This window comes from Ruditapes philippinarum, unplaced genomic scaffold, assembly GCF_026571515.1.
Source record: "Ruditapes philippinarum isolate M1 unplaced genomic scaffold, ASM2657151v2 ctg5659_1_1_1_1, whole genome shotgun sequence".
Classification (NCBI taxonomy): Eukaryota; Metazoa; Mollusca; class Bivalvia; order Venerida; family Veneridae; genus Ruditapes; species Ruditapes philippinarum.
The window spans coordinates 111,402-255,580 of NW_026856426.1; the positions used below are offsets into that span (position 1 = coordinate 111,402).

Genomic DNA, 144,179 nt, shown 5'->3' on the forward strand with positions numbered 1-144,179 from the left:
AAACAAATGAATCTCGTAATTAAGAGATACGTATTTCATGATGTTATTAGTATATTGTACTAACAAGGACGTCGGTTTTCTTTGGAAATAGTATTTTAATTTACACGATCTGCTGCCGTGCGAGATTCTCACCGACGAATCAAAATGTTCGTTTTCGTTGTGTATGTACTTTTCAAAGTATTCGCTGACGTCTATACAACGCGTTAACGTCATTAACGTTGTTGTGTGTCAACCGAGGAAGCTAAATAAAAACAAAACATGTCTCGAGAAAACGATTTAGTTTTTTAATTCTTTTCATTATATATATCAAACACACAGTTTGACGCAAGACTACAAGTAGCACATCGTTATTCGTTACATTATAACACAACTGAATATGTATTACATACAAAAATGTCTGCAAGCGAATTCTTTATTTGCATTTTATTTCTCTAAAACAGTGTTATTTACGTTTCTACTCGTGATTCGAAATAAATTTTTATCATATATTTGATATAAAACATACAGTATAATATTTAGATTGTGAACATTAACATATAGTATGTTGGTTTTAAATATATAACAACACTGTTTTATACGGGAATACGTTTTATTGCCTGATACTCCCCTTGGGTCAGTTACTATGTATAATTTAAAGATAGAACGTTGACAGGTGGTTGAACTCTAATTTTCGACGATACTGTAAAAAAACGTACATTGAAGAGTCCGAGCTAGTATTTGTGGAAGAGGACTTTTTTATTTGTTTCTATCTTATTAAAAGAACCAATAAATGTATGACTCACGACATCGTTCAATAATGACCATAGATGCAGCACAACAATTACAACAAATATTTCAGTAAAGCAGTATTGATTGGTTGTAAAGAGGTTCAACACTTTTCAATATTGCTTTGTAAATCATTACTGTTCAAGGAATCTATTTAAGACGATAAAATTAACACATTTAATGTAACAGAATTTCAATTTCATTCGATACATTTCATTTTCATCCACCTTTTTTGCATTCATTCATTCATTCAATCATTCATTCATTCCGATCGAAAACCATTGCAAGCAGTATTTTCTTTCCCCATGCTATTTCAAAAGTGCTACATGTGATTTATTTTATATTTTTTGAATTTTAATTCTCTTACTCATATCTGAAGAAACATAACAATTTTTTTTTTAAAAAAGCAGTAAATCATAGGATCTGAAATATAAAAGTCATATAATCTGTTAACTCATTTACGAAATTGTTATAACTCACAGCCCATGTTTTATTGCCTATTTGAACAAGCAATTAAAGCCATGACAGTTACATGACGACTTCTTTCACACACAACGAAATATAACATAAAGTAAAGATCGACGATGACTATGTTGAACGGGACGGTTAATACTCATGGGTATTTTAAAGATTGATTGTACGACATTCTAAGTTGACACATACTCAATGTTCCAGTATTTATTATATATTTATTCATTTATATATTTATTTCGCCATCCGGAACATCTCGTCTATTTCCCACCATAATCCTTGTCCGAAGTTTGGCGGAAATGGCCGGATGGTTACGATTATAATATTTTTTCTTGAACTACAAATATTTATAAGCCAATGTATATGGAGTTCCCCACATGCTTTTTCTGTGTTCATTTTTTAAATTGTATTAATTCTATTTCGTAACCTTTATTAACGTTGTTTACTTAAATGAAATAAATTAAATTATAAATATACTTATTTATTTTTTTATGGATACGTATGGTGGCTGATTTGGTACACTTTGTATGATGCGTTGTCGATAGCGACCACAAAACGTACATGTATATCGTTATCGCCTTTTCGTCTTGTCAGTGCGTTGTTGTGCGACGTGTTGTAGCGATATCGCCCTGTCGCTTGACTTTTATATATTTAGATTATAAACCGCGGTGCAGGAGTGTAATAAAGCCATGAAATAAAATCGATATTACACTAGTGTAATAACGCTTTGACATGACGTCATTTGCACTATATATAAATATAGCGATCAATGAAAAAATGACTCATTTTAGCTGTAAACTGTTCTGTTTTTGAATATGTGATAAAAAGAATATAAAATTCGTGTAGATACAATACTAAATTTATTAAACTCGTTGAATTAAACAATATCTTTGCTCTCCAGAGGCTCGCATAATATGATTTTATTCAACTTGTTCAATCAATTGAGTATTAAACATACACTCATGTAATATCCTCTTAATACAAATAGCCAATCCTTCGATTTGAGCCGACCGACGATGTAACATCGCGCCGCACAACAACGCGCCGTTTGGCATGCATCGTAAGCGACATGACGACAAGACGACAGTGCGACAACGCGTCGTTTGGCCTTTTGTAGTGCTGTCGCTAGCGACAACACGACGCACAAAAGTGTTCCAAATCAGCCACCATATGATACGAGCCAGAACGAAACCATCGACGAAGCAAACATCAAATGCCCCATCCCGCCGTACTTTAGTAATGAGTCGCATTCTCGTTTTATATCTATATATCTACCATTGTTTATATGGTCTCAACTTCACAATAAAAGTTTTAAATGACACAATAATATAATTATAGTTCGTAAATTAACTGACATGTCATTAACGAATTACGTTTCCTTTGTAATTACTTTGTTCAACAGATGACTTGACATGACCTCTTTAATTTCATAGAAAATTGATATACAGGGCTAGAACTTATATAGTTACTTATAATATCCCGTCATGTGTATGTGGAAGTTACCTTTTGTGTTAAGAATATTCGTTCCTCTTGCTTAATGTATCGTCGGCGTCGTCGCCCTTCTCATCATCATCATCATCATGAACATCAGCAGCAGCGGCAGCATCATCAGTAACATCATCATCATCATCATCATCATCATCATTATTATTATTATTTTTATTTTTATTATTATTATTATTATTATTATTATTATTATTATTATTATTATTATTACTATTATTACTATTATTATTACTATTATTATTATCATTATCATCATCATCATCGTTTTTATTATTATAATCAATATTATCATCAAACTACCTCACTTTAGAAATACGCAAAAAAACGTATCGAGAACTGAGTTGGTATGCTTATGAAACAAAGAGACTTACCTCCTGGCAAACAAAGATGCTAAAGTAGCGTATGAGTTGATATAATTGCATACCAATCCCTAAATGGGCGGACGGCGATTATCTAAGATGAACGGTATTTTTTCGTTTTCTAAACTTTCCCGTAAAACCGAGATTATTAAAACTGTATATTAATCCATTGCCTGGAGTCTTTTAACAAAATCACACTTGAACACATAGATTGTTCTATTTTCTCTACCCATATAACAAATAAAATAAGAAATTCACATATGTGATCAAGTGCTATTTTGGACTTTATCATTATGCTGGTTTGAGTTTTGAAGATATTTCGAATATGTGAGTATTTTAAATGTATGTCTTTTACCAAAAGCAGATCGCAGATCGCATGATAGCATTTATTTGTGTTTCAGATGTTTACATGTTATTTACAATGTTTGAACTGTTGTCCCGGGATCAAAATGACAAAACATAATTCAATTTTCCCGCCGAAAAATACAAATAGTTTATGAAAGCTGCCGAAGGTTGTTCAATTATAAATAAACCTCTTCCTTAAAATTTGTGTTATCTTTATTAATATTAATGAAGTAAATTAAGTCAGAAATGTGTAAATGCATTTACTCCGATTTAACTGCTAACACTTTTTCTGTGATATGTAAATACTTAAAAAAATTAATGGTTCTAATGACAATTTTGAAGCATTCCCTATATACATTCTGGTTTATATGTGAGCTGATGGTAGGGTGAAATTAGGGTGCTGACGGTATTGGTTAAAATGAATTAAATATAAAAAGGCCAGCTACCGCATCGTTCCTTGGTAAGTTGTCAAGCACTTTACCATTATTAGATGCCTTCACTTTAGCAAGAAACTGATAGTAATTTCTGTACATGCCAGAGCAGAGGTACAGTGCAAATGACCGTAGAACGGATTTCTTGATGAATCACAACGAAAGTGACCGTCCGGGACTGGAACCCGTGTCGGCCAAATTACAGTCCAACGTTCTCCTTATTCGGACCTTTTATTTGAATAACAATAGATTGAACCAAACACATTAACATGTGCTCTTTTGTTAACAAAATTCTTATTGTATTCTCTAATCTGATAATTGGAATTAAAAAGGTCAGGAATCTAGTAGGTCAGGGATCTATGCAGTGCTAACTGGACGGCTTTTAACGATTTTGCTACATCGCAGAGATACATATATTTTTATACACTGACAAAAAAAACACGAAAACATATTTACCCTTTTTATGATCACCTTTACCACGGAATATGAATACAAATAATATACATTTATGGAGACGACAGAATGCATTGATAGCCACGCATCGTTGCCTGCACGATTTCAATATGCGTGACCCGGGTCTCTATGTAAAATAGCTTATTACTGCAATGACGGGCTCGATAGTTGCATTTTCAAAACATAATTGTCAAATGGCATTGTACTAGCACGTGGAAAGCATGACAAAATGGTTTCGTTTTATGAAAACACGTGACCAAACGCTGAATTATACCGAATCATACGTGTATATTTATGCATGAATAGGGCTTATGCACATTTAATCTATTGGACACAAATGTATATTTGTGGTCCCAGTTGTAAATCATTCATGATACTGTACATGTAACTTTATTTTGCGACCTTGAAAATTGCACATTTTACGCACATAAACATACATTATGCGATGAATGAATAAGTATTTGATAATTTGTAAAACTCGTTAGAGCAAATCGATTGTAAAGATGCCAGAATTTGGTTTAATGTCTACACTTCCTTGATAAAAGTGGATAAATCATTTTAAATAATGAAAATAAATGATTCTGAAAAAGGATAATATATTGCCATTACTGCACTCAAGGTAATAACTTACTAAATTCATACTTTTTAATTTAAGTATACTATTATTGCCATGCTACTATTTTTGTCCTTTCTATAGCAGTAAGAAAGTTATATATAAAAATTGCCAAACCCGAGCAGTGATGGCGATGGAAAGACCCAAAGTGATCCTCCGTGCCATGAGACATGGTTTCATACATTATGTAAATTAACTGCGTATTTATGACAAATAAAACATTTTTCCGTTCATGCTCCGTTACTCAAACTACTTTTCCCCCTCACCGTTCAAACGGACCCTTTATTAGTTCGAAACATTTTTTTTCTGTTTGCAACACTCTAAAAAAGGGAGATACATGTTTATAGGATATTATTTTAAGATACAAACACTTTAACTGTTCAAAGGGTTTATCTATGATGAATTCGGCAAATCTTAAGTTACAAAACTTTAACTGTTCAAAGGGTTTATCTATGATGAATTCGGCAAATTCTTTTCATTTTATAGTACCTTACACCAATTTGCATGTTATGAAAATTGTATTATCCAAAGGCTGCAGTAATTTTGAGACTGTTGGCCGCCTTACAATAAGACAGAGGATTTAATATGTTAATGAACGGTGTTAATGAATAGATTTTTAGTCGTTTTTTGTGCCCTTATGTTAGTGGCGAGCATTTAAACTTAGCCATGTCCGTCTGTCCGTTTGTCCGTTCTCCCTTCCGTCCGTCCGTTCGTTCACTTTTGTGTCGCACGTAACTCAAAAAGTATTTGACCTAGAGTCATGAAACTTTACAGGAATGTTGATCAGCATGTGTTGTTGTTCACCTGAGTATTTTCGTCTTGATAGTTTCAGTATTTTTAGAGTTATTGCCCTTGACTTAGTAAAATTTTGCAATTTTCAACTTGTGTCGCATGTAACTCAAAAAGTATTTGACCTAGAGTCATGACTTTACAGGAATGTTGATCAGCATGTGTAGTTGTTCACCTGGTACTTTTGTTTGTGTGGATATTTTTAGTATTTTCAGAGTTATTGCCCTTGACTTATTAAAATTTTGCAATTTTCAACTTGTGTCGCACATAACTCAAAAAGTATTTGACCTAGAGTCATGAAACTTTACAAGAATGTTGATCAGCATGTGTAGTTGTGCACCTGGGTATTTTTTGTGTGGATATTTTTAGTATTTTCAGAGTTATTGCCCTTTACTTAGTAAAATTTTGCAATTTTCAACATGTGTCTCACGTAACTCAAAAATTATTTGACCTAGAGTTATGTAACTTTACAGGAATATTGATCAGCATGTGCAGTTGTGCACCAGGTATTTTCGTCTGGATTTATTTAGTATTTTTAGAGCTATTGCCCTTCACTTAGAAAATTTTTGCAATTTTCAACTTGTGTCGCAAGTTACTCAAAAAGGATTTGACATTTTCATTAAACCTTACAGGCAGGTTGCTCAGCATATTTTGATTTGCACCTGGGGTTTCGCTTGTGGATTTATCCAGTATTTGTAGAGTTATTTCCCTTGACTTAGTCAAAAGATTGACAGAACAGTGGCGCGGTGGGGGCACCCGTGTCCTATTGACACATTTCTAGTTTTTTTCTTCTTCTTCTTTTGTATCAGTAGAGCTCTATAAAGTGATTTATTATATACGTCTTCTTACGAGTATAATTGAAATATTGAGAAATGTTTATGAAATAAATGCGTATTTTCATTTTCCGTATTTTCACTGCAACGAAACCTACTTTCCGCGTTTGCAGTGGTGCCTTGCCGGACTACTTTCCTCTAAATTCAGCCAGTACACAAACTACAAAGGGGAAGTCTTTCACATTGTAATTTCATACAGATAAAAACGTGTTAAATAAACAGAAATTCTTTTTTTTACATAAATACAGGATTTATTTTCATCTTGTGGTATTAAAATGATCATATTTCGTGAACTATTTATTTTCATACCACTCGAAGGAAATCCATCCTGTATTTTTAGAGGAAAAAAAAACTCTTGAATATCCTCTGGAAAGTATTATAATTTGAAAAAAAATGCAACTTTGTTTACATCTTGCTACTGTTATGTATCTTAACATTATTATACATTCAACGCTGTTGTCTTCACGTGTTAAACTTCTAACATGTTCTAAATCCATAATCAAAACATTAAAAAACCCAGATTTGCATTTTCCTCCAAGACGGAAACCATATTCATTTCAAGGACATAAGGAATTATTTGAATTTTACCGGCGTGAGTCAGAACACGATATAAGGAAACTCAGTACCCCGTCCTTTGACGAAAACTTGATATGTTTTTTACCTCTACCCTGCTAGAACCGGGTGTTATCATCCTTAGTCTCCAGTATAGGGCTAGACCAGACTACCCACCCATCTGCCGTGGTGGGATTAGGCTTTATAAGTATTATATACTTATATAATAAAAATAATGATGATAATAATAATGATAATAATAATAATAATAATAATAATAATAATAATAAACATAATAACAATAAACATAATAATAATAAACATAATAATAATAATAATAATAATATAATAATAATAATAATAATAATAATAATAATAATAATAATGATAATAAACATAATAATAATGATAATCATAATAATAATAAATGAATGAAAATGGACAGATGCAAAAGTTGAAGCTGGGTTGTTATTGAATGAATGGAGATATCATGTCGTCTGCTATAACCAGTCACCTTATATACATGTATAGGTATATTATTTAATGTATTGAAATTGAAAATGCATTTTGAAATTTAAAAAAAGCACAAATACAGTCTCAAATACTACAGAGAAATGCCCACAGACGATTAGTAAAAAGGTCACAATATTTTTAATGCTATTCATACTTCCTTTCTCTGAAAGAAAAAAGATATTCAGAATCTAGTTCAAAAGTAGGTAAGTTTAATTTTTAATACGCATTGTGTTTTAATAGGATTACAGTGATGACATTAATATTTTATTTCAGCATAACCCATGATAAAAACAGTCTTACATATCCGGAACAATTAACTACATCTAGTGTTCTGTGTTGTTTTCAAGCGTTATAACAAGTTAAACGGCAAACAGTAGGTGAAAAATATCCAAAAGTAGCACCTTATATCAAGTGTTAAACACGGGTTTTAACATCTCATTCTTTGTAAGAAGCCATGATGATTTCGGTAGACGTAAATTAGTAATTGTGATTTAAGGACTAAGAAAAAACAATCAAAATCATACAAGTTTGCGACTTATTGAGAAAAGTATATATTTTAGTGTAAGGACTTTTAAAGGAGTTAAATATTAATGCAAAAAAAATTGAATAACTTTTACTCTCTCCAAAGCGTGAAATTAACAATGGTGTTCAAATTGAAATTCTGGCATTGGATTTATTTGGTAAGTTAATATTTTTAAAATGTTTATCAGCAAAGTTATGGAATATTGGAATAAAATACTAAGATTCGTACATGTACGTTTTGTCATAATTATATTAAAAATCGTTAAAATGTATTATTCATTATAAGAAAAGCTTAAAACGACGTTTAAAATTATAAATTGTGTAAAGTACTGTTATAACTTGTAAAAAGCTATATCAATTTTAGCCCGAATATTTAAAGAATACTTGAGTCTAATTGGTTAAGATTTGCGTCTAACTTTTTTGCATAATTCATGTCTTATCTTTGCATTAAACTCAAAATATGTCTTTGAGATTATAACTGGGGTGTCTTAATTAAAAGACCCGTAGCTCTAGATAGTGTGGATTTGACTGATTAGAATTTTAACCTTGTTTTGGGGGTTTTTAAAGAAAAAATTTGGTTAAAGTTTTGAAGGGAAAATTAAATTTCATAACTACTGAGAGTAGATCTATTCGCTTGAAACTTAATACTTTGGGATCATAACTGGGGGTCACATTCGATCAATAACCCATAATCTAAGCGTGGATTTGTGTTAATTTATGGGCCTTTCTGAAAAGAAATTTGCATGCAAAATTTCCATAATCAGGCCATTTCTTTTTCTTCTTTATTTGTGGAATCTTCATTTTTGTGGGGATTTGTTTAATGTTTTAACGCTGAGAATAATCAGGCGCGCTGTTATTATCAATAGCGACGTGTTTCTTCATCAATATTATGTCACCATTATTAACGTGAAAAAAAAAAATATATATATATATATATATATTAACGTGACCGTCCAAAAGAAAAAAAAACTATTAAGCAACTCTACGATAACACTTATAATTTTTTTCTAACCTGGGCACAAAAATATAACACAGACATATTATTTTCAAAAACACACATTTCCATTTCATCAGCCTTTGAATTCTACATGTTTATTTCTCCTAATTTCAAAGCTGAACTTTTAATTTATTTCATTGAATTAAGTTGCAAATAGACTTTTATTATTATTATCATCATCATCATCGTACGTACGTTTCATCTCATGAAAACATGCATGCTAGATTCTACCATGTCTATGAACGTTATTTATCTAGCAATATCCCTCAAAATATGTACACGTTGACTGAGAAAAACGTTACAAACGGTTTATTAAAATCACATGATAGTATTCGTGGAGGTCCTTATAAAATACAGTAATTGAAAAGATTTTTTTTGTATTTGTTTCACATTGACTACAACTTTGTAGACTGGAGAAGAAAAAACACAAACACATAAAAAACGGAAGACGTTTTATTAGTTTTTAAACTGTCATATAAAAAAACGATCAAACTTTTAAACTGACTGTGACACGTACTAAGCGAGATGAGCTATTAAATTTTCGTTATGTCATATTTCAGACGTTACTCTTTACTGCTTAGTGACGGACACTACGGAAAGTGTAAAATCAACAAAAAACCGCTCTGTCTGCTTTACGACACAATAGAACTATTTTCGACAAACATAAGACTTGAAGCGTTTACCACTCAACTTCCATGTTTTCTCTTTCCGTTTATTAATAAAAACTGGTTAACTCTCGTTTTTAAAATAATGTTCTGCATAGTTTTTATGATCATTTTTTCTTGTTGTATTGTTGCGATTCTTTTTATATAGCATGTTAAATAGAGTAAAACATGTACAGTCAGTCCGTCTGCTTCTGCATCAACACTGTTATCGCGCGCCTTTTGTTTCCCAGTTTATTGCATTTTTCTCTGCACTTGAAAGTACAGACGTTTTTAACAATTTTTTTTTTAAAAGAAATATAAAAACACGGGTCGCATGCAATTAAATCAATATTTATTAACAGTATAATTTTAAATTGAAAGAGCCGCCTCTGCTGCCGTTTTAAAGGTCTATTCATGGGTTTTCCGTCAGTTCAGATTTTGAAATAAACTTAAGATAATCACAATCAATTCTATGCTAATTCTGATTACTTTAAAATATTTTCCACTTTGTCTATTCTATTAAAATGTATTATTCTTTGCCGCAAGTTTTCAATCATATCAATCATTGTATGCACGTAAACGCTCATGACGTCATCGTGACGTCATTTCCTGTAAGTTTAATGACGCCATAACAGTCTGTTGCCTGGCTTGTGTGGTTTCTAGATTGACTTCAGAATCAGAGTAACAGGGTATTATGTTATGAAGATTTGTCGTCGGACTGAACCTACCACCTTCTGAAACGCTTGTTATCACCGAGTCCAATCGTTCACTATGTTTCCCAGGCGGAGAACGCATGAAGATATCAATTTTACAGGTGGAAAACAGATACTGTGGTTAGAAAATTGTCTTCAATTTCTTTGTAAATGCATATTTCACAAAACTGTATAGCCTATTCTGATCTCGTATGATTATTTTATCCGACAGGCATCCCAAACTCGCCAAATCTTTGCTAACTTATTAGATCATTATCGACAACTGCACAAGAAAAGTCACAAAATTGGTAAAATCGCTCTTTGATAGCCAATAACTTGGCATCCAAGCAAACTTCTACACACTTGTATCGCTCTAAAGGTTCTTTATTAACATATCCTCATCCACCAAAAGCCTGCTCTATTTCTATTCCGTATTTTTGGAGTATAATATCGTTTAAGCGAATTTTCAAAATGAACGCATGAGCCGAACTTTTCATGTGGTTTCATCAGATTGCAAAATGAACGCATGAGCAGGCGGATTTTTCGGTTACTCCAGTTTTCATGGATATCTCACATGTTATCGATCACTGAACCTTTAAATTCCAAAATTTTCGTTCCAAATGTTTGAGCAAACAGAAATCCCTATTTTCATACCTTATGACGAATTGCTTATAAGCAATAGATGAAGGTCTGTTCGGTTCTGTGGAAATATAATAAATCCTCATTTCTAAAACTTTGAGTAAAATATTTGCAAAATACAACATCATTGGTTGATGGACTTAAATTTCCTGTATTTTATATAGAGTATATTGAATGAGTGTGAGTTCAATACTAAATTTATTGCAGTAGTTGAATAAAATTATATTATGCGAGACTCTGGCGCGCATTATATTATTTTATTCAACGAGTGCAATAAATTCAGTAATGAACTTACACGAATTTAATATTCTATTTATCACATACCAAAAATAAAGACCGTTTAAAGTGAAAAAAAGAGTCATTTTTCATTGACGCGCCTTTAGTATAACGCTAACATTTAGCACGTCTTTACACTATGTTTGTATAACGCTAATGACGTCACGTCAAAATATGTTATATGCAATACCATAATTATTTTAAACTCCTCACAGCGGTTACGTCACGCTTTTCTACTTTATCTAATCCTGTTTACAAGGGGAGATCACTGCATAGGAGATTGACCATATTTACGGAGTTGCAAAATCGGCATGGGATTAAAGATGTAGCATACACTTAAAGATCCTGTGACTCAAAATTTTATGTTCTTGTGAAAAATCGTTTGCTTAAATAAAGAATTAACAATGTTAAAAGTTACAGAAAACCTTTTTGATAAGGATATTGCCAAAATTTTAAATTTCCGATAAAAAAGAAGATAATTAGAAATCTGTTTTTGGTATAAAAATCAGTTTTGCATTCCAATAAAAATTTCACAACCTTTTTTCCTCAAGAAATGTCAATTCTTAAGTATATGTTTTTCATAAGAACTGACTTTATATACAACTTTCGCAAGGATGTTACATCCTAGCTTATTTATAAAATACAGGATCTTTAAGCAAGAATATATATATCACATTCTTTACAACAAAATGAACATTTAAGAAAATGTTGAAATACAACATATTATTTAGCTCGACTATTCGATAAGAATAAGTAGAGCTATTGTAGTCACCCGAGCGTCGGCGTAACCACTTTTGTTAAAGTTTTTGTAATAGTTCAAATATTTTCAAAGTCCATCGACAAATGGCTTTGAAACTTTGCACACTTGTTCACCATCATGACCCCAACCTGTAGACATGAGGAGGTAACTCTATCAAGCATTTTGACAGAATTATGCCCCCTTTTCGACTTAGAATTTACGTTAAAGTTTTTGTAATAGTTCAAATATTTTCAAAGTCGATTGACATATGGCTTTGAAACTTTGCACACTTGTTCACTATCATGACCACAACCTGTTGACAGGAGGAGAAAACTCTATCAAGAATGTTGACAGAATTATGCCCCTTTTTCGACTTAGAATTTACGTTAAAGTTTTTGTAATAGTTAAAATATTTTCAAAGTCCATTGACATATGGCTTTGAAACTTTGCACACTTGTTCACCATCATGACCCCAACCTGTAGACAGGAGGATGTAACTCTATCAAGAATTTTGTCAGAAAATATGCCCCTTTTTCGACTTAGAATTTACGTTAAAGTTTTTGTAATAGTTCAAATATTTTCAAAGTCCATCGACATATGGCTTTGACACTTTGCACACTTGTTCACCATCATAACCCCAACTTGTAGACAGGAGGAGGTAATTGTATCAAGCCCTTTTTACTATCAAGCACTAAGAATAGTCGAGCGTTGCTGTCCTACCGACAGCATTGTTTAGGTTCATTATAAGTTTTTCTTTTAAAAATTATACACTTTTATTTTAATGAAGAATAGGCGAAGTATTTATCAAAATGTGTTTCTAATTACCTCCCTTTATTTACAGAACTTGTTAAATTCGATAATATCTATGTAAGATTTCAAATATTGGTAATTCTTTATTTGAATATCAGGTTTATCATAGTACACATGTATTAGACTATTAAAGTTTTCAGGTACAGGGACTTTAAAAGAATATACATACGCTATTATTTGTCATTTGTCCTTTGTTGTATTTGTTGTTTAATATTATGCATGTATGATAGTAATTGTATACAATTATTCAGGATTCATGATTTAATTATCAAAGTACATATTTTGTAAAACAATCATTTACAATGCGTGCAAAGGATTTTTCAAAAGTGTCATGTAAGATTATTATATAAATCAGCTTAATGTCGTCAGTTGTTGATTTTATTCAACATGACAAGACTTAGTTATCTCTCCGTTTTATGTATTAAACAATATTTACAAGTTTACAAGTTTTCGAGGAGCTATTATGCTTTTCTTTGTCGTCTTAACAACTGCTTTTGCAAATAATACAAACGAGGAATTACTTCAATTTTACACGATATTTCCCAACAAACCTCGTACTTTTGCTAATTAGCATATATATACAGCGTACAAGGTATATTTTAATTTGTAAAAAGAAGTGTCTCTCACTTATTTGGAATAAAATTTGAAAATTTTAAAGTTTTTGAATATGTTAAATTTGTAAGATAATTAAGAAAAACTGGAGTTTTAAAAAATATCACCTGCTCATGCGTTCACTTTTCAAACCTATAAAACCACATGAAAAGTTCGGCTCATGCGTTCATTTTGAAAATTCGCTTAAACGATATTATACTCCAAAAATACGGAATAGAAATAGAGCAGGCTTTTGGTGGATGAGGATATGTTAATAAAGAACCTTTAAAGCGATACAAATGTTTAGAAGTTTGCTTGGATGTCAAGTTATTGGCTATCAAAGAGCGATTTAACCAATTTTGTGACTTTTCTTGTGCAGTTGTCGATAATGATCTAATAAGTTAACGAAGATTTGGCAAGTTTGAGATGCCTGTCGGATAAAGTAATCATACGAGATCAGAATAGGCTATACAGTTTTGTGAAATATGCATTTACAAAGAAATTGAAGACAATTTTCTTATCACAGTATCGGTTTTCCACCTGTAAAATTGATCTCTTCATGCGTTCTCCGCCTGGGAAACATAGTGAACGATTGGACTCGGTGGTTATGATATAAACGACTTGAAAACTAATTGAGAACTGTTGGAAGACTTTCTTATGTAAATGCACCGGCATTTTTGTGGTAGTAAAATCAATAACTCATAGGCATACGACCGGACTTTGTCTAACGGCTTTCGTTTGTATCCAGATCCAAAGAAAGATTTGAGAGATGTTCATTATGAGTTGCCGGCTTATTTACGAAATCATTGCAATGTTTGTTGAGTACTGAAACTGTGTAACTTTTGATCATTGGGTAGACTACAAAAACATAGAGAGTATGTTGTGACAATTCTAACAAAGTATTCTGCGTTCTAGGTTTTGACGTTTTGGTGACGTTATGTTACATTAACGACGTTAACCTGAGTCATTGAGAATAACATGTTATTATCTCAATGAACGTGTTTATTTATTTTTTTTCAGGCTAGAAAAAATCATGAAGTTTTCATGGGTGAATTTTAAAACATGTGCTGAATAGCGGTTGGTGCAGGCCATGATTTGATGGCTGATAATGGTCTGCACTGGAAGCATAAGTACATTTACATGCCGTCAGCACGCTAAGTGTAAATTTATAGTCATTGCGTAATAATAGAGAAATAAGTATAGAAATATCGCATAAATATCGGCAATTTAGAAGAAATTATCGCAATAATACCGCACTTTATCGCAGCACAAGGGCATATTTGCATTCAATTTCTACGCAGTATCAATATTAAATTATTGACGTTAGAACAATTTACGCTATTTATATTTATATATTGTTTATCAATTAAGCTAATATTAGTTCGTCTTCGACCTTCTTCACTTACATAAATCACATAACAAGCTCCCCACATAAAATTGTAAAAAACGTCTCGATTATGCAATATGAGTACAATACACTGTACTTCAACTTTGTTTTGGAGTTTTTTTAGAAACTGTATAAAAGAAATGTATATTTTATTATTGTTTTATTACACAGTACAATATGTTCAACACTTACCCATCTGTAATATTACCCCTAGACCGTCTATAATGTTACTTCCCTTACATATGGATATGCATTTTGTTCTCGGGTTAACATTATGTAGTGTCACGTCCTAAGTGGTATATCATATTTTTAATGCTATATTGCATTAAATGTATGCACATATCGTTTATAATTCGTAATGGTACGGGTTTTGACTGCCGCTGCCTTCAATATATAGAATTACCAATGTTGCTTAATATTGCCCTACATATTATATTTCTATGGACAATTTATTAGGTGATACAACTACTTAACCATGTTTCTTTTCACCATATTCAAACTGCGTTTATAAACAAATTGATAAATCTTCTTTCGCTCTTCTTCTCCATTTTCAGGAACGTGAGTCTATCATAGAGAATTCCCCAAGACCAGCGAGAGCAATTAACCGAGAATATTCCACGGAACAACCATTAGAGAACTGAAGAAAAACGTATTTTCCTGGGAGTTATAGTTCATTCAAAATTCAAAATGGATTCTTTTTGTAAAGCATATATTTTAGTGGCAGTGGTGTTCACGTTAACGGGACTTTGTTCGGCGAAGTTATGGGATTCACCTGGCTTTTCCGGTAAGTGTTAACAGTTAAATGGTTCAGAAATCAAACTTATGGTACAGATGTTTTTTTATATGTGTATTAGTCAAAGGTTTTTTAGATTTATGTCACAAATAAAAGTACTATAAGTTATTTATTTATTTATTTATTTATTTATCTATTTATTTATTTATTTATCTATTTATTTATTTATTTATTTATTTATTGCAAGAATCTTCAAATTACATATCGAGAAAATAGACACTTAAAATAAGACGAAATTATGTGAAAGACATAATAAATTTGTTGCACTCGGAATAAATTGGAAATCGATACATAGTTCCTCTCAAAGCCCGATTTTAGTTAAAAGCGTTAAAAACTTTTCAGTTTTATGTCATATTGCACAAAACATTATTCTTTTAATACAGAGTCCACGAATGATATGAAATTTTGCGGACAAGTTTTTGGTAACTTACGTTAAATGATAAAAAAAATCTCAGACAAAAAATATCCAGTCTGGTTATGCCAAAAAGCCTCAGTAGAATCCCTTAAATATTTAGGTTTATTCTAAATCTACAAAAAAATAAAAAAGATAAGATTAATGAGCCGCGTCACGACAAAACCATCATAATGGGTTTGCGACCAGCATGGATCCAGACCAGCCTGCGCATCCGCGCAGTCTGATCAGGATCCATGCTGTTCGCTTACAAACCCTTTAACAAGTAGAGAAACTGATAGCGAACAGCATGGATCCTGATCAGACTGCGCGGATGTTGGTTTTGTCGTGACGCGGCTCAAATGTTAATATTATTCACATGTATCTATACATGAACTAAACCCTAAAGAAGTTAATTTTTTCTCTCCCAGCCAATACATGCCAGAGTATAGTTAGAAAAATTTCAACATTTTAATTTATTCTAGTATATGATTGATATTTGTGGAAACTTAATATTCATTTCCAAATAACTTTTAAAAATACCAAGAGAAAAGGTTAAGAAAGAAATTTCTTATTTCCAAAGCATTCTATGCGGGTTTAATCTCTTTTATCAAAGATTCATCTGTTAAGTTTTTTTATCAGAATATTTTTTCAAAAATCTTATTCGAAATTTCCCGCAATGCGTAAACTAATTCAGTTAAGAATTATATAATATATTGTTAATTTAATTACACATAGAGAGCATAGAGAAAAAATCAGGGGTCTTCAAGGATGCGGATTTGGTCCTTATCATTATTTGTGGAAATAAAAAATCACGATAGATTGCTAAGACGTTTGCCGTAATTAAACTGAACATGCAGCATTTTCAAGTTTGCTATGTTTCAATTTATTCTTGTTTCCGGTTATAATACATTAATAGATGTACTTTATATATGTATTCATACTCAAATATCCAGTTTTATCTATGTTATAAACAAACGATGAGCGTTGCATTGTTTATTATCCATACACCTACGATGACCGGTCACTAGTGTTCTGCATCTTGTCACAATCAACATTCCAGTTCCTACATATTTATAAATTGATGGCAAGTTAATTAACCTGAGGTATCAGGAAACAATAACTTGTTTATCTTTGTAATGATTACACTGTGCTTGGGAAGTATACCACAAACCTGAGTACTGGTCATTGTTTTTGGCAGCCTCAGCGAACTCTGCGAAAAAGATAGCATTTTCCCGATAATGTATTTTTAAAAATAATACATATGTTGTATGAAATTTAGCTCATGAGCTTTTGATATGTTTTGCAACTTTCATTAGATATTTCAGTCTGATTTTATTGATCTGTCAATAATGAATACATTTTGACATTAATTTAAATATTCGATCCTAATTCGGTTCTGTCCGTGCAGTTTACGAGAGTTAAGATTGAGTATAACTAATGTTTAGAAAAGTCTCACTAGCTTAATGTATAGGTGCACGTCATATCAATAATGATATAATAGCACAGTCGGTTCAGTGAATGCCTAACATATGAGAGGTTTTTTATTCGTTCTCACTGTTGCCATTCTTTTAGACCTACTCTTTATTTTTGCAGTATATTTTAATTGAAATAGCACAATGCTTTCAAAATTATCTTTTGGATACGAAGCAACTTAGAAAAACTATTTTGTCTCGTTTTGTATTGTTTTTTATGGCATTGATCTTACAACACGTAGATCATTTTAAAATTATAAACCTATAGTTTTAAATACTTCTGTACCAATTCTTTTTCTTTCTTGAAAAAGACAAATAGTAATATCTTTTCCTTGTTTGTTTCTAGACTATGAGGACCATCCATGCCGGCGTGATTGTCTCAGAACTAGTTCCATGACTTGTGAATATAACTTTACAATCGAGCATTACCAGACGTTGTCACGTGCATGTTATAACTGTCCCTTTAATATGACCGACTGTAGCCGACCACACTGTGTCCCGGCTGACGGATTTCTACGTGCAATAAAAGTCGTCAACAGAATGATGCCGGGACCAGCCCTACATGTAAGTATCATCAACACATTAGGGTTAATCTGTTTTAAAGCGAAGTATTATTGAAACTGTTTTAAACACCTGGTAATGAAATTTTAGGAGACAAATGTAACTTATAAGCTTTGAAATTAGTTTGGGAAAATATTATCTAAGTTTCAAGCTAGTATCATACGTATGGTCTTAGTAATAGAAAGAACATCGGAACACATGAATATCTGATTGGCGTAACCACCGCGTACAAACTAGATTGTCTCTCTGTTGTATAATTGGGGGAAAACATCACTTTTCCTGTCGTCACAATATGAAACTGCTGAAAAAAGGAACCAATGTAAAATGGTGTCCAAACTATGATACAATTGTCCAAACTATGATACAATCTGGTTTTGTATCATACTTTAAAGGCAATTCCACATTGGTAACTTTTTGGAGTTTTATATAATGACTACAGGGAGCGTTTTTTTTTATTTTTGCTTATAATGAAAAAGAAAAAAGAACATCAAAACAGTCGGCAATCTGATTAATATTAACCTCTTGTTTCGATGCTGTTACTATTTTTTAAACAATTTAAATCATACGGTACACCACATAACAAGCTTGAATAAATAAAAAAAACATACAACTAGCACAAAATTTACGGTCAATTGGCATGGCATAAAAATGTCACAGATTACCGATTCGTACTAAACATTGACTTAGGAATGTTATACATACCATATACACTTATCAAATATTTGAGCTGTATAAATAAGGTCATGCCAATAACATTTTCTATTTCTGTCACACCTGCCCTACTTGATCAAATTACAATTTTAAATGTCATAAATCACATAGAATGACATAGTGATTTTTTCCCTCAGCTATGTGCCAACTTGAAAATATAATAACCTTTTCACATATTTAAATACTAACTTGATATTTGCAAACATTCAATACAGAGTTATATTTCATGTATTATAACTGCGATGTAGGTGAAAGTACATTTTTTTCTTTCAAAATCGTGCTCATCATATTACAGTCTGTCGCAAAAAAGTACATAGTGTCTACTCAAATAACGAACAAACTACAGTACACCTTCTTCTTATATTTTGTCCTGAAAAAAGCCGCGTATTTCAGAAAAAAAAATATTTGCAAAAGTTTTTAACTGTACAAATATTGCATATTTGTATATAATAAAAGTTACCCATATATTTGTTTGTTATTAAATCGTTTGAAGAACGACATATCTTTAAAGCCTTTTTTATACAATAACTATGATCTAATGTAATTTCATTTTCGTTTACCTTTAACTTTGATTGCCTTATAAAGTGCTACTCTTGATTTTTGGATAAAGCTGGGTTTTTTATATAAAAAAAATCTGTTAATATAATATTTATACATATATATTCTATTTTTGAATTAAAAAATTCTTTACCAGTTGCAATTGTGAAATTGTGATTTGTTTTCTATGATAGAAGTACATTAATACATATGGCAAAATAGGCACGTGATCTTGGTCCAGTGTGATAAAGAAATGTTCGAGATCTAATTTGATAGGTCAGAAAGCGGCACGGAATGTACACTGACCAATGGAAATCGTGATATTCAAGACGGATTTAAGGAAAAAAGTTTTATGACCACGAGACCAGTGCAAAATGTGTTTGACGGTTAAATCTTTATTACAAGTATGTTATAAACTAGATTTGATGAGAACAAAAGGCTAAAAATGTTGGACCCCTTTGAAACAACATAAATGCCACATTTTAGCTATGTCCTGTTGACAAGATACCTGTCCGCGTTGAAGAGTGCGTTCAGTAAAGTGCCAATTCTAACTCTAGCATTATGTCCGCAGCATGCAGCGAATACAAAAAATATAACACAAGTTTACGCACTTAGTCCATTAGCTTTAATTATAAAAATTAAATTTATACAAAAGTCATTCTTTTACACAAAAGAACAAAAATGATGAAGAAATTCAAAATCGTGATAAGATGAAAGAGTTGATAATTGCGTTTACATCTAGTGGTACTTTAAATTTGTACACACAAATAAAAATAGGAGAATGACCTAGAACTTTAATGCAGTCGCGGTCTAGACAGCTTATGTCTCAAATATAAGATTAGGGAATGCAACTAATTTTGAAAATGGAACGCATGAGCGAAGTTACAATTAAATTGGACAGTATACTTTCTAGCAATAACATTTTGTACATTCTGTTATTCCTCCGTATATGAATTTTTATGTAGCATGTATTAAGAAGTAAAGCAGTAACATTGCTCTCGAAATTCCAGTATAAAAACTGACTTGGGGAGAACCAACGAGAATTATTCTTGAGCCGGTGCTACGCGGTCAATGTGGTAGCCTGTATTTACCACTACCGTCCATCAAACTGACTGAGGCTGCAACAAGTTCAATTTTAACGTATTTGACGTTTGTTTGCTCTCTGTCTTTCTGTGTTACGTGTACATTCTTATCAGCTCTGGCGGACACCTTTGTTGGACCTTCTGTAAAATTAATGGCCAACCATCTTGAATGAACAGTTAAAACTTTCCTATTGGAACGAATACTGTAAGCGGAGAAAGGCAAATGCACCACAATTATTTACTTTAACTGTCCTTATCCCTTTCATTGTTTGTTGGGGAGATGAAGTTTTAATTATTTTGCATTTCACACACTACAGGTATGCGAGGGTGACACCATCGTTGTAAACGTATATAATCAACTCAGTGATTTTGAGGGGACGGCTATACACTGGCACGGTATACTACAGGAGGAGACGCCTCACATGGACGGTGTTGCCATGGTTACACAGTGTCCTATACCAGTCCATTCTGTCTTTCAGTACAGGTAACTGAATTTCATTTTTTGGCACTTTTGTTTCCGTGTTGTCATATGGAATAGATAATTATAGGTGAGAATTTCATCATGTTGTTTTGCGGTTATAAGTGTATCAAAGAGGTCAGTCCCAGTCATATTCATGAATGTCCAATGCGGAATAGGACTAGATAAAGAATATGTTATCAGGTCTGAAATAATGTGACCAGATTGTTGAAAGTATGTGACCAGATTGTTGAAATTATGTGACCAGATTGTTGAAAGTATGTGACCAGATTGTTGAAAGTATGTGATCAGATTGTTGAAATCATGTGACCAGATTGTTGAAAGTATGTGGCCAGATTGTTGAAATTATGTGACCAGATTAAAAGTATGTGACCAGATTGTTAAAAGTATGTGACCAGATTGTTGAAAGTATGTGTTCAGATTGTTGAAAGTATGTGGCCAGATTGTTGAAAGAATGTGACCAGATTAAAAGTATGTGACCAGATTGTTGAAAGTATGTGACCAGATTGAAAGTGTGTGACCAGATTAAAATTGTGTGACTATATTGAAAGTGTGTGACCAGATTAAACGATTGTGACCAGATCGATAGTATGAGACCATCCAATTCTTTCACTTCCTTTTTTGATCACTTTCTAGAGGGTTGCACTACACAAGAAAGATTACTAACATTAACAGATTAATTGCCCTTTGTTATTTTTATGCTGAGCTGACTTGAAACCTATTTGAGAAATCATCTTGAAACTTCATAGGTGGAAAGATGCCGTAAAAGAGAAATGCTTTTAATTTTTTCACTATATAAATTTAAATATTTGCCTTTGTTATGTGTATGTTTTTTTTGCACCACTATAACTCAAAACCTTTAAGAGATATATGTTTGAAACTTCATGTGTAAATAGATCTCATATCCTTCCTTTATTCTTTTGGGGTTGTTGTCCTTTTTATGTGCATGTAAATGTCATTTTGTGCAAATGAACCATCTTTTTTTACTAAGTTTTGTCATGCTCGGCTGTGGATTGGGAAAGTCTGTGACCAAGTTAGTATTCTATTTCATGGTCATATGTATATATACATGTATTTGTTAAATTCTTTAATATGGAAAATGACTGTTAAGAGATATTTCCTTCTAATGTACACTTGACTCATCGTAAATGTTCATAAAGGTCAAATTGTAATAAATAAAAACATATTAACCTTTTTTAGAAAAATGAAAGTAGTACGATATGAAATGTATTACTACGCAAGATCATATAAATCACAATGTCCAACATTTAGTATAAAATGTCACGGATTATTTACTACCTCAAAAACTGTGTTTTTGTGGAAAATAATATACATTTTGTAACCTTAACTTGACATTAATTCCTAAAGAAATTAAGCGCTGTCTTTGTTTTCAAAAAACAATAAATTATATCATGTCTGTTCCTGGATTTCCGCATTTTTGAAGTTTGCATTCGAGAACATTTTGAAATAACAACAACAAACTCTAGCGTGGCATAATGTTCTTTCTTATACTTCTATGGACCTACTCCATATGGAGTACATTTATTTTTTACATTTTCGTTGGGATAGGGTGGAGGGGAGGGGGTGTCTCCATTCAAGGTCCTAACTGATTTTTAATATCCTAAACATACATTCAAATCAATCAGTCTGTTTAAGTCGATTTTGGTTGAATCCCAAAATGCATACAAAAATAAAATATTAAAAGGTGGTGATTAGTTGATTAAAAGGAGATATATTTTGCTATCATATAGAAATAAACGAGACGTTCAAATATTTAAACACTTATGGTAAGGTAATACTCTTCCAACAGGTCATTAACGTTTTATGTTAATGATGTTATTATGTAAATATAACAGTAAACTCTGGTTTATATGACTTATAAAAAGAGAAAATGTTTACATTTTTACTATAATATAAAATTAATGGGATTTAAAAGTACAAATTATTAACTGCTAAGTCAAAAACGAGGTCGGTAACCTTAAATACTTCTCCCCCACCCCATTCACAAAAGAAAAAAATGTTTCTGTTATTATATTCTAAAGATAATAGACATTTTTACAAAAAAACAATTTAATATACAGTTTTGAATTCTGCCAATATGTCTATATACATATAAGCATACGCCTCTTAACATCGATTTTTCCCAAACTGAGGGACCATTACGTTAGATATCTTTTACTCATTTACGTCCATTTAAAACATCCTTATACTGTCATAATTTATTTTTTGTTACATTCCTATACATATCAAATTTTGATAACATTTTCCTAATGCCGTGCTTTGTGAAATCAGCCTGAGCATCTTATAAGTCAGAAAAAAGCGCTTTTCAATATTGCTTTTAATGTCGTAAAATAAACATTAAAACATTTGCCTACAAACATCAAAGGCCATAATATGCGATATTAAACATAAAATAAATGAATATAAATCGTTGAGAAATGTATTATCAAATAAGAAAATATATTTATATATAAATCTATGAAAAAAGCTCTTTGTCCTAATTAAAAATTGGTATTTCCTTCCTTCAGGTATTTTGTCTCGTCACGTACGAGATTTTACGAGATAATCCGTATAAAGGTGTGAAGATTCTCCCTCCCCTCGAGGAACATGTCAGTAGGTCAATATACTACATCAACCGATCTTACGCTGATATTACCCATATCTCGACTTTATTCACCCCCTTTAAAGTGAAGACAGTCGAACATAAATCATTATATCACTCGAAAGATTACTTTGGTAATGATATCGTAGCTTTAAGGAAAACCCATTTAAAAATGTGGATAAATTTAGAATTTTTGCTTTTTATACCGCCGACAGACCTAATATAATGATACAAAAAAACTTTTAATGACGGTTGCGCCTTGTTGATGACAAAGCATATTTAGTTCAGCATTATATAACAAAAAAAACTTATTACCGTATCATTATTTCAGATTTAATGCTCAAAATGCTGGTACCCACTATTGGCATGCGCACGCAGGACTCCAACGAGGTGATGGGATATTTGGCGCGCTTATTGTTCGTGATACTTCGGTAACTTCCGTGAAGAGATTATATGACGATGATTTACCGGAACATACAGTGTTTCTCCAGGACTGGCTGGACCAGTATACATCATCTAAGTTTGCCTTACATCATCATGGAATGAATGATAACCAACCGTCTTCTATACTAATTAATGGTAGGATGATAAAAACGGAATACACAATGACGTCCTACAAATTATACAAATGTTATTTCTTTTTTCCGTCATTTTAGGAGAATTGTCTCAATACTTTAATTATTAGTGTCTGTAATTAAAATCACACAGAGTCTGCAAAATCTATTTCCCAGTACACTATTTTCTAAATAAATTCCAAATATATTTCTAATTTAAACATATATTAGCTTTAATGCTGAATACTTGATCGGACTAAAGATATAACATTAATAACCAAAGAAATAGCTTTAGTTTAAAGTAACGACATCCTTGCACACGACTTTATGCATTTAGTCACTAAAGAAACGTATATACCATATATAAACCATTTCCTATATGGAATTTAATTGTTCATATTTAGATATATATATTCTTTGATAATAATCAACGCTTCTGTATATTCAGGTAGAGGAACAGTTTTCGGACACGATAAAAAGGATGCAATGCCACATGGCGGACATTCGATGGGCGGTATGAATGGAATGGGCGACATGGATGATTCAGATCACTCTATGGGTGATATGGGAAATACCACACACGACATGGGTCATGATAATACAACAATGCCAGGAATGCCTGCAACTACAACAAAAACAACTACACATGGTTCCCATGGAGATCACGCGGATATGGGCGGAACCACAATGGCGATGAACAACCATGACATGGTTAAAGAAACAAACGACACACAGAAAGCATTTGTTCCGCACAGTGTGTTTAGGTAATGATTTTATGAGTTGTAATATGACTAAATTACTTTCATACCAATACATGATGGTTCCTAACCGCCTCGTTTGTGATAGAATACATTCTGCCTGTCTAGTGCCGCGTTTGCATAATTTATATGAGTTGTGACAATATCTGGTAAAAAGGTGATCCCTCTGAAGCATTAAAAACAGCAAAATTACATGAAAGTTGCAGACTCGGTTTGATTGAGTCTGTACAACACATTTATGCATACGCGACCGGCCTGTTTTAGACTTAAGTAATACCTATGTAAAGACTGTAATTTTGCATTTCAAAGCGTTTATTCTGGTAAGGACATTTGCTTTTCGAGATTTTATATCAAAGCTTGATGGCATTCTACTGTTGGAAAATTCGTACTTTATTTAGTCTAGTAGCCCTGTGATCATTTCAGCTTGATCGGTGACAGAATGTTTGAATCAAAATTTATGTCTGAAATTAGCCTGGCAATGTATCTTCAAACCGTTAAAATATTCCCTATGAGCTGCTGTTAAGGTTATATAAGTGAAGTAAGGTGATTCACGTACACTCTTTGATTGAATAAGGTCAATTAAATGACGTCAATGTACAATAAATGGTACACACTTTAATGCAATTCAAAGATTTTTAACCCTTACCCATTTGGTATGGAAAGTGATAAGCTTTGACTAGCAGAGTCGTGCCACCATTTACCTACGTGAAGTCGCATCAGACTGGCTCTATTTTGTTAGCTGGTCATTTTTGATAAGATAATACCTAAACTTTATCATGATAATATTATATACAGTTCTTAATATCAAAAAGTGTATAAACGAAATCACTGTATTATTTACAGCAAGTTTATACAAGTCTACGTGTATTGGTTTTTGTTATAATAAGCTCATTTTTCTTCTGATCATTATATCAACTTGTACTTGAAAAGCAGTAAGTTTGAAAGTTAAATGAACAAACTCGAGTATGGTTCAGACATTTAACAATAATTAATATATTTGCAGGGTACAAAGAGGTAGGCGATATAGATTTCGCTTTATTAGCAATGGTATGCTGAATTGTCCACTAAAAGTTTCCGTAGAGAAACATGTACTGACCATTATAGCAAGTGACGGCAACGATATCTTTCCAACTGAAGTCGATAGCATAACAATTTTCGCGGGAGAAAGGTATTCTTAGATATAATATTATTTTAAGAGACTGTTAATGTTTAACATGTATACATAAGATACGTTTTGTCAATATGTATGAAGTTTGATGCAGAGACCTCTATCACTAGTAACTAACAGATTCATACAGACATGTAAATTTGAATATTGATACAAATGATAAGCGTAATTTGCAACTAAAATAATATTGTAAGCTTGGTTTAACACAAACATATACAATTATGATACAACAAATTATATAGAACAGGATTGAAAAGGAAATCAAAGATTAATGTATAGTAAGCTTAATGTTTAGTATTATAAATATTTGATAGTTTATTATGTATTCTTTATTTCCTCACGTAGATATGACGTTGTTTTGATCGCAAATCAGTATGTTGGAAACTACTGGATGCACGTGACTGGACTTGGAGATTGTCAGGTCAACAACATGTCACAAACAGCTATTATTAGATATGATGGTGCGATGGAAATGGAACCGAAAACCGGAAGTAAATATTCAGACGGCGACAGACAAGGCAAAGTATGTTACAAAAACATTTAAAGTTTTATGACTGATAACACTTAACCTTATTAACTCTATTCATTACTGTAGTTAATTAGTTTTGTCATGCTACATCGTTGGGGGTCTAAAATCTATCAAAATGCAAATGCAGAAGTTTTCAACCTAAGCATTTTTATTGTTTCTTTTCAATGAAAAGTACCTATTGATTATCTAAATATATGTACTCCTAATGATATACAAAACAGCGAAACATTGCACTTTTAACATGCGTGCTGCGTTCACATACACTTTCTCTTTCCAGAATGGTAATCCAATGACGTTTCATAGTGACGTCATCACCGTCGCTGAAATGAAATCTGAAGCGTCACCAAGTGACGTTTACACGGCTCACAACGTGAATAGATTCTATATGAATCTAGGATATAATGAAGTAGAAAATTATCACTTCTTGAATGCTGATCATTACCCATTGGCCGAGATGTACCAAATGCATACAGGTTCCCATGGTAACCATCTGTTTGCATTACAAATGAATGACATCACATTCAGAATGCCTATGTCACCGGTGTTGACACAGTACAGAGATTTAGACGAGGTAAAAACTTAAAAATTAAACGTTTAAGTCACAAATACTAGTTTTGAAAAAAAATGAATAGATACATGATAAGAAGATATTTTTGAATTAAAAAAAAAAGGTAATGCATAATTATCAATGGTCCTGCAATTGCTGGAACGATTTTATTTATATACAACAAAAAAGCATTTGCGAATTAACATGATCAAGAGAAAACGGTAAGTGAGTATTATACAGATCAAATAAAACAGATACATTCAAAAATTTTATATCTATTCAATATAATTTTATATATCTATTGAACTGTTTTTCGTTTGTTTGTTTTATTTTGTTTTGTTTTTTGTTTTGCCTCCCTTTATCTAAGGATTACGGTTCGCCATAAGATGATAATATAATTTTTTAATGAAAAAAAAATAATAAAAAAAATGACATGCTAAAATTTTTGTTTAATTTCAGGGCATATTCTGTAACGAGACATCCATGAAGAGTAGATGTCGTGACGATTTTTGTGAATGCGTACACCGGGTGAAGGTGGACTTAAATTCTGTAGTGGAACTAGTCCTTATTTCAGACGGTCTTCATGGGCCTGGAAACCATCCGATGCACCTGCACGGGCATTCCTTTTATGTTCTAGGAATGGAAAAGGTAAATAAAGAAATTAGAAAATGTCAACCTGAAATGTCATTAATCGAAATATTTATTTTATGCTTTTCAGTGGATTACTGATTTATCCGTGAAAATTATATTTGATAATTTCACAGTGAAAATTATCAAAATATAATTTCACTTTTTTCAATGACGAAACTACTTTTTTAAGATTTTCCCCATGTGGTACCTCAATTTTATTTTTACTGACAATTCTGACAATGTCAGGCTGTCAAAAGAAATAGCAAAGCTGAAATAGATAAATAACTTAAATGTCAAAAGTAACACAGAGAGAAAACTTACTTCTATTCCTTCAAATTCCAATCACCAAATTTCGTCTCTAAATTTTTTTGTTTCGTTTTTACAGTCTGAAAAATACATTCCTTCCCCATGCAAAACTGCTCTTGATGACATTTGGGCTTATTAAAGTATCCTACGAGCAATAACTGCCGTATGCTTTATGAAAAATTGAAAAGCATTGACAGCCATCACTCGTAAAATAAGTAAAACAACCCAGCGTTCCTTCAGCAAGCTTCCAAGCTTTCCATTTTCCTAGCTCCTTTTCTGAATGTTTTCACTTCTGTCAACACTTATTTTTTTGTCTGTTACAATCCTCAAATAAGTTTTCTTTCTTTTAAAAAGGTGTATGACTAACAAATCCAAATTATTTCCTTCTGAATCTTACACAATTATTTTCCTCCCATGAAATACACAACTTTAAAAAATGGCTGCCGTTTACATTTTAGAAAGCCAGGTCTAATATAAATTCGCAGTAAGTAACAGAAATATGGATGGATGGTTGGAATTTTCTCCTGCAAGAATTGTTTGTTTTTATTATTAAAACAAGCGATCATTCATATTTTTTTAATAAAATGAATAAATATCACCGTCATTTAACCTTGATTGGCGGATTATTTTTCAGCTCAAGACTTCTTGTTTTAAATGAGTAATTCCGTCTAAATGGGGCTCTCAATGGGGGAAACATATTTTAATATTATCGTTAAAATTATGGAAATTTCGTTTTAACTTGTTTTTAAGTATAAAATAAAAAGAAAATTTGTCTGTTTGTTGTGTAAGATGTAATTTTATTTCATCTCGTGAACTTTAAAAACAGTATTCTCACTCGTGGCTACGCCACTCGTGAGAATACTATTTTTAAAGCTCACTCGATGAAATAAAATTTCATCTTACACACAAACAAACAAATATCCTTTATGTATTTGTTTTCAAAAACCGAAATAAGAAAAATTGATGAAGATTTTGAAATAACAGCTTTATATTAGCATGGGCCTTTATAATAAGAACAGCGTGCACTTGATGGGAAATTATTACTTTTAATTTAAGTGCGTGCATATGTTGACATTTGAAAGACCCCTCAGATTTAATAAACTATAAAAGTTTCCTTTTTGAGTAATTTTAGCTATTGTACTCACCCAGGCGTTGGCGTCGCACTTTCTTACAGTTTTTACGTGCAAGTTAGTATCTAAAAAACTACTGAAGGAAAATGGTTGAAAAATCACACACTTATTTGAGAGCAAAATGTGATGTCACTGTCCAAGGCTAATATCTCTTATATGGAATTTGGCACAATTATTGCCCTTTATAAACTTTCCAAATTATTTTGATTTACTTTGAAGGACTGTGAACAGATTCGAGCGCGCTGTCCTACCGACAGTTCTTGTTTTCAATCAAAATGAATAAAACATATGTGTAAAGTTTTTGACGACTGTTGCAATACTTTTTCACATAACGTGAACGGGACATTTTTTTAATAAATTAAAAAACGGTGATAGTTAAGATTTATATCATATTAGTGGATGCCAAACAATTTTCATGTTTATTATATCTTATAGTTGAACAACAGTATTTCCCGGGAAACAATCGAAGAACTCGACAGGCGCGGTGTATTAAAGAGAAATCTCAGAAATCCAATTAAGAAGGACACAGTTATGGTCCCTGACGGCGGATACACCATTATCCGTTTTCGCGCCAGAAATCCCGGTGAGTAAAAACATCAAAATTATCTGTACTTTTTTTTGTTTAACACTTTTAACTCTTTTTACAAATACTGAGACATAATTGAAAAAAAAATGTTAATGTTTTTTTTTTATGTTTTTCTGACGATGTTACGTACAATCATAGACAAATGAAGGCGATAATACGTGTAACGTTACTTTTAAGACCAATATTATGAAAAACAACAGAAAAAACGACCAAAAATATAAAAAAGAAAACAAAGAAACACAAAAGTACCATGTTACATTATTTGTATGGGAATACTGTTTTATCATTTAAGGATGAGTAAACAAAGATAACTTTTCTTTTTGTTTCCAGGATTTTGGTTATTTCATTGTCACGTGGACTTTCATTTCGCGCTCGGAATGTCCGTTGTTTTTCAAGTTGGCGAAATCCACGAGATGCGAGCGGTACCTGGCAACTTTCCAAAGTGCGGGAGCTGGCGTTACTCAGAAGATTCGACGCCATACGACATGTGTAGAAACATCAGTAACCATGGAAACAATTTGTCTATCTCTTTATCATTTATAATTTTTGTTGCCATGACAATTTTGGCAAATCATATTTCTTTGAAATTGTAGATATACAATTCTATCGAAAGAAAGCCAGTATACTTTGAATAATTCCAAGGTTTCAAACCTATAAATGTGCTTGAAATGCGTGTGACCGGATCTCCCAAAGTTGTCTTTAAGATGCTGACTAAATGAGATTCAAGCTCTTAAAACTGCTCACCGCCATATATCTAATATCACCGGAAAACGGTCAACATAAAATGTTCATATTTTACGGATTCAGGACTTCCGGAAAAAATTTTCTTACCGGAAACGGAATGCACACGGTATCCAAAAATATATTCATTCAAAGAAATGGATATGAATTCACGAAAAAGTATTATAAATCGCGGAATGGATATTTATGCAACTAATACGCGTTCACGGAAGTTGAACAGCTCTACAATTGATAATGATAATGAATCGGAGGTCTTTCGTGATAATCTTGATGCTCCTTCCGTCTTTTGTTTAATAAAATAAAATGAGAACTTTTATAAATAGAGCGAATGGTGGAATTGGAAGTTTAACTAGAAATGTGATATTTGTCCAGTTATTTATCTTTGCATGCAGTCACCTGTTTTCTGTGTTGTTGTTTTTTCTTTTGCTTGTATTTTGTTTATAAATATGTCTTCCATATAACAACTGTTTCATTTATGCGTAATTGGAGAATGCATTTTGTTGATGTGAGATTCGTGTTCTTTCATTACATGTAAAATTTGCCGAGATTCACCTAATCCACGTGTTGCACTGACTGTCTGTTTGTTTGTCTGTTTGTCCAATTTCTTATTTCTATAAACGATTTATCGTTGTTTTTTTCAATTACACATTGCCATGTACTCGTAATTTTCCTTTTTTATTTTCTTGCAATACGTAATATTTTTTACTTGTTATAGATCAGATCTGCAGTCAGTAGTTTATATGGATTTCAACATTTTAATGTCTTCCAAATTATACAGCTTAAACATATGATATTTCACTTAATTACAAATACTTTGGAAAAAAATATATTCGCGAAAATATTTTCTCATAAGAACAGATATTTATTAATGTTACCGTATGCTACCATGCATGTACAATGTAGTTTCTATTTTACATTAGAGTGCCATATAATTATTTGTTTGATTGTATGAATATTTGTTTGCCTGTTTGACTGAACGATTCCATATTTTTCTGAACGTGAATAAATGATAGAAATAGAAGCGATTGCATCATGTATGATTAACGTTAGAAATTAAATGATGAAGAAAATATAAATCAAAATTTTATAAATGAAAAAAAAAACTCCTTTAGACTAATTCCTAATAAATATGACGCATTTGTATGACTAATGAAAATACAATGTAGATGTATTTCATGATTTCTAAAATGAAAATAAATGTGTGAATGAATATGTTTGTATGATTTCGAATGAAAATAAATGTGTTTGTCTGATTTCTAATGGAAATAGATTTGTTTGTATGATTTCTAATGAAAATAGTTTTAAACTTGAATTTATATTATTGTTCGAATTCTTCCGCATGGGATAAGAAATGTCATTTTAGTAAATTTCGACATGCAAAATATGCTAAATAAATAGGAGTATTCAACAAAATCTCATTTTCAAATCACAAACAAGTGCACGATTTCTGTCAGCAAGATACGCTGTTTTGCTACATAATATTAAATATCACAAAGTGATAAGCCGGTTCAAGCCCTGTCTTGGACAAGCTGTTGTTTCCTTGAGTAAGCCAAAATTTTATAAACTAAAAGAAAAGCAAATTTGAGAAAAGTTAATTCGACTATATAGTATGTGGAAGGTAGCGTAAGTCTTTATAATCTTTTAGACAGTATGCTTCAATAATGTTTTAGGTATATTATTTGTAAACCACGGTTTGTGTTACAAATGTGCGCTAAAGTTGTTTTAAAAAGGCAGTCGCTGAATATGTCTTTTATTGCAAAGCTAAAAAAATTGATGTTTGATAATACAGTGTTTAGCTTCATGGACATCATGCTCTTTCTTTGTCATTCAAAAGTATTATGTTTGATGTAAACCTTTTTTTCCTTCTTTTGCGTCTTTTAGAAATAATGTATACATTTAGATATTATCTAGTATGATAGAAATAAAAATATCTAGAAATCCGAATTTACTTAATCAAGATGTGCTACATATGATATGTGTTTCAATTTTTTTATTTGATATATTCTTTGTTTTATTTTGAAAGTCATGCTAAAAACTTACTGTTTGAATCTGTCATTGCATTTCTATTTCATGCTTCAAAAATGGTTTCTATTCAGTCAATGAAACTCATTATGTACATTTTAGGTAGATTTATATTTTGTCCTAATCATTTTCAAATGTCACCTGTTGGTCAAACACCAGTTAACTGGCATAATGTCACTTTTATGCTTTAACACATAATTATACTTATAAATATTCACAAGTTAATAGTAAAATAAAACTCAGATGTATTGTAAACATAAATTATGAAAATAAAACCTGTACCAGATGTTTTCTTTTTTTATTTGCTTTCCTTTAATACAAACTGTATTAACGAGTACAAAACTTTTTAAGATTCACCATATCATATATTTTGTATGTGGAAATAAAGTATGAAATAATACTTTTAGCGCTTTCAACTTTTCTCTTAAGGTCGTTCCTATATTATGCTTGAATTTTAAATTTGTATGTTGCCTATATTTAAGATATATCTATGGCAACTCAAAACTCAATTTCGTCCAGTTCTCATTTAAGGCACACCAAGTCTTCTCACCCGGAGTGCAGGAAAATGTCACATTAAAGGTTCAATGATCACCACTATATCAACAACCGTAAAGATGTTTTTTAAATGTTAAAATAAAACATGTTAAAGTAAAACATGTTAAAATAACACACCATTTTCAATGTTAATTGTATTTTAAGTTGAATTTTGCTCAAGCCGATGCTAGGGTGTATGGCCGGTAGCTTTGATGAAGCACAGTCGATCATAAATGAAATGATGCAATTTGATGACTCGGTTTGACTAAGGGTGGGCATAAGAAGGAAATGAAGCTGCCATAACTAAAGCATCGGCTAAATTAGTATTCAGCACTTGAAAAACTATAGAAAACTAGACACATACAAATCTAAAAATTTATATTATGTAAGGAATAACATTTTTTTAAGTCTCTTCTGCACTGACCAACACTTGCGGTCCTCTTGAGCTTATAATTTATAGTCGCCAATATCGCAGTTGTATGGGTTTTAATTTTTAGCTCGACTATTCGGTAAGAATAATAAGAGCTATACTAGTCACCCGAGCGTCGACGTCGGCGTGACCACTTATGTAAAGGTTTTTGTAATACATCAATTATTTTAAAAGTCCATTGGCATATTGCTTTGAAACTTTGAACACTTTTTTACCATCATGCCCCCAACCTGTAGACAGAAGGAGATAAGTTTCAACCATTTTGACAGAATTATGTCCCTTTTACGACTTTGAATTTACCTTAAAGTTTTTGTAACACCTCAAATATTTTCAAAGTCCATTGAGATATGGTTTTGAAACTTTGCACACTTTTTTAACAGTTTCAACCATTTTGACAGAATTATGTCCCTTTTACGACTTTGAATTTACCTTAAAGTTTTTTTAACACCTCAAATATTTTCAAAGTCCATTGACATATGGCTTTTAAACTTTGCTCATTGTTTTACCATCATGCCCCTAATATGTTGACAAGAGGAGGTAACTCTATCGAGCATTTTGACAGACAAATGACCCTTTTTCGACATAGAATTTGATGTTTGCATATAAGTTCAAATTTTATACACTTCTTTGAGAACATAATACGACTTTCTCCAAGGCCTATAACTGTAAGAAAAATTTGGCACTTTTGATAACTTAGAAAAAATTACATTATCAGGGCTTTTTTTACTATCAAGCACTAAGAATAGTCGAGCGTGCTGTCCTACCGACAGCTCTTGTTTTGATTACAATCGGGCAGACGGTAAGTACATGTAGTTGATAGTTTTTATATTTGTTTCTATTACGCTTTTATTTCTTGTAGCATTTATGTTTATAAGTTCTGTTGTTCCAGTTTGAAGCAACTCAATTGTTTTTATCTATTTCAACCATGTTTATAGCATTTAAAACCCTGCTGGTCTATTTATCATACCACGGGTATGTAGAAACCTAAGTACCAATAGATTTTCTATGATCAAAACAACAGCTTCACCTGTACACGTGTGTGTTGTTTATTGTTGATAATGTATATGGGGAAAAATCACCATGCTGTTTTACAATTTCAAATTATTGTTTTTATATTAACATTTTAAAAGCCATGCAATGCCATTTTGGTTCTTGAGATCTAAATATTCAGCATTTATGAGTTGTTGCGGAAACACTTTTTGCTAGCTCTTCCCCGTTAAGTCAACAATTAGTACTATCAGCATAGCAAACTGATTTACATTAGTGTACAGTCTTATACTGTTTTCAATATGTATACAGCACTTATATGAGCCGCGTCACGACAAAACCAACATAATGCGTTTAAGACCAGCATGGATCCAGACCAGCCTGCGCATCCGCGATCCATGCTGTTCGCTATCAGTTTCTCTACTTGTAATAGAGTTGGTAAGCGAACAGCATATGGATCCTGATCAGACTGCGCGGATGCGCGGGCTGGTCTGGATCCATGCTGGTCGCAAACGCACTATGTTGGTTTTGTCGTAACGCGGCTCATATACATCTTTGTTGAAAAACGTACGTGACAGTACTTTCACTGCTTAGTAAAACAAAAAGCAACGCTAAATGCGACTGCCATTTTTATTGCAATGATACGATGATAGAGAAAAATCTTAAACTAAAATAAATAGTCAAAGCAGTCTTAATATAAGTATATAGAAATATGTAACAATACAGTCCACTTGACATAATTTAAACAAATAATGTACTGAACTATATAATCTTCGAAATCAAGATTAACGGCATCACATCAATAACATTTAAAATTTGCATTTGATAAGATTAACTTTAAATCCAACAATGTGTGTAAAATATTGTTTATATTTAGACTGACCAATTTATCAAACAAAAGCTGTGATGATACATTAAAAGTGAATGATGTTTACAGAGTAAATTTCTTAATTTTAATGATACATGTATAAATAAAATATTTAATTGACATGTATGACAAGAAGTTATTAATGATTTAGTTTCATTCTGTCTCATCGTGCTACAGTATATTCATCATCATGTTCCATGTATTTTAGTCAATAGCAATTTATAATTTTTCTAAAACTATATTGATACACAAAGTTTCAAATTCTATTGGAATCATCATATACTATCAATATAATTATTTTTTTAAAATGCGTTTTTGTCTTTTTTATTATTACTAAAAAGGGCAAATCTTATTCACGAAGTGGCCGAAGGACTTCCTGTATCTCTGCTGGCCAAGTCATTTAAATTTCAATTTCATGAAAGTCATTTACAGCCAAGACATGAATAAATTGTTTGTTCAAGAAAACTTTATTTTTCTGCTATATATTGATATGTCATACTGGATCATACCACAAAAGTCCACATGATTTGTTCGTGTTTTCACGTATTGTACTGATTACTGTAACCATGATTAAAAATAGAACAACAGATCTCGGATTATAGAACAAAATCACTTGAATCCATTGTAGTAACCATTATTAATGGCAATTCTTTGTATAACAACCCCGTCAGCACAGAAACTCCTTAGATTACTAGTCAATAAGGAATGACACTTTATTTCTTCCATTTAATTATTTTAACGAGGTTTTTCTTTTTACATGAGGGAAATTATATTCTGTATCATAAGATGAGTTCTGTTCTGTTCACTTATATCATATATCAGGTACCACGCTCGATTGTGCATGATAACGTTATATTCTAGACTTAAAGTGAATTTTTCTTTTCACTTTGTTTATTACTTTAAACTTTGAATTAGTTCTTACATAGTAACATTTCTTTTCATCTGTTGGAGCTGCCAAAACCTCAACATATTGTTGAAGAGTCAAAAGACTATCAACAAATATACACCATGTGTCAAACTTCATGTTTACCTGATAAAGCTCAATTGCTCTGAGACATTTCATTTCTGGTGTTACAGTTAGTGAATTGCTATATATATCTACAATTTCCAACCTGAGTATTCTAATGTGATGTAATGTATGAACTACATCGTTTATCTGTTCGCTGTACTTAAAATGATTATCTTGCTGATATAAGAACTTGCCATGTAAGTATAGGCCAATCAGTCTGTTGGCATTTTTTAAAAGATCAAAATCTAAAACACCGTCCGAAATATGTAGATATTCAAGTTGTTCAGTGTTTAAATTGGAAATTGTCATGTTCTTACAGTCATACAGCTGAAGTGTTTGGAGCTTGTTTTGCTTAGAAAGATCTATAGCATGCATATGAGCGTCAGCATCAGGCTGTGTATTAAAAACACCTCTCATAACACCTTCAACAGTAGATTGATCATCTGGAAAACCTCTCATATGACCTTCAAAGTCAGAGTGACCATCAGACATACCTCTCATATGACTTTTAACATCAGACTGATCATATATTACACCTTTTATATGACCTTCAACACCAGACTGATCATGATCATATGATACACCTCTTATAACACCTTTAACGTCAGAGTGGCCATCAGACATACCTCTCATATGACATCCAACATCTGGCTGATCATTTGATATACTTTTCATATGACCTTCAACATCCGACTGATCATCAGATACACCTTTTATATCGCCTTCAACATCCGACTGATTATTTGATACATGACCTCCAACATTACACTGACTGTCAGATATGCCTATCAAAGTCAGTTCTTTTAAAGTTAAGTGTTGTATTAACGCTACTAGTGATGCTATGTTACCAGAAAGATATTGTAAGTGAAGCTCGTTGAGCTTGTTAGCTTGCGATATAAGATTAAAATTCAGTGTATTGATGAAGTAATGCACAGCGTAATCATTATCAATAAGAACTTTTTCAAGTTGCTCTGTGTTTAGTCCTGTTATAACTACATCCGGACACTCTACTAGTGTGAGTGTTTGGAGATGATTCTGTCTAGACAGATCAATATTATGTCCTCCATTGTGGTAACATTCTAAATGAGCTAATGTCAGATGTCTTAAATGTGCTTCTTGTAATACTGATTTGAGTGATGGCAAATAACTAGCAGTTCTATCGTCTTTAATAGTCATAGAAATCACACCTTTAGGGATAATTATTTGGAAAGGCGGAAAATGTTCAAAGTCATCAATGTAAAGATCACTCAGAGTGATCAATGATTTGTTATCAGAGCCACATTCTTTGAGACAAGTTACAATAAGACGCTGTATCAGGACGACCTTATCATTCCGTCTGAAAATTTCATTTTTCCTTAGATTTAAAATTTGTTCATCCTCATTTACAATACATGATATTCGTTTTGACAAATAACTAATAAGAGCAGGGGACAACTCACAACTCATTTTGATCACATTTGATAACTGTAATACATCACTCGCTGATTTACAAGTACCAAAAAGCTCATCTAAAACCGAATCATTTTTTGTTATAGAGTCAATGGTATAGTACGTTGTAATATATAAAGCTGCAAAAAACTCGAGATAAGAGATATGAATGAAAGAAAGTTGTGTATCTTCTAGGGTTGGGTCATAGCAGTTACTTTCATTTAAAATACCAAATCGTTTTAACTCATTGACATCACTATCCACTAAATCTTTTTTAATAAGACATGAAAGACCAGATGCAGTTTGTATGTCGGAAGTTAATGTTTCATATGCAATTTTACCCAGACGAAATAGGACATGACTTTTTTCCTTTAATCTAGGAAACTTTTTTAACATTGCAGGTAGGTCAACCTTTTTGTAATCCTCCTTGGTCTGACTTGCATCGTTTTCACGCCCTTTTGTCTTTTGATCTAACCAGCCATACATAGTGTTGAATATGTGACAGTACGTTTCACTTACAGAATTTCCAAGTTCCTTGTCATTACAGTATAACCATAGAAGTTGTTGCAAAAGCAATGGTGTCTTCTCCACGTGCTCAATTCCCTTTGACCTACAAAGAGACAAAAAATGAAACCAAGACTTTTTTCTTACCGAGAACTTAAAAATGTATCGTTTAATGAATGACTTCAACGATTCATTAGTTATACCTAATAACTGTAACTTGAGATCAATTTCTGAATTTTTCAAATTGAGAATTCCTGTAGATGATGGTCTAGACAATATGATGACTGTTGCATCTTTAGCCCGATCTCCGTTTGGTATTCCGTAGCTAACATGTGGTTTTTGCACAACTTCTTTAGGAGGCTTCCACTCATCCAAGCTATCAGCGATAATTAAACATCGTCTCGAGTCTTCCTGAAATATCTTGTCAATAAGTTCCGTATTAGAAGAGAATTCCCTTGTTAGTTCTTTAATCATATCAACAGTGACGTCTGACTTCAATGCTGACATAAATTGCAGTGGTATAAAGAACAGAAACTCATATTGTCTCAACTGACTGACATCATCATTATACTTATTAGCTTTATCTTTGTCGCTTGGTATCGTTCTGTCGGTAACATTTTCATCAAAACTAGATCCTTTGGCCAAACCAGTTACAGCGTAACACCAATTTTCAATCATCATTTTGCAAAAAGTACTCTTTCCTGTGCCCACATCGCCCAACACATAAATCTTCTTGTTGTGCCGTTCTTTCGTATGAAATATTTCATGGTATCCTCTCACACATTTCCTCTCTTGGTTTTCTGCCCTTCTATTATCCATAACAACTGATGGAATTTTCGTTTCCCTATATTTATTTCTTACCAAACTGTGATTTGCCCCCACTTCTTCTTTTCTTTCATAAAGCCTCAAGAAATGTTCTTCTACAGCAACATCTTGCTTAGAATTTTTTCCACTACAATCCACATCTATTTCTTCTTCAATGACTTCTATTTCAGGAGGTACATATATATCTTTAATGTTAATATTATCTTGTTGTTGCTTCAAAGGACAAAGTGATGTCTTCACACAAAACTTCTGGTAATATTCGACAAGTTTATCTTGCAGCTCTGTAAAACAGTAAAATAGATAAAAGTTTATGATTATGGTCAAAGTATTGCACTGTCAACGTTAGTAAAGGAATTAGAAATTGTAGGCCAATCATGACAGTTGATACTATCAAGGGTTAAGATATCAAATGTACTACAGCAGACATAACTACCGGCATAATTCTTTTTATGTTACATTCCGTTTTGACTACATGTAGATGATTTTTTATTTGATATTGTAAAATTGATGTGGTATTCTATGAAGGCATTTTTATAAATGTTTACTTAATTCTTCAGGTTAATTACACCCATCCCAAGAGAAAACTTATAGTCACTAAGCTAACCATTAGAAAGTACCACTCAAATACTTAAACATTGACAATTGGTTAACGTATAGCTTTAATACCTTGTTTACTTTCGACGTAGTTCAAACGTCCCTTATATGTTTTTATTACACTTTCAAGATCTCTATATTTGCTCTCTAGTAACGTCAATCTCTGAAACAAAAACTAAACACATTCAAATACTTTTGTTATTACAAAATATACTTACATTGAGGCTATATTAATGCATGATTTGTTATGAGATGTCTTAATCTTATCATAATGATTTTAATCAAATATTGGAAACACAAAAATGTCACAGTTGGCAAACTTATGTAAAATACATTATTTTTAGTAAGTTTAAAAAAACTTCAACATGTTAAACAAGACGGTCATCATGGTTGTCATCTGAGTAAAATTTTAATTGTTCAAACATACCTAGCCATACCTTACTGTGCTTACATCAAATAAATTTTATCTTAAAAATGCCAATGTTTGCATATTTTGGTCTCCTTGAAAGCCATAACTCAGGAACCCTTGGTTGAACTATGTTTGTTTGAAAACAAAATGTTGAAATTATCATAGCACTAGCTAAATAACACTGTTATATTTGGCCAATATTTATAGCCTCTATCACCTTGACCAAATTCGTGTCAAACCGTATCTTAAATCCATGAAATTTTAAATATGGATACATAAAAACGATGGGAAGTACACTGTAAAAGAATCATTACTCCATCTTGAATAATTTTTAAATTATCTCCCCTGTATTTATTTTCATGAATAAATACAATTCATTAGTATTTCTATTGACATATACACAGGAGTTATTTCAAAACTATAGGATGCCGGTCACGATATGTCATTTGCTACATGCAACTAGCTATTTGCCATTTGCTACTTTACGTTTGCTACATGCTGCTTACTCCTTGAAATATTTCAACACACTGGCAATGGGATTTTAACAAAAATTATTGACTGACTGCATTCGTCTTGTTATAATACTCTTGAATAGCGATCACGACATGCCAATTGCTTTTTTCCACAATAATAAAATACAGAATGTAAACGGGTACGCTGCAAACTTAGCTAGTGCTGATCGGAAATATAACAACACAATCATGAACATCATCAGGAATCAGATGGATTGTAACTTTATTAATCGAATAATAATGACAAGATATGTAAGTGTAATAAGAAGAATAAAGTGAGAAAACGAAAAAGCAGCGCAGCAGAAAGAAACTTTGTTCGCAAGAAACAGACTGATTAATCGTGTCGAAATGTTAAGGGGTCAAATTGTTTTGTATCTTGTTTATACACAACGTTTCGGAATATCCCAATACTTTGAAAAGTAGCAAATTGAAAGAAGCAAATGACAATTAGCAAGGGGCAAGTGGCGTGTTGTGACCTGCATTCCATTCTCGTAATTTTATTCAAGGAATAATTGCAAACTAAGCGTTTTTCACGTTCTTTAGGGATTTAATTAGTTCTATGTACTGGTCGGAAATGTTTTCAGTAAATATATATCTCCGTTTTTGAACCTTCCATTCATTATTCGTTCTGTGTATTCTATTTACTACACAACATAAATTAAATGCATATTGTTAGAGAAAACACAGCTAAAAGGCAACATATTTGCACTTCAAAAGCATAAAATAATCGTCAGAAAATAAAAAGGCGTGTTTACAATACCTTCACAAGTTTAAAGACATGCGATGCTCTAATTTGATATTTGAAAATAATGGCAATTGCTACACAGTTTTTTTTTTACTTGTAAATATTTGTTTTGTAAATAAAATAAACATGTTTCTTCACACAATTCCTACACGATGTAAGCGGACACACATATATAGTGGAATTCAAAACAAGAGCTAACACAGGAGACAGCGAAGCTCGACTTATAAAATACTGGACGCAGTAAGAAAAAAAATCAATTATGTATAATTATGTATTAAGTTAGAGTAAAAAAATAACATTGTTAACATAAATTCCAAGATCAAAGGAATAATTCTGGAAATAGTCACGCTAGAGTTATGACCCTTGTCACACAACATGTGTGTAATGATAAGAAATATATATTTGAAAATTGAAGGAGATACCTTAAAAAGTAAAAAAAAAATATAATATTTCTTATAAACAAGAGGGCCAAGATGGCCCTAGATCGCTCACCTGACCCATCGAACTCATCCGAACAATTACCTAGACAAGTATTCTGACCAAGTTTCATGACATGTGAGTCAAAAATGTAACCACTAGAGTGTTAACAAGGATCATCTATTTTTGAGTAGTGTGACCTAGTTTTTAACTCCAGGTGATCCATATTCAAATTTGACCTAGAAATCATCAAAACAAACTTTCAGACCAATTTCCAGGATACTTGGATCAAAACAGTAGCCACTAGAGTGTTTACAAGAAACAGTAGCCACTAGAGTGTTTACAAGATTTTTTTTATTTTTAGCTTCTGTGACTTAGTTTTTCATCCAAAATGACCTATGTTCATACTCATCTGAGTAATTATCTAGACAAGCATCCTGACCAAATTTGATGATAACTGAGTCAAACATGTGACCACTAGAGTGTTAACCAGGCTTTCCCATATTTGGGCGGTGTGACCTAGTTTTTGAACCCATGTAACCCATATTCAAACTTGACCTGGAAATCATCAAAACAAACTTTGAGACCAATTTCCGGGATCTTTGGATCATAACAGTATAGTAGCCACACTAGTGTGTTAACAAGATTTTTCTATTTTTAGCTCCTGTGACCTAGTTTTTCATCCGAGATGACCCATGTTCTAACTTATTCGAGCAATTACTAAGACAAGTATCCAGAACAAGTTTGATGATAATTGAGTCAAAAATGTGACCATTAGTGTGTTAACAAGGTTTGTCCATAATTGGGCGGTGGTACCTAGTTTTTGACCTCAGGTGACCCATACTCAAACTTGACCTAGAAATCATCAAAACCAATTCAGACCAATTTCCAGGATACTTGGATCAAAACAGTAGCCACTAGGTTGTTAACAAGATTTTTCTATTTCTAGCTCCTGTGATCTAGTTTTTCATCCGAGATGACCCATGTTTAAACACATCTGAGCGATTACCTTAACAAACATCCTGACCAAGTTTGATGATGATCGAGTCAAAAATGTGACCACTAGAGTGTTAACAAGGTTTTTTTTATTTTTAGCTCCTGTGATCTTGTTTTTCATCTGAGGTGACCCATGTTCAAACTCATCCACACTATTACCTAGATAAGCATCCTGAATAAGTTTGACGATGATTGAGTCTAAAATTTGACCGCAAGAGTGTTTACAAGGTTTATATATTTTTAGCTCCTGCGGCCAAGTTTTTCATCCGAGATGACCCCTGTTCAAACTCATCCGAGCTTTTACATTACCTAGATAAGCATCCTGACAAAGTTTGATGATGATTGAGTCAAAAATGTGACCACTAGAGTGTTAACAAGGTTTTCTATTTTTAGCTCCTGTGACCTAGTTTTTCATCCGAGATGACCCATATCGAACTCGTCCGAGCTATTACCTAAATAAGCATCCTGACAAAGTTTGATTATGATTGAGGCAAAATGTGACCGCTAGAGTGTTAACGAACAAGTGTGGACAGACGACAGACGTCAGACGACGGACAACGGACATTCAACGATCCTAAAAGCTCACCCTGAGCTAGCTCAGGTGAGCTGAAAATCCTTAGTTCAAAGTTTAGTTTAGTTCACTTAATGTGATAAATACCCCCACAAGACTGCTTTGGAAATGAGAATGTTACTAGTAACAGAATACCTTGTAAAAAATGAAATAGAGTTATTGTTGTTGGAAATAAAAGATAGTTGTGGTTCTTGTTTCAATGTGGTTGGCCATTGATGAAGTTTTATTGAATTACTCTGTAATAAGTCCAGAAAGACAAGGAAAAGGAACAAAGGGCAATAACTCTATAAATACTTAAGATGGAGTTAAAGTTCTTGTGCACTGCGCTTCCTCTTATTGTGCTTGACCATTGTATGAAATTGTTTTTAATTCCAACCAGTACCTTTTAAATTATGCTCCGGACAAGGAAAAGTATCAAAGTGCAGTAACTCTGTATTTTGTCAAAATGGAGTTATGGCTCTTGTGCACTGCACTTCCTTTTAATGTCCTTGACAACTGTATGAAGTTGTATTGAATTCCAAACAGTAGTTTTCAAGTTATGCTCTGGACAAGGAAAAGTAACAAAGGGCAATAACTCTGTAATTAGTCAAGATGGAGCTATGGTTCTTGTGCACTGCACTTCCTCTCAATGTGCTTGACCATTGTATGAAGTTATATTGAATTCCAACCATTAGTCTTCAAGTTATGCTCCGGACAAAAAAGCAATGGAAAAGTAACAAAGGGCAATAACTCTGTAATAAGTCAAGACGGAGTTATGGTTCTTGTGCACTGCACTTTCCCTTATTGTGCTTGACCATTGTATGAAGTTGTTTTGAATTCCAACCAGTAGTTTTCATGTCATGCTCTGGACAAGAAAATGTAAGAAAGGGCAGTAACTCTGTAATAAGTCAAGATGGAGTTATGGTTCTTGTGCACTGCACTTCCTATCAATTTGCTTGACCATTGTATGAAGTTGTAATGAATTCCAACAATTAGTCTTCAAGTTATGGTCCGGACAAAAGAATGCAATGGAAAAGTAACAAAGGACAATAACTCTGTAATTACTTTAGATAGAGTTACGGTTCTTGTGCACTGCACTTCCCCTTATTGTGTTTGACAATTGTATGAAGTTGTTTTTAATTCCAACCAGTAGTTTTCAAGTAATGCCCCGGACAAGGAAAAGTAACAAAGGGCAATAACTCTGTAATAAGTCAAGATAGAGTTATGGTTCTTGTGCACTGCACTTTCTCTCAATGTGCTTGATCATTGTATGTAGTTATATTGAATTCCAACCATTAGTTTTCAAGTTATGCTCTGGACAAGGAAAATGCAACGGACGTCTGGACCGACCGACCGACGAACCGACCGACCAACCGACCACCGGTTGACTCCTATATACCCTCCCCCCAACTTCGTTTTTGGGGGTATAAAAATGTATAGTACAAAATAACATTTTTCAAGTAAATAAATCTAAGTTTATGGGTAGATAATTCTTGCAATATTGGTGCTAGATATTAACATGTGGTTAATGAAAAGGTACATATATTTGAAGTATGAAGTTGATCCCTTAAAAAATAAATAAGTAACTGTAAAAAATAATGTTTTTAAGGAAAATTCTAAATTCAAGGAGAGATAATTCTAAAACATATAGGTGGTAGAGTTATGAACCTTGTCACATAAGATGTGGTTGATGATAAGGAACATATATTCGAAGTTTGAAGTTGATACCTTCAGAAATGAAAAAGTTACAGTGAAAATTATTTTACAGCACCAAAACTTTAATCTGAAATCTGGACGCGGACGCCGAAGCCGGGACGAGTATGAGACCATAATACGGAACGCAGATTTCGATACATAGTTTATTCTTTCTTTTATTCAAATTATACATATTCAGTAAAAATTACAGATTTAAATAAATTTCTGCAATACAAATTGTACTCAAAGATGAGCATAGTATACCTTTAATTGTTAAAGTTCGTGTGTTGTTGCATTAGGCTGAATAAAGTAAAATTAGGTATCGTGCAGGCACAACAATTGTTGGTATATGTATGAACGTCAGACAGAGAATAATCACATCAAATTACTATGGCATAAAAAAACATGATCAAGCTGAAAGGGTAGCATTCAATACAGGATCGTCGGCAATAAACCAAGGACGGGATGTCATTATAAAACAGGAAATCACAGAAACATACAAAGTTATAAAAGTTGAAAAATGATTTAAACCTACCAAAGGATAAGGGGTTCGGGAAAGTTGACCAGAAGAACGGGGTAGTGGATGAAAATTAAAAACAAATCTAGGGGGGAGGGGAGATACTTACCGTAGACGGAAAAACAAGAAGTGACACAAAAGTGTCACAACAACTGTATGTAACAATAAGCAAGACATATATTTTAAATTATATGTCTAATGCAATATATATATATATCTATATGTACTAAATTATCTTACTTTTTCCATTGAATCAGCATCTGTTTCCAGTTTTCCTACCCTATCATATAGTGTTTCGCTGTAGAATTCTTCTACAGCTTCCTGTTGACACTTTTTAATGCTTTCCTTAGCCGTATCCGTTGCTTGGTCAATGACATGTTTAGCCTCTTGTGTACTTTCGTATGTAGCTTTTTGAAAGTTCTTCTTTTCAGCTTGAATTGTCTGTTTTAAATCCTCTGATTCCAGTTTAACAAATGCCAATGCCTCTCTACATACGGCGGTCTCATTGTTGGTTGTGATTTCAAAATCACTTTGCTTCAACTGGCAATGAACAATAATAAATGAATTTCATTTATTATTTTAGATTAAAACAATGAAAAAGAACTGTTAGTTATTTATTTGAACAAACAAATCTAAATTGTTAGGGAAAATTTGGATGATTTTAAGATGGCATAGATTTTTATATATTTATAACCATATAGTGGTCCCATTTATTATGTAGTTGATGCGTTGTTAAGTTACTACGTAACAACTAAATTATCTCGTCTATTATGCGGTTAATGCGTTTCGTAACATGTTCAGTCTTTAATTATTGAAAAAGCATCTTAACTAGTTACTAAACGTTTCACCCACTAAATAAGGCTCATTGTCAATTGGTCAACATAATACCTCATGCAGTAATCACATACCTATGAATATAATTTTATCAAATTATACCGGCATCCGCGGTCATACAAAAATGCGGTTATACGCGATCATACCAAAATGAGTTTAAACATGTTTGAAAATTGATAGATGAATAACTAAAAGGTTAAGTAAAATAATGTGATTCCAGCTGTTCCTTTTATCAAATTGTATTGAGTTTTGTTGAATACATAGGTAGAAAAAAATAGAGTCCCTTCCAAAAGCCCAACATGGCATAATTGAAAATTTTGCACGCTCGGTTTGACTGAGCCTGTTCATAGATGGTAGCTGTGATTTCAAGCTACCGTTCACGACACCTAGCACCGACCTTAGCAGAATTCAACATTTAAACATGAAACTGGTGAAATTGAAATTTAAAAACATCCACAGGTTCGTTCATACGGCAGTTTTAATTGAATGTTTAATGTAACGCTTTAGCACCATTCAATGGTAAGCGGTGTATCGTCCCTTATTTAAAGAATGCATTTGGAACGTGAAAATAATGGCCGGAACTAAATAAAATTTTGAAATGGCCCATTTCAAGTTCCTAGCGAGACTGGTTGTATTGTTAGTGTATTGTAACTGTGTATATTTATTGTACTTGCACGCTGTACTTCCTATTAGTTGGCTCAGTCAGTTTATGAAGTTTGAAAAAAAATCGCACAGGTGCTTTTGGATTAATGGTCTGAACAAATTGATGACGGACGGATGCTCACACACATGCCCACATCGACAGATGGAGACTATCACTTATATCGCATTCGCTTTCGGGGGAATAATTATTAAAAAAAAACAACAAGAATTTGTAACAGAGTTACCAACGTCCCCCGCCTAGGGGAAGATTTATATGAAGCATTACATTGTGATTGAGGTATGGATCTCAGGACTTTCAGTACAAAATTATGATCAATGCTGGATCTGCAAATGCAACAATAAATGAATTAAAGAAATACTAGTAAAATGAAAAACGGAATTTAAATATCTATCATGTTAACCTTTGACCTCTACGTGTGACATTGACCTTGGAAGTAGGGGTGCAGATGTTGTGCATGACATATCGTCTTAACTGATATTAGTATTTGTGCCAAGAATTTTTAAAATCCCTTGAACTATGAAGAAGTTATAGATCGGACACAAAATATACCCTATTACAAGTGTGACCTTGGTGGTAGGGACCAATGTTTTGCGTCTAACATATCATCTTATTATTGTGATTATTTCTGCAAAGTATTTTTAAAATCCCGTATTTTTCCCCATAAACCAGTAAAAATACCACATAAACCCAGTCGTTTATGGGATTTCCTTTTTTAACTAAAATTATGGACGGAATGAAGCTCATAGACCATTAGATGTTCTCCCGGACGGACGGACAGACGGACAGAGCCTATTACTATAAACCCTTTTTTCTTCGAAAAGGCGGGGGACAAAAAGACAACAGCCGGTTGAACCGGGTGATGGTCCCCGAATAGGTTTTGGACACAGAAAAATATACATTTCGTAGTTTCAAAGTTATGTCCTGGACAGAATTCTAAATGCTATAATTCCAAACTTAGGCTACTACATAATGAGATCTATCTACCAACTAAGTTTCCTGTTGATACCTTTTATAATTCCACAGTAATATCCCGTTATGGTTCTTTTGCACTGCACTGTACCTAATGAAATATATCTACAATGTACCTTGATATTTCAGAGTTATTCCCGGACAAAGTTCAAAAAGTTAAAAAAACAATGGGCAAAAACTCCAAAATAAAGCAAGACAGAGTTATGGTTCTTTTGCACTGTATATCTACCCAATGAGATCTATCAACCTACAAAATGTCTTGAACATATCTATTATACTTTCAGAGCTATGTCCTGGACAATGTTCAAAGTGTAAAAATGAACAAAGGGCAAAATTTACAAACTAAAGCAAGACATAGTAACAATTCTTTGCACTGCTATTCTATGTAATGAGTTCTATATGCCTACAAATGTTCTTGTTAATATCTTTTAAGGTTACAGAGCAATATATCGGACAAAGTTCAAAGTGAAAAAATGAACACAGAGCAAAACTCCTAAATAAGGCAAGGCAAAAATATGGTTCTTTTGCACTGCACTTCTACCAAATGAGAAATATATACCTACAAAGTTCCATGTTGATATCTCAGAGTTATGTCCCGGGCAAAGTTCAAAGTGCATAAAGAACAAAGGGCGAAAACTCTTAAATAAGACAAGGCAAAGTTGCACTGCACTTCTATTCAATGAGATCTTACTACCTACAGAATTTCTTGTTAATACCTCTAATGCTTTCTGAGTTATGTTCTGAAAAATGTTCAAAGTGTAAAAATGAATAAAGGACAGTAACCCAAAACTTAAGCAAGAAAGAGTTACGGTTCTTTTACACTGCACTTCTTCCAAATGCGATTTATCTACATACAAAGTTTTATGTTGATATTTCTTCCAGTTTTAGAGTTTTGTCGCGGTCAAAGTTCAAATGTTAAAATAAACCAGTGCAATAACTCCAAAGTAAGGCAAGCAGAGTTACGGTTCTTGTACATTGCTCGTCTACCGGTTGAGATCTATCTACCTACAAAGCTTAATATTATATTTCCTATAGTTTTAGAGTAATGTCCCGGTCAAAGTTCAAAGTGTAAAAATGAACAAAGGGCAATAACTCAAAAATTAGACAATGCAAAGTTACGGTTTTACACACTGCACATCTGTACAATGAGGTATATCTACCTACAAAGTTTCATGCTGACACCTCATGTTGTTTCTGAGTTATGACCAAGACGGACAGACAGACGGGGACAGACGAACGGACGAATGGTCAAAGCGCTACTATATGTTCATCATTCGAGGAGCATAAAAACAAAAACTGGATAACTAGGAAATGTTTTGGTGAAATTTCAATAAGAAACATTTTCTTATTTGCGTTTGTATCGTAAAAACGATTTAAACCATTAGACTGCTGCTGTCGGCAACTTAATATAACTATGCAAACAGTGCAAACCAAGATCAGCCGGCACATAATTATGTCCGTGTCGCCTGATTATTGACTGCACTGTTCAAAGTTCAGTCAATCCTAGTTTTTAATTTCTTTCATTAAAATTTATTTAAGACAATTAGCGTGGTATGGGTTAAATGACACTGACATTACTTACCTGTTTAAGTTTGCTGAGAGCTAATTGTGCATCAGATCTTCCGTTGAGTTCTTTAGGGTCTTCAAGAATTTCAACAATATCATCTATATATTTAGTCACTTCCGTGTCTTCCATTTCCATGTTGGCTGAATGAAATAATTTGTTTCTCCCTTCTCGCACCTAGAAGTTTTATTTTAGTAATGTCATTATATTTAATAAAATCACAATGAAGGACATATAGGTTATTGTTCACTGTTTTAAAACTTGAAAAATGTGTCATGAAGTTTGACAATCATTTTTGCCAAACTTCGGATAAGGACCTCGAACAAAATAGTAAGAATAAACAGAACGGATACGGTATTTCGGTTTAACCTACGCATAAGAAACAGAAATTAATTTAATGCTTGGAGTTGAAAACTAAATTTATACCAATATATCGAGTAAAGTCAATCTAAATTAAGTAATTTTATGTATTTAACAGTTAACCGAAAACATTATTTATATAGTTATTTTTATTGTTGTAGAAAATCTCTACCTGTTTACACTTTCGGATTTTGTTATAATTTTCCATCATTGAGCATTTTTGAATTGATAAAGATTGTTGGACATATCCTTCAATATGTCAAATTTATTTTCTTTTAGATGTCAAATTTCTACATGATTTTAATTTCCTTAAACATTATCATTTATAAACCTGTTTTTGTTTACATCTGAAACCGCGTAGGAGAACTACCTTCAATCCGTATTAAGTCCAAGGTTATCATTGATAATAACCGAGATGTTTCGATTGAAGATTAGAGTATTCAAGTAACTTGTAATGTCAATGTAAATTACTTAAGTGTTTGAATTTAAGTGAAAATGTTTTAAAAGTATGTCGAACAAACATTAAACAAATAGCAATTGGTAAAGAAAATGAATAGGAATCTAGCAATGTTTAATCGTATACCGAAAAATCGATTTTGCATTGTGTTTCAATATGCAACCGTCCCTAACTTCAGTAGAATTGAACACTTAAATGATGTATTCGAACATAAGTTTTTGTTGCTAGCTCACCTGAGCACAAATTGCTCAAGGTAAGCTTTTGTGATCATAATTTGTGCGGCGTCCATCGTCCGTCAGTGCGTACATCGTCATTTTTTATACAAACGACTTCTTCTCTGAAACCACAGCAGCCAAATTTGATGAAATTTTCCAGGATGTTCCTAACATGAAGCTATACCAAAACATGAACATATACATGTAGTAAAAACTTAAAACGTCTTCTTTTCGTAACCCTTTACCTCATATATACGCGAAACAACGCACTTTTGACCCCCCCCCCCCCTTTGTAGGCCTAAAATAGTGAAAAATGTCCTATTTGGGCCCAAAACACATGTTTTCGTTTGAGAAATGTTGCTAAAAAAAGTGAGCACTTTTTCGGCGCCGCCCCCATCCAAAAGATACATCAGGGGGTTGCAAGAAGGCGGATGTGCCCCCTTCTGTTTGCGGGGTTTGAAGGGGGCGGAGTCCCCCTCATCGCCGAAAAGATTTTGGACTTGTGAGAGGCTAAAAATGACCCCATGTCGATCATAAGGTAACGTGTAACCAACGCTGAAAAGCCTTTGACTCTATCTCAATCCCTTGAGAAGTTGCAGCACTTTGAAATAAATTTTGATGGAAAAAATCGAGGCCAAATAGTGATTTTTTGCAATTTTGAGATGTCCCCTCGTTGCCATGGTAAAAGGAAATATAAGACTGAGCATGTCGTTACAAAGGCAATGGTCCAGTTAACAATTGTGCCAAGTTTGTTTAGTACTGAAGCATGTTTCATAGTTTCATAGCAGTTTGAACTTGTAACAGGAGGCTTTTCAGTGAAAACGGCCATTTTTCACAAAAAGGGTTAAAGTGTAAGACCTGCAGCATAGATATTTTGTGTGTAATAGCATATAATGAAAATCTACAAAAATTGTTCAAACTATAGCACTAAGGTCAATATTGCCCCGCCCCAGGGGTCATTGACTTTCATTATGCACACAAAATAAAAACTTTAAAAAAAATATCCTCTGAAAGTGCAAGGCCTAAACTTTGATATTTTGTGTGTATATCATTTTTAAAAAATTTCTAAAAAAAATTTAAAATAATAGCCCTTTTGTCAAATTTGCTCACCAGGGGGTAATGTTTTTCTTATAGTATATGGTGAAAAATGTAAAAAAAAAACAAATTTTTTTTTTTTGACAAAGCTGAAAAGGTAGAAAATTTTGGGATCAAATTTTAATTGACTAAAATTGAAATTAGCATCGTGTTATGGATCTATCCAACACTGTTTAAAATACAGTTTTGGGGTCAAAATTGGCAAGACCCGGGGGTCATTGATTTTCATTATGTATATAAAGTGAAAACTTTAAAAAAAACATCTCCTATGACAGTGCAAGGCCTAAAGCTAAATAGTTTGTGTGTAGCATCAAATATTGAAATTCTACAAAACTTGTTTAAATTATAGTCTAGGGGTAAACAAGGTCTCGCTCTAGGGAGTCATTGATTTTTCTTATATCTTTATAGTAGAAACTTAAAAATCATCTTCTTTGTTTTGACAAAGGCTAGATATTAGATATTTGGCATGAAACATTGTGTAGTGGACCGATACAAACATTGTTCAAATTACAGCCCTGAGTCAAAATTGAGTCCCCGCCCCGAGGTTTATTGATTTTTAGCTGATGTCAAATTGAGTTTTGATATCAGCTGTCCTACTTTTGATATTATTGATAACATTCGACCTACTTTCTTGCTTTTTAACAAACAGACATGAAATTTGGACCAAGTGTGTAATTTTTGATGCCGAATTGAATTAAGGTAATATCCGACATACATGTACTTTTGATATTTTTGATATCATATGACCTATTTTGTATTTTGACATACAGACTTAAAATTTGTACTAGAGGTGTACTTTTTGATGCCAAATTGAATTTTGATCTCAGCTTATTTATTTCTGATAGTTTTGATATCGCTTTATCTACTTTCTTTATTAGCGACGTAGAGACTACAAATTTGGACCAGGGGGTTATTTCTGATGCCGAATTGAATTTGATATCAACTGACTTTCTTTTGATATTAAAGATATCGTTAGATCAGTTTTCCGTTTTTTGATGTACAGACTTAAAAGTTGAACTAGGGGTGTTATTTCTTTCATTGAACTGAATTTTGATATCAACTGGCCAACTTTATATATGTTTGTCATCTCTTGACTTTCTTTTATATTTTTTTTTATTAACAGACTTTCAATTTGGACCAAGGGAGCAATTTACTATGTTAAATTGAATTTTGATATCAGCAGACCTACTTTGATATTATTGACACCATATGACCTATTTCCTTGAATTTCGACATACAGACCTTTAATTTTGACCAGGGGTGTAATCTTTGATTCCAAATCGAATTTTGATCAAAATTATAATTTTGATATAGCTTGACGTACCTATTTGACGTACAGACTTGAAATTTGTACTAGGGGCGTAGTTTTTCATGCTGAATTGAAATTTGTTATCACTTTATCTAGTTCTGATATTTTTATATCGCTTGACCTACTTTCATGTTTATTGGCGTAGAGACTTGAACTTGGAACAAGGAGTGTTATTTTTGATGCCGAATTTAATTCTGATATCAACTGATCTACTTTTGATATTACATTTATCATATCGTTTCACCTAGTTTCTTGGTATTTTTTATTTACAGACTTGAAATTTGGACCAGGGGTGAAATTTCAGACTCTGTATCGAATTTTGATATAAGCTGACCTATTTATTGATCGTTTTGATAGTGTTCACTTATATTTTGAACTTGAAATTTGACCCATGGGTGTAATTTCTGATGCCAACTTAAATTTTGATATCAGCTGACCTGATTTTGATTTTTTTTTATATAATTTGACCTACTTCTTACTTTTGACGTACCGACATGGAATTTAATTCAGATGCCGAATTGAATTTTGATATTATCTGATCTACTTTTGATATTTTTGATATCATTTGACTTATTTTAGTTTTTTTGACATATATACTTGACATTTGAATCACGGGTATAATTTTTGATGTCGAATTGAACTTAGATATCAGCTTACGTACTTCTGATATAAATGATATCACTTGACATACTTTCTTATTTCGTGACACACAGAGTTCAATTGTTATAGCAGCTAACCAACGTTGGTATATTTGATATCATTTGACCATTTTTCTTGCTTTCTGAGGTAAAGACATGGAATTGGGACCAAGGGTGTCATTTCTGATGCTGAATTGAATTCAGAATATCAGCTGGTCTACCTTTGATATTTTTGATATTGTTTCATCTATATATATTTTACCGTAGTGACCTGTATATATCTTACCGTAAAAAATGTAAAAAAAAAGACTTTAAAAACTGTGAACTTCTACCCCTAACATATTTTGCATGTGACATGTGTGTGTATTACAATATACAATAGTGTCCAATCAAAATTAACCCTTATCTATTCTATCCAATTTGGTAATTTATTGTACATTTACAATTATTCTACATAGCTTCATAGGAACACACTTGCAACATAAATGTTTTCAAAAAAGCCTTTCTAAAAATATAGGACAAACTATTTCAATTCATATAGCGAACAATTAAATGAAGGTTCAGGTGAGAGATCTTGTGCCATCTTGGCCTTCTTGCTTATGTGATTAATCATCTAAATACTATTCTATTGAAAATGTGATATTCATTTATTTAACTTACCTTAATAAAGATATTTGATCCTGACATCGGGCATGCCAAGTGAGTATGGATACTTGTATTGTTAATGAAAACATGAAGCAAACCCGCTGCATCAATTTCTGCTGCCTTTGTTTTGTCTGAATATCCAGGTGCATTAATGAAACATTTGGCGACCTCCCATGGTTCTGTACACCACTTCTGTATATCCGTATTCTTCCAGTATGGTTGAGGTGGTGAGGTTCCATGACTATTTAATATTTCATCCATTAAAACACCACATATGTTAGAAGGACATGGTTGTTTTTTGTTGCCTTGTAAACAGTTACAGTTTCTCTGTCCGTATGGACACGTTTTCTTGCCAGTATGATCTCTTTTACAAGTATGCAAAGGTCGCAAATCTTTAAAATTGCAGTTACTACAGTTGTTGCTAGACGCGTGAATGACATTACGGAGGATTCTTTTGTGTTCTTCTTTAACAACATCATCAGCAAAACCTTCTAGACCTTGTTTTAGATATTTGTATGCCAGGCCACCCCTCACCCAGTTTTCGTACGTCTTGTTCGCTATCTCACTCTTGTGATCCATCTTTTCAACACAATTTTCGATTTCTGTGCATTGTTACTGCAAAAAAAGTCAAATTACTTTGCTATATGTTTACTATAGTGGGAAACGATTATTCCATGACGATTTTTAAATCGAAAGTAAGATGTCAATTGGTCGTTTATACGAAATTTAGGGCAGTACGGCAGAAACAACATTTTGAATAATAAAAAAGTTATAAAGCTATTGCTTTTTCAGATTCAAATAACCCCGGCAGTTATTCCTTTAGTTGTTAAATAAATTTGCATTTATCTTTCACATTAAATTTCATTTTTCAGTAAAATTGTATATCTTCAGATATTGTAATTTAAATCAACTAATTAACTTTATTTTAAATACAATTTTGATTCTTACTTTTTTTTCCCTCTTGTAAATAAGAATTATATTTCGTATTATAGAACTAAAATCATACCTTTTCGATCGGTTTCCGCACTGTTGATATGTAGCCTTGTAAAATGAGTGGATACGATATCTGGTTTATCTATCTAGGTTAGGCCTGAATAACAATTCCTTAGTTTACCGTGACACTTAGTTTGGAGAAACATGCATATTTTGATCTGTTATAACATAACATAGCATAATATAAATTTAATTAAGCATTAAACATTTTATACAATGTTTATAGCCAACTTGAAGAAAATTAAATGTTAATAATGGTATACGCAGTGAGAGTAATGGTTAACATATTTTCCAGAAGAACAAAGATTTCTTATTCTTACATAAAGTATAAAGCAAAGGCATTCAAGCTTTAATATAGAGTATACGGATAACACATTTTTCAGTAGAAGGAAATATTTGAATTTTAAGTAAAACTGTTAATATTAATGTTTATCCGTTGTTTACATGAAGTGTACTGATGACATGCCATTAAAAGAATAAGATAACAAAGTGTACTGGCCCCGCAGTGGGTTCGAATCCCGACAGGGACTTTGGATTCTTTCATGTGAGGAAGCTATCCAGCTAGCTTACGGAACGTCGGTGGTTCTACTCAGGTGCCCGTTCGTGCCTGAAATAATGCACGGTCTTCCTCCACCAGTAAGCTGGGACGTCGCGATATGACCTATACTGTGTCGATGTGACGTAAAACCCAAAACAAAAAAAAACATAAACAAAGTGTACTGATGATAACGCTTTTAGGGGAAATAAAGATAAATACCAGAAGAACAAAAATATCTTATTCATATATAAAGTATAAATCAAAAGCATTTTATCAATAATATAAAGTATACTGATAACATATTTTTCAGATGAACAAAATATTTGAATTTAAAGTAAAACTGTTATTATTAATGTTTATCCGTTGTTCACTTGAAGTTTACTGATGAAATGCCATTAGAAGGATAAGATAACAACGCTTTTAGGAAAAAAAATATTTGATTTATAGATGTATATGTGAAACAAGGAATATTTTGTACAAATTATACCTATAACATACTAAAGTATTGTTTACACAATTCTTATGCCAGCCCGCATATCTCAATCAGTTAGAGCGGGAGACTTGTAATCTTGACATTGTGGGTTCGATTCCCGGGCTGGCCAACTAAAATTACTAGTCTTTCGGATGAGACTTTAAATCGAGGTCGTGTGCATGAGAGCTTTAACACTTGGCACGCTAAAGAACCAGGAGAAGCTTCTGGATTTGGGGCATCTTCCTGTATCTGTACCTTGCACTATCCTCCAAACTCTAAAATACTCTTCTAGAGGACTCGCCCATATGGGGCAAACGGTGGCAAGTATAAACACACACACGCACGCACGCACGCACACACACATAATTTGCGAAATATAAGTATTTAGAAAGGCTACAGATATTCTTTTTAGAAGTATCGGACATTAACTTAATTTATTGATTGATGTCCAATGGTGATAGTACGGTTTTAGATATTTACTTCTTAAATCTTTATAACACGGACAATCGAGGAAGAAGTGAAATTCTGTTTCCGGTTGTCGCGATTTGATTTGCAGATTCTTTGTTTAGTATGAATATAATGATATCTTCCAGTTTCGATAAAAAAAACTCATGTGCGGAAACTTAATCTTGACATCGCGATTCTATCTTTTTTTTCGTTATGACACTCAAATAATAACAGATATACGGTGGTAACAGCACGAAGCGAAGTGATTTCAGACTCTGTTCTAGTAAACGGGATGATTGCATGCATGACAAAATTGTGTCGGTATCATTAAATAGTACCATATATTCCGCATTAAAAAAGCGCACGAAGATATGTATTGCCATAGAATAAAACATACATTTACGGATTAAATCACGTGATGATGCGTCGTTGATTATGTGTTACTCAGGGCGATATTAAAAAAAACAGTCCCGTTAATTTTATTATCAAATCGTTACTGTCAAATGACATCGCTCTTGCACATTGAAAGCATGACAAAATAGTTTATTTTCAACAAAACGCGGAAATAAATTACTGAATTTGTCGTATACTTTAAAGTAAAAAAATATAACGTGACAAGCTCCAAATCATACGACTTTTAAAGGAATTTTATCTGCCTACTTGACATAGATTTAGCGATTTATTTGTTTACCTGACACCGACAGATATTCCACTTTAAAAATAAAAGGAAACAAATACAAGATTTGACTTAAAAGATTTCATTTCGAGAAAATGTACAGCATGGGACGTTGCATCTTAACCAGAAATTAAACACTCAGTATCCTTGCCGACAGTTGGTATATTTCGTCCATATTTGTAAGATATATTATCACACTGATTGACTAGTGATAATTTGTGCAATATGATTACGGCTTTACACCAAAATAGTAGATATGACCGGCATGTTGCTCCATTATTATCCTAATTGAGCTGTATATCATTAAACGAATCAATCACTATTATTTCGTTGAAATATCATAAACTGTGATAGTTGACACTGCCGATTAAGTACATAGATAGAGACATTGAGCTTTAAACAATCATATGAAGTGAATATGTTCAACATTTAAGACATTATAGGAAGAGAATAATTTTAGTGAATCATTATTGTACATTTTTTTGTATTCGGTGCGTGAATTCGATAGCGACAAACCTCAACTACATGTCATCACATGATTAGGTTATCTTTTGATACAGTACTGATAAAAAGAACGTCGCGCTCGTCCTTATGAAACGATCACTTATTCCAATATTTTAACATAGGTTCGAACCGAAATGGCTTATTTCAAACTGGGACAAATATACGTTTATACATGTTCTAGGTTGTAATTAATAGATCGTATGTTATGCAAGGGAGAATTATTTGATATGATGTACAATTTGAAAATAATTGATTAAATATTTTATCGTATATTATCTCGTCTCAGTTTGTTTTACACCTAATCATGTTATTTACATTACAACTTGTTATTAAACGGCCGTTTAGCTCGATTTAGAAAGATGATCGGATGGAAAAATATAATCTACTGGTAGCCCTAATTTGTATACGATTTCTCATAAAAATGGCTTGAATCACATTTTATCAGTTTAATTTCAATTTTCTATACCACAAGAAGTTAGGTTTATGTCACTTGCCTACTGAGAATCGAAATTATACGGTATAATATGCATTGTTGAACTTATAAGAGCCAACAAAAAAGCCAAAATCTCGCTCAAAACGGTGGTCAAGCCATCATTTTCACGAATAATCTTGCAAAGTCAACAATTTCGTGGAAATAATCTTGATGAGGGATAAAGAGTCATGTCTTCGCAGCCGTATACAGCTATTCATTTTTTTCAGTTCGGTTAAATAACAAATATGTTGGCCAATTTACTTACCGCGTTGGAAATCCTGTCAGGCATCCGCCATTTATTGCACAATTCTGCGTTACTTATTGCACGAATCGTGCGTTATTTGCACATTCCGGCGTTACTGGATATACACGGTGTATTCGAGCGTGTTAAATGGTCATTACCTGAAGATGTTAATTTATTGGTCTTTAACTTTCTGGAATCGCTAATATTAAAGTTTATCAGTAACAAAATTTATGAAAGCATTTCTGTGGTTAAATTGCCTTTAATTATTTTTCAGGTTTTATTTACTGGTATGCTGTATATTTTTTTATTTCTATATTATTTTGTTTAAATGCTCACATAAACGTTTGTTTTTCTCTGCAGCAATAGTTTTGTTGAAAGCTCAATTAATATTACATATCCTTTAAGTGATACAAAATCTGTCTTTAGGATTTACTTGTCATAAACATGAGTCAATTTTACAAGGTTATGCTACTTATTGTTCAAAATATTGTGAATAGATTGTACTGCTGATAAATGATAATAATGTGTATACATGTATGCTTGTTTGATAAGTTTATCATGAAATTATTTAGTTGAATTTGATATACAAAAATTGTGTCCGATATGTTATTGTATAACACAATGCACAAGGCAATCCCTAAATAGCATTTTGTGTTTTGTTATCATTTCCCAGAGCTGATTTACATTATTAGATGGTGAATAATTTATTTCCGGTTGAGAGAAACGAATGAGGAAATAACTTAAACAACTCTCACTGGCTTTCAAGATGGTTGCTGTTGTTGAATGAACTGTAGCCACATGCAAACACATTTTTAAGTTAAGACGACGTAATCAAGCGCAACCAACAAAGTATAACATTGAAGCTCTATAAGCTCAAGATGTGACCCACATAACTTCCTAAAATGACTTCAATATATCAGAAGATCTAATGTATAGACATGAAGAAATCAGAAAATGTAATAAAGACCATAAAAAAATAAGTCATATATAAATCTAGTTCTAGGGCTATATCTTCCGATATATCTTAAGAAACTATCAGACAATGTACAGCGAATGAAGAAATAGAACCCTAAACATGTCATGGAAATTTTTCCTAGATTTTATTTTATTGTTGTGTTTTTGTATTCCTTTCGAAACAGAAAAACAGATACAATGTCACATTCAAACTTAAATAAAAAAAATAATCGAATAAATATACACAATTTAATAACATTAAACATTTGTCTCCTCCAACATTGTGTCAATAATAGTAAAAAGATGTGCATAAATCATGTTGTGTTTAAATGGTAAATATAAGCAATCAATATGATGTCATTTGAAAAATAGAATTTGGTTAAAAAATCAAATACAGACAAAACTGAAGAACTTTTAATGTCAATTTACATATATACGGAGTAATAAGGATTTGTTTTTCAAGGGTAAAACCAAGTATTTCACTGGTTAGCTGAGAAAAAATAAGTTTATAGTTTACAAAAATATATAGAGGATATTCAACTTTTTTTCTACAAATACAGGATTGATTTTCATCGAGTGGTATGAAAAATTAATAGTTCATGAATGGCGGTAGCCACGAGTGAAATATAATGATTTTCATACCACAAGATTATAATAAATCTTGTATTTACACGGAAATCTTGAATATTCTGTTTATTATATACATTGTTCTCTTTTTATCATTATTATATGAAAGATGAATCTAGAAGAAAGTAGTCCAGCAAGACACCAGTGAAAATACGGAAAATATGTTTTAGTGCAGTGAAAAATATTTTTTTATAGTGAAAATACGGAAAATGGAAATAAGCATTTTAATTCATCAATATTACTCTTATAAGTATATAATAAATTGTTATACGTCCGTTAAATAAGAACAATGTGTCGATTATTTTGGAAATTAATTAAAGTTTCACAACGAAGATTCCATTATCATCGACGAATTTAATCACATGGTTATAAAGTAAGTTACCATAATGTTCATACATATCCTAGAGAGATAGCGTTATTTTTGCCCTCCATTGCTTTAAGTGACCAGGCTCAATTCAATCAATAATAATTATCAGTGTGTCGTGTCCAGCAACCTTAACATATTCAATGTTACCGTTTTTATCATTCTTTAAAAATTCCATTTTCTCTATTTTAATTTTCTAAATCACATTTTCCTTTGAATAATCATATTGAATAGGAATTGACGAAATGAAAAGAAGTTCAGTTAGAATACAAAATATGAATGGAAAGATCGATTAGGCTTATTTGTTTGATTGTTTATCCGTTTTATACCCCGATTAAAACACATGCCCGGATAACTAGCCAGTTATTACTCTCCGAAAAATAGCAATCCTGCATGATTTCTAAATCAGCGATGGGAGAAAAAATGAGCATTTAATGTCCGAGAGATTTCGTCCCGACAGTTGATCGAACCAGCAAAATGGCAGTGGTAAATATTTTGACAACGAACAACCTACTTACTAATATGCAATCCAAAAGTGATGTTACATACTAAGTAAATAATTAAGTTACATAAAAATTAAGTTACATAGTAAGTTACATAGTAAGTTACAAAGAAAGTTACAAAGTAAGTAAGTTACATAGTAAGTAAGTTACATAGTAAGTAAGTTACATAATGAGTGAGTGAGTGAGTGAGTGAGTGAGTGAGTGAGTGAGTGAATGAGTGAGTTGGTGAGTGAGTGAGTGAGTGAGTGAGTGATTATTTACTGATGCTACATATTTGGTTACCCAATCTTTCATTAGGGCCTATAAACACAAATATACATAAAATCTACATTATTTACATCATGGTTATACAATGAAATTTTCAAATTGCATACATGAAAACACAAAATACATACATGAAAACACAAAATACATACATGAAAACACAAAAAACATACATGAAAACACAAAATACATACATGAAACACAAAATACATACATGAAAACACAAAAAAAAAACATACATGAAAACACAAAATACTCATAGCATCATAGCTTTTGTCAAGAATGATTCTTGCAGCTCTTTTCTGAAAATTTATTATATCCAAAATATGTTCATTGTTACAATTCCCCCAGACTGTACAACAATGATCTAAATGTCGTAAGATATAGGCAATTAATTAAAGAACAGTTTTATAGATCTGTATAAGGTAAACATATACATTTATATACATTTGTTATTAAGATATATTTGTTGCTCTTTTTCTACACATTTAAAACAGTATGTCATCATAATTTCAACAAAAAAGTAGCAAAATGGTTGAACCACGAGTTCTTACAACATCAACAAATGGTTCTTCCCCGATATACATTTTGTGATAGGCAATACATTTCGTTGCAAATTGGATGATTTAGAATTGTTTTGAGCATAATAGCATTAAAATACATGTGGGATTTTAAAATTTGAAATTATACGTAAACATATTCGGATGAAACACGACAAGACGATTTAAATAATGCCACAGTCTGTTCTACATGTTCTATATAAAAATATAAAATAGATTTTAGAAATAACTATGTTGTAGATACATGTTCTACAAATAAAAACATAACAGAAAAAAGCGATGCATGTGTAATGTGTTTTATTTGACTTTCACAAGGAGTAGCCCAATTTGACTTGTTATAATGCATACAGTGGGAAAGGAAAAACAACAATGATACTTTTTTGTTCATAAGAAAACTATGTTCTGTCATTCTTATATTAAAATAATTAAATTCATCAATACGTATAAAAAGTTCTGTAGACCAAGATATTGCTTTTATGCACGAAACATTAACACGATCAGACAATACATTTTTTATTGTTGGCTAAGGTCTCTTTCCTTGATTTATTTAAACATAGTTACGTTAGCTCATATATTCAAAGAGTAAATACAGGTTTTAAAGTAGACAAAGTAAGTTTGACTAATTTTCAGCTGTATTAAATGTTCAAAAAAGAAAAAAGTTATTTTCGGAACATTAATATGCTGCCTCCATAAATAGCTTACTTAATTTGTATCGTGTTTGTGAAAAGAGATTTTGTCTGAATGACTTTTATAAAAGGAAATTCCTTTTGATCACACTAATTTTAAGTCAGCTGATACACTATGTTTCCAAGAAATAGCCACAAACCAATATATATATATATATATATATTTTTTTTTTTTGTCGCAATATCTTAAAAACATGCTTTGATAACATACCGGTCTGTTTCGGTAACGTGCACCAAATGACATGTAACTTTTGGAAGATTTGTAGTTATTCTGTGTATTGTGCATTGGTGAGATTTTGTCTTACTTTATTTTCCTGGATGACGTTTCCCTGAACTAACAAAGTTAAATATAAAATACATAAAACAAGCTTAATTAAGTATTGATTGTTGAGCTTCTCTTAAATATATATTAGCAATTGTGCCTAGATCCAAAAGCATCATGTACGTTTTGCATGACTAAATTTCAAAAATAAAAACTACAAGGTATTTTCACGATTGAAGTAGACAAAACTTATAAAGGCAGAAATGGAAACGAAGAAAAATATTCTTCACTAACTAAGATTTATCAGTAAAGTCAAACCTTCAATGCACTTAGATCACACATGCTGATATTAATGCACTTCCAAACAACACGAAGCATACATATATATATAATTTAAAACAAAATATTCTACAGCACAAAAGGACCCGTTTTGTTGGGCAAGTATATCCCTCTTACCCATGCCCTTCAAGATACACATAAGATGAAATGTTTGTGTGTCACTGCTTTTCTAAATGAAGAATTCCTACATATCGCACCATAAACTTATCACGAAATCAAGGTTTCTTTACCTTTGTTAACCCTTTTTGGTTTTCTTTTTCGGCTTTGTGTGCCTAAAATTAAAATATAATAATAGTGAAAATCTCATGAACGAGTTTAAAGCATAAATATCCTGAGCGATCTATGTATAAAATCCATATATTTCTAACGATATTTTTTCAGAGACTAGCACTTCATTTTTGTAAAATCATTGACAGATTTATTTTACTTTATAACTCAATCAGATCTACTACAACTCATTGTCCTCCACAGAGTATTGTGAAAATATGTTGTGTACAAACTTTTATAGCATAACGCGTGGATAAGTCTTATTTCATTGTTTTCTAACATACCATGAAGGGAGAACTTACACTCATCTTTAACGTTGTTTCTTCCTGTTGTAAGTCTTGTGGATTCATTTTCTGAATCAACTGAATCGTCTTTATGGCGGACCTTAAATTGCAATTTCATTATAAATATAAATGAATTTATGCATTTAAAATAACAAAAAAACAACACTTTATATAACCTTCATAGATGTACTTTAAAAGAAACTGAATATTTCCGCTAAAACAAATCAAAATATTATGATTCGTAATAGTTAAAAGTGTATTTGAATAATTCATCTCATTTTCAACTGTACATATCATAAAGATAATTTAAAAAAAAAACTTTCTTCAGTGAATAAATGTAATCATTTCATCGATAATAATGAAGAAAAAGTAAGTAAATTTACAAAAACTTGGTCATACACTTTAATCTAAAATCTTTGGTAGATGAATTAATAAGCTGGTGAAATACTATAAGGAAACATAGTTTCCATATAAGGATATGCGTGTTTGAATAGATTGATCTATCAAACTGGTATCAAAAGCATTAAAAATGAACAGTGTCTCTTTGTAAATTGATGGAAAGAAAAAATCTTAAACTTCAGTTATTCCCAATTTGTTAAAAGGCAAGCTCGTACCTTATCTGTTTCTTCTTCAACATTAGTATTCAACCATGTTATATGCTTACATTTGCTTGTAACATGATCCGATATTTGGTTGAAAATAATGAAACACAAAAGCAAAAGAAAAATAGCACCAAGGACTATGAGGGCTATGACCAGCTCGTTGATAGAAACACAATCGCATTTGAATTTAATATCTCCATCTGTTTGTTTAACTTCTGCTGAATAAAAGTATTTGAAATCTGGAAAAAAAAGGGATAGACCTTTGTGATGATAAATTCATATATATTATCTTAAAATGCCGAAGTTGTAATGATATTTAACAAACTTCTAACGACATTTTTATCACTGTCTTTAAATTACATGTTTTACCCTTCTCATATAAATATTTGAAGCGGCTCCCAATTTAGACACATAGCATACTCGCCATTATATCAGTATTTTAATTTGTAAAAAGGTAAATAATAATATAAACAAAATCAAGAAATTATTATGTTAAGTTTTTCGCCGTTATAAGCATATGTTAACAAAAGATTGACATTCACCAAAATCAAACTGATAAACCTGAAATTCTAAAGTTGTTGTCTCTTTCAAAAATTAAAAATATAAAACTTAAAAGAAAGCTTGATATAGAAATGTAAACTTACACGGACACTCCTTTGTACAATATTCTGATTCTGATGATGTCTGGGTACATATATATGAGCACGTTGAGCACTCTGAACCGTTCCAATGCATGTCATTGTTACAATATAGTCTAGAATCTGTAACAGATGCAAAAATAGTGTTCATTTTCTTTTCATTAATATCCTGAAATACTTAAGGTACAATATTATTTAATACTTACGGTGTTCATGCCTCTATTAATATTTGTGTCAAAATAAGATTTCGTTGTGTAACATACACGCTCAAATTAGAAGAACATAGGAACTATTATTTTAACTGCACAAATGTTAGCAGATGTTAGCTTATTTTAAGCACAGCAGAAGCTAATGCGTAAGTGTTAATTGTTCCTACTATTTTTATTAGGATTAAATGCAAATGTGTCAACCATATTGTCAACTACGATGCAATAATAAATACATGTGTGGAATAGATTAACGTGTCTATGCAATACTTTAAATGTTTTTACGTGATACTAACACGCGCGCACATAAGTATTAACATGCTCCCACAAAATACTTTCACCTGCGCATGTAATTAATATAATATGTCCAATGCAATGTCCCCTTTATGCAACAGTTTATATAAACAATTTCATACACAATATCTTTGAAACAGACTGACTTACCTTTGTAAACGTCCTATCATGATTCAAAAGTTATTTTTTTCTCTTTTTAAGAGAAATATAAATCTAAATTCTTAATGAGGTAAGCAAAAAGAAAAATCGCTAGATAGTGCTATCTATCTTAGAATCTAGCTAACATCACAGCTTTTCCTACTTATTAGTTTTAACAACAAATGTTGTTACAAAGGAAGAGATACAAGCTGGTAATATAAATGTTGATTTGTACATGTCATCACTGAAACAAGCAACAATGTATTAATTTATGCGAAATTACAAATTAAAGCTGAAAATCTGATGTGTTTAAATACCATGACATATGACGTTCTCGAAAAGCAAAAGCTCTTTTTCTATGTTGTGTTTCAGATGCAGCAAATGGTGTTCATCCGTGGCCAGAGATTTCCAATAGTATGGTACAGGAGCCGGTCCATGATAGGCAACGAATACTTTATATTTCTTGAATTCTTTAAGTGCTGCTTCTTCTTGATCTATTTTAGTTTTTTCATTTACAAAGAAAAAGAACTCGAAAGCTCTTTCATCAGCTGCTTGTAAACGTAAAAGTTTTGAAATGTCATTCAATGAAACATAGGAAATAATGTTAATTTCGCGTACCCGCGTTTCGTTTTTCACTTTCAAAACTGCCGCACCCACTGTTCGCGAATCAGTATTTGTAAAGTTAATCTTTTTAGAATCACCTGTGTCTAGGACAATTTCTGTACCTCTTGTTGTTCTGTTCATCACATTTGATATGAAGTGCACAAGTATGTCGTCATTGTCGCTACGATCCCAGAAACAATAAGCCATGAAAGGTTTACATGTTTCCCAAGAGTTGCTGGACAGAAACCCCTTTTTTTCTAAATAAAAAGATAAAATAAAAACGAAAATTGCAGTAACATGAAATAAATTGAAAGAAACATACTTACAAGTCTTTTTTGTCTATTTTTTGTAGTTTTGAATTGATTGATTATCATAAAAATAGTTCCAATAAGTTTGAAAGTGCAATGTTCTGTACTCATTTTAAGATTTTATTCGTGCAGTAGATGATGTATATTAAAGAGAGGCAAACAACTCAAAACTGAAGAGGTGTTTTAGTATAAGTGCAGAGACTTCGGCGTCAGTTAAATTTTATGTCTTGAAACAGGTTCAATCTTTCAATCATGCCTTGTATAACTACGAAGTGGTTGCATAAAAGAGAATTGTGAATCAATCGGCAGCCAAAGTGATAACGCTTCTTGTATAAACTAAGAGTCACGAAGGTTAAAAAATATATTTATTATTATAGTTGAAGAAACCGAAAGTACAAAAAACCAACCTGTTGACATTTAGTCGGATTCGTTTAAAATTGAACATCAGTTTACAAATTGTTGTCAGACATATTTTCAAGCAAAATAGTACCGGAGCAGACATTAGATGAAAAATATATACATTCGTTTACATTATCTCTGTTTCTGTTTACATCTGAAACCACGTGGTAGAACTACTTTCAATCCGTATTGTTTCCGAGGTTATTATAGATAATAGCCAATGTAGTTCCGAATAAACTTATCCCTTATTTCGCACTTAAAGCCGGAGTCCTAATATCGATGTGGTCTTTATTGATTTCTATATTGGAATACACTGGTATTTTATTTTTGTTATTTATCTTGGATTTAGTATGGTCTTCACTGTTTATTTTTGTTATTTATCTTGGATTTAGTATGGTCTTCACTGTTTATTTTTGTTATTTATCTTGGATTTAGTATGGTCTTCACTGTTTATTTTTGTTATTTATCTTGGATTTAGTATGGTCTTCACTGTTTATTTTTGTTATTTATCTTGGATTTAGTATGGTCTTCACTGTTTATTTTTGTTATTTATCTTGGATTTAGTATGGTCTTCACTGTTTATTAATTGTTGTGTGTTGTGCATTGTTTACATTTGTGTTATATTTTATTTTATGTCAAACTCTCTTTGATCAGGTTTGGATTGAAGTAAAATAAATTATTAAAAACAACTTTATATATATTGCACTTGTTTATTTATTTATTTTTCGAATTAAGATTTCTGTGTTTATAAAAGTGTAATATTTTTACCTTGTTTTTACTTTTTCTCACCTATGACCAAGATTAAGGATGTTTAATTTCAGAAATATGTGTAATTTTATATGAAATAGATGTATAAGAAAATGCTGTGTGTGTTTGTTATTTAATGTCATAAGAAACTTACATTGCTCCATAGAACACTTTAGAGTTAACAGGTTCTTAAACTGATTACCATTACTGGCATAACAAAATGGCTCACTTTTTATTCCTCATAAGTATATTATTACAACCCTCGAATAATGTTTATATCGCATACGTGTAAGCTACAACATTTTTTAAATACATCCGGGTTTAAAACTCATAAACTTACAAATAAATATAAAAAGATTCCATTTAAGGAAAACGTTTATAAATAATTTCGGTTGCAAGTTAACATATCAAATCATGTATTATGCAAAAGAGAAATGTTCATCTTGAAACACTATTTCGGATCTTTATTTGGTTTCCTTTAAAATGATTTTTTTTTAAATGTCTTTCCATTACAACTTTATAAATAGACGTTTAGTTGGTTTTAAAAATAGAAGCATATCCCATTATCGGATATATAGCACGTGAACAAAGAATGGGTTTTCAATTCAAGTCATAAGCATAGGATAATTCATGTTTATGCACGTCGGTGTAGTGAGATGATAAGAAACTTGTTGGACATTACTATATAACTATGATACTAATTTTGATATATTCTACCCTAATAGCCATCATAATATTGAAAAATGGGTGACAGTTATCGATTGGACTCTTACCATAAATAAATAAATAAATTAATAAATAAATAAATAAATAAATAAATAAATAAATAAATAAATAAATAGTAAATAAATAATTGATCAACATATCATCAATTCTTTTATAACATGTTTTGTTTATTAATTTTACTTCTGGTTGCAAAATACAACATTTGCTGATAAATTTAAAGTTATATACATGTAATCAGGAAATAAAGTTATATGCATGAAATCAGGACATATTTTGATTAATGTATCATCTATTTAACAATTAAAGTTTTACCATTGTTCTGATTTGCTGCAAAAATAAACATTCCACTCAATACAAAAACACAAACGATTTTCATCTTGTTGAAAAATGATCTTTAGAGCTGCCTTCAGCTTTTATTTTCTGTTTGAAAAACAATTATGTATTATTTCAAATTTGGAAAAGATCATCATGGATCACTGTTAAGTCTTTCCCAAAGTTTCTAAAGATAGAAGATCGGAAAACCAAGTATCCGATTTACTTATCTAAATATAGACAGCGGACCATTAGATTAGAGGTACATGTATACAATGAATTCCTTATTGTTTATGTAATTCTTCGTCTTCCTCCTTAATTCCTCTGATTACATTTAACAAAAATATCTAAAATAGCATATTTAACATTTAGAAAATCTGACGGTCGCTTTAATAAAGCCTGCATTTAAATAAATTTAATAAAGATATGACTTTTAAAGGTATATTGATTAGACTTAAATTGATAAAAACGATAAATCAAGTAATGCTCTTTGTAAATCCAACAGAGGGCGCTTTAACACAATACTAACTGTTTAAATATTGGTTCCGTCATGATACCGTTTTTATTCTTATTTAATTTATTACACCTGTGTATTTAGAGTGTTAATAAGTATTAAATGACTGTTTAATATTTCTACTTTATTCAAGGAGTTTAATTACTGCAACATGAAAATACATAAATGTAATTATTCATTATATATCACAGCAACCTGGTGATTAAATATTACAATATTATTCTGCGATTTAATTTATATGTTAGTACCTACTAAACTAAATTTATAGTTATTTCCTGTCTATGTGCTTATTCTCAATACGTATTATTTGTTTCCAAAACTTTAAACGTTGGTGTCTATTATTTTTTCTAGTTTTTTAAAAATATTCAGATATAAATCAATAGATTTAGTACACACTTCGTAAGATGATAATATGCTCGTTACTTAACAATATGCTTCCATCAAAATCCCTTCTGTGTATTAAAATATTTGCAAGGTTGTTATTTTTTTAAAATGTCTGTATGCTGTATTCTGAATATATAATATGTTTAAACTAACAACCGAATCCACTTTTAATCAAAACCAACATTATTTTGACGATATCATTAATCAATAGCATAATCATATGATGTCGCAACTTACTTTCTGTAAATATATATTATGTAATTATAATTTTATGATCTTTCTCGATTTTAAATCAGTGTTTCGTCTGAAATAATGCGCGACTTTCATTTACTCTTATTTCTAGAACAATGCAGGTGTTTGTTAGACGGTAAATGCATAATGTTACAAACATGAAGATATGCAAGGAAAGGATAAGTTTCTTTTACCATAAGCATGCAAAAAAAATCTACTGCATTTATTGTACAAAAAAGCGTAGTGTTATATTGCATAGTCTAAACGGTGTGGTCGTGATTTGTCATTTTAAGTAGCACATTCATGTGACCCCGAACCAATTCATTTATCCCTCATGAAGTTAAAAATACTTGCACACCTATAAAACATCTTACTGCCTAGTTTTATGTCATAAATATTTTTATAAACTATTTTAAACTTATTCTTAGAGGAACAACATTTTATTTAAAGGACAACACATAAAATACATTTAAATAGATGTTTTTAAATCAAGCCGTTTTTGTTGTTGTTGAAGAAGTAAGCGAAATTTGAAGGCGTTTAACTGAGCACAAGACGATATAAGAGTCAAATTAGAATCTACTGGGTTATAAAATTGTAAAATTCATGCTATCAAACAAACGTTTATACAAAAGATACAAAAAGAATTTTCCTACCGACTAACTCAAATGCCTTTTCATATCTACAAACGTTCCAAATACATGAAGCTTAATCAAGAGTCTGTATTTAATAACCGTACATGATGTATAAAAATGGTCCTATTATGACCTCAAAGACAAACCTTTTTAACATTGTTATTCTTCAAAAGCGATCAATAATGATTCCGAGTTTAGACTATGAGTAATCCGATCCGCTAACCGATAACAAGTTCCACATATTGTAGGTTTAAAGAACTTGACCAGGTAAGCCAACAAATAAAGAATTTATTAAAATACTGTCACAAAAGCTCAAAACTAGATGCTACAAAAGTTTATACTAAAAAATGATAAATTTTCACCACTATATCAAGAAATATAGGAACGATGCCCTAAAGTACCCCTTCCGTTCTTTGTCTTCCGATTCGTAACCTTCAAAAAAAATTGAAAAAAAATTCATAAATAAAACGATTTAAAATTTTGAAAAAAATTTTTAAAATAAACATTTATTGACAAATTTTTTTCCCAATGACCATAATAAATTTTTAATCATTGCATTATTTCTTTATGAAAATATGAAAGAGGGTAATGGTTTAAAAATAAAAAAAAAAAGTAATTTATTGATAATGCTTATACGGGTTTTTTCCCAAAAAACAGTAAAAAAAAATAAAAAATTGTTATACGTTAAAAAATCCCTTTTTCTGATTTTTTTCGTTCATTTCCCACTGCAAAGATACACGTTCTAGAGGTTGCGACATATTTTTTTGATTTTGTTTTTCTTTTCCCACTAGCAGAAATACAACTTTCTAAGTTGCGACATTTTTTCGATTTGTCTTTCTTTTCCACTGAAAATCCCGTTCGGGGTTTCAATACTTTCGGATTTTGGTCTTTTCCACTACAAAATACACTTTCTAGGGGTTGGAATTTTTTTTCTGACTTTTTTTTCTTTCCCATTTGCAGGGTAACTACTAACGTTAAAAACTTTTTTTGCGGCTATGTTTCATTTCTATTTCCACTCACAAGAGGTGCACGTACTAGAGATTGATCAGCAGAAGTTTCAGCACCATCATCTTCTTCATTGGCATTGTTACTATTCAATTGCTAAATCCCAATAGAAAACTTATTTTTGCATTGACCAATATATCAAGGATACTTTATTAAAACAAATCATAAACTTTTACATCCTCAAGTTGATACTAAAAACCATTTAATCAAATGTAAAAATTTTAAATTATGAATACTTCGAATAGCAACTGGTTACTTATTTTGCTAGCAGTTCAAAATATTTGATTGGTATCTAAAAGAGAGAATTAGCTATATGTTAAAGTGATATTATTCTCATTTTACACGGTCAATTTGAGACAAAATTCTTATAAATGGAAATTTTAAAAGATTGGCTATCATATTGGCCATTGACCAATAATTGATATTAACTAACACTTATGAAAACATATTATTAAAACCGGGTGTCCCACTATTTTACTGAGTTAAAGTACAAAATTATTTCAGAAGGATATTTTTAAATATTCGTATGAGTCACGGGGTTAATATTCAGGTTATGCTTTTATTAATTTGAAAACATGACAAATAATAAATTCCAGAACAGTCGATGGGCATAATACTAATTTAATTTCAGTTAAATAAGTAAATATATTTCATTTGATAAATAAGGAGCGGTGGCCTTGTGATAAAGGTGTCTGCCTGTAAACCCAGGGGTCTTGAGTTCGAGCCCTAATCGGGTCACGACCAAGTTTGCTACACACGACACCAGTAATGGTTGGTTCTAGGAAGATGACTCGAAAGTGATAAACATAAGTTGCAAGAATATGTTTCGCAATCGAACTTAAACCAATTTCAGATAATACATTCAATCATGATCTTGCAAATATTGATTCAGTACCAAAGTAAAAGTGACTCACTGAGGTTTTAGGTCAGGATTTGGAATATATTTTCGAGATCTTCGTTCCATCTGAGATCCATCTTGCAACTTTTTAAAATAATTTCAGATCTTTGACTCACTCCGTTTTGCCAGAAAGATTATTCTTATTGCACAAATTCATCCGAAAAGAATGAGCGTTTACACGCTTATTTTAAACTTATCACGATCAAGATAAAAAAATAAGAATCGCACTAAAAATAGATTTCGTATCATATTTTGCATATTTGCTCAGTTTTAAGTGTCCCAGTTAATCTGAGAATTTTCAAATTTGATATCCTTACATACTAAGACCTCAGTGGAGTTCCTCTAAACATAATAAATTTGTATAATCATCAATAGCTAGTATTGTGTTCTACCTCTTCTGTTCTGTTTGTGTCACTACCTCCTCCCCGTTTACATTTTCTTGAAATGTATTTTCTCAAACGTAAATATAGTTTTTTGTTGTATAGTAAAATACAACAAAGAATGATAATAATCATTAAAACTAATGATAAAATAGTGTTGCAGACACAAATTTCAGTGCAGCTGTCTGACTCCAATGGAGCTTTTTCAAAATCTGAAAACAATATAAACAATCGTGATACAACTTAAAGCCGCCAGTGAGTTAATTTATTTAAAAAAAATGTTTTCTTACCTTTGTAATTTCATTTAATTTTATTCAATAAAATAAAGCTTATAACCCTTAATCGAAATAGTAATGAAAATGGATTGTTCCTTAAATACTTATCAGTTATTTTATTAACAATGTGTATAACAAATTAACAATATTTATTTACTATAATTAACATTACATTATATTTGATTTTAAAGAAGAAAAAAATGATTTTTGAAAATAAAGAACAAGAAGAAAAACAAGAGGCAGTTGAATCAAATAACTTTTCCGATGCATTAGATTTACAAGTGTTGTCGACTTAAAGATAGGTCGAAGATCATAGTACTTACATGGACAAGTCGTCTTGCAATGGTCGGATCTTTTGTATGTACATGTAAAGTTACACGAGGCGCAATGTGTACCAGTCCAGAACATATCAGTATCACAAAGCAGTCTTGAATCTGTGTCAAATAATTAGTATAAATTTGTAAAAATGTCTGTGTTAAATATAAAGAAAGGCAATATTCTGGCAGAACTACAATAAAGTTTGATAAAACAAATCTGTTTGCGTTAGTCTGTGAATGTATCTACAGATTTAATGTTATCATGTTCATTAGATTCCTTCATGCCATATGATAAAACCTTCATAAATGATATTTGTCAGCACAAACGGATATGTGGATAGTTCGTCAAAATCGTTTGGAAAAACTCTGATGCTTCTTTTGTAATTTAATGATTTTTTTCAAGTAAACGTATACACAAATTTTCAAAGTTTTACAATGTATTTACATATTCCGCCTTATAAAACAAAAGAGAGTTGACTATTGACATTAAAAGAGTACTCAATAAAAACTATACCATGAAGCATTACATCAATATAATCTGATAAAGCCTAATTGGTTTTAAAGCCCTTTACATGTAGCAAATGGTGTTCATTCGTGGCAAGTGATGTCCAAAGGACTGGGACAGGGTCGGGTCCACTGTAAACAACAAATACTTTAAATCTCTTCAAACCACCCAATGCTGCTTCCTCTTGGTCTATCCTAGTGTTGTCACTCACAAAGAAATATAATTCAAATGCACTTTTTTCAGTTTTTTGTAATCGTTTCCAAATGTCTTCTTTCAATGATGTATAGGAAATAATATTATTTGAAGGTCTTGTATCATTTATTTTTACAATTTCCGTGCTCATAGTATGTGTTTTGTCATGTTTAAAGTCCAATTGTATAGAATCGATCGTATTTAAGATAATTCTTGTGCCTATAGTTGTGTTGTCCATTATTCGTGATATATAATGCCTTTGTATGTCATTATTTTTGCTACGATCACAAACACAATAAGCCGTAAAAGGTCTGTAAGGTAAGAAATCTCTTTTGTTTTCTGAATAAAAAGAAAAAAAGAGAAACATTATAAGGAATAAAGATCAAAGAAACAAATCGTCCAGTATAAATTAGCTTTGTGCAAAGACTGTTTCTCTTTTCTTTTAAAGCGGCGTCCTTAAAGTTGATTTCGTATTATAAACTTAAGTGATGACGCTACATGTTTAGATACAATGCATATTTCTGAAAATAAGCCCTTCTAATGGCAAAGTCTTAGCTCAGAAATATATCCATAACTCATAAACCACATGGTAAATTTTATTTAAATTTTGTATACAGGTGACCTTGAAGACATATAACTGTCCTATGTTGTCAATTTTACAATAGTTTTCATTACCCTTGGTCTACCAAAAATCATAACATTGCCACCTGTGCTTTCAGGCTATTATGTTTTATTTATTTATTATTAATCTATGTATCCATTTTCGTTTTGCATAAAAAATTAGATATGTAATAGTGTGTTATGTAAACAAGGCATACTTATACTAGATGCCCTGTATCTCAGATAACAGCCTTACCCTCTCAAAATATTATAGATTATGTTACATTAAAGAGAAACGTTGATAAACAGTATTGACTTATACAATTACTCTTAATTCTGTTCATTTATTCTTCGTACTTTAACTTACTAGTATACGAGTATGTAGTGTTCATATGCATACTATTAAGTTCAATATATTTATCAATAGCGCTCAGTATTTTAGGGAAACTTCTTATATCTATATTTACAATGTACTCAAAAAATTGAGAGATATTAAAGGGATGAATCAATGTAAAGTTAATTAAGTGTTCATGTGACACGTATTTTTAAAAGTTTTATGATGAGTGTTTTACATCAAGAATTTAAGATACAAATGTTTGTAGGGTTGTTTGACGGTGAACTTCAGTGTGCTGATGTGATTAATTTCATTTCATAAAAATATCATAAAAATATCGTTCTATGACAATATAGATCAATAATGGAGAGCAATGTTCGTGGAACGCAGCCAAGACAACAACAGTACCAAAGGGACAAGAGCAGGCAAACGGGGAAAGTAGGGGAAGCTCAGTTGTGTGTCGTATGCCTAACACTTCATTGATATATGGAATTGGCTTATTAAATGTATTAACTGCATCTTTATTTTCTAGAAGTATTCATGCGTTCACTGCATTAGCAAATAAGCTTTTTATCTAATATTGAACACTTAAACATCAAGAAGAGTAACATTTACGAAACAGAAAAAAAACATACCCCATTGAAGTCACTATTTAGCCACACGACCTCACTGTATTTAATTGCCGATGCTGTTGTGTATAATAGAATTAATAAACCACCAGTTAAATAAATAGTTTAAACATTAGACAATACAATGAATGAAACCTGACAATATTCAAATTATTCAGTACTAACTATTAATGACACCTAGTATTACAATGAACATGAAAGATAGAATTAGTATATCATTAAACAAGACACACGTGAATGACTACGTCTATAGAATGTTATTTAGGTAAAAAAATACAAAATACCCGCTTACAGTTACATTTTATTCAGTAACATTGATATAATGCTTATATAGGTACAATCATTATGCATGCTGGTCCTCACGCTTGTTAACAATGATATATATCTTGTTGCAAGTAACAACTTATATGATGTTTAGGCAGTAATGCCTATACCATATTTTCACTTGACTTAATGACAGTTCATTGAACGCAAAGGTATACATGTATTTGATCATTCAGTGGGTATCTTGGTTAAGTTGAAATGCAAACCTTAAGTATATGTGCATGAATTGATCAAATCTAGAAAATGTTTTCAGGCAAGAGGCAAATATAATTAAACATAATGTCAGTTCAAAAATGAAAAATGGTCTAAAATAGAAAACTTTGAAAATTATCTGCTTGTCTGAAGCTCTGAAGCTATTTATGGACGGTAGTGATAAGTGCAAGCTACTATTTAGACCCCCCCCCCAGCACCGACTTAAAGCGTTAATTAACATTTAGTTACATTTGGACAACCTCAGTCGGTTTATTCAAGTAGTCGCCTGTGTTTGTAAGATTATTGAGATATATATCCTCTATATACTTGTATAAAGATGTATAAAAATTTGGACACTACAGTTACTTAATTCTCTTTGTACTAACAGGCGAGCTTTGTAATGGGACGAAGTGACCAAAATTCAAAAAACAGATCCTCAGATGGTCTTTTAAAAAATTATAAATGGCTGCAGTCTGACTCACAAGAATATCACTGGGGTAGAGATAGAAAATATGAGCACAAAGATCAACAAGGTAGTGCGACATTAGATGAACGCAACCCAAACAAAAACCCGCAACACAAGACCACCGCTAAGGAGCCCAGAAGAGCACCACATATTTAAAAGTCTTCCAAGAAACTGCCATAAAATGCGCTGATGTTATATATCTGACGTATAGCACTGCATTGTGGTAAATATAAAAAAAAGACCATCTCTGAAACTGCATTTCCAGTACATACCGGTCGGTATGGGATCACGATGTGGACATCTAATGCCCCTTTGGATAATTATGGTCCTCCTTGTAAATATTAGGAATACATAGACTTATATAATAAGGAAACACACATCAGTATTCTTGCTTTAACTACGTACAATATCCAAAATATCTGTCTGGGGTAGGGGATCGAGGTCTGAAAATGGTCACTTAATTTTTATATAACTGTTTTGGTGGAATTTAATTAAATAAGAATAATGTTGAAATACCATTGCTGATATAGTCCCGGCATGCTAATATAACATTTTTAGTAAGTTGCAGTCATGCATTCATTTAATGAAATTATGATATAGATATCAGGATCTAAAATACAGCATACCGGCTGTAGCTTCTGCCAAAGTGATATCATATACGATCTCAGATTAAGGAAGATGTCGGGATATTGCCCAAGGTCGGAATTGAAGCTTTCGTGTGCTCGTTTCCATCGAGTAGCCTACAAACAAATATACAAAGAAAAGAATTGTCAAAAAGATGGAGAGGAAGGGCGTGGAAAGCAGAGTATTCCAGTACCCAGCAAACACCCGACGTTGACCCAACGTTGGATCAACGTTGAATTTTGGTCGCGACGTCGGTGACCTTCATACAACGTCAAATCGACGTCGAATCCCCGACGTCTAGCAGACGTTTCATTTTGACGTCGACTCGACGTCGGGTTTTGGTCGGTAATCTGACAAAAGGTGAATTTAATTTATGAAACCAATATATATATAAATGAAAGCATAAACAGCGAGAATTTTAAGTTTAAGTTTAGAAAGGGAACATTATATATTTATTTTCTCCATCAAAACAACAGTATCACGTGGGTGGCTAACGTACGATATTCGATAGGTGGCGCTCTGTAAACGGATAGTCGCAGATCAGTATGAAATATATTTACTCTATTTTCGTTTAAATAATATCTTATCTCCTTGAATTAGTCTAAGAAATGTTTATATAATTTACAATGAAGCTGTTATCATTTTTGAGGGCTTCATTTTATAGTGGTAAATAATTTAGTAAATTCGAATTTGCGACTCATCGGATTTGAAATTCAATTGTATTGGCGGACAAAAAAACGACGGGTTGACAGACAAAGTTGTATATTCCAAACAAAAGAAAAAGGTAGGCAAACATTATATATTGTTTTTCAATGCTAATTTACCGCATGTTTACATGGATTCGATGGTTATTTGATCATTGAAATGTTTGACTGGTAAAACTTAATGTAACGTGATTTCGCGAGATAAATATTTTTGTTTCCACGTAAGAACACTTCATCATTTGCACAGTCTGTATTATCGGATCATTTTTCCCACACTATATCGCCATGCCAAATAAATGCACAATCAATGGTAGGAAATATCCTAGCAATTGAAATCAATAAAACGTTAAATGCAGTACGTAAGACTCTTATTATTCAAATGCTGGTAAATAAAATTTCCTCTTATTTCTTATCAACGTGAATTTCCCTTATATGAGGGGCCAGTCATTTACACATGTATCAGATGCAGTTTGATTTTGATATCTGTGTAGTGTTAAACTACTCGTTGTTAATTGAAGTACTTTACCCATACTGTTAGCATACCATGTGTTTCTTATATTATGATAATGATTCATGGCATTTGATACATGTAAATGATACGACTTTGGTAAGATATATCTGAAAGCACATTGTATTTGACTAGCTATCTTTTTACTAATGTAATCAAACAACATATTATCAATCAGAAAACACATTATCATAGTTATAAATCAATAAAAGTAATAGTTTGTTAATTAGCCTGCTTATCAACAAGTTGTATGCTCGTATCATAAAACGTTTTTACACTAAGCCAGTCTGTCCTATATACACTTAGCAGACCAGATCATGCTGGGCAGAGATGATATCTATAAAAATGACAGTAACATGTGAATTTCTTTGATGTTGTATGAGCATTTGTACAAAGTACATTGAATATAAAAAATAACAATATAAATTTTTGCGGGAGTAGAATTAATTTCATTTTGGTATTTGTTATATCAGTTTTTCATGCGCCTATGAGTTAACTAAGATTAATAGTAATTGGATTTTGCCTATTGTATTAGACAAACATCCTTCCACCACATGGTTAAATTCTAAAACGATTATATTTCGTCTTTCAGATTGTGAAGATTATGATAATTCAACTTGTGTCAATTTAAGTTCAGGAGGAAGATGAAAATATTTAGAGGAAAAGAAAAATGAAAACCTACCAAGATTTTGAGACAGGTATATTTCAAAATATTATAGAAAATACAGTGATCTAATTACCCTTGATTTTATAATGAAATTCACGAAGCCATTTTTATCAAAATTAATAGATATATACAGTAGGTACACGAAACTACATGGTTTAAACTAAATTAAAAGTAATAAGTATCTTTTTAAGTAGTTTGTTAGAATTTCGTTTAATAATAATATGTATAAGTGATTTATTTCTTGCACTTGTAACTGATTATTTTATTTTTTTTAATTTCAGAAAGTGTGATGAGATCTCAGGTTGGAGACGGTAATGATACGCTTAAAGTATGCCCCAGATCGACAAAGTGTAGGAGGACGAAAGAAGCTAGAATACTAATGAAGATACATGAACATTGCTATTTATAGTTATAACAAAATATTCAGAATATTGTTCCATTTAACATTCAGATCTAGATTCAGTTATAAAATACAAAGACAAATATACAATCAGTGAGTTGGATAGATGATTGAAAAATCCCAAACTCAGAGTGATCAGTTCAGTGGTGATATAAGAAAAAACACATGCATGGATGTTTGCTATATAAAATGTCAGGGTTAATATTCAAGAAGGATTTTGTTTATCTTATTTCTAAAACATGCTTAATTAATACATGAAGCGTTATTAAAGTACATACCGTCAAGTTTAATAGTTTCAAAAAATATTATGTAAATCTTGCATTTGTTATAGTACCACATTTCTTGTTTTGTACTTGTGATTCTTAGTATAAAATAAATTGCTAAAATTATAAGAATGCTTATTTATTAACCCTATTAAAGAGCTTCAAAATGAAAAAAAAATCATATTCCAAAAGTTTTGAATGAGGTTAAATCATGGTCAGATAAGGTTGGCATATGGTCAGATAATGGTCAGAAAAGGTTGGATTATGGTCAGAAAAAGGTTTGATTATGTCCAAATAATGGTCAGAAAAGGTTGGATTATGGTCAGATAATGGTCAGAAAAGGTTGGATTATGGTCATTTTATGACGTTGTATAGACGTCGGTTTCTGACGTCTAAAAAACTTTCAAATCCAACCTTCTGCCAACGTTTACCCAACGTCAGGGTCTAACGTCAGTACAACGTTGGTACAACGTCTTTTGTTTGCTGGGTAAGGCAGTGCCTGCATGAGAATCACTTCTCATGTGTTTTTCATTCTAAATATACAACTGAATGGGACGTATAACAAACATTCGCATATTCACGAAAAAGAAATTAACATACAAGCCATATCCAACCTATGGCTTTTATTGAATATTAGCCGTACCCTAACGAAACTTTAATTTTGGTACGGAAAGAGGCGGAGAATATCCTGGACTTACCCCGGAAATTCCTAGTTTCGTTTTCGTCTAAAGAAAAACAAAAATATGGTAAATATTACATTATTTTTACACTTCTCTCGTGTAAGTACCTTGTGATGTCATTGTAGTTTAATCTTACGTTCTTGTATTTGCAAACTTTTTAAAACAAATATACTGACTGACAAATCAATGAGTCATGAACAGATGATATTATGATATTATTTATGGACTTCCGTAAATTTATGGATAGTCTAGAAATTTTAAGATTTTTCCGTTCACAAATTTACAGATATTCAATGTTAAATTTGTCGTATATAGTTTTATACTAAAATCCGCAGCTTAAAACTAAGTTGTTATATTGATTGTTTATATAAACAGAGGTAATGAGATAAGATTTATCTTTGTATGATGACTTTGAAATTTTTGTTAAAAGTGAAAATTGAAAGTATTCAAATTATTCTGAATTTACCATACTGTTACATTTGATCATATAATCAATAATCTTCTTCTTTCCAACCTGCAGTTTTGAATTTAAATACAACTTATACTCTTTCCGTAATAGTATAATATCGATAAATTTACAGTTAAAAAAAATCTATAAAATTATTATTAATTTATAGATTGTCCATAGATTGTCCATAAATTTACGGACTACAAGGGGAAGTCAAAGGCCAGGACGCAAAGCGGCCCAGACTTTGGCTTACCCAGGGATGGGGTTGCAGGGCTATAGACTACAATATACATATATTTAATATGACAGTAGGCAAATCCTATGATAAAATAATTATTCATTTTTTATTTTACATATTCCGTTTAAAAATGTTATTTGGTATTTCATGCACCACTTTCGTTTGTACTTGGACTATTATTATTGAGCAGAAAAGTTGTGATTGTTCTGTTGTCGGAATACCCTGCCTATCATCATTTAGTTGCATTAAAATGGTGGCGCCCAACAAGATAATGTATGACACTGAAAATTTCACAGATGGGTATAGAAACCTATATTTATATATTTTTTTTTTTTATTTGATTTCCTTTTAAATATTCACATGTAGTCTTTAGCGGGCAAGCCAAAGCCTGGACCTGCTTTGCGGACCAAGCCTTTGACTTCCCACTTCCCCATAAAAGGAAATCAAATAAAAAACAATTGAAAAAATAAATAGATTTTTCAATGTCATTTCTAGATGGGCGATGTCATTTTAAATGTAACTAAATGATACTCAGCAAGGTATTGTGATAATGAAACAATTGGAACTTATGGACTTAAGAACAATCTTTAAGGTGTTATGATTGAAAAAAGGAGTGGTGCATGAAATAAATGCACCAAATGACACTTTTGAAAGGAAGGAATTGTAAAATGAAAAATGAATTAAAGTTGACTAAAAGTTACAATAATTGAGTGACAATTTGCCCCATTTCAATGATAAATTTATACAAGTTTTAATTTGTCTTTAGACAGTATTAGCATCCACACCAATATGTCATGAACAAAAAAGGTACAGTGTATAAGCTTAACATTTTTGGTAGTTAGTGTATATCTGTACTATATCATGATAATTTAGACATGTAATGATTTGCTTATAAAGCATTAATAATGAACACAGAAATTTGACCTCAATGAATTCATATTCGTTGGCTTAAACTTTGATAAACATGTAAAAAATGCAGCAGTCAATACCAGTTTATATATAAGTCAGTGAAAGTAAGTCCTATTCATGCTCAGAAATTTACAGAAATAGTGAATACTATGGTACTTAAAGGCACCACCCTTAATAATAAAAAACATACAAATGGTAATTGTAATTATTAGTTCTATTTATTCGATAAAATAATAGTAAAATACATATCGATTCATGCTATAATTTTCCAGTAATCTGTGAATGTCTTACTGTCACAAGAGTTTTATACTTGAACTTGCTATTCTCTGACAGATAGAATTTAATACGTCATGTCTTACATTAACAAGTGAACATAGTTATGATATACCCAGTGTATGGTTAACAATATAGTGTTGATTTTGCTATTTTTTCAGTTCAAATAGTAATGCAGAGGCTACTTGTTTGAGGTGTTTATTAACAGTTTTGATATACTTGGTGAAACGTCTGCTTTGAAAATATGTCAGAACCAGGTCCTAGTACCAGCACCTCAGGTAAGTAATATATACAGGTATTTTTTTATGTATACATGTCTTTATCCATTTGAGCTTAAAGACCCATTATGGGCCAGCAATTCATTTATTAGCTCAACTATTCAAAGATAGGGAGAGCTGTTGTTCTCACCCAGGTGTCCATCATGTCAGGGTCACACTTTGGTTAAAATTTTGCATGCACATTGGTTTAATGGATCTCAAAAACAACTGAAGGGAATGAGTTGAAACTTCACACCCTTATTTGAGAGCATTAAAAAGGTCAATTTCCAAGCCCTATAACTGTGACATGGATTTTGGCAGAATGGTGGCTCATTTTTAGCAAGTTCTTGGTGTATTGTCTTCATACTCAATGGCCACACCAACCCTTGGTACAAGACTTTAAAGTAGACCAGATTTTTAAAATTTTTAAATTTTACTTGATTTTTGCTTAAGATTTGCTAGTAGTTGCTATAACTTAGTTAATTTTGAAAAGATTATCTTCAAACTTTAACACAACAATCTTTTAGGAAATACCTTCAACTAATCCAGACAAAACTTGATCCTTAGTCATATATGACCTTGACTTTGAAGGCCAAAATATTGAAGTTTTTTTTGCTGTTACTGGCTATAACTTTGTTATTAATTAATGGATTGACTTCATATTCAAGCTCAACATTCTTTAGAACTAGACTGCCGTGTATATTAAACTTAATTGATCGCAAATGACTTAGACCTTGAAGTTTAAATTATTGAATTTTCACTGATTTTTGCTACAATTGAAAGTAACTTGGTAATAAATTAATGAATTATCTTCATACTTGGACAATACAACATTTTGGACAAGACCTTCTATAAAGTTGATCTGACCTTGAAATTGAGCTTTAAATGGCCTTGATCTTCAAGGTCAAATTATTAGATTTGGTTAAATTATCATAATTTAGTTATTTATGTACATATTTAATTTATACTTGGACAGGGACATTGAATTCTTTCATGTGAGGAAGCTACCCTACTAGCTGATGGAATGTCAATGGTTTTACTACGGTGCACGTTCATGCCCTTAAATAATGCAATGAAGGGCACCTGAGGTCTTCCTCCACCAGTAAAGCTATATACTATACTTATACTGTGTTGTTGAAACATAATCCCAAAATATTCATATTTTCACAGAACAGTAAGAACAGATATGATAAAACTGACATGCTGAATTATTCTTATTTGACCTTGACCTTAATTTAACATTGACTGTCCAGGTCAAATTATTGAAAATTGCTTAAATTGTCATGACTTTGTTATTAATTTATAGATTTGATTGATTCTCAGAGTGGACAAAAGAGCACTAATTACTTAACTGACAAGATGATAAATATGACCCTGACCTTTGAATGGCCTTGACCATCAAGGGCAAATATATAAAATTTGAATTTTATTTGTTAAAAGAATTTCTTTTTATAAGAGCACTTTTGTACTATAATATTCCTCCTCAGCTGTGTTTGACTTTATAAATACTTGTAACAAGAGAAAGAACAAAAGGAAACTCAGCCGAAGTAAAAATGATTAACTTGCATACATGTATTTTAGTTCTTAGTTTTCTATGCAAAGTCATATAGAAATTTTAGCATAGCTTGCATAACAATGACATAATAATTTCTTGTAGAGTTATTAATTTTGAAAAATGTTAAGTGAACTCAATTTCTATCAGCAACATCATTCTATACAGTCAGTAGGCAATTATTTTTATTAATACTTGACTAATATACAAACATATATGAAAATTATAAACATTATATAAATTTAACACATCAATAATCATATAATATTATTTTAATGCAGGAATACACATCTTGACCACATTTATTGCTGATAAGCCCAAGTGTCTGTTTTCCCTAAGCAAAGCAATCAGAAATGTTTTAACATGTGCACTATTTACATGTGATATCAGTTTAAGATTTAGATGTAATATCTGCTTTTGTTTCTAGTTTACAATATTACTTGATCCTTGCCATGGAGAGTATTCATATTCAGGTGAGTGATATTTGGACCATTATGGCCCTAAAGTTTAGGCACAAATGTTCATTATGAGATTTTGTGTCATGGGCATGAACCAGGTCACCAGGTCAGCGGTCAAGGTCACCTAAGATGATGCAATGTCAAGATTTTGCCTTGGATGTAAAGAATATGTGTTGTGCAAAGAATATTTGTTGCTCACTTCTCAAATATGTTTACATCTTTCTCCTTGATCTAAAGCTTATAGGTTCAGGTTTGAATTAAGACGAGCAAGCTCGACATTCTGCTTGTGGGCATGTCTTGTTTGTCCTTTTTGTTGGTGTTCTTTGTCCTTCACTATGATTGGGCAAAAGTTTTTCTCCACATAATCACCATCCTTATAAAACAAGCTAATATTTTATCAGCGAAAGTTTCTAGGAATGCAGTATATTTTTTTGTACTAAAAGGAGTTTGAAAGATGTTGCACTTGTTACTACCACTAAATTTCACCTATGATATTTGTATCCAATTTCTGAGAGATTATATTATTGTGTTGTATTTATAAAGAGAGAACTCCTTATTATCTTCTTTCAGGTGCCATAGACCATACAAGTTTAAAGAAAGACATATCAAGTTGCAAAGATTTTTTACAAAAATGTGTTACATCATGTCCTGCTAGTCAAAGAGCTAAAGCTACAAGTGTTGTACAGGAATTGATTGTAAGTAAACCTTTCAGATTTTGATAAATATTTTTCAATTAGTTCGATAAATAGAGGATATATATAATATTCTATTTATCACATACTCAAAATAAAGACTGTTTTAAGTGCAAAAGAATCATTTATCATTGACACACCTATAGTGTAACACTAGCATTTAGTGCATCTTAAAGCCGCATTCCTCCATATTTATGCTTATTTTCATGAAAATTTTGAAAATGTATTTGTAGTAACCAAAAGGAAGCAATTGACACATTATCAATGGCATTAACAAACCACATAAATTATCAAAATGTTGTCAAAATAATATTATGCATAAATAGCCTTTACTGCATTAGTAACGCAGTAGAAATATAATTGTAAATACTGAAAACATCAGTCACTTTTCCTTACATATTAGTACATTTTTATCAAGTTTTATTTTAATGAAATATTTTGACTCATCTGGAGGCATGTAGCTTTAACACTATGTTTGTATAATGTAAATGATGTCATGTCAAAATATAATATTATGCAATACAATGTTTACATAGCAGACTGGCATTTCCATGAGTTTTACCCATGCCGGAAATTTCATCTGGCATGGGGGGTGCCAGATGAGTCGTGTGCCAAACAACAACGTCATTTTAGCGCACTTTATGAATGAACCGCGTTAAAATGGCGTCTAGGATGACGTCATTTCGCCGTTGTTATTGAAGTTGTAAGTTCATACGCTATTGTAAGAAAATAGTTATGGATGAAATGACTTTAATTTCCATGAACATGTATCATATTGAGGTAAACCATTTTAAATATGAAATAATACGGCAGAATATGCAAGAAAAAATATCTGACATATCTTTGTGGTTCAGATCGGAATATCCATTCCTCGGGAACCTGCCCATGGGATGGTAACGAGGCATTACCGCCCAATGGGTGGGTCTCCTCGGGACGGATATTCCGGTCCGAACTGCAACATATGACAGATATTTTTTTTTTTTCTATTTAATAAAAATAATTGGTAAGTGAGTTTTTCATGCAAGGAATGTTTAAAGTGGCCTTCAGAATTTATTTTATGCTGTGTTTATTTCGGTGATTTTATGTAAGAAAAGTAAATGAAAAACATAACACTGTTAATTAAGCTGTCTTCAAAACAGCATCCAGAGAGCTATTTGGTTTAAACAATATTTTATTTCAGTTAAATATATATACACAATATATTACAATAAAATGCAAAAAGGATTGAGTAGAAAGCTAGAAGCTTTTTAGAAACTCTCTCCTTGAGAGCATGATGTTAGTTTCTTTAAATAGCACATCTGGGAAACAAATTTACTAATTAAGATATAGAGAGTGGGCTGGTAGATGGGAGTAATTGAGGAGTTTCCTTATTGTTTATGTGTTTTAAAGTTGGCATATTTCATTTTCCATCTTAATTCTTTTTGAATGACAATTATATGAAACAATTTGTCTAAAAATAACATATTTAACCTTCAGGAAAGCTGAAAGCCACTTTTAATAATTTGGGATAAATTATAAAAAGGTTGTTATGTTTTAGATAACCTATAATTTAAAATTGTATGTTTGATTTTGATAGAACATGGAAATAAATGTAAATGATTGTATAGTTGCTATATTAATATGAATCTAATCTTTATTTTTAATTCCATTTTGTGCCAGGATGGTAAAATAGAGCCAGAAATGTTGCAAGCAAAGTTAGATGTCACAGTTTGTGAAGATCACCATTTACCACTGCTCAAGGTATATTATAAAACTGATAGTGTTTTTGTGATTTTCAAAGATACTCAGTTTGTAACTAAGGGATATAAGCGTCATTCAGTTGTTTGGCAGTATGCTAGTTGGCCTGTGGCATTTTTCCTGTCTGAAACATAATTCCAGATGTATTCAAGGGATTTCTTGCATATCAGACAGGATTATCTACCGTTTCGGCAGTGCTAGAAAACTCTGTCTTACACCCCCCCATGTAAGACACGTCGCGTGCATTAAGTGACGTCATTGCCGTATGCCTGTAATGAATGAATTGCGTTATAAGGATGACGTCATTTTTTTGTTATAAATGAAGTTTGTAGGTTCATACGCTACTATAAGAAGAAAGTGCTTAAAGAAAATATCATGTTCGTTATTTCTGTTCCGAGAATAAATGACATTTAATATGCAAGAAAAAGAATCAAACACTGGCTGTCGGTACAGACGGGAATATCTATCTCTCGGGTAACTGTTTAGCAGAAACTTGGCAGAGCCTCGTTACCGCCGTAAACAGTTACCCTAGAGCTATTTAGTCCGGTCTGTACTGGCAGCCGGTGTAAGATTCTTATATGACTTTGAATCTGAAATACATTTGTATACATATATGGTGACCAAGAAAACTACAGGGTAATAGAAACATGAATTATAAATAGTCCAATTACTTGTGAGCTCACAAGAGCTCAGAGGTGAGCTTTAGCATGGTGTCTGTTATTTGTTCCTTCCTTCCTTCCTTCCTTCCTTCCTTCCTTCCTTCCTTCCTCCCTCCCTCCCCTCCCTCTTCTTCCCTTCATTCATTCCTTCCTTCCTTCCAGTCCAAATATCCTAGAAATTGGTCAGAATGGTTGTTTAGATTATTTCTAGCCCAAGTTTGAGTATGGGTAATTTGGGATAAAAAAGTAGGTCACACAGCCCAAATATGGGAAATACATGTTATCACTCTAGAGGCTACTGTTTCAATCAAAATGTCATGTAAAATGATCAGAAAGGTTGTTAAGATGGAAATATGGAAAAACTTTGTTAACGTGCTAGAGGTAGTATTTTCAGCCCATATATCCTGACAATTAATTTGTCAGAAAGTTTGTTTTAATGGTTTCCAGAAATTAAATAAATTAATCATACATGCCATAACGTTCCGGATGCCAGTTCATGATGAATGGATTTTAGGAATATTTGATACAAAATGCTTGCCAGAAGTAAAACTTTTACACGTATTAAAGGTTTAATTATAATATTATATGGCATAATTGTCCAGCATTGAGAGGCTGAGTATGCCATGCTAAATTCAGGTCTCTCTAGGCAAGGTCAAAGTCATGCACAGAGCATAGGGCTGTCATTGAATATTGCAATATCGATATATCATCGATATTCATCATCCGATACAATATCGATTTACACTTTCAAATTTCGATACAAGCTAAAATTTATTTCTGTTAGTGAATATACCTCTTTTTTTAGCGTAATAAGAGGTCATTTTTTTCCAGTTTTCTAGGCTGACTTGAAATTAAATCTCCATTTACAAATGTCAGTGACCAAAACAACAAACTTTCTATTAGTTTAAAGTATTTGCAATTTGTCTAATAAAGCATGCATAATACCATAATCCCAATTTATAACACATATTAAATGTTATACATTGTTTTTAATGTCAAAGTCAATATATCGATATATAGTAGATATTTGTCCTGCTCGATATATTGATACAAATTTTTCCATCAATGACAGCCCTAATTAGAGCATAATTGGAATTCAAGTTAAAACATGTACATGTAGGGTGTAGGTTATCAGGGATAATGAAAAAAATAGTTCTGATCATAGCTTTAAAATACATGAAGGTATCTTTAAGTCTTACTCGACATGAATGACTACCGAGTGCACAAAAACCAGGTCTCTAGGTCAAAGGACAAGGTCAAACTTGGACATCATTTGTAAACACTTGCTCATTGTGAAATTTCTACATGCATTTAATGATTGTTATAAAACATGTTGGTTTAAACATATTTATTTACGCTCGATTGCAAAACAAGTTCTTGCAACTTATATTAATCACTTTCAAGTCCGCTTCCTGGAACCAACCAGTACTGGTGTCATATGAAGAAACATGGTCGTGACCCGAGTAGGGCTCGAACCCATCATCTCTGGGTTGAGAGTTTTAGCTTAATTGCGCCTGATTTGTTCCCGTACTTATTGTCAGCACGTCACATTTTAAGTGGTTACGTCACGTGTATAATGATTATGTCACATGTCTAAATATAGAACGTCAAACAGTGATTTTATAGCATAGTAACACACACTTTCGGTTCTTCTATGTTCAATAGGGAAAAATGCGAGTCGTGTAAGAATATGCAATAGAGTCACTGTTTGACGTTCTACATTTAGACATGTGACGTAATCATTATACATGTGACGTAACCACTATAAAACCCGACGGTATAATTTTGCTTAATAGCAGGTACGGCAGCGTTAATTTGTTTATGTCGTGTTAGAATCGAAATAATATATCCAAATCTGTGATTTTATCGCTGGATAACATCACTGTTTGTCGTTCTGATGTGCATCATTATATCACTCGGGCTACACCCTCGTGATATAATTCCTCGCATCCGAACTCCAGTGATGTTATTGAGCGATAAAATCACAGCTTGGGATATATTATTTTTTAAATAAAACAAATGATTATCCTGAGCTGGTCTGTAAGGAATATATTTATACAGATATGATTTCTTCTTGATAATCTCATTACATATGAAATGTACATAGATCATGCACTTGTTCATTTATTTCTAAAATCATTTAGTTTGTTGGTCAAAAATAGATGTATGTTCCTAAAATAATGCATTTTGGGATATTTTTGTATCGAACATGTCTTTTTTCTGATAAACAAAGAATTGTTTCCTGATATGACAAATTATTTAAAATATTTCTGTCTTCAGAAAACACTGCCTGCAATACGTCACCTGTTGTTGTACCATGAAATAAAAATAAAAGGTATTACAGCACCATCCGTACACGTGTTTAAGAAACACAAATTTACCTGCTGGAGCAGTGAATTACAAGGAAGTAGACAGGTAACGATCTGCTACATATTTGTTATTGGGGAGATTCATTACATTACTTCCAAGTTTTTGTGTCGCCTTGAAAAGGCGACATATAGGGGTTACTTTTGTCGGTGGCGTCGTTGTCCGTGTCGTTGTCGGTGTCAGCGTCCCCTAAAGCTTGTCCGGAGCATAACTCAGTCACTATAAGTCTGATTGACTTCAAACTTGGTATGCATGCTTCTTTCAATAACCCGAAATGCAGTGCACAAGTACCGGTACTCTGCAGTTCTTAATTTTTGAGTTATTGCCCTTTGTTAATTTTCATACTTTAATTTTGTCCGGGCCATTTCTCTTCAACTAAAAAAGCTATGGACTTGAAACTTCATAGGATGATAGATCTGCAGTGCACAAGAACCTGTACTCTGCACTTCCTAATTTTTGAGTTATTGCCCTTTGTTAATTTTCATACTTTATTTTTGTCTGGGCCATTTCTCCTAATGTATAAAAGCCATGGACTTGAAACTTCATAGGATAATAGATCTCATTAAGAAAAAGTGCAGTGCACAAGAACAGGTACTCTGTATTTCTTATTTTTTGAGTTATTGCCCTTTGTTTATTTTCATACTTTAATTTTGTCCGGACCATTTCTCTTCAACTAAAAAAGCTATGGACTTGAAACTTCATAGGATGATAAATCTCATAAAGAAGAAGTGCAGTGCACAAGAATTGGTACTCTGCATTTCTTATTTTTTGAGTTATTGCCCTTTGTTAATTTTCATACTTTATTTTTGTCCGGGCCATTTCTCCGAAAGTGTAAAAGCTATAGACTTGAAACTTCATAGGATGATAGATCTCATTAAGAAGAAGTGCAGTGCATAAGAACTGATACTCTGCATTTCTTATTTTTTGAGTTATTGCCCTTTGTTGATTTTCTTACTTTATTTTTGTCCTGGTAATTTCTCCTCAAGTATGAAAGCTATGGACTTGAAACTTCATAGAATGATAGATCTTATTAAAAAAAAGTGCAGTGTACAAGAACGGGTACTCTGCACTTCTTATTTGTGAGTTATTACCCTTAATTTATTTTCATACTTTATTTTTGTCCAGGCTATTTCTCATAAATTATAAAAGATATGGACTTGAAACTTCATAGAATGATAGATCTTATTAATAAGAAGTGCAGTGCACAGAAACTGCTGCTCTGTACTTATTATTTTTTGAGTTATTTCCCTTTGTTAGTTTTCATATTTCATTTTTGTCCTGGCCATTTCTCCTAAACTATATTGTTCACAAGGCGACACATCCGACTCGCGGAGTTCTAGTGTTAAGGTAGAACAAGGATAGCTACCACACTGTATTGGTTTATACGTAACTTAAGTTTATCTATCTAGCTAGTTTACGAAATGTCAGTGGTTCTACTGATTTGTTAGCTCGGCCATAAAATAATCCACGAAGTGGCTCCTGAGGTCTTCATTCTCCATCAATACTACTGTTTTGTTGTGACATAAAACCTAACCAAAGTGCCCAACGATTAAACAAAGAAAAAAAGTAATTAATTGCAACTATTTAAGACATATTATAAAAAAAATGATTGCTTATTACAGGTCCCTGCCAAAACTAAACAACACGAAAACCAGGTACTGAAGGCAATGGGAAAATTCCTGAATAATGAAGAATATTCTGACATTGACGTACGAGTAGGGAAGAAGGTTTTCAAGTGTCACAAAATTGTGCTAGCAGCGTCAAGCTCCTATTTCCAAGCATTGTTTTCGTCAGGAATGAGTGAAGTTCAAGATGGCATGGTAGAGCTAGCTGCATTAGATGAAAAAGAGTTTAAAAACATCTTAAAGGTCATGTATACAGGTAAATGCGTTTTGAATAAGAAGAATATACTTGATCTTCTGTATTCGGCCTCTTATCTGCAGATATCATTTCTGGAAAAAGATTGTATACAGTTTATTGAAAACCATATGGGAGAGTTCTCTGACACTGAACATTTTGAGCTGCTTAAATTAAGCAATGATCTCGATATTCATGAGATTTCAAGCAGGCTTCTTTACTGGATCTCTTGCCAGTTTCAAAATGTTCGGGAGCTAGAAATATTTGTACAGATCTTGACTTACAAAAATTTGATGGAACTGCTGGACTTTCCACTGAACGTTTCTAGTGAAGATGACATATGTAACTCGCTACTGAATTGGATTGAGTTTGATGAGGAAAATAGAAAGCAGCATGGTAAAACTTTAATTTCAAAGCTGAACTATTTGGCTTTAACAGAAAAGTATATGAAAGAAGTGTTTTTATGTCATCCAGTTATCCAGAATGATGCAGGACTACAAGATGTGACTTCTAAATGCTTAGAATATATTGCAAGACCAGGTAGGCAATGGGAGTATATTGGTGAGGATAAGTCATCTCATAGAGTAGGACATAGATATGTTGATGTTATGGCAGTCTGCTACCCTACCAGCATACTGTTTACTGAGTTCTCGAGACTTTTTGATGGTTGCGACTATTCTGGACAATATACGATGATTCGAGAATCACGGAATGACAAGCTTAAAAATCTAAAGCGACGACCAGAAAGCATAGCAGCATGCAACCTTAGTCGATCAGAAATTGTGCTTTCAACTGGAACACAGCTGTTTTATTTTAATGGTGACACTTGCACATGGAGTAGTGGCCCAATGCATTCTGCACCTTCAACAAATAACTGTCTCCTTTATGACCCAGATTTACACTCTATTTACAGTGTTGTTGTGGGAAAAGAAAAGGTACTGATAGAAAAATGTACATCATATAGTGATAGTATGGAGGTTCTTTATTCTGAAAATGCCAGGAAAGAAATTGTGCAAAACAGGACTTGTGCTTATTTGATTGGTGAAAACATTTATATGATTAAGCCATATACTACTGATGCATCTCAAAAGAAGCATGCAACTATTGTTAGATTTAATGTTATAACAAAATCCCTGGAAAATGTTCAGGACACAGACCTGCCTTTCTTGTGTTCTGTCGCGGTGCCGCACAAGGACATGGTTTTTATTGTAGATAAGGAGGGAGTGAATATACTAAAAGTTTCAAATAACGGAACATTGATTGAACAACATGGTAAAATTGGTGGTTACTGTCACTATGACATGTGGGCATCACGCATGGGTGATGATTTTGGTGCCTGTATTTATAATGGTCGTTTGATTTTAGTTAGAGGGAAGAAAACAGTGTCTCAACATGTTCTTGCATTTGACTTAGACGCCCATGTAACTAGAGAAATTCCAAACATTGAATCCAAAGTAGATGCTGCTGTTAGCTTGAAAATGACAATTTATTTAGATAGAGGTTAAAAGACGCTGCTGGGTGCTTTGTAAATTTATTAGCACTGGTCATGTACGTGTACATGTTTTATTGTTAGATTAAGCATAAAGTGATGTTTTCTTTCAATAGTTACTGCCTGATTTGTTTCAAGACTAGGAATTTTATAAAGATCATTCAGATGTACAGATAAAGGTTTCCGTCACTTCTATTACCTTCATTAATTTAAATGTTATCTTATTATAACAAAAGGTTTTAAAATGGTCTTTTAATTATTTTTAGCTCGACCTTTTTTTTATGAAAAACAAAATTGTATTGTTTAAGTTATGTCGGCATTGCCCGTTGCCTTTCGCAAACTTGTACCTTCATCATAACTTTTTAAGTACTTGGTGGTATACTGTCTTTATACTTGGTCACAACAACATTTAGGACAGAACCTTTAAGAAAACCAGACTAACCTTGATCTTCATAACCTTGAAATTCATAAATGACCTTGACCGTGAAGGTCAAATATCTAAATTTTGCTTCTTTTTTTTTTGCTGATATTTGCTATTAGTGGATTTAACTTTGTTTTATGGATTAAAGTTTGTCCAGACTACAGAAAACACTCAAATATCAATTCAGACAATTAACGTTTTAACAAACTGCCCAGTCAGCCCCCAATGTCAACTGCTAAAATGGCCATCATCAGTCAACACACTTATAACTTATCATCCTCCGGTTATATTAAAACTAAAGTTGTTTAGGAGGAGCTTGTGGGTAGAATCAAGTAGTTGACCTGATAACTATATTATTACTTTGAAAATGTTATTTTTTTCTGTCCGATTGAACCAATAAAAAAACAAACAAAATAAGTAAGCGTTTAGTAACAGAATGTGCAAAGACATAACAAGTATATAGTTCGAGTTTGCATACATCGAATAAAACTGACAAAATACTACCGCATATTTTGAAGAATTTTAACACTGAATAAACTGTAAACTACCTTTGTGTTTCAAGGGTGTGATGTAAAGACAAGTTGTTATTTTGTAAAATCCTGTTGGACATTAATAACGTCACTTATTAGGTTGTAAGAATGGAATCACATGGAGATAACTCATCTTTTTGGGAGCAGCAAGTGTGAAAAAACTGTCGCTGATATGGGCTTAATTGATGTTCATTTACTCGAAGTTAAATGAAAAATTATTATTAATGATATTATTTTATCACAGGAGTAGTTATTTTCATTAATAATTACAGAAGTGGTGTCATCATGAACAATGAAGTATTAAATGTTTTCTTCCTAAAATGTAGAGACTTGTGAACCCGAAATGAATTTTATACCATTGCATGGATTGGCATAAAAGTTTCAATTAATATAAAACGACACGATCATATTTTGTTCGTTTGCTCAGCAAAAAAGAACTTGCCATTTCATTCAATCATTACGATCAATCAATCATTGTATAAATATATCATATCAGTTACATCATTTTAAGTCTGCTTATAGTTTGTATTTTTCTGTTACTCTTAGAATTACCAAATGACGAGTCCTACTGTACATAATAAATTATCTATATTTAGAACATTTTGGTTTGGTTTTGAATTAATCCTGATTACTATATTGGAAGTCTGTGAAGCAATGACAAGATGTTTGCACAGGAAAAGTTACGGGTTTCGAATCCAGGTACATATATGTTTTAAAAAATGTTTGTTTGTCGCTTTTTTGAGGCATTATTTTTTTGTTTTGTTGTTTTTTGGTGTGTTTTTTTTTAGCTCACCTGTCACAAAGTGACAAGGCTAGCTTTTGTGATCACAGTTCGTCCAGCGTCCGTCCGTAAACTTTTAGTTTAAACGACATCTCCTCATAAACCTCTATGCCAATTTCATCCAAACTTCACAAGAACATTCCTTTGGTAGTTACCTTTAAAAAAATTTCAAAGAATTTAATTCCATGCTGAACTCTGGTTCTCTGGTTGCCATGGCAATAGAAGGAAAACACTTATTAACACTTCTTTTGAAAGACCCAAAGATATTTGGCATGAAACATCTTGTAGTCAGTGTCTACGAAGTTTGTTTGAATAAAAGCCCTTTGGTAAAAATTTTAGCCGACGCAACGTGGGGTCATTGATTTTTGGCACAAACCCGGGTTATAGTATGGTGAATGTCGGGCAGCGAGCGGGCGGATAATAGGCGGGCGGCCGTTGGAAATATTTTCGTAACAGTTTTTTCGGCAACCTATTATCACAGCCTCTTAATATTTGTTATACAGCATTAACACATGGTCCCATACCGTGGCATTAGATTTCAGGTCTGCTGCTCATCCATTTCCTGTTATGACTTATTTAAATCCTCAACATTTTTGGTCAATAAAAGGAACATTTCCTAACAGTCCTGCGTATCACAGCCTCTTGATATTTTGTATATAGCATTAAACTGTGGTCCCATACTGTGAGATTTGGTTTCAGGTCTGGCGCTCATCCACTTCCTGTGTACTGACTTTAAGTTAAACTTTCAACATAAATGGTGAAGGGTAGGAAAGTTTCGGTAATTTCTTATCACAGCCTCTTGATATTTGGTATACAGCATTTACATAATGGTCCTATACTCTCAGTGGGATTCGATTTCAGGTCTGTCGCTCATCAAATTTCTGTTTAACAACTTAGTTAAATTTTCGACAAATTTTCGAATGGTATAACATTTTCATAACATCACAGCCTCATGATATTTGGTACACAAATGCAACCCGGCCATTTCTGTCTTTGACCCATTTGCCTGATGTGTATATAGTATAACCTTAAAGAATATTCTTTTTAAAAAACCCAAAAAGCAGCCTAAAGCTTAGATGTAAAGCATGAAACATCTTCTAATGGATGTCTATCAAGTTTGTTCAAATGAAAGCCCTGGGGTCAAAATTGACTCTGCCACGGTGGTCATTGATATTTAATATGTATACTGTGCTCCTCTTAGTTCACGGTACTTAACGCTTTGAAGCAAGAAAGAAAACAACACATAAGACTTATGGTACAAAATTTATCATTAGCTGTAACATATAGGTATTTTCTGCTGTATGAGACAAGGAAACAACAATATATTTTGTCAAAATCAGTTTAAATGAGCCAGACGTAGACCATATGTCGGCCATTTTGAAAACATTATGTGATCATTTAAATCGCGGTAATGGTGTTTTATTTCAGTTTTTTCATGTTTCAGTAAAAATTTCTACATGTTATTTTGCATAATTTTTAATATTAAAAGTATCTTTACATTGTACCTCAAAATTTATTTTTTCAACGAACAAGAACATTTAGAAAATTACGATTGTTTCAGACGTATGCACAAATTTAACGGTTTATTGTTGCTTTTTGCAGAAGTTTGTAAAATGTTGTTCTGTTTTTTCTTAAAAATCTATAGATTTAAAATATTTTGAACAAAAACCTTGTTGTTTTGGTACATGAATATGTCAATTCTGACCAATTTTAAAAACACTGGTCACATAAAAATATGCCATTACTAAGAAAATATTTTGGTTTATTTTTATTTATTTTCTATAAACAAAAACTCACGGCCTTTGAGGGGATAAGAGTGAACAAACAAACAAACAAACAATACAACAATTAATAATACAAACATGGCATACAAGTAAATAAGGAAGATGACTTAGCGAAATTTCAACAGTATTGCTTAAATTAAATATAGTAGTTTTGTTATTACTACACATTAAAGCCGGAAAATTTAAAATACTAGGAAACCTTGAATATTAATTACTGATATACTTTTTACTTCTTGCTAATTACAAAGTGAGCAGGTTTTATTTTCTCTTTCAATACCAAAATAGCGACCTTTCTTAATAGGAAGATCAGAATTAGGACATCTAAATTTACAAAGAGTAATTGCTAGATTACTTGGTAAACATAGTAAATAATTTTTAAATTAAGTTTTATATATTCTATAATTTAAACATTTAGCAGAAAACATCACTATTCCATACCTGTAAAAACAGATTGCGTAATTGTGACTTTATTAGATGTTTAAAGTTATTAAAATTTGTAACATTCTCAGTTATCCAAAAATCAGAACAACCAATATTATTCAAAGTAGATTTTACTTTCTCGATCCACTGACAATGTAGTGAAGATAATACATAGTGCGATACAAAGAAGCACATATTTTATCATTTTTAGCTCACCAGAGCCGAATGTTCAGGGTGAGTTATGAGTATCAAAGGAGGATGCTCCGGCGTCCGTCGTCATATGCCAACAATCGTCTTTATCTCTGAAACTACTTAGCAGATTTACTAAAATTTGGTCTGTAGCATCCTTGTGACAGTCACACTTGAATTTGCTCATGTCAATCCAATTTGCCCCTTCAGCAGAGCTTAAAATAGAAAAAACCTTTAAACATCTTCTTCTACAGAACTAATTGATGGATGATAACCAAACTTTGTCTGTAGCATTCTTGGGAAGTCTTTTATCAAGTTTGCTTATATTAATTTGATTGGCCCCTTTTAGGGGTCTCTAGGGCTAAAAATAGAAAAACCTTGAAACATCTTCTTCTACAGAACTCATGGATAGATGATCACCAAACTTTGTATGTAGCATTCTTAGGAAGTCTTTTATCAAGTATGCTTATATTAATTTGATTGGCCCCTTTTAGGGGCCGCTAAAGCTAAAAATAGAAAAACCTTGAAACATCTTCTTCTACAGAACTAATGGATAGATGATCACCAAACTTTGTCTGTAGCTTTCTTGGATAGTCTTTTATCAAGTTTGCTCATATGAATTTGATTGGCCCCTTTTAGGGGCCGCTAAAGCTAAAAATAGAAAAACCTTTAAACGTCTATTTCTACAGAACTAATTGATGGATGATCACCAAACTTTGTCTGTAGCATTCTTAGGAAGTACTTTATCAAGTTTGCTAATATTATTTTTGATTGGCCCCTTTTATGGGTCTCAAGGGCTAAAAATAGAAAAACCTTTAAACATATTCTCCTATAGAACTAATTGATGGATGATCACCAAACTTTGACTGTAGTATTCTTGGGTAGTGTTGTATCAAGTTTGCTCATATAAATTTGATTGGCCCCGTTTAAGCTAAAACTTAAATGCCCCAGGTCATGGCATTTCTTCAAATTACTGTTTAAACATATTCTTGCTCAAATTTAATATTAGTATATATTGACATTCCAACAGTGAAAAGCAGTTGTTTCTGGTGAGCAACTCAGGGCCATCATGGTCCTCTTGTTACCTTTTACTAGTTTACTCTAGAAAGTTCACATTTTATGAGTAATATCATTTTCAATAGGAAATGCACCTTATTCTCCCAAGACCATCACCGAAGGAGCTGACATCTTACGTTTAAGTATATATTTATTAAATTTCAATTTTAACTGAGAAATAATAGAATTATTTTTATATCCCATCATCTCCGACCCATACAATAATACAATAATATTATTGGTTTAACCATACTGTCAAACAACTGTAACTGAATATCAATTGGCTAACCCAGTTGTTGTTGTTGTTTTTTTTATTTTAAGTTAATATATTAAACATAGCCTTCCTAGCTTGATCTGTCAAGTGTGTGGGGTTTTTTTTATAAGATTTACCATTAAAGTAAAATATCACACATAAATAACTAAAATCATCTTATTTAAAAGCTTCTAGAGGCGCATTATTGGAATAAAATACAGGCCTTTGTCTAAATTAACAAAGAGAAAAATACAACAACTTTTGTTTTATCAGTGTTAACAGTCAAGTGCCACAATTTACAATATTCAAGAATGCATTTAAGTATTGTTTAAAGGCCGGTTTGACTTTCCGCAAAAAAACAACTGTATCATCGGCATTTACTAACAGGCACAACTTCAAGAATACGTGCACTTCATCATATATATATTACCTAGCTGTTCATTTACCTGGTCTGATAAAAACTGCAACCCTTCACAATAGTAGACAAACAAATAAATCCTTAGATTTTTGAGGAAAATTGAAAACAAAATTGGAGAAAGATTGTCTCCTTGACGCACGCATAAATAGCTGACAAATGTATCTGACAATGCATTATGTTTTTGTTTCCTTTGTTCTCGAAAAAGAGTGAATTGCTCATGCACGTGGAATCCTATTCAAAATGTAATACAACATCATGTACTTGCCACCAATTCCGTGTATAATTCTTTCGTGGTTTGTTCCTATGTGTAATATTATATACTATCAACGTAATTATTCATTTTATTACAGACCAAGTCACTTTGATCTTTAATTTGATTCAAAGTGTTTCCACAATGTCTCACAATATTCAAGTGATGTTTGTTATTTTTATTCAGTGTTAGTATGGTGCATTTAGGAATGTTTTGTTTAAACGTAATATTCTATAATAGAATACACTGCAAATGAGACTGCCATCAGTTTGCCGCTGAGATTGTACGTGGTATTGATCAGGCAATTGCTTTTGTCATCTACGGTAACCTATTGCAGACAATGAAAGTAAGTTGTTGAGTTTAAAATAAACAGTGTTAAAAGCGGCCTTCAGCTTATCTGAGTAAAGATTAAATATGTTTTTTTTTTAATAAATAAATTGTTTCATAATTATAATTGTAACAAAAGAAGTTGGGTGGAAAATGAAATCTACTGGTCCGCTCTCTATATTTAAATTAGTAAAGCGAACGATTCGTTTCGCAACCAACGAACGTCACTTACTCTCGGGAAACATTTTGAGTGATATGATGCTATGTTCGAAGATATAAGTTCTGAAATACTTCGTTTAGAAAATAAAAGCCGGCGGCCGCTTTGAAATAAAAATAATTATTTTTTTTTCACAGAAAATGTAAATTTTTAGACTGAATTAATCAAATATAATTTTTAATCAATGATTAATGCAACATCCAAAAGAATTGATAATTTGAGGAGATAAATAACATTTATCTGGCTGAAGACAACGACTGTATGATGGTTCATATACTTTATAATCACTTTCGTGTAATTACATGGAAATTGCAACGTGTCGTTGACTTCAAAACCTCTTTTTTCTCACCACTGTTGGTTCGAATCCCGCCAGAGACTTTTGACGAAGCTATCCAGCTAGCTTACTGATCGTTGGTGGTTCTACCCTTTCGTGTCTAAAATGATGTACAGAAGAGCATCTGATGTATTGCGCCACCAGTAAAGCTGGAAAGTCGCCATATGACATGTACAGTGTTGGTGCGGCGAGAAATCAACAAACATTGTAAGATTGAAGTTTACAATATTGCCTAAAGTAAAGGAACAATGAACATGAAAATGTCACAGAACTGAAAGCAGCATTTTCCATTTGTTACAGATACTTTACACTCTTATTTAGCATATTTTTTACACAAAGAAAATTAATTATTCAATTAACATCTGAATATTAAAAGAATCACAGATAAACATTTTTTTGTTCATGGCAAAAAAAAGTCTTATATTGCATTTATGCGTATATTTTAATACTTGCCTGAAGGCTTGCGTTCGTTACATATGTGAAGGACAAAGATATTGTCTTTCCGGTATCCAATCTTGTTAAGGTGCAAGTCTGTGTGAGCCGCGGAGTATAAAAAACTGCCTGCCAGACGACCCCAGGTATACTTTCATACAGTGTCCTTGATGTAGAAGCAAGCGTGATATTGATTAAAAAATATCAATTAATACTGAAAAGAATATGATTCACCCTCACTTTTAATAATTAAATATCATAATTTTATTTGCTCAATAGAATACGTTTGAACTCTGACGTTGTAACAATAGAAATATCATAAATGCTTAATAGTTTATTTCTCAACTCTCACTTTACTTCTTATCATTATATTTTGTTAACTTTTACTTGGCATCAACACCGTAGAGGTCATATGGAACCTTTACAGCTTAAATGGCGGAGGAAGACCCCCTTCCCCCTCTCTTTGTGCATTTTTTCAGGCAAGAGTAAGTACCTAAGTGGAACCACCGACGTTCCGTATGCTAGCTGGATAGCTTCCTTACATGAAAAAATCAAAAGTCCCTAGCGGGATTAGGATGTGTTTTACCTTTACTTATTAACAATTAAATATATGCTACTCAACTGCTAAATAGGATGTGTTTTACCTTTACTTTTTAACAATTAAATATATGCTACTCAACTTTTGCAAAGCACCATTTGTTTGAGTGTGAATATTTTTGGGATAATTTTATTAACGTCGTGCGAAAGGATTTAAATGTTGATGTACTGTTTTATCAATTCAGCTGAAGGACGAATTTAACCCTGTAAATGAGTTTTACATTGATTGTTTGCTAAAGAAGAGGATGACCCCGATCTTTGAAGATTTCTGAATATGCAGCGTGTTTTTTCAAATTTGTTATATTGTTTTTTATGCCCCCGGGCATATAGTTATTGAACCTCCTGTCCGTCCGTCCGTTTCTCCGCACGAGGATAATTTAAAACGGCAAGTTTGAATTTTCTGAAGTTCTACCAATACCAATGGCTTCATGCTTTACACACTTACTAATCAAGCCAAAGTACATAACCTGGGCAGGTTACATAAATATGGCTTTCATTTTTACCGAATAATTGCCCTTTTCAGCACTAATGGCTTCATGATTACCACACTTACTAATCAATACAAAGATGATATTGCTAAGATATATATCTGTGCCATCCATTTTTTTCCCAGTTATTTCCATTTTATCTCTTTGAAAATATGGCCTTGTATGGTTAGTATATTCCGGCATGTTGGATTTATCTTAAATATCTCGTAATTACTTAATTTATTTAATGGTATATTTCATGTTTGATAGGTGGATATCTTTAATGGTCCTCTAATTCTTTATGGAGTAAGTGGTCTCTAGGATCAAGGTCACTGGTGGAAAAGACATTTTTGCTCATACAGCCTTTATTCTTGAGTTGATGTCATTCATGTTTAATACAAACTGCCAAGGAAGGTCCTTTTCCTTTGGGTTGAACACATTCTTCTTGTTTACAGTTTTAGACTTTATACCGTGAGTGTGACCCGAAACTATAAATGAGAGCGTGGCAGCGCCTTCTCATACTCTCTTTTAGGTTTCTGATTGTTCTAACGGGTATGGCTACCCATTCTTGGACCAACATGGGTTCAAGCTCCTGGATGGTTCTGGGTTGCTACTGACAAGCTGAAATTCTAACCTGCAGCTCATTCCACATGTGCTTTATTTGATTTAAGTCAGGTGAGCGAGTTTGCTTGTCCATGCGCTCAAAAGACGCCCTCTCTATGTAGTCCTAGACCACCCTGGCCCTATGGGGGCGAGCATTATCGTCCATTAGAATGAACTGATCGCCGAATGCTCGAGCATACAACCTAACTTGGTTGCCTAAGATGTTGTCTATGTATCGCTGACCTGTCAATGTGCCTCTATTTAGCACAACTTGGTCGGTTCGTCCATACCAGATTATGCCTCCCAACACCATAACTGACCCACCTCCGTAGCGGTCATACTCAGCATTATTTGCAGCCTGAAACCGTTCTCTCCGTCTTCTCCAGACTCTAGCACGCCTATCTGTGAAGTCTAGGCAGAACCTGGACACATCAGTGAACAGAACGTGTCTGAAGTGTTGCATGGTCCACCGTGTATGCTCGATGGTCCATTCCAAACAGGCCTGGCGATGTCGACGCGTCAAGGGGGTACGTATGGAAGCTCTTCTCGACCGTCATAACCTTCATGCAGCCTTCTTAGTTATGCCTGCTTGGCAACACGGACCCCCGCAGCATTAGCAAGGTCATTTCGAAGACCAGTTGCTGTCGAAAACATTTTACGACATGCCTGAACGACCAAAAAGCAATTCTGAGCTGGTGTTTTGACCGTACGCCGACCTCAAACATGCCACCTGGCAGGTGTACCATGTAGCCGGTATATGTCCCAGACTCTGGTGGTGGTGGTGTGGTGTACACCAAGCGCCGCACCAACCTTGCGGAAGGTACACCCTCCTGCACCATCCCTATACATCCCTTCATAACTCTGCTTCTCTCAAATGCAGCCTCATGTAAGCATTCGCCATATCGAAGCGACAGATGTAAGAAATGTAACCCACTGAATTACAATAAGCCGGTAAAGAACAGATGATTGTACACCCCATCAAAAAACATGAAAATATTGGGGGCTACTTAGACGAGTTGTTACGGATTAGTCAACACAGATTCATGTCAGGGGACTATTCAGAATTACCAAAAAATTCTAAAGAAATCTGTTTAATATAAAAAATTATCTTAAATGTTGCTTAGCAAAAGTTGAGAATGAAATTATGAATTGCTGAATGAAATACATGTATGTTTGAGCCCTCACAGTAAGGTTCAAAATAAGATATATTGTATTCAAACGATAAGAGAAAAGATACACATGGTAAAATATTTACGGAATCGGCACTCTACATTACAGTTATTAAAAAAAAATATTTGGTAAAATATTTACAGGCCAGATTCCCAATTGCTTGAATTGAAATCTCGAAATCCTTGTTCGTTCATTGGTATGTTGTCATGAAATTCTATCATAAGCTGGCTAAAATATAAAGCAAAACGATATGTTATTGTGGTTGTGTTCCTTTTGCGGAAGCAGAAGTTTCTAACATCACGAAAAAGGAATTATCTTTCTAATTAAGTGTTGTTGTCGAAAGACTTTTTTATTTGAAGAAAATGATGAATTTATTTTTACATGTCTAAACAACATTCTTTTAACATCGATGCAATGTATAGCGTCTTTCTAGCAACTTTATTTGTATTTATTAGTTTATTACAGTCTCATCAATGTTCACAGTTAAAATACATATAAAATACAATATAAATGCACATTGCCAATCTATAAAATTTACAAAAGAGTAAAAGAGTAAAACTACTATTTACATATAAATTTCTAAAAATCTAAAATACCCTTGCTAATTTAAACCCGAGTTGATAAAAATAATCTACTGAAATAGATTAAAAAGCTGGGGAAACAAAATACCTTAAATATTCCAAAATTTAAATTAATATTGTACATGTGTTTATTTAACTCGTGAAAAAAAATTATAATTTAAATTATTTGGAATGGTTTTTAAAAATAAATGTCAGATGCTGATAAAAGAAACAAATGTATGATAAAGTATTTAATGCCTTTATAATTCTTGTGGATTTATGAATTATAATTTCAAATGTCAAAATTGTATAGTTAACCGTTTCAGGACATTTTTTTACATCGCAAAGAGTTTTTAATATGCAAAGTGGCGGCGTGGCCGAGTGGTCAAAATACAGTGATCAAAATCTCGGGCTAGCAATCTGATCTGAAGGTGTATCGATTTACTGACTGTTTTAGAAGGGTCTCTTTGTCTTAAAGTTTCCAATAAAATTGAACTAACATTCTGTTTACTCAAGGATTACGCCCCATGCATTGGCAGCAAAGTTAAGAACATACGTTCAACCGTTACTTTCCACCAGAAAGTGAACGGTAGTGAAACATTCTGCTGTTGCCCAAAAGACGTCATCCTTACATGTAGCAGTTAATAAACTCATAAACGGATTTACGAATTTGTAACTGAAGGACTCAATGGGATGTACTTAACGAAGGCATTCGTATATATGTAATTTATATTAAAAAAATGTGATCCTTTTACTCCCTCAATTGAGCTACGGGTGAATATACGGAAGAAATCGAGACGGCGTTTAAATGCAACATATATATATTATCTTACTTCATCTCATTTGCTGCCATAAGTGAAACGACTGTACTCCCAGGAATCATGTCAGGTATTCTTACAGGATAAAGTTGCGATAACTGAAACATTGATTATAAATAGAAAATAATATTATGTACAAAGCGATGCAACAAAACAAATTTAATCATGTAGACAATATTTAGTGACAAAACCTAAATGAATGTCATAACTATGATGAACATGAATTTAACAAAAGTATATGAACTTAACGTTTTGACTTGTGTTGTTTTTTTTCTAAAATATTTTAAAATGCTAGAAGAAAACAAAAAAAAAGTTTATATTAAAAATATAAATGATTTCTTATTTTTGAATAGTCCGTTTATAGGTGTCCTCGGAAAGTCGCAACTACTTTCATTAAAGGTACATTATCCTTCGGAAACAAAGTTTTTTATTTCTCAAGTAAAGGGCGGCAAAGATGAGTTACATGTCTTTAATTAATTGTTTTAGAGCATGTTAGAAGCCTGATATATAATAAAAGTATTCTTTATTGTGAAATTATTTGTTATAAAAGTAGCGAAATGTAATTAAAATAGTATTTTTGTTTCCAAATAAAATTTATCTATCACTATGACTATACTTATTTACAATATTTCCAAAATGAAAACAGTTGAAAGAGATTGTTCGAGATTGTTCGAGTAACGGGTCATGGGGGGTACAAACCTGAAAAATACAACTACAAAACAAAAATAAAGCATTTCGGGGGAAGGGGATAATGAACCTTTTATTAATAAATTGTTGTGAAATTTGAGAGATTTGATATAAACCTTTACACTGCTGGAACCAAAAGTAATAATGTTGCCACTAGATTAGAGCCATGCCAGCTGGCAGATCGAATACAATCTGCCCCGGCTCTATCTTGTTGACTGACCAAGTTTAATTGTTCATCATGAACAAATCTATTTAAGATTTTTATCGTTATGAAGTTTAGTTTTCCGAAGTTTCACTGTAAGTTTCTACTTAAGGATCCTGTAACTCATTTTTTATGGTTTTAATTAAAACAATAATCTGATGCTCAAATGAAGATTTATCAACATTGTAAGTTCCAAAAAGGATTATTTGCAAAGATATTACCGAATTTACATTTCATGTAAATAAAGGGAGGTAATTAAAAATCTATTTTCTAAGTCTGAGCCAAATTTTTCAATAAGAAATGAATGCTTAGAATTTAATGATTACTTATAATGTGAATAAACATTTGCAGTACATATTTAACATATTCTTGGATGTTTGGAAATTGTTTTAGAAGAATAATTATATGCATACATAAAATTTCACTTAAATGTTATTAAATCCTTAATTACAACATTTTCATTTTATTATGTACTGCTATTAATAGCTTAATCTTTAAAAAAAAGCAATTGTTGTCAGCCGTTTAAATGCTTATTTTTTACTTTCAGCATTGAAAGTAGGACATGAAATAGATAAGCATTTTTATAATTGTACGAAGGCTATTTAACCACATAGGACTGTCGGTCAGCTACAAATTGTACATGTTAATTAAACAATGCTATACAGGTAAATAATTTAATAGGTACCGGTGGGGAGTATTTCCTTTCAGATGAAACCATTCTCAAATAGGCATAACCTTTTGTATCTGCATTGTTGTTTCTCAACGAACCATTTAGAAGCTCGCACTCTCCTGTTAATTCGTTTACTCTTCCACCAGAATATTCGTCCTGTGTAGGGGGAAAAATTGAGCCGCACCATGACAAAACCAACATAATGGGTTTGCGACCAGCATGGATCCACGCCGGCTGATCAGGATCCATGCTGTTCGCTGTCAGTTATCTACTTGTTATAGGGTTTGTAAGCGAACAGCATGGATCCTGATCAGACTGCGCGGATGCGCAGGCTGGTCTGGATCTATGCTGGTCGCAAACGCATTATGTTGGTTTTGTCATGGCGGGGCTCATATGTTTGTTAAACTTTAATGAAATTTAAATTTATTCCAGAGTTAATTCATTGTTGAGGAATAATTTGATTTTTTATTAACTTGCTCACAATTTAATTCCTTCGTTAGTTACCACAATACAAAGTCGTTCACATTATTAAATAAAGCTTGGTCGTTATTCATGCTTGACAACACAATGTGTGACATTTATCACTCAGTATATAGAGGGTATTGAATGAGTTTAGGTTTAATACTGAATTTATTGAACGAATTGAATAAAATTATATTATGCGAGCCTCTAGCGAACATGATATTATTTTTATCAAATACCCGTGCCGTTTTTGCGACTCCGTAAAAATGGTATTGCACAACCGTGCATATATTTTGACGTGACGTCATTTGCGTTACACAAACATAGCGTTAAGACCGCTAATTGTAAGCGTTAAACTATAGGCACGTCAATGAAAACTTCAAACGGCCGTTATTTTTGGTATGTGATTAACAGAAAATTAAATTCTAGTAAGTTTATTAGTAATAGAAAGAGTATCGGAACAAGAGGCTTTCTGATTAGTACGAGGGGGTATTGCCCCCTTGCCCCAAAGTATTAATCAGATTGCCGAGTGTTTTGATGTTCATTCTCTTTTGTATCATAATCAAACATAAAAGCACGTTCCCTGTTGTCACAATATGAAAACCCGGAAGACAGTAAACAATGAACGGGCATCTAAATGTGATATCTCTGTCGCTTTCCCTTTCTATGCCGTCACAATTAGTAAACCCCAGCAAAAATGAGCCAATGGGCATGCTCTGGAGTGCGGGTAACTAATACCTGCACTCCAGTTAACGCACTGTGCATGTATATGTATACGATTTAACTCGGACACATTTTCTACAGAAAGGTCCCCAAACTATGATACAACTGCATTTATTGAACTTATTGAATAAAATAATATGGTTGCCAGCGACTCGCAAAATATAATTTTATTTAGCTCGTTCAATTCAGTTTTAAACTTCAATATCCTCTATTTATTCAGCGAGTTCAATAAATTTAGTAATGAACTTACACGAATTTAATATTCTATTTATCACATACCAAAAGAAAACCGTTTGAAGTGAAAGGAACCATTTTTCATTGACGCGTCTATAGTATAACCCTACTGCAATATTTATATTATGCGAGTCTGTGGCGAGCATAATATAATTTTATTCAACGAGTTCAATAAAGTCAGTAATGAACCTTCACGAAAATGATAATATATTTATCACATACGCAAAATAAAGACTGTTTAAAGTGAAAAAAATTTTTTTTTTCATCGGCGCGCCTATAGTGTAACGCTTTACGCTGTTTGTATAACGCAAATTAAGTCACGTCAAAAAATATGCACGGCCGTGCAATACCATTTTTACGTAGTCGCAAAAGCGACCCGGTTGTGCGATCAACAAATAGAGTAAAACGGAACATTTTTTTAATCTGGTTTAAAAATTGTCTTAAGACACTCACCCACGCGACTGAGATATTTTTTGGTCGGACAAAAAAACATGGTGTCTATACCGTGTGACATTTTGCAATCTGAGTTGGTCAGATAAAAAAAAGTCATGTGGTATTGGCACCGTGTAAAATGTATTCAAAACATTACATATACATGTATGTAGTCCATGCCTATACATTTAATGCTTTCATTTTATCCTCCTGGGTAAAAAATGTTAATAATATTTCACTAAATTGATACTAGTCAAAATATTGGATCTGAATAAATTTAAATCACAATTGAAAGTGAAAATATGTTACATTAGGAAAAAGCAAGCATTCGAAATGTCAAAGAATTTTTCCTCGCTTTTAATTACAACAGGTCAGAATATCTCATACTTGTGCAAAAAAGGACATCGCCTTTACTAGAAAGTAAAAACTTCAAAAACCTTAATTATAACAAAAGGTATTACATTATACATATGCTATTTCATGATTATTTATCGGGATTTATTTTTTGTTTGTTTGTAGGCAAAGCTAGAAGGTTTACAAACAAGGTCAAGAAATACTGTCACAGAAAACCTAATTGTATTTTGGTTTACAAGATAAATTTAACGCCAACATCAGCATGAACGCATATAGAAAAGACAAAATATTTTATAAGCTGTACGAAACAAGTGCAAAGTAACACACTGACATCTACATAAAAAACTTATAATATGAACATACAATTCCCATATTGGTTGTGTGCTTATAAAAATAAATGGATTAGCTTAAATATAAATACCTTTTGAAGTATCTCTTGGGCACATGAATTTATTTTAGGATGTTTCTTCGAGATCTTAAAAATCCCAGTTCTTTTTGGTGTTCCAAAGCAAAGCAAAAGTTTGGGCAAAACTACCAATAAAACGAAAACTGCAATCGAAGCGCAAAACCAATAACGTTTGAGTTCCATGGTTTCTAATAGCAAATGTGAACCGTCCACGGATAATTATCGTCTATGATCAAATGTTACAGATTAGTCACGTGTCACGTTAAAAGGGTTGGTCATCAACTGATTAAAAAAATACTAACACACGCATCTTTGTATTACTTATAAAGATGAAAACTGTATCCGAGGGTGCATGATTGAGAGAAGAAAACAAAACCTTTAGGATAAAAGATGTTTGTAATAGGAGTATTTTGATCTGAAATCTGTATCTGATACTGAAAGAATTTACCAAACTAGGAATTTACGAGGTACGGAAGCGTTCTATTTAATTTTGAGAGAGGAAAATTCAAGTAATAGAACAAGATACTCTATAATAACATTATGATCATTCTATCATTGAAATGTAGAGAAAGACTGATCCTTCAAGAACTTCCAAAACGACAAAATTTAAAATAGTGCATGCTAGGTTTAATCGAGCCTGTTAATAAGTGGACTACTGACTTAGGCAGAATTCAATATTTAAACATGAAAATAGTTTAAAAAATTAGAATAATCCGCAGAAACAGCGAATGTACACAATAAGTAAACTTTATGTATAACAAAAATGGTGTTAGTTCGGATCACACTCGCGTGTGATACAGATCTTTTTTCTGTCTGGTTGTATTTGTGCATATGAAACATCCAACTGATGTAGAAAAAATATGTACAGATATATAATGAAAAATTGTGTGAATCACCTGTCATCTTTGACTTCATTTTATTCTATCAAATAATTATTGTTGTTCGTTTTGTGCTTATCTTATCAAAAAGTTATCGTTCCTAGTCGTGTCAAGTCTTTTATCACACACACTTGTTAACTTCAATAAATGCGGTTAGTAATATTGAGGCTTTTTAAACATTTACAATGTTTATATAAACATAGTGATAAAACAATAATCGTAAAAGGTATTTGTTCTTACCATTTGCTAACGCATAGCCCACAGTTCAATTTTATTTATCATAATATAACAAAAACTGCAAATTGGTAAATTTCTTAGTTAATGAGTACAACACAGTAAACAGCAGTAATTTGTTTTGTTTTATGTTTTGCCTTGATTTTGGCAAAACATGTGTCTTTCAAGTATACAAGAACATAAAAACATAGCTACACGGAATTTGCAACTTAAATGACATTGTTTATGGCAGGCCCCCTTAACTGATAAGATGCTCGTTTTTCAACTGTTAATTTTTATCTCATTAAAAACTAATTATTGGATTTCTTTCACCGGAAAAAACATATGAATTATGAAGTCTTAAAGTATATTAATAATATAAACCATAATGTACAAATGAATATTTTTTTCTTGAAAATGGTCTAAACCAAAAGGAATAAATAACTATCCTTTTATGTTAATGTTTCTTTTTTCTCAACCACTAATTGTTTTGTTTTCAGGTGACAATATCATTGCCCTTAAAGCCTAGAAGTGATACTTTGATACTTTAGATGACTGCTATTTTGTTAAGATAAAACCATAAATACTGACTGAATGAAGAACTTTTAAAATGATTTAAAATGAAAATCCCGGTTCTAAATAAAGCGCGGTTTCTATTATCGTTTTACTGTTAACTTTTATCTCATCAAAAACTCATTTTCGGATTTCTTTCACCCGAAAAAAAACATATGAATAATGAAGTCTTAAAGTATATTAGTAGTTAAAACTATAATGTACAAATTAATATTTCTACTTGTAGCTTTACTAGAACACAAGGAATAAATCAGTATCCTTCCTGTTTCCTTTTCCACCACCATTATTTTTCCCGGTAACAGTAAAGCTTAAAAGAGATACTTTGATACTTTAGATGACTGCTAGATAAAAACAATAAAACTGGCTGAATAAAGAACTCTAAATTATTATTACTGAAAAGTACTGGTTTAAAATGAAGCGTGCTTTCTGTTGTCGTTTTCTATGACGGTATTGAGTTCAATTATATTCTATTAAATCCACGTCAAAATGTATCTGTACGTGATAAATATAAACAGAATCTTTACGCCACTATAAATTAATTTGGATTTCTTTTTCGGCGGATTTTTGTAGGAAACAAAAAGTGAGATCAACGACAGAGTCATTCACAGTGAGATAACAAAGTCAACAATAAATTTAAATATACTATTTAATCTCATTTATGATTTGGCAACTTGTCTTTGACATGACCCAAATTTACAAGCAATTTTAAATTCTTTTTTATTAGCATCCTAAAAGTCATATTATTGAAAGAAGCTCCTTTTGTTATTTAAGTGTTGTCCTTGATAATAACCTGCAGGGTTTTTTTGTATATAGACTTAATATTTATACATGTACTTCTAATCAACTTACGGTGATAAAAAATATTTAAGGTTGACATTATGCCCATTTTTTATAATTGACCAAGTTTAGCCGAACTGAAAACATTGCATTTTATACCGGCGATTGACCAACAGCTGATTTTGATAATAAATTGAACAATAATAGGTAAATTGTGATGGACTTTGAGAGACCTTAGGCTACTTTAGTTTTTTTATCGTTCATGTGAAGTTAATAATAAATTTAAAAGGAATTATGACAAAATGTAAACTTAATGTGACATTGTGCTCATTTTTATGCTTCCCGAAGGTAGAGCATATAAACGCCGTTATGTCCGTCTGTCCGTCCAGGGTGTTTGTGTTTTGTTATCTTTATGTGGCACTTTTCCACAAAGATTAGTAAAATTACAACATAAACCAGTCGGTTTATTTTATTTTCTTCTTTGTTTTAACTAAAATTATGGACGGAATGAAGCCTATAGACCATTGGATGTTTGCCCATCCAGACGTCCGTCTGTCCCTTTTTCTTGTCCGGGACATAACTCTGAAGCTACAAAAGGAATCAACAAGAAACTTTGTAGGTAGATAGATCTTATTGATTATAAGTGCATTGCAAAAGAACCGTAACCCTGCCTCGCTTAATTTTGGAGCTATTGTCCTTTGATCATTTTTAAACTTTGAACTTTGTCCGGGACATTGCTCTGAAAATATGAGACATCAACAAGAAACGTCGTATGTAGAGAGATCTAATTGGGTGAAAGTGTGGTACAAAAGAACCGTCACTCTGCACTGCCTTATTTTGGAGTAATTGCCCTTTCTTTAATCTTCAAAGTAGACCTTTTCCTCGTTTCACAGTATTATTGTTTATACAAATATTACTTGCTTACGAAGGTTGAAATCATATGCAAATGTTGTAGGCAGCTATATATTTATTTAACAAGACCTTTAGAGAGAGTTTTTAAAAAAATGATTTGTACCAAATAAACAACCTTTGTACGTTTTATCTTCTTTAATTCAAAATTGTATATGTAAGGCACTCAATAGGGTTAGTCTAACAGATTGTACTACGATATCGTGCTATTTATGTACCCTCTCTCTCTACGACGTATAAGCTAACAAAATACATAATTCGCTATTTCGGACACAACTTATTAAATGTCAGTAAGAAACTTAGTAAAATGAAAATTTTAAAGAGTATAAACCTTTTAATTGGATAAGGCATGGTATATAGATCACGAACAACCGAGCATTTAATTAACAAAGATTTTCCGAACCTGTTTTATACTTGTTAAGAATTTAGACGTTCCGGTCTCAAACATAAGTAGGTCACAGGGCCAGAAAAGGTGTTTCAAAAATGCAAATTTGATACAATCGTCGATTAGTATTTTTTTCCAGATATTTTATACAAATCGACGGTCTCTTGGTTAAGCATAATTGGTATTAAATTGGAAAGACTAAATGACAATTGTTTATTAGTGTCAATATTTGGAATCATGAAAGGGACACCGTTTAATAAAATATATAAGTAATTAATATTGAAAACAAAAATAGGATGCTGGTAAATATTTAAGTAATTTACAGACTTATAATACAGAAGGATAAAAAATAAGTATAGCTCTGTGTTAATTCATATATACATGTATAATATGAATTGTATATGCTTCGTCAATAAGTTACTTTAGTGAAATAAATGCATTTGTGAATAAGCGAGCAATTTTAAGTATTCCAAAGACTGTCAATGGAGGAGACCGTCTACTAGTAGGTTATTTCCAAGGTCTCTTGGTTATACATAATTTATCAGCACTGAAAAGGTTAATGACACAATTTTGAGGACAATAGTTTATCAGTGTCAAAGAAGTGAAAGATGAAAGGGACTTTAAAAGGAAAAAATATGTTGACAAAGAAAAAGAAAATACATTAATAGTTTAAAACATTGTTCCAATTCTTTTTCTTTTTTTTTTTTTTGGAGTTCGCTTTAAAAGTGTAATTTTCTGTACTTTTAACTGAATTGGGACTGAAACATGAGTTCCTTATAAGCGACAATTCCTTATAACCGTGTTTGCTATAACCGTATATTTTTATATTAAATAAAGAAGGGCAAAATTCGGGCCAAAATAAATCGTTCCTTATAACCGGAAATTCGCTATAACCGTGTTCGCTATAAGTGAAGTTTACAATAAAAAACAATAAAATAATTAGTCAGGTATTATATCAGAATGTATAAGACATTTTAAAAAGTTAATAGGTTCATTCATTTATACAAATACACAAGAAAAGGGTCAAAAGGATGAAAACATATAAATAAATAAACTGCTTTGGTAGCATTTCCCTCTGCATGTATTGTTTTAGATATCAAACATATCCAGCAATTTTCAAAGTCTTCTAATGTATCATTTTGTAATGCAACGAATCTTTAAATCACGGATTGTTTTATTACTAACTGTTAATTGACTCTTTTGATTTTTATCTTACTTTCTGAATTATTAGAGACAAAGAAATGCATTTTTATTTCCAAACCTGTAAAAAATAAAAATGTGTTTATTTGAAGAAAAAAAAGACAACAAGTTATAATTGAATAGTGCTTTGTTAAACTTTAAAACCACTTTGTTTACATTTTGCTACCTTGACAAAAACACATATCCGCGTTATCTGTACAACTGCCTTCAGTTTTTAACACCTTACATGATCTAAATTCTCAAGGCCTTAAAACGTAGGTAAAGATAACACTTAATTGAACAGCAAAATTGATAACGCGATCAAACCATCTTTTGTAACACGTTTATTAGGGAACTTAACACAGAAACAAGCCTTTAAAAATATTTTTTTCTGTATTTATTTCATATTTGTGATGTAAGACATTTCTATAATTATTATTTGCTTTAAGTTGGAGTTGCGTCAAATCTTGCCGTGTTTTCAAAACAGAAAGCACAAGAAAATATATTAAAGATATAACAAGCCTTGTGTTCCAATTTGAAAACTATTTTCTTAAGATAAAATATGAAACAAAATCGAATCGCCTTAATATCAAATATCGTAATACAAAAAAATCTATTATTTCATTTTCTACAACCAGTACTATTTAATACATTTTTGTCTTGCAATATAAAGTTATATTCTTACAGCCGTGTTATCAAAATGAAAATAATATAAAGTGTTTTGATAACACTTTTAAACGCTTGTCGTTGTCATGAATTCAGTGCCGAATTTAGTACAATTTTTATGGTTGAAAGTGGCTGGGTTTGTTTTGTGACTGTTTTGTAACTATTGCTTTACTTTGTTTACTTTTTCTTCTTTTTACATTAGTACGAAAAGTAAACCGTTTATCACTGAAATTTCTCTTTACAAACTTTCAAATTGATAATTGCATAGTTTATTCACATGAATAAATTTAACATGACTGTACTTTTTATGCGAGCAGATATATCAGACATATAACTGGTACGGACATTCTCTTAACGTTAAAGTATTCTAAGTTTATTTCCAAGGAAAATCAATTGTAGTTATTTTCTTCTTTCCAGTACATTTATCTTCAACTTCTACGATGATTTCTGTCTCACCAAATAGCATAGTTAGGGTTACTTTCCTATCTCTTCTATTTCTCGTGTGACGTTCCTTATCAAACTCTATCCTTAGTCTACCAATCTCAAAGCATCCTTCATCATCTGTGTTAACAGGATTTTCATTCACTGAAGCATATATTTCAAACAGCATAGCCTTCTGTCTTCTTGAAGGAGTAAAATAGGTATCTGTAAGTTGGGTTTCTCCTGGCTTCACTGTCTGTCCAGTAGTTACAAATTTGTTAAAGACATTCCGACATCTAATTTTGCCATCCTTTGATTTGAAACGTTTATCATGAGGATGAATGCCCTCAATGAAAAGCGGTGTGTAGTTAGTTCCATAGGTATATTTGAGAATTCTTTCGCTTATTAATACAGGATTGTGTCCATATATTAAAGCACCTCTCAATACGATCATTGAAGCCTCGTCAGGTCTTATGACTTGAATTCCGGGCAATGCTTCTGTAACTGCACGATGTAATACTCGCGATTCAGAATAACCACCGACCATGAGTAAAACTCTCATTTCTTTAAGTAAGCCATCGAACAACAACGACGTCAGATAATCAACAATTTTTGTTACCGAACTCTCAAACATATTGGCAAAGACTTCGTTAGAAATCTTCATCTTACCCCTTTTCAGTTCGATATCTCCTGCATACTCAGAAAATTCTAACGAAGTCCTGAGATCAAGTTGTGTGTGATTATTGTAAAGATCAGTAAGGGATGTTGGGATTCTCATGCTTATTTTACCTTCACTGTCTACATTTGTCTCTCGTTTCCGAAACTCAAATTCCCGTTGCATTTCAAGCCAATCCTCCTTTTCTTCGTCTTTGAACTTTTCAAAAACAGTTCGTCCTACTAAACGTATCAGCAAATTTTCGAATTCCGTATTAACCATTGTACCTCCCCATTCGCCACCACTTACAGGTTTAACTTCTCTCAATGTATGCTCACTTCCTGCCTCGTGCACTGTTAGGTCTATTGTTCCACCTTGAAAACAGTGCTACATATTACATTTGATATTATTGATTTTATTTCGATTATTAAAACTCCAAACCACTAAAAAGGGTATTAATATAAATAGGTTTGTTTGGTATCATACACAATGAGCAATAGTATAAAATGCCCTTGGAGTGAAGTGACAACAAAAGTATTTTAGGATAATAACAATATCTTTAAATCGAGAAAAAAGAAACCTAAATGACGTCCGAAACGACAAAATTATAAATATTGCAGGCTCCGTTGGATTGAGCCCGTTCATGGACGGTACTAAAGATTGCAGGCTACCGTCGACGCCCGCTGACTGCAGTGACCGATTCACCAAACAGCATGAAACGCTGAACGATATATTTTTGAAGTGAAACATCTGTATCTAGGTATTTGGCATTGATTTGATATAAACAGTATTTTAATTATAGAATAGAACGTATAATATAGTATATGTATAATACCTCCAGCATTAATAACTATGTATTTTGTGCCATTTGGTAACGTGCCAATGGAATCATCGCCAATGTCACCAGGTTTATTGATATGCACATGTCTGCAATACAGCGAAGTCGCTTCTGGTTCCAAAGCTATTGTTAATTGTTCTTTACATATACCTGCCTAAGAAAAGTACATATATATGTATATTAGCTCAAATGTAGTCCCGTTTATTTATTTGCTAAGATTGCACAGAGTTTAATTGTACACAATGTTAAATTCCGCCGTTTACAGAGGAACCATTTTCAGTAGTGTTATTCAATTATGAAAATAAAGGAGAACTCATTGTTTTGCTAGTTTCTTAGTTTCTTAATGATTGTTTCTTAAATTTTATTTTCGATGTGAGCATTAAATTTTTCACAAAATAAAATCCATAGAAAACAGTAAAAGTAAAACAGTTGGCGGAGGAGAATTGTCCTTTAATGTAGTACTGCCATCTTTATTCGAGAGTCCAAACTTAGTTGTAATGTGTAAATATAAAAATAAAAGTGCGATTAATCATGGCAACAACTTGATAAGCTAATTTCAGTTTTGAAACCTTTCATCTTGTATTCAGTTTTTTAGTACTTAAGTGACGAAATAATAAAGCTGCACAGAAAACAGCACGGGTAGTATGTGTCATGAATACGCTTATAAATCATTGTATCTAGTTTGATCTAACTTATACTTTGCACGTTACATTAGCATTAAAAATTTAATCAAAATAAAATCCATAGAAACTAGTACAGAAAACAAGATGCATGATAATGTGACTAATTGCTAGAATGATTTATGTGAAAATAATAGTGCTAACTTGTTCGGCAGCTTCATACATGAATTGCTTCGCGGCATCTGACCATAATGCAGGAACTGTTATAACCAAGTGGATTTCAAATGATTCGATTAAACCTTCTATTCCCTTGCAAGCATGTTTAAGCATGTCCTCTACCAAGAATTTGATTGACATGCCAAATACATCAGCTGCTAAAAGACTTCTACCAAGCTCATCTTCGATTGTCATGTCTCTTTTAAAGCCCTGGAATAATAGTTTATATGCATTTGCACTTAACTTAAATAACTCTGACCAGATTCATTCTAAACAATAGAATGTTTCTTTTGTTATACGCCAAAATGTAATTTGACAGCATTTTCAAGACAATTTGTTCGCATTGTACTTATAATGTAGAAGTCACCTAAACATATTTAAGATCAAAGGAACGATAGTAATTTTACTTTTAAAAGAAAATAAAACGAAAAACACTGAGATATTGTACGGGTCAACTTTTTTCGGCTGTAAAATACTGACCTTTTCGTTCCAAGCATAATTTAAAGAAATAACTTTAAAACAATTACATAGCTAGGTCGCATGTAAGAAAAGTGTAGTGTCTAAAAAAAAAAAACTTCCTTTTGCGTGATTTTTGTATCTTTTCACTGGGAAATAAATCAAAAATGAATAAATAACATAATATGTATAAAAACTATTCACTTAAAGCTTTATATATGTATAGATTTTTTGTGAAAAATAGTCGTATATTGTTTATAAACTGCAGTTTAGTTTGAATAAATGTCTTTGTTATGCTTCATACGTAAGTTTTGTCTAAGTATAACTCAAAATGTGGAAGTGTAGATATATAGTTTGTCCAAATGAAATGCAGTGTTTTAGAATCATTATTCTTTTCTTTTTCTTATTATTGAGTTACTGGCTTACGTTGTTGTTGCTGTTTTGTCCGCTCGCAAACATTCACAACTCAAATCCATAACATTTTTTGTTGAAAATCTAGTTAAAATGTATTTATCATATGTTAACAAAATGACAGCACCTTTAATATTAACATATATTGCAACTTACTTTGCCAATCTTAGAATATAGTTTCATTTGGAATCGTTTAAAGAAATAAAACATTTTATCGTCTCCTCTATCAAGTAATTCTCGATATTCGTTTTCGGCATCGTACCCAAACGCTTTCAGTGTTTTACCATCAGGATTTACCAATGCGCATGTCGGTGTTTTTTCAGTCATTAAATTCCCAGATCCCGACAGCCAATGTTTTATATTCGCTTTTGTTGGGTCCAAATCATAGTCATGTTTGAAAGAATAGGCCCATCCAGAGAATGTTGTTCCAAAGTCTATTGCTCCGACTAGAAGTCTTTTTGTGGTCGTCTGTGTATAATCAATATGATATCAGAAGTTTTGTCAACCATGCGTTTATTAAGAACAAATAATAAATCAGATAAATTGAATAAAAAAACAAGCCTTTAGGATACAGTTAATGAAGTATTGAGTAAAATGAAAAAGTACATAAACTGCTATGAAAAGCTATGCCAGGATTACACAGTTTAATACCCATATAAACTTACAATTCGTACATGCCCCGAGATGAAACAGGCTATGTACATACCTTCATAGCTAAAATATTAATGAAACCTTAACAATCAGGGCTATCATAGTCCTTTTGTTTGCTTTCATGACCGACGCAAACTTGCATACTCGAAATGCAATGTTAGTTTCAAGAGTATTTAAAAGGGTATATTAAATAGAATAATGATCTTAGTTGTTTGTTTATATTGTCATAAAAGGTATAGAAACGCCCTTTGTTTGTTGTTGTTTTTCTTTGTTGTTGTTTTTCTTTTTTAACATCAACGATACTTCGCAGCTAAGAATTGACGAAAGGATGTCAAGATTAATTTTTGATTTTTAGCTCACCTGAGCATGCTCAGGGTGAGCTTTTAGGATCGATGATTGTCCGTCGTCCGTTCACATTTAGTTGTCAACACTCTAGCAGTTGCATTTTTGCCATCATCAAACTTGGTCAGGATGCTTATCTAGTTGATAGCTGTAAAAAGTAGGTCACCGGAGCTAAAAATAGAAAAACCTTGTTAACACTCTAGCGGTCACATTTTTGCATCAATCATCATCAAACTTGGTCAGGATGCTTGTCTAGGTGATAGCTCAGATGAGTTAGAACATGGGTCATCTCGGATGAAAAACTAGGTCACCGGAGCTAAAAATAGAAAAACCTTGTTAACGCTCTAGAGGTCACAATTTTGCCTTAATCATCATCAAACCTGGTCAGGATGTTTGTCTAGGTGATAGCTCGGAAAAGTTCGAACATGGCTTATCTCGGATGAAAAAGTAGGTCACCGGAGCTAAAAAAAGAAAAACGTTGTTAACACTCTAGTGGTCACATTTTTGCCACAATCATCATCAAACTTTGTCAGAATGCTTGTCTATGTGATAGCTCGGATGAGTTCGAGCATGGGTCATCTCGGATGAAAAACTAGGTCACAGGAGCTAAAAATAGAAAAACTTTGTTTACACTCCAGCGGTCACATTTTTGCGTCAATCATCATCAAACTTAGTCAGGATGCTAATTGCTATCTAATTGATAGCTCGGATGAGTTCGAACATGGGTTATCTCTGATGAAAAACTAGGTCACAAGAGCTAGAAAAAGAAAAACCTTGTTAACACTCTAGAGGTCACAAATTTGCCTCAATCATCATCAAACCTGGTCAGGATGTTTGTCTAGGTGATAGCTCGGATGAATTCGAACATGGGTCATCTTGGATGAAAAAGTAGGTCACCGGAGCTAAAAATAGAAAAACCTTGTTAACACACTAGCGGTCACATTTTTGCCTCAATCACCATCAAACTTGGTCAGGATGCTTATCTATGTGATAGCTCGGATGAGTTCGAACATGGGTCATCTCGAATGAAAAACTAGGTCACAGGAGCTAAAAATAGAAAAACCTTGTTAACACTCCAGCGGTCACATTTTTGCCTCAGTCATCATCAAACTTAGTCAGGATGCTTATCTAGATAAAATCTCGGATGAGTTTGAACATGGGTCATCTTGGATGAAAAACTAGGTCACAAGAGCTAAAAATAGAAAAACCTTGTTAACACTCTAGCGGTCACATTTTGTCTAAATCATCATCAAACTTGGTCAGGATGCTTGCCTAGGTGATAGCTCGGATGAGTTCGAACATGGGTCATCTCGGATGAAAAAGTAGGTCACCGGAGCTAAAAATAGAAAAAACATTGTTAACACTCTAGCGGTCACATTTTTGCATCAATCATCATCAAACTTGGTCAAGATGCTTGTCTAGGTGATAGCTTGGATGAGTTTGAACATGGGTCATCCTTGATGAAAAACTAGGTCACCGGAGCTAAAAATAGAAAAACCTTATTAACACTAGCGGTCACATTTTTGCCTCAATCATCATCAAACTTGGTCAGGATGCTTGTCTATGTGATAGCTAGGACGAGTTCGAACATGGATCATCTCGGATGAAGAAGTAGGTCACCAGAGCTAAAAATAGAAAAACCTTGTTAACACTCTAGCGGTCACATTTTTGACAAAAGTGTCATCAAACTTGATCAGGATGCTTGTCTACGTACTTGCTCGGATGAGTTTGAACATTGGTCATCTCGGATGAAAAACTAGGTCACAGGAGCTAAAAATAGAAAAACCTTGACAACACTCTAGTGGTCACAATTTTGACTCAATTGTCATCAAACTGGGTCAGGAAACGTGTCTAGGTCATTGCTGGGATTAAATCGAACATTGTTATCTCGGATGAAAAACTAGGTCACAGGAGCTAAAAATAGAACAATCTTGTAAACATTCTAGTGGCTACTGTTGTGATTCAAATATCCTGTAAATTGGTCTGAAAGTTTGTTTTGATGATTTCTAAGTCAAGTTCGAATATGGGTAATCTTGGATGAAAAACTAGGTCACACCGCCCAAATATGGAAAAGCCTTGTTAACATTCTAGTGGTCACATTTTCGACTCAATTATCATCAAACTTGGTCAGGATGCTTGTCTAGGTAATTGCTCGGATGAGTTCGAAATCGCATGTGAAACTAGGTCACCGGAGCTAAAAATGGAAAAATCTTAGTTACACTCTAGTTGCTACTGTTTTGATTCAAGTATCCTGGAAATTGGTCTGAAAGTTTGTTTTGATGATTTCTATGTCAAGTTTGAATATGGGTCACCTGGGTAAAAAACTAGTTCACACTGCTCAAATATGGATAATCCTTGTTAACACTGTAGTGGTCACATTTTTCACTCACCTGTCATGAGACTTGGTCAGAATGCTTGTCTGGGTAATTGTTTGGATGAGTTTGATGGGTCAGGTGAGCGATCTAGGGCCATCATGGCCCTCTTGTTTTATAGTTCTAAGAATTAGAATTTACAACAATGCACGAAAGAATTATAATTGAGCCGCGTCACGACAAAACCAACATAGTGCGTTTGCGACCAGCATGGATCCAGACCAGCCTGCGCATCCGCGCAGTCTGATCAGGATCCATGCTGTTCGCTTACCATCCCTATTACAAGTAGAAAAACTGATAGCGAACAGCATGGATCCTGATCAGACTTCGCGGTTGCGCAGGCTGGTCTGGATCCATGCTAGTCGCAAACGCACTATTTTGGTTTTGTCATAACGCGGCTCATATATGGATGCTGGTAGCAAGTGTGAGATAATAATCCGATATTACCTATAATTTTATAGTTCTATAACAAAATGCTACATAAATCACATAGAACGTTTTTCAAGCAATATTTCTTAAGAATATCCGGATGATGCATTTTTTTTTGTTTTTATTAATATTTGAAATACTTATGGTAAATGTGTCTATTGTATACCAATCCACTTTTTAAGTTTTAAGAAATAATGTATTATGTATAATCTGAAAAATGTTTAAAAATGATTTTAAAAAAGGTAACATACCATAGCTGTCGTTTCTTCCTACTGAATGTTAATGTAAGTTTGAATATAGAAATCGACTCCAGTTTCAATTTAAAAATGTAATTATTTTATTTGAAAAATATACAACGTTTCGACTCTGAATGTCAACGAATTTACCAACAGGAAGTAATCAATAAATAAAAACAGACGGGTTTTATCGGCAAGTTTATTGATCACAGGATTAAAATTGTGAAAAATCCACGCACTGATTAAATTTTTTACATGAAAATGAAGATAACATTGATACACGGTACACGCAGAGTTAAGTAATACAAAATCACCACGGTTTGTACAGTCGCCTCGTACATTCAATCAGAGATGTTATATATCCTTAAAGATCGTTCAACACGACATTATATTTTTTAGTTTCAACTATTTGGCTCTTCGATTTCGGTTGTTCCAATATTCCTACTTGAATAATGTTGAATCACCCTTATGATATGTTGCCTGCTTTTAAACATTGTCTTTTGACGTCTTATCTGTGACATGCAGACAGTACCTCTGATCCCCTTTTAAAATTCCATTTTATTTAGTTCCGCCCATTGTTTTCTCGTTTAGGGCGCACGTCTATTCGTGCTGAAAACTTGAACAAGTAATCTCCTGAAGAAATGTTACTTATCTAAATGTTACTGCCATTGATGTTGGATAATAAGTGTTTCTTTAATAAAATGTAACTGACCACTTATCATTAATGTGCGATTCAAAGCGTTCTTACAAATAACAATTACGTTCGTCACACTTAAATTCGGAAATAATTCACAACAAACAAATACATTCCTTTATTCATTGTTTTAACAAATTTAACCAATTTTCAAACAGTTTTTTTTCCAGTCCATTTTCACAAAATGTATAAAATTGTATTCGATTTGCTCCGCTTTATCGTATAAATTTGCTCAGAAGTCAGAAAACTTTGAATCGTAGGTAAAGGTAACAAGTAGAGGAGAAATGGGGGAATAGTGTAAGTCATGGCCACGCGCCGAACACCTGTGCACACAACTAGAAAAAGATCAAATACAAAGAACTTAAACTACCACAAACACAACATTGCCGTTTTGAACGACCTTCAAGTATCGGAATTTTAACGTTATTGATTGAATGAACGGGGTGACTTTTTAAGGCCTCCACACGGCTAAAAATACATCTAATGTAAAATAAGATTAATAATGAGACAAAATGTCGCCGTAACTTAAAATATCGGCATCAAAAATGTACTATTTTACTTGAATGTTTTTTCTTTACAATCAACACAATTTTATAAGCTTATTATCAAACTATCCTTGTCTTGCGATGTAAAACTTATAGATATGTTATGCAAATTGAAATAAAATAAAACAGTTTTGGTCACACTCTAAAACGGTTTTAATTTTTACCTAAGTACACTAAGTAAATCAAAGTGCTTTTGCACTGGATGCGACGGACATAATAAGGGGATTGCATAAATGTTGTAAAAAGGACCAAACATCAATCATGTTGCATAATGCAGGAAGGGTAGTAAAAGATCTATGCCGGAGTTTAATGGGGCTTTGGTACAGACCGCTAATTATGATCCCAAGACTTAGTATTAGGTTTATGTGAATATTTTCTGTTTTCTTGTAAAAATTGATGTTATTTGTGTAAATTTTAAATGAATACCACCAGTATTAAATAAAATAAAATAGCACAAAATATGATGTACAATTTATTTCTGAGTATATTTCTTAATTATCTTTTGCTTATATTACTGTTTTAAGTAGCGGTGTTAAGCGAGATGATATTTGACCTCGGTAATTTAAATTACCGTAAACATGTTATTTTCTGTCCTTTTTTTTAAAGTAAAAATAATGTTCACCTCTTCCAACAAACGTATTTTTATCATTTATGGTCCGAATTACCAAAAGATTGCTTAAAATTTAATCTCTTAAACTGTGTAATTATTATTTACATAGCTTGAAATATTTGCAAAATTGTAACGAGTTAAAAACGCAACTTTTAATACCGGCCAAATCGAGGCTGCAAACAAAAATCTTTTTACATAGCAACAAGATATTATTGTTTAGTCATGTTTTGGCTGACAATGGTGAAACAATATTCATACAAGTAAAGTATTGATGCAAAGCATCAAAGGGCGTCCAAGCAAGAAATGCAGCAGGTGAAGATGAACTAGTAGATTTATGATGACAAGATATTCTTATAAACTTTTCAATGGTTGATTGGTTTTTACCAGAATTGTATAGGCCTATCACTTATGAATGGACGGACGAAAGACATTGTTCATTATTAACTTTTATTGGCATGCTAGAGATTAGAATATTACTTGTTATTTCTTTATGATCGTGGTTATTAATAGCAACGGATATACATGTATACAATCATTTATAATCCATATGTGTAACGCATGATCAATACCACACTTGTGTAATTGTCCTTTATTATGTTATCGCTATTAGTGAAGACCCCCTCTTAAGGTATCTGTTCACACTTAATAACAAAATGACACTGGTTATATTACCATTTGTAATTGTAATTGCAATTGTAATATTTATTTTAAAAGAAAATAACAGATTTTATGAATATTGTTTTCTTTTCTTTTTTGTGTTATGTGTACTATTTTGATACTGAGTTATTACGTTTACTACTATTTTAAGAATTCAATTGTCATATTGACTGACGATTATAAGTCAAAATTTAACTGGAAAAACTCAGTAAATTATGGTTAATATTTCAATATATAATATTGTCTATTCTTAAACCATAAACATGTACATTTGTATTTTTCTTAATCATTCTTTAAATTATCAATCAATTGAATAATTCATAAAATCTAATTTGTAACTTTGAATAATTCCTCGGCATCTTTACTAAAGACGAATAACAAACTAAATAAAATGTTTCAAAGTTGGTAGTGTCATATTAATACCATAAAAATGTACCTTTTATCTCAATTATTGTACATATTTATTGTTTTTTATCTCATATAGATAAAATAAAACATGTTATTGTTTTTCGAATTGTATGTTTATGTATAATAATAATCAATAAATTTGTTGATCTGTGTTTTTTAATTATTGTAACCAAACTAAGTGACAAACGTTCATTTTGAAAAAAAGCTTATTTATCTGTAAAATATTTGTTCTGTTCTGTAACGATATCAAACATCTACTCCAAAACCTCTACTCCAAAACCGGGAGAGACCGGACAATAAACGTGTGGTACTATTCGCCGGTCACTAGCAAATCCCGGTCAAAATAGACCAGGAGAGACCGGGAATTTCCGATAGTAGTACATTCCTCTATAAATAGATTTTTCGGAATATTTAGGTCATCAACTCATCATTCTATTAAAAGCTTTCAGATACATGTACAACAATAACATACCATAATGACCCACTGTGTACTACAAAATGATAAATAAAAATACCCCGAAGAGCGCGATTCATTTGAAAATGTTTGCATTGCGATATGACCGACTAAAAGGCTCGACAAGTTGCTGTCGCCCTTTCACAAAATCTGATTTCATTCCATAAGGGGCGCCGCGCTTCGGCGCGGACGCCAATAAAGCGTTTGTATATAATGTAGTTATATAGTTTTTATAAATTTTTTTTAATTTCGTTTGCGCATTAAAAATAATTTTATTAATAAATTTATTAATGAATTATTAAAAATAAATACGGATAAAATATTGTAAAATATTTTTTAGATTCAATTTATTTTAACTTTTACCCTATACTTAACATGTTTAGCGCTTTATATTTTTTATTTGACCATTGTTTTAAAATATAAGTTTCCATTTATTTTTAAAATAAATTAAAAGTTTGATAAAAAGAATATTCAAACCGCACAAGAAAAATACTATTCTTAAAATTTTCGTTTCAAAAATATGGCCTAAACATTATCTTTTTGTTATAAAAGTATTGCAATAAAGATGAAAGAAAATTTTGAATTAGATTCTTATTTCATTCAAGTATATCCTCAACTATTCAATCAGAACCTTTTCAAACACCTATTCATCTTTATAGAGAAAAATACGATACTGACGTAATTAATGTTTGCTGCAGATTCAGTAATTGGTTTAATCATGATTATTTATGATTATTTATGTGCATCATTTTATTTGTTCCATTGTGATTGTTTGCACCCTTTTTCTATCAGTCGGTACTGTCTGAAACTGGTTATCCAATTTAAATCCAAACACGTCCTTCTTTAGAATGGAATGAGAGAAATAAATGTTTTTTTGACCTCGCTTTTAGTTTGTATTATTTAGTATATCATATACGACCTTTAAGTTGTTCAACAAGTTAAGATAATATCTTTAATTTCTCAGATAGTTAGGATCTTGAAGCAGTTTTAGGGGATTTAATAGAAAGTGAATATAATTTTAGTAATAGCTATTTTGAGGTAGAACAGGAACATAAATCTAAATGCTGTAAGAATAAGGAGAAGATAAGTGATACAAAGATATCGAAAAATTGTATCAGTGTGATGAGTATGACAAGTCTTACGCTTCAGTTTCTGAATTGCATGGTTATCTTCAATCAAAGCATTGGAAGCAAAATGTCTAAGGTAAGACTATGCGAAAATATGTTATTTGGATTTACTTATGTAAATATATTATGCCAGGGTTTACTTTACCTCTGCATTCACTCGCCAACAATGTTTACAGAAATTGGAAATTATTTAAATAGTCAATTTTTCAAATAGTAGAACACAAATTTATTAATTACTGATTCCCAGTACTGTATTAGTTGATATATGAAGTTGACGTAGCATGTACTGTCACTTTGTCATGATACACTCAAATAGCTATGTATGGTATTTTATAATAATAAAAGAGCAAGAAATTTAAATATTTACATCTATTTGATATCAATTTACATAACTGGTAATTTTGAAACATTTTTGACATACATAAAAACAGGAACGCAGTAACAAAAACAATTTAACCAGTATCATAACAAAATATACAATTTCATACAATCTTATTAAATGGTAAAACAAAAGCAGACACCTGGTGTCATCCATTTTGAAATTTAATTTGAAACATTTTTTTAACTTGTATTTTACTTTAAGTCTTGCATCTGTTTTCCTCTAATAAGCAAAATCATATCATTAACACAGTTCAGCATTTTGCCAGGAACAGAAACTGCTAAAGCTTAAAACCAAAAACAAAAACCCCAGGGGTTTCAAATGTTCATCTTACAATGGGCATTGACATGGTTATCAAGATTTCAAATTTCATTATGACACCTATTAAAGCTTAAATAATGAGCTACATTGAAATGTCTGCACAGCAATTACAAGATAGAGATGTTGTATTTAAATAATTTATCCTTATCTTCGTAAAGAGTATACCTAAAAATGAATAAAGTCTTGGAAACAATTTGTCAGCTAGAGGAAACTATCAATAATCTGTGATAATGTACAGAACCTTTAATTATTTACATTCTAAAATACATTTCAGTATTAGCTCATGTGTTTTCCCTCAGCCTCTGGTAAATGCTAGTAAAGCACGTTTCGTAACATGAAACGCTTAGCTAATTGACACAACATAATAGACATAGCAACAAAAATTAAAGAAAATGATGATGTTTAGAATCAACTAGCCAGACTTCTAGAACCTATGTACCATGTGGTTTTCAAATCGGCACCTTCAAGTGAAAGTAACTACAGTTAAACTTCGTTCGCTCGAACTCGGATCGCTCGAATACCTCCTTTCGCTCGAACTCATCGTCCAGTCCCGGCAAAATTCCTTTATAATATATATTGTTCTACCTCGGATCGCTCGAACACCCATCGCTCGAACTCTCGAACATGATCTCTGGTCCCTTCGGCAGAAATATAGTGTAAATCACACCTTTTCGGTCGAACACAAACAGACAACAAAAGTTGCAGGTCGACATGTTCTAAATAATTGACAGTCGGTGACACATGTTTTTAACACCTCGTGATCGTGACAAAGGCAATTAAGGTTAATTGATACAAAATAAAAGGTGTTGTAACCGATTTGTTTGTTATGATAAAATTGTATATTTGCCGTCTTTAGTAACGATAAAAAGAAAACAACTCCTGAAATGCGCAAAAGTCAATAAATAAATGACGTTTACCCGGACGGCTTTAATTACAACCGTGGTTCATGTATCGTGAATTGTCAGTGTAATCTATTTATAGAATGATACTTGTACGTGTTTATTTTAGTAAATGACTACAAATATATGCTGCTGTAAAATGTTATTTTTTATATTTAATTAATTCATTGTTTAAAATAAAATTAATTCCATAATAGACATATAAATATATTTTGACATTGTTCACAGTTTGGATAATGATCGCCCAATCGAACTCAACCAATTACAATATGCATAAATATAGATTAACACAGTGCACCGTTAATATTGTTTTCAATAGGATAATAATTCTTAATATGACGTATTCGACAAACAGATGTTCTAACAACAATTATATTGACGTATTTATTGTTTGTCCTATGTAAGCTGGAAAACCTTTAGATATGTGTTCCATGTAATAATAGTTCAGCCTCGGTTGGCTCGAACTACCGATCTCTCGAACAAATTTTCACAGACCCTCCGAGTTCGAGTACAACGAATCACTCCTACACAAATTTCATAAACTCGTGTATCAAGCATATTGTATTGATATAATATCGAAAGTACATTGTATGTCGAATTGCTGTAGGTTCAGTCCCAACAAGACAGTTAATTGCAGTTTTACATAGGCAGCTTCTCACAGATTTGATAGCAAATAGGCATTTATGTACAAAACATCTGATGCATCAGGAAATGCAACACCTTTAATTATAACAGAGTAATCGGTGCTTCTAAATATCAGTGGGTACATATTATATCAGTTAAAGAAAAAGACGCATGGAAATGAATCAGAGGCCATTCATAGTCCAATCAAAACTCTAAAGACTCGGAAAAGACATTCATAAGGAAATATGCAGGGTGGACAACAGCAATCAATCGTGGTGAAGTTAAAATCCCTAGTTTTAACTTCTATTTATTTGTACGGGAATTTGAAAAATGCATGAGAAAAAAATGTTCATCAATGTGACAGCAAGGACCCGTTCATCAATGCGAAGGAATTAATCATGGCTGATAATTTGGCCAAGTACTATTCAGAAAAGTAAGTTAGTCATAAGCTATCTGAGCATGTCATTGAACGGTGTAGCTCCTTTAACATTCGTGGACCCGCAATAGCAAAACTGAAACGTCGAGAACTTTTACATGTTTTTAAGGGACAAGAAAGATGTTATCAAGTCTCTGCGAAAAGTGTTTAAAGACAAAACCAACCTGGAATGATAATGATACTGAAAACAAATATTGGGATATTGAAATACAGCATTACTTATTACTCAAAGAAATGATAATTAAACTATCAATCAACTTATTTTTGCTATAACATACTATGATACACAGTGATTTTTTTGCTGAAAATTATTTACATGTTTGATATTTAACAAGAGCCATGTTAACATGGCCATGCTCCGCCGAATGTGTTTGCTCATTTGAAGAATGTATATATAGTAGAGCAGAAAAATTCAATTTAAAGAAGCCCTTTGGCAATGACAACTTCTGGATGTTGTGATTACAGATTTGAAATCTTTGTGAATTTTGATGGCAGAAAATAACATTTTAAGGGCAATAACTGAAAAAATAATGCAGGATAGGTTTTCATTCTGGTGTGCTGCACTTTTCCTTAATAAAATCTAACTACCTATGAAGTTTCAAGTTGATAGCTTTCACAGTTTTTGAGATAAGCTCCGGACAAAAAGTATGAAAAATAACAAAGGACAATAATTCAAAAATTATAAAGTGTAGAGTTATCATTCTTGTGCACAGCATTTCTCCTCAATTAGATAAATCCACCTATGAAGTTTCATGTTGACACCTCAAGACTTTTTGGGTAGAAGGAAGTTTCAAAAATAGCAAAGGGCAATAACATAAAAATTATGAGGTGTGTATAGGTATCCCTTTGTGCACTCCACACCTCCTTAGTGAGATATACCCACCTATGAAGTTTCATTTTGATATCTTAAAGGCCTTTTTAGTTACGCTCCGGACAAAAATGTGGGACGGAAGAACGGACAGAGGGACGGACAGACGAATAGACGGACGAAAGGACGGACAGACGGAGACTAAGTTATATTTTGAGTTTCGAGTGATTACCTTATATAGTAAATATGTAATGAGTTACTGTCTAGATAACAAATAAGACTGAAAAATAAGAAAGGCAATAACTGAAAAATTATGCACGGCAGCATAAACATTCTTGCGCTCTGCAAACCTCATCAATGAGATCTATCCATCTATGAAGTTTCAAGTTGATACCTGTAATACTTTTGAGAATAGCTCCGTAAGAAAAAGTATGAAAAATAAAAAAGGACAATAACTCAAAATTTATAAAAGGTAGAGTTATCATTATTGTGCACAAAATTTCTTCTCAATAAGATATATCCACCTATGAAGTTTCATGTTGACATCTCAAAGACTTTTTGAGTTATGCTCCGCTCATGAAAAAAATAAGTATGAAAATTAACAAAGGCCAATAACTCAGAAGCTATGCGGGGTAGGGTTATCACTTTTGCGCACATCATTCCTCCTCAATAAGATCTATCCACCTATAAAGTTTCATGTTGACATCTCAAAGACTTTTTGAGTTATTCTCCACTCAGGTGAAAAATTAAGTATGAAAAATAACAAAGAACAATAACTCAAAAATTATGAAGGGTTGAGCACTGAACACCTTCTGAGTGAGATCTATCCACCTATGAAGCTTCATGTTGATATCTCAAAGGCTTTTTTAGTTATGCTCTGAACAAAAATTAAATTGAAAAATAACAAAGGGCAATAACTAAAAAAAATTTAAAGGGGAAATGGTTTCTTTTTACTTTTGGGTGCCAGCTTTTTCGGATTTTAACCATGGGATTAAAATTTTAAATCATATAACCCCGGGGGGTTTTATTTTTTTGCCCCCAAACTTTCCTCTAAGGAATTTCCCAAATTTAATGCTTTTTTTTGGTTCTTGGTTTTATTTTTCAGTCAGAAAAAAAAATTATTTGCTTGCCCCCTAAGCAATAAAGTTTTATATTTATATTTTAGAATTAAAATGTTATTTACAGTCCCCTTCTAATGTTTTGGTAACTAAAACCAAAAACCCTTTAAATTTTTGGTTTTATGAAACCCCGCCTATTTCCCCAAAACCTTTTTTTTGGCCAATTTGGCCCAAAATATCCCTTAAACCCGTAAATGTCCCCTTTAAAATTTTTTTTACTTTTCTCAAAATTTTCATTTTTTGTGCGGCCCCGCTTCACCGTGATTTCTTGAATTCGTGCAATCAAAAATAAATTTATTCTCTGTCGCACGATATTTAAGCTCAAATGCATGAGCAATTGTTGATGATAAAACCTGAGTAGATGGTGTCACTTTAATGGCGTCAAATGAGGTTAGATTTATGTGTTATTGACAGAGTCTATAAAGGCCACAACCGTGGTTGATATACGTCCCTGTTTGGAGACACTCTTTAGATTATATAGCCGTGGAAATCACATGTGTAGATGACATAACTCGGAACGCGCATGAGTGCGCGTCCGCCGCAAAAACGTATATCAATGAAATTAATCTAAGACAAAAAAAGAGAAAATAAGAACCCCTAAAGTCAGAAAATAAGAATCCCTAAAGTCTGTCCAGTTTCAAGTTACTTTCAAATTGATAATTTTAAAACGCTTAACTATATAACTAAAGAAAATCAATTGTAGTTATTTCCTTCTTTCCAGTACATTTATCTTCAACTTCTACGATGACTTCTGTCTCCCCGAATAGCATAGATAGTGCTACTTTCCTATCTCTTCTATCACTCCTGATAAGTTCATTATCAAACTCTATTTTTAGTCTACCTATCTCAAAGCATCCGTCATCATCTGTGTAAGCAGGATCTTTATTCACTGAAGCATATATTTCAAACTGCATAGCCTTCTGTCTTCTTGAAGGAGTAAAATAGGTATCTGTTACTTGGGTTTCACCCGGCTTTACTGTCTGTCCAGTAGTTACAAATTTGTTAAAGGCATTCCGACATCTTATTTGTCCATCCTTTGATGTGAAACGTTTACTTTCGGGATGAAATCCCTCAATAAAAAGCGGTGTGTAGTTAGTGCCATACGTATATTTTAGAATTCTTTCGCTTATTGAAAAAGGGTTGTGCCCATAGATTAGGGCACCTCTCAATACGACCGATGAAGCGCCAATAGGTCTTACGACTTGAATTCCGGGAAATGTTTCTGTAATTGCACGATGTAATACTTGCGATTCCGAATAACCACCGACCATGATTAAAACTCTTACTTCTTTAAGTGAGCTATCGGACAGCATCGACTTTAGATGATCAATTATTTTTGTTACCGAACTTTCAAAAAGATCAACAAAGACCTTGTTAGAAATCTTCATCTTATCCCTTTTAAGCACAATCAGACCTGCATACGGAGACGATGCTAAAATAGTACTTATGTCATTTTGGGAGTGTTTCTTGTAAAGATCAGTCAGGGAAACCGGCAATCGAATCCCTATTTTACCTACATTGTCCATATTTGGCTCTCGTTTCTTTGACTCAAATTCCCTTTGCATATCAAGCCAATCCTCCTTTTCCTCTAGCATAAACTGTTCAAATACATTTTGTCCTACCATACGTGTAAGCAAATTTTCGAATTCTTTGTCAACCATTATACCTCCCCAATCGCCACCACTTGCAGCTTTAACTTCCCTGAGTGTATTGTCACTTCCAGCCTCGTGTACTGTTATGTCTATTGTTCCTCCTACAAAATAATCATACACAAACGTGATATATTTAAGAAATAAGAATCTTTCAACTATCTTGTATGTGTTTACATATATTTTTCCGCGATTTTATTATGGTTATTATAGACACCTTGATTCTATGCCCATTTAAATACATATATTTTACTTACAAGTATGTGATTCAGTTAAACCTTAAACATTTAGATGCTCGTCAACATTAAGTTTGAGCATTGCATTTAGGCGGTTTCCAGAAAGGAATTATTATTTAGAAATAAATTTCTACGTTAATACGCTTTCATGTTTAGGACGCCTCTTGTGGCTGAAGGATTGCTTTAAAGGGTTAAGGCATCAGAAAAGTAGTCACCGTTTATGTCTGCGTGATCGTAAGAGGCGACTAAATGGGTTCAAATTATTGGAATATTTCTTAGCTCCAACAGGTAAGGCAGTTTTGATCTCTGTTGTAGCTGAAAGTTTGTAACATCCGAGGTTACCCAAAATTCATTCTTGTTCCGGCGCCATATGACATAAATTATGTTGGTGCGCCATAAAACGTACAAAATCAACAGCAATAAGTTAGGCTTCGAACAGCAATATTTTTCAATAAAACGGTACACATTGAAAATAAACATTTAACTTAAACTATCCAGAGGTACCATCGCAGTTGTCAATAATTTTGTATAATATGATTATTCTGACATAAAAAGAAAATTGAGTTAAATGTTTATTCGTGCAAAATATGTTACCCTTTTGATTTGAATAAATGGATAAGATCAGGATGAAGATTTATTTATATTATCATATTTTATTACTTTACCTCCTGCATCAACGACAATGTACTTGGTGCCCTTCGGTAACTTGGACATGGATATATCATCAGGTTTGTGAATATGTATGTGTCTACAATAAAGCGAAGCTACTTCAGGCTCCAGTGCAATTGTTAATCGATCTTTAAGGATACCAGCCTACAAATGATTATTAATATAATTAAGTATTATCTGCTAAGGTGACATAATATTTAGATATTAGATTTGAAAATTATAAAAACTATTGAAATAACAGATCATCGTTTTGACTTAGAAGCGTAAAATTCTTAAAGACATATAAAGCCTCAGATATTTTTCTTCCTAAGAAAAGGGAAACATGAGTTTTGTAACATTTTATCAATAGTTTAAGAGCATGGCTATTGCTTATCACCAAGCATTTGAAACTGTTTATCATGAAAATAGCAAAATGTACACACAATTGTATTTTGACATCCATATAAAATACTGAATCACTATAACTATACTAATTGCAACATGGGAACAAAAGCCAAATATCATTCCGGCAATTGACAAAATGAGTAAATTGTTTGGAACAGGACAACAAAACAATATTCAGAGAAATAGAAATAAATAGCATTTGTAAGGTAAAATGCGTTTTTAAAAACGCTCCAATATAAGGGAAATCGAGAAGGAAAGAAATAGCGAAAGTGGCATACACATGTTGAAAATTCATTCAATATTCAGTTTACAATTATCTTGTGCTCACTTTTTCAGCAGCCTCGCCCATGAATTGTTTTGCAGCATCGGACCATATTGCGGGAACTGTCACAACTAAGTGAATTTCAGAGGGTCTGATTATGCCATGTATTCCCTTGCCAGCATTTTTCAGCATATCGTCTACCAAGAACTTGATTGACATTCCAAAGACATCAGCTGCTAAAAGTGGTCTACCAGATTCGTCTTCGATTGCCATGTCTCGTTTTAAGTCCTAGCAAAAAACATGTAACTGTATAATGATGATTTCCAAACAATCCGTATGTGTGCACAAGATTAAATATAGAGCTACATTTTTGTATGTCTAAACTCTTTAATATAACTTGTATTTAGATATATTGACCTAACTTTTCAACTACATTTGTACAATATCTTTTGTTTGTAAAATCTAAAGCCCTCGAAACAACACGTAAAATGTTAAGCGTTTTAAAAACTTAATGTACTCGCTTTTACTTAACAATGAGACAAAAAAAACATAAATTATAATAATTGTTTTAAGCGACATCAAATCAGGGTTAAATAGTTAAAGAAATATGTAAATATTTGCAGTCCAAATAAAGAGTTTGTTTTATTTTTTTCAGATAATGAACAGTGAATCATCTTTATCGCACCTTCATTTTTATTATTCAATCGTATAAGTATTGGAATTGATTATCCTAAAGGACACGAAAAAAGTAACAGCAATGAGATGGTGTTTGTCAGAAGCCTCACAGCACTTTGACTAGTTGTTGTGAGTATAAAAGTTCAAACTTCAATACTGGAAGTATTTGTAGCAACAATATTTAAAGTGCCCGACATTCATAACAATACTGAGATGAAGCAATGGACAACTCCAGTCTTCTTGAAAGGAGAGTTCTTTCTAGCAATGAAAACAAAAATCAATAAACTTAGTTTGGTTTGTGGATAATTTAAACAGAAATATTTTGAACAACAACAAGCAAACGCATAAGCCGTATTTAATCTTGATTTCATCAGCAGAAATAATCCACAACAACATATAACAATACTGGAAAGTAACATATTATAAAGCAGATAATTTTAAGTAAATGCGATGAAGGTATATTATAACTTACATTGCCAATCTTAGAATAGAGTTTCATTTTGAATCGTTTAAAGAAGTAGTAATTGTTTTCTTCTTCCTCATCAAGTAATTCTCGATATTCGTTTTCGGCATCGTACCCGAACGCTTTCAATGTTTTACCATCGGGATTTACCAATACACACGTCGGTGTTTTTTCCGTCACTAAATTCCCTGAGCTTGGCAGCCAGTGCTTTATATTTGCTTTTGTTGGGTCCAAATCGTATTCGTGTTTGAAAGAAAAGGCCCAGCCGGAGAAGGTCGTTCCAAAATCTATTGCTCCAACAAGTAGTCTCGTTCCGGATGACTGTGTACAAGACGCCTGTGCACAATCGATATAAATTTGTGTATTAATTGTATTTCTTACCTAATAAATCATGCCTAAATTGTATTTCCTAACTAATACAGTCATGCCTAAATTACATTTCATGACCAATGCAGACATGACTCAATTGCATTTCTTAACAGATGTTGTCATGCTTTTATCGTATTTTAACGATTGCAGTAAAGTCTGAATTTTATTTCATTACCAATGCAGCCATGCCTCGAGTGCCTTTTTTAACGGATGCAAACATGTCGTAATTGCATTTCTTAACTAATACAGTCATGTCTTAACTTCATTTCTTCAAAAATGCTGACATGCCTCATTTTCATTTTTTTATTGTTTTTATAAAAAATTGTTTCTTTATTTTGTCATTTTTTCTATTAATTGTATAACTAGTATTGAATAATTATAAACACGCTCTCAAGTGACATCAAAAACAAAATATTTGAATTTAATTGATAAACATTAGCTGTCGTCTTAAACAAGGAAAGCAACTCGTGTAAAAAGTTCCGTAAGTTGTGAAGTAAATGTCATATTTGGGTTTGATCAATCTAAGATAAAAGTACATTATCTTTTTTCAGATCTTTGTCCGATTGAATTCGGAATGCAATGGGATAACATGTTTTTGTATCAGTATGATGTATTTACTTATGGGTAGATAAAAATCATTTATTGAATAATACCCTTGAGGTAAATAAACACATTTTTAAAATATTATACATAAACTTGAGGCTGCGGAATGCGATGTAAATTCGTCTATTGATGCTCGATCTAAAGTTATTTTTGATATAATTTTTCAAATGCATGGTCAAACATTAAGCATTAAACCGAAAAATAATGTCCAAAAGAAATCTCTCTGGTTTAATTCTACATGTTAACATGCTAAAAATCTTATTATTGTGACAAATAAGCTTTTAAAGCTGTCCCGTCTGATGAAAATTGAACCAGGTTTTTTGCAATTCTGGAAAAATATGTAATTTAAGTAAACGTAACCCGCGTCAATTTTGGGAGTAGATCAATAAATTAAAAAAATAAAGTAAGGCATGGAAATGGAATGGACAAATGGTGCGAATCTAATGATGTATTTAACGATTCACAATTTGGCTTTAGAGATAGACATAGTACAAGTGATTGTATATTTTTATTACATACATTTATTCACATATTTTTTACTTAACAAATCTAAATTATTTTGTGTTTTATAGATTATGCAAAGGTTTTCGACACCGTTGTTCTTAAAGCATTGTGGATTAATCTATGTCGATCTAATATGACCTGCAAAATCATAACAACGTTGAAATCTAGTTAAAGCATGCGTTAACATTTCTTCGAACATGATAATGTCCGATCTTTATTTGTTTGGGTCGTCAGACCAAACAAATAATGGTAGCGAAATTTCAGACCCTGATATGCTTATTTGCAAAATCCGCAAGTAGTCCGTCACGAACTCCTCGAAGCGGTTAGTTCCCTTTATAAGTCTTCTAACGCCATAAAATTAAGAAGAGATCAATGCGTAAAGATTGTCAAATGACAGGCGCATTAATTTTTAAACCTTCTCAAGAAAATAGTTCCCGATTGTTCGAAGATTTCTAATATTGTATAATTCTTTAACATTTCTGCAAATTACCGGTGATATATTCAAATAACTTTGCTACGCGAATTAATATCATTTTAATCAATGAAAATTGTTCGGCTATTTCCGTAAAGCTTCGGATTATTGTGATCGCCTAAATTAACATTTGTTATTTAGATTTTCTGAAAAATGAAGTAGGGATGTTGACTCTAGGACAGCCATCAATTTAGGCAGTCGATGATCGACAATCATTTTCCACTATAAGTACAACGGTCTTATAAGTTAAGCACCCGATAATTTAATCCACGTAAACAAAGCGCTATTTTTGGTCACACTTCAGCGAGTATTACACAAAGAGTAGTGAAATATTATATACATGTGAGAAGATTTTAGCTTTATTATTTCGCAGATATATATATATGATTATATTAAGCTCCATGATTATTAACATCAGTGTTAAACAAGAGGTTTACAGTGAACAAAACATCTCGAAATTAATAAGGATTAAAAACTCTAATTTAGAGTAATGTTGTTTGCTTCAGACTGTTTTTCTTATAACTTTCCCGTGAACCAGGGGTTACACGCTTGTTTAGGAAGTGCCAGGTTTAAATCCCAGTTAAGGCAACTTATTGTGTTGTTGTTGTTTTTTGTTGTTGTTTTTTTTGTTTGTTTGTCTTTAAATTGTGTAAGCCAAATAAACACTGAATTGAATATCAGTGTTGCAATGAGCCTTATAGCTAATTTACTACAGTTATATCACTGGAAACAGCATTGCTGGCACTATACAAAAACAAATTGGTTTATAATCTCACAACCTTCACCTTTCTGACATTCGGAGACCCAAACAAATTCAGAGCCTTCTGTGCTTTGACTGTTAAGTCAGTATTGCTTTAAAACAAGGAGAACCACTCTCCCCTTTCCTATTTGATGTCAATAATTGTTAAGATTTAATTAATGTATCTGATAGTGTTTGAACCAGTTATCTATGTATAAGTTATGTTGATTTTTTTTGCGGATAACATTTTTTTGTTTACAATAAATGCAGACAGCTTGCAAGTCCAACTTGATTGTATTTATCAATGCTCAATTAAATGGTATTTAAAGATTGACATTAAAAAGTCAAAAGTACATTGTTTGTTTTTTTGAAGATAGAAAACAATCTGTAAACTTTATTTACAATGGAAATATGAAAAATACTGTGCATGTGCTCACCGACCAAGCTCACAAAGCATATAATAGTATCCGGTCATTATTTAGTTGCGCCAATCTTGATATTAAAAGTAAACTTCCTTTTTGCCCCTGGCCTTATTTCTTTATTTATCCCCCCTTCCACGGGTATCCTATCCCCTTCCCCTGTGCCCTTTGACTTTGTCGGCCAATTATACTATCATTTATTTGTTGTCTTTGAATTCCTTGTCAGTTACAAATTATTTATCTATTATTCGATCATTTATTTATTATTTATTTCTTCTTTAGGTTCCTTATCAGTTACAAATTAATCATCATTCTAATGTATAGCCTGTGAGTGCTCTGTCTTGTGCCCTGTACAGTTTTTGTCCGCCTGGGCTCCTTGCCAATGGTTCTTGTTGCTGGGTCGTGTGGGGGTTGCATTCATTGAACGCCCCCTTTCCTTGTTGATTTTGTTCATCATATTCCTATTTTTGGCTCTATATCTCTACCTATTTTATTGTACGCTCTATGGATTTGGGGCGTTTATCAATTTAGGGAAATTGATAAACTACATATAAAATCTTGCGAACATATTCTTGGTGTTCAAACACAATCATCTGATATAGCGGTATTAGGATAATTCGGTTGTTTCTCTTTGTCCGTTTTAATAGAAATAGAGGGTCATGTGTAATCAACACATGCATATGTATAAAAAATTTAGAGAACAATGTAATCTTCAGAACGTAAATTCTTGGTCAAATACAATTAAAGCTTTACTTGATAGTTTAGATTTCAGTGATATATGGTTAAATTGTTACTCTTCCTGTAATTATTTTTGTATTTTGAAGCGAAGATTTCGAGATCAGTATGTCCAAAACTGACAAATGGAGTCTCATAATGTAATTAAACTTGCATACTTTAAGCAAATTTAAGTTGATTTCTATTATGAAATTTATTTAGACATGTTAGCTAATAGTAATCAAAGAGAGCTATACACTAGATTTAGAATATCAGCACGTAGTCTTGAAATTAAAGTAGGTAGATATACCGGCAATGAAAGAAAAAATCGTATTAGCTATTCTTCTTTTCTATATTTGTTCATCACAATCAGTTGAATCGGAGTACCATTTTTATTACACTGTAATAAATATTATGATTTACGTCATCGACATTTTGTAAATGAGGTATGTCATCAAATCGTAGAACTAGTATTATAAAAATGCCAAGTTTATAACGGAAGCTTATAATTTGAGAAATTTGCTGCTCTTCTAAGATTTTATTTTCTTGCATAGCAGACTGGCGTTTCGGTGCTGGAAATTACATCTGGCATGGGGTGCCAGATGAGTCGAGGGCCATACAACAACGTCAATTTAGCGCATTTGATTAATGTATTACGTTAAATTGACGTCATTTTAGAAGGGAACTATATGCCTAGGATGACGTCATTTCGGTTGTAAATTCAAAGATTAAATGTTTAGTTATTTGTGTAATATTTATATAATATGTTTATTTTGACCATATTCAGTATGTGTAAATGGTTAAAGGTATTTAAAATGCCGATATTTGTCAATAAACGAAATAAAATGAAATGTTATCTGAAATGTTATCTGGAATACGACAAATGTGATAATTTCTTATCTAATCTTAGTGCGTTTTAGCTTCACGGTGCATAAGACCTTGTGTTCACAAAAAAGTAATCATCTCATAACACAGAATGAATTTGTATGAAAATATAAGTTATATAATGCAAAAATATATAGTTAGATTAACACTGCTGATAGAGTCACGTTTGTAAATTAACGGATAACCCGCTCGAAAGCGGAGTTTCTCATTCAAACAGAAATTGTATTTTCGATTTTGTCACAATGAGGTTGCAGATATTTAGCCCTTTAAAACTAATTGTGGTCGTCTGTCCAGATGAAAATAAGAATAAGAGCCCTTATGAGTAGCTATTCCTATTTTTAATAACTTTATAAACTTCAGCATTAATTGTTCTTGTTTCTTTTGTATTGGCTTGGTTGCATTTTTTTAAAGACCCAATACGATTGTTTTAGGTTTTGCCTGTTTAGCTTTTGCCTGTCTACTTTTGAATTCACTTACGTTCAAATTCCAACAAAAATTTGCTGACCATTTTGATAATACAGAACAACAGATGTGTGTTTATTTACTAATGGCTACAGAAGTTCGTTACATAACACATGGTTTATAATGTCACAATTTACATAATGAAAACTTTCAAATACAATACAATACAATATATGCTTTAGTGATATAGTTAATAAACAAATATATTGACGATTTCAAAACGAAACAAAACTTACAGTTATTTGTTTGTATATACATGTAGTTAACATTTTTATGACTACAACAATATGATTCTTGTGAATTTATTAAATAACTAATGAAATAGTTAAATGTGTCATACCATTGTGTTTATCCATGAAATTTAGAATACGAAGACATACACACTGCTTATTACGAGAAACATTTACATGTTTATAGATTACAAGATAAAATATTATCTAGTATTTGTGAAACACAACTGGCTGTCTGGTGTGTAAAAGATACTGTACTCGTATGTCAGTATGTTAGATATACTACTCTACCAGTTTTGTAACTTGATGCATCATTTATTTATCTGGTAATATTTTTTTTTAATTTTTTTTTTTTTTTTTATTTTTTTTTTTTAGTTTTTACTTGGGCAAACAATTATGCTTATGTTCTGATGAAACAATAAATGTCAAAACAACATTTCATTTCTTGTTAATAAAAAACGAAAACTCAAATTTCTGTGTTTTGTGTTTGTTTTCGAACTACCACTGTTCATTGAACTTCTTTAAACGTATGTTTTAATAAAAATTAAAAGTATAAAAAAAAACAAATTTCCTAGGATGCTACCAACTACTTACCAGTGCCTCTTCAGCAGAACTTTATTTTCCATGCTTCAAGTGTGGGTATTACATTTTATAATGATGCATTAGATTGCCTGGTTCAGGTAGATTACCAGGCCAACGGTTGTTTGCCAGTGATACTGTCGACTTGCCTTTCCTGGTGGGAATAAATGTTTTTCAGTCTCAATGAAACACTTATGACATAGAGTTTTTTTAAAAACGGAGAAGAATTCGCAACGAGATAGGATATAGTAACGGTCGGATGCGGAAATAGAATGGACAGAATCCCAGTAGGCACATCAACGTAATAACAACTTTGAAATGTGATCAGATTTCAACGTTGAAATAACGTATGATAAATATTCGGATTTGACAGTATAAACATTGTTAAAGTATCGACGTTAGCCTTTTACCCCATGAGCATATTGCAAAAAATGGCCGTTTTCATTGCAAAGCCGCATGTAACAAGTTCAAACTCTATGAAACTATCAAAAATGCTTCAATACTGATGAAACTTAGCACAAATGTTAACTAGCCTCTGTCACACAGCATTCTCAATTGTAAATTTCCTGTTACCATGACAACAGGGGACGTCTCAAAATTGCCAAAAATCACTATTTTGCATTGTTTATTTCCATTTAAACTGATTTCAAAGTGCTGCAACTTCTCAATGAATTGAAATAGAGTAAAAGGCTTTTCAGCGTCGGTTACTAGTTACCCTAAGATCGACCTGATGCCATTTTTAGCCTGTCACATGTCAGAAGGGGCACATCCCCATTTTGGCAACCCGCTGATGTAACATTTGGATGGAGGGCGGCGCCGAAAATGTGGTCACTTTTTTAGCAACAATTCTCAAACGAAAAACAGTGTTTGGGGCCTAAATAGGGCATTTTTTCACTGTTTGAGGCCTCAAAAAGGGGGGGGGGCAAGACTGTCAAAACCCCGTTTATAAGGGAAAATATCAAAGTGACCAATTTAAATTTGTTTTTAAAATATTGTTTAAAAAAGCCCCATTTCTTTTTTAGCAATTTGCGTTGGATTAAGCCAAAGGATGAAAAGAACCGTAACCTGCTTTGTATTTGGAGAATTGTTTTTTTTTTTTTTATTTATTTTTGTTGGAATAATCTAAAAACGACCAGGGATATTTGCAAGTATTTTGAGTAGAAGTGCAGTGCAAACAAATAATTACTCTACCTTCCGTTATTTTCTGCCATTTGTTTATTTTTACACTTTGAACTTTGTCCGGGACATTACTCTTAACAGACAAGTGATATTAACAAGACACTTCGTAGGTATATAGATTTCATTGATAAAAGTGCAGTGCAAAGGAACCGTTACTCTGTCGTGGCTTTTCTGGAGTAACTGCCCTTTGTTTATTTTTACACTTAAAACTGTGTCATAACTCTAAAGCGACAAAGGGTATTAACAAAAAACTCTGTAGGTAGATAAATATCAAAAAGGGAAAAGTTCAGTGCTAAAAGACCATAACTCTGTCTTCCTTATTTTTGGGTAAATTTCCCCTTTTTTCATTTTACACATAGATTTTTTTCCCAGAAAAAAATGAGAAACTATGAAAGAAATAACCAATTGAACACTTTTAAAATTTGGTAAATTAGAAATCTCACTAATTTAAAGTTCAGTGCACGGAAGGGCCCATACCCTTTTACCCGTATAATCCGAAGTTTTAATAAGCCTTTTTTTTTCATTTTTTACACTTTAAAACCGTTTGGCCAGGGGCCCAATAACTTGGACTAATGAAGTATACAATGAACTTTTTAAAGTAGTTTTAAGAATTCTTCAAAAGCTGATTTAGAAGAGCAAGGAAGAAGAACGTATTACCCTTAAAAGAAAGTCATGGAAAACTTTCAATTCAAATCCCAACTTTGAAAATTTATGTTTTATTGGAATGTAAAGGACTAATAAACTCAAAAACCATTTGAAAAAAAAACGAATAAACTTACTGCATTCCTCCCCCTATGGTGAAAACTTTATTAACCATCAAAAGGACGGTTTTTTTTTTCTGACCCCAAGGCCGGGTGGGTCGGGGGTATTTTCAGGCAATTGGTTGACAAATTTCCCTTGTTTATTTTGGTAGAAAGTATCGTAAATCTCGTTCCCCCGAAATCCTTAAAACGGCATCCACGGGGTTATGAAAACAGCCAAGAAAGTGGTTTTTTTTTTTTTGGTATTTTCCATTTAATTCTATAAATTGTATTTAATTTATTCAGATTAGCAAGAGGTTTAAGTCAAGAACAAAAATTAAGATATAAAATAATTGTTCTTTTTTTATTTATAATCACGGTATGAAATTGAACATTTTTGAAAATATCGTAAACAAACATTCCACAAGTCCCGATGAAATGGTTTATGTCATAAAC

At 32.3% G+C, this 144,179-nt stretch overlaps 7 protein-coding genes across 12 annotated transcripts; 2 read left to right on the top strand and 5 right to left on the bottom strand.

The window, feature by feature from the left end:
- The first annotated feature begins 4,823 nt into the window (after nucleotides 1–4,823).
- LOC132746487 (uncharacterized) lies at nucleotides 4,824–32,814 on the top strand. The gene is made up of 12 exons (XM_060735663.1): nucleotides 4,824–4,949; nucleotides 15,482–15,711; nucleotides 17,933–18,150; nucleotides 20,795–20,961; nucleotides 23,889–24,136; nucleotides 24,560–24,875; nucleotides 25,873–26,037; nucleotides 26,383–26,560; nucleotides 26,844–27,137; nucleotides 27,573–27,761; nucleotides 29,615–29,762; nucleotides 30,096–32,814. The coding sequence occupies exons 2-12, from the start codon at nucleotides 15,615–15,617 to the stop codon at nucleotides 30,356–30,358; spliced, it is 2,283 nt and encodes a 760-aa protein (XP_060591646.1). The 5' UTR covers nucleotides 4,824–4,949; nucleotides 15,482–15,614; the 3' UTR covers nucleotides 30,359–32,814.
- A 2,287-nt stretch (nucleotides 32,815–35,101) lies between these two features.
- LOC132746488 (uncharacterized) lies at nucleotides 35,102–55,435 on the bottom strand. 3 transcript variants are annotated; one of them, XR_009627986.1, is made up of 5 exons: nucleotides 55,305–55,435; nucleotides 54,314–54,913; nucleotides 49,598–49,756; nucleotides 39,780–46,088; nucleotides 39,103–39,394 (listed from the first exon to the last, which is right to left on the bottom strand). XR_009627986.1 is itself a non-coding variant. In XM_060735665.1 (3 exons), the coding sequence occupies exons 2-3, from the start codon at nucleotides 39,105–39,107 to the stop codon at nucleotides 36,198–36,200; spliced, it is 2,868 nt and encodes a 955-aa protein (XP_060591648.1). In that variant the 5' UTR covers nucleotides 39,108–39,394; nucleotides 39,780–45,693; the 3' UTR covers nucleotides 35,102–36,197. The 3 variants fall into 3 exon arrangements, 2 of the variants coding, with proteins under 2 accessions (XP_060591648.1, XP_060591647.1); XM_060735665.1 differs by lacking the exons at nucleotides 49,598–49,756; nucleotides 54,314–54,913; nucleotides 55,305–55,435 and adding an exon at nucleotides 35,102–36,808 and having other exon boundaries at nucleotides 36,851–39,394; nucleotides 39,780–45,693; XM_060735664.1 differs by lacking the exons at nucleotides 49,598–49,756; nucleotides 54,314–54,913; nucleotides 55,305–55,435 and having other exon boundaries at nucleotides 35,102–39,394; nucleotides 39,780–45,692.
- A 4,060-nt stretch (nucleotides 55,436–59,495) lies between these two features.
- Nucleotides 59,496–70,799, bottom strand: LOC132746489 (uncharacterized). 2 transcript variants are annotated; one of them, XM_060735667.1, is made up of 6 exons: nucleotides 68,728–70,799; nucleotides 65,950–66,492; nucleotides 65,001–65,117; nucleotides 64,369–64,595; nucleotides 63,773–63,854; nucleotides 59,496–63,475 (listed from the first exon to the last, which is right to left on the bottom strand). In XM_060735667.1, exons 1-6 carry the CDS (start codon nucleotides 68,789–68,791, stop codon nucleotides 63,411–63,413), a joined length of 1,098 nt encoding a protein of 365 aa, XP_060591650.1. In that variant the 5' UTR covers nucleotides 68,792–70,799; the 3' UTR covers nucleotides 59,496–63,410. The 2 variants fall into 2 exon arrangements, with proteins under 2 accessions (XP_060591650.1, XP_060591649.1); XM_060735666.1 differs by having other exon boundaries at nucleotides 63,755–63,854.
- A 682-nt stretch (nucleotides 70,800–71,481) lies between these two features.
- On the bottom strand, nucleotides 71,482–74,399 carry LOC132746485 (uncharacterized). Its single transcript, XM_060735661.1, has 4 exons — nucleotides 73,878–74,399; nucleotides 73,370–73,480; nucleotides 72,784–72,983; nucleotides 71,482–71,589 (listed from the first exon to the last, which is right to left on the bottom strand). The coding sequence occupies exons 1-4, from the start codon at nucleotides 73,885–73,887 to the stop codon at nucleotides 71,482–71,484; spliced, it is 429 nt and encodes a 142-aa protein (XP_060591644.1). The 5' UTR covers nucleotides 73,888–74,399.
- Nucleotides 74,400–80,422: 6,023 nt separating this feature from the next.
- On the top strand, nucleotides 80,423–94,936 carry LOC132746491 (uncharacterized). 3 transcript variants are annotated; one of them, XM_060735668.1, is made up of 6 exons: nucleotides 80,423–80,517; nucleotides 82,481–82,597; nucleotides 85,157–85,281; nucleotides 86,938–87,018; nucleotides 89,955–90,089; nucleotides 91,664–94,936. In XM_060735668.1, exons 2-6 carry the CDS (start codon nucleotides 82,564–82,566, stop codon nucleotides 93,401–93,403), a joined length of 2,115 nt encoding a protein of 704 aa, XP_060591651.1. In that variant the 5' UTR covers nucleotides 80,423–80,517; nucleotides 82,481–82,563; the 3' UTR covers nucleotides 93,404–94,936. The 3 variants fall into 3 exon arrangements, with proteins under 3 accessions (XP_060591651.1, XP_060591652.1, XP_060591653.1); XM_060735669.1 differs by having other exon boundaries at nucleotides 80,464–80,550; XM_060735670.1 differs by lacking the exon at nucleotides 80,423–80,517 and adding an exon at nucleotides 80,691–80,828.
- A 19,544-nt stretch (nucleotides 94,937–114,480) lies between these two features.
- On the bottom strand, nucleotides 114,481–122,904 carry LOC132746492 (heat shock 70 kDa protein 12B-like). Its single transcript, XM_060735671.1, has 5 exons — nucleotides 122,426–122,904; nucleotides 118,537–118,848; nucleotides 117,502–117,723; nucleotides 116,675–116,831; nucleotides 114,481–116,213 (listed from the first exon to the last, which is right to left on the bottom strand). The coding sequence occupies exons 1-5, from the start codon at nucleotides 122,426–122,428 to the stop codon at nucleotides 115,138–115,140; spliced, it is 1,770 nt and encodes a 589-aa protein (XP_060591654.1). The 5' UTR covers nucleotides 122,429–122,904; the 3' UTR covers nucleotides 114,481–115,137.
- Nucleotides 122,905–131,761: 8,857 nt separating this feature from the next.
- Nucleotides 131,762–141,432, bottom strand: LOC132746484 (heat shock 70 kDa protein 12B-like). Its single transcript, XM_060735660.1, has 5 exons — nucleotides 141,336–141,432; nucleotides 135,838–136,164; nucleotides 134,757–134,978; nucleotides 134,041–134,188; nucleotides 131,762–133,243 (listed from the first exon to the last, which is right to left on the bottom strand). The coding sequence occupies exons 1-5, from the start codon at nucleotides 141,336–141,338 to the stop codon at nucleotides 132,174–132,176; spliced, it is 1,770 nt and encodes a 589-aa protein (XP_060591643.1). The 5' UTR covers nucleotides 141,339–141,432; the 3' UTR covers nucleotides 131,762–132,173.
- Nucleotides 141,433–144,179: the final 2,747 nt, after the last annotated feature.

Bases quoted from the DNA above. Each gene is read 5' to 3' on its own strand.
- LOC132746487 (XM_060735663.1), top strand. From the start codon at position 15,615: ATGGATTCTTTTTGTAAAGCATATATTTTAGTGGCAGTGGTGTTCACG. The intron at 26,038-26,382 runs GTATTCTTAGAT...TTCCTCACGTAG, and splicing joins ACAATTTTCGCGGGAGAAAG to ATATGACGTTGTTTTGATCG. The intron at 27,138-27,572 runs GTAAAAACTTAA...GTTTAATTTCAG, and splicing joins AGTACAGAGATTTAGACGAG to GGCATATTCTGTAACGAGAC.
- LOC132746488 (XM_060735664.1), bottom strand. From the start codon at position 39,107: ATGGATAATAGAAGGGCAGAAAACCAAGAGAGGAAATGTGTGAGAGGA.
- LOC132746489 (XM_060735666.1), bottom strand. From the start codon at position 68,791: ATGAAAATCGTTTGTGTTTTTGTATTGAGTGGAATGTTTATTTTTGCA. The intron at 66,493-68,727 runs GTAAAACTTTAA...CTTTTTATTTAG, and splicing joins TGCAGCAAATCAGAACAATG to AAAAAAAGGGGTTTCTGTCC. The intron at 63,476-63,754 runs GTATGTTAGAAA...TTTTAATTTTAG, and splicing joins GTGTAAGTTCTCCCTTCATG to GCACACAAAGCCGAAAAAGA.
- LOC132746485 (XM_060735661.1), bottom strand. The intron at 72,984-73,369 runs GTAAGTACTATG...TATTGTTTTCAG, and splicing joins TTGCAAGACGACTTGTCCAT to ATTTTGAAAAAGCTCCATTG. The intron at 71,590-72,783 runs GTAGAACACAAT...ATTGGGATTTAG, and splicing joins ACACAAACAGAACAGAAGAG to CAATTGAATAGTAACAATGC.
- LOC132746491 (XM_060735668.1), top strand. From the start codon at position 82,564: ATGTCAGAACCAGGTCCTAGTACCAGCACCTCAG. The intron at 82,598-85,156 runs GTAAGTAATATA...ATCTTCTTTCAG, and splicing joins TCCTAGTACCAGCACCTCAG to GTGCCATAGACCATACAAGT. The intron at 87,019-89,954 runs GTATATTATAAA...TTCTGTCTTCAG, and splicing joins ACCATTTACCACTGCTCAAG to AAAACACTGCCTGCAATACG.
- LOC132746492 (XM_060735671.1), bottom strand. The intron at 117,724-118,536 runs GTAAGTTGCAAT...CTATTATTCCAG, and splicing joins TATATTCTAAGATTGGCAAA to GGCTTTAAAAGAGACATGAC. The intron at 116,214-116,674 runs GTATTATACATA...ACTGTTTTCAAG, and splicing joins CATAGTTATTAATGCTGGAG to GTGGAACAATAGACCTAACA.
- LOC132746484 (XM_060735660.1), bottom strand. The intron at 134,189-134,756 runs GTGAGCACAAGA...AATCATTTGTAG, and splicing joins TGGGCGAGGCTGCTGAAAAA to GCTGGTATCCTTAAAGATCG. The intron at 133,244-134,040 runs GTAAAGTAATAA...ATTATTTTGTAG, and splicing joins CATTGTCGTTGATGCAGGAG to GAGGAACAATAGACATAACA.